This window comes from Ambystoma mexicanum, chromosome 6p, assembly GCF_040938575.1.
Source record: "Ambystoma mexicanum isolate Mex_15411 chromosome 6p, UKY_AmexF1_1, whole genome shotgun sequence".
In the NCBI taxonomy this organism is placed as follows: Eukaryota; Metazoa; Chordata; class Amphibia; order Caudata; family Ambystomatidae; genus Ambystoma; species Ambystoma mexicanum.
Window position 1 is genome coordinate 248,398,171 of NC_090935.1, and position 144,179 is coordinate 248,542,349.

Sequence of the window (144,179 nt, forward strand, 5' to 3'; positions counted from 1 at the left end):
TTGTGTATGGTCGTAAGAATTTTGAATGTGATGCGTTCTTTGACTGGGAGCCAGTGAACAGTCCTTCTTGCTTGTGAGATGTGGTCTCTCTTTTTGAATGCTGAAGGATGCTCTTAGAGAGTTATTTTGGGTGATTTGGAGTCTGTTTATGTTTTTTATGGAGGTGCCAGCTAGTAGCGCATTGCAATAGTCAAGCTTGGCCCCTATGGTGGCTCTAGCTATTGAGAGACAGTTGTCCTTTGTTAAGAAGGGTTTTCTGGTGTTAATGAGTTTAGTACTTAGAGCAGAGGCAGAGACAATAGCGCTGACTTGCTTGTTTATGGATAGTGTAGCATCAATATGGACCCCTAGTGTCTTGACAGTGGATAGGACTGGGATGATGCAGTTGTCAATTTTGAAGTTGGAATAGAGACAGTCTAGTTTAGCTAGAGTGGATTTGTGGCCGAGGATAAGAATCTCAGTCTTGTCCCCGTTGAGGTACAGGCCATTTGTGGGCATCCATGTTTGTATAGTGGAGTAGATTTGCCGTAGGGTTGTGGCGTCTTGGTGATATGAGCCGGTTACAGGAAGGAGCACTTGGGTGTCATCAACACAGTTTGTGTATGCGATCCCAAGTGTATCCAACTTATCAACAAGGGGCTTTGTGAAGAGATTGTATATCGTTGGGGCAATACAAAATCCCTGTGGGACGCCACAGTGAATGATGGTGGAGGCTGCATTTGCTGTGTTTGAGAAGAATTTCATTTCTCTGCCTTCTAAGAAAGAGGTGATCCAGGAAGCTGCTTGGTCGGAGAATTGCGCATCATGCGTGAGGTGAGCTGTGAGGGTTTTGTGATCGACAAGATCGAACATCGCTGAGAGGTCTAGGAGGTGGAGGAGGGTGGGCTTGCCAATTTCACAAGATTTGCGTGATTTGATTTTTTTTAAGATCGAGTTGGTTTCTAGGTATAGTTGAATCTGGCTGTGAGCGGCCTTGTCTAGTATTTTGAGCAGAAACGGGAAGGTTGTTATGGGCAGGTAGTTATTAGGGTGGGGGGTTCTCATGCAGGCTTTTTTAAGAGGGGACACACCCAAGCCACCGTAAGGCTGTCAGGGACAATGCCTGATTTAAATGAGGAGTTGATGAAGGCGGTCAGGAGTGGAGCCAGTGGCTCGGCACACTCCTTAATGATCTTGGGAGGGCAAACATCGCCCTTACATTGCGACGGTTTAAGGTGTTTGAGGATGTCTATGACTTCTACTTCTGAGATGTCTTTAAATGCGAATTTAGGGAAGTTAAACATTTTGCTGTAGGGCAGGGTCTGTATTGGCTGGCTCTGGTTACGTAAGGCTTTATAATGGTCTAGAATTTTGTTTTGTAGAAAGTCTATTTTTTTTTAGCATAGCGGCTTGTATGCTGGTGCAATATGCTTCATCTTTGATGATTTCGTCCATGCAGATAGGAGGATCTGTGAGTTAATTAAAGATGATAAAGAGTTCTTTGGAGTGGGAGTTGCCGTCGTATATTCGGTGATCATACGCTTCAGATTTGGCAGTGAAGATGGCGTCTTTGTACTTTTTGGCAATTGTTTTGAAGCTTTCTTTGGCAGCATCACAGCGGTTAGCCTGCCAATTTTTTTGCGCCTGCCTTTTGTTATTGCGTAAGGTTTGGAGCTCATCTGTGAACCAAGAGTTTGAGTGGAATTACTTTTTTTCCTTCTTGTCGTCTAGTGGGGCAATGGTGTTGACTGCTTGAGTAATGGTGTCCTTAAATATATCCGCTAAGATGTTTGGGTCCTGCGAGAAAAGAGGTGCTAGGCACGGGTTATCAAGATAGGGACGGAGGTTATCTGCCATTAGCTTTTTTGCACTTCTTGCTTGAGTAGCAGGTGCGTGTGTGGTAGTTTTAGTACTTGGGGCTGTGGGGATGGTGAATTGTATACAATTATGGTCTGTGCATGGGTAGACAGTGTTAGAAGTGTTGGTGGTATCGCCATTGTGGTCGACCACCCAGTCAAGGGTGCGGCCTTTGGAGTGGGTGGGGGTCATTATTTTCTGGGAGAAGGCCAGATCTATGAGGTCCTTGGTGAATGAAGTGGTAGCTTTATCATTAGGGTCATTGAATCCTAAGTTGAGGTCGCCTAGGTGTAGGGTTTTAGTCATTTTTTAAATATTTTCACTGAGAAAGTGGGTAACATGTCCTGGGAAGCCTGCAGGGAGACCCGGTGGCCGGTAGATGACATGCATATTTATGGTGTTTTTGGGTGTTAGTGATCCTTTGGCTGATAAGATGTCTGCGTTACCCTCCCATGGGTGGGGTATTGACCTGAGAGGTAAGGCATCTTTGGAAATCAGGGCTTCCCCCCTCCTATTTTAGAGGTTCTATCCTGTCTGAGGATAGAGTAACCTAGGGGTAGGGCTAGAGTGATGGTTGGGCCAGATGGCTCGTTAGCCATGTTTCAGTGATGGCTAATATATCTAAATCCTGGCTTAAAATCAGGTCGTTGCCGCCCATCACCCTTACCCAATCCTTTATTTATTCCTTTGTTGTGTTTTGATTTCACACAGTGTTGCATGGTTGCACAAATATCACATGCAGTAGGCTTAAATAGTAATGTAAAGTATATTTTTCCAAATACAAATGAAAATTGTAAAGCATCTAAGACATTACACAACATGACATAACATCACAGGTGTATTAGTGGATTAAACATTCACCCTCAGGGGCGTATCATGGTGCTAACCACAGATAACAGATGTCACTTTATCGACCTCAGAAGGATGAAGAGCTGAGTGAACATGATGGAATTCGAACCTGTGACCATGAGGGTAAACACGCTTCTGTATAGTGGATGTATTAGAGCACTGAGTCACAGACCCAGCTACGAGGTATAAGACATGAGGAATAATCACCTTTTTTGCAGGAAAATGAATACCCATTCATCCAAGGGTGCACACATATACCCATGGGACAGATGTGGCCCATCTGGGAATAATGTATGGCCCCTCCAGGTCACATTAGTCTTATAATGAAGTGTGGCCCGCTCTTGTCCTGTGAACTGCCCAACTTTGTTGTTTTGTGATTCTCCCAGTCAGTGCAGTGTTAACTATCAACAATTGATCTTAAGGGCAGATTCTCAAATGTTGTATTGCTTTAGTTGATGAGATGTGATAACTCTTATCTCCACATTTGCACCAAACACTTTTCGGCCTATCAACATGCGCATAAAGATGCCCTTATTCAAAGCTGTGCGACACAATGCAGATCAGGGTGTGTTTCGACTCATTTTAAAGTGCATCTTGTGAACTGCAAAACTTGGAATTACTTTGGGCCAGGCGAACGTTTTTCCTCTTTGTGCTTTCCTGCATTGCGAGCCGTCACGGGGCTCTTGCAGGACTCTGAACGCTGCCTAAGGAGGCGGGGCTAGCGGCAGACACGTGATTCATCACGTGACCATTCTCCACAATAAAGAACCGAGTGATACATCCTTGCGGCGTTAAGCCCGACAGGGGTAAAGGGCGCCAGCTGTTGTGCGGCTGTTTGGCGCTGGGGGAGACTGCAGAGGAAATCCTCTCTTTGATCCCTCTTGGACACCCGACCAACCCACGCACTACGTGTAGGACCGATACATTACTCTACACGGTGCGCAGAGTTTGGGCAGCAGAGTTGGGCAGTCTGCGGCAGTCCGCGGCGGGAGATGGCGCAAGATGAAGGAGAACTGCAAAGATGTTTGCGTAGCAACAGCCAGCGGACGGAAGATTCAGAGCTCGACCATCGGAGCCCGCTGAAACCTGCGACATTAATACGAGGTAAGATCTTACTGGAGGACAAACTAACAGCGCAAGGAAAGCAAGGGCAGCGTTTACCGAGGCTTTCCAAAAAACCTTAAAGAAGCCCGATTCCACCAAACACTGACACTAATATCCCCGCATTCACCCGTTCCGAGGTGCTGATGAGAACGCCGTCAGTGGAAGGGGGGAGAGAAGGTCAATGGAGCTATCACCTGTCTTTGTCCCAGTAGAGGAAAAGGTAAAGGAAAAGAGAGACGAGATTAAGAGGGGCGAAAAAGTCTGCTCACCCTCACAAGCTGGAATCCATCGTCCTGGGAGAGGGATGAGACCTGAAATGACAGATGAAAGCTACGTGGACGGAGTCCCTTTACACACGGAGACGATCAATATATCGGTTGGGGAAAAAAAGAAAAAGGATGAAAGCATGCTCGCTTCCTGTGCAACTAGCGGCCTAACAGAAAAAATGGACGGGAAAGATGTCGCTGTGTTAATAGACGAACCGGACAACGCAAAATCTAAAATGGGGTGTATAACGGAGTGTACTGTCCACCCCATACCTAATGTCCAGAATCTCCAAAGCCCCCCGACAGGAGGCAGCATGTCTTACCTCCAAGACCAGGAATTTGGAAAAATATCATATGAGATATTGGACTCAAACGTGCTGATCTTAACAGATAATGTTATAGACTTGGAGGAAAGGCTGGACCTCTCCCAGATCATAGAAAATCCACTAAGCTCTACGAACAACGAGGAGGGAAACAAGCCCAGAAAGAAGGAAACAAATAAAATCAGCCTAAAGAAACAGAGAAAATCAAATTTGAAGGAACTAAAAACTAAAAAATCCAAGACAAATAACATTATAACAAAGCCACCTATCTTGATGAGAAAAAAAGAGAAGGAGCAGAAGAAACTGGAAACCGAGATTAAAGAAAAACAGGTATATAAAAAAATCAACCCGACAAATAGAATAACGACAGACCAACCCACGGTCTCACACTTTTTTTTGAAAAAGCAAAACACAAAGGTTCAAAACTTGGGAGAACTATCGGATGCAGAAATTCTACAAGGGGCAGACATAGACCCCAAGATCCATTTACCAGGTTTGCAGGTTTTTTCATGGTCAGGTATGGCTAACGCACAAACCGAACAAAACTGGGAGAAAGACCCCACCAAGGGGGGAAGGTCGCACGAGCCATGACGTAACAAGACCAACTGCTCAGTGTGGGAGAAACTCAATAGAAGCGGACTCCCCACAGAAGCAACGAGAGAACGTAGCAACTAACACACTGAATAGCCCGGGAGAGGGCTTGACGAGACAGCCACGGTGCTCTGTACCGCAAAACACTTTAGAACCAACTAATATTAAGTTGACAATTCAGACGAAGGAGAACCGAGCACAGCTAGAAACTAAAACAGTAGAAGGCAAACATGTCTCAACAGTTGGAATACAGAGAGGGGAATCGACAGCCCGATTAACTGAACTACATGACAGCACAGTGCCGGTCCTAACGAAAGAGAAAACCATTAATAAAGAGCAAACGCCGTTAAGGAACCAGACAGAAGGCAATCTCAGAAGCCCAACGAATGGACTAGTATTGAGGGAAATGAGAGGCAACAAAATTCAATCCCATACTTCAGGGGAAACCCCCTCGAAAGAAAAGACACCAACGAGAAAGCAAAACGAGGGAAAGACCATCAGTGTAATGATCGAAAAAACACCATCTCCAGAACCCCGAAAAAAGAGAACATCGGGGGAAGGTGAGATCAATGATATCGTCAAAGGGGGCACAAAAGGAAATAAACCATCACAACCACTGTCTACCCCACTAACAAGAAGACTTTCTTTATCAAGATTCCCGGAATATCCACAAAAAGAAACCCAGACAAAAAAAATGGACCTCATGACAATAATGTCCACTTTTACTATAGCTCTGGCACCTTTTACAAAGCTATACGAGGCACTTAATGATACGATCAAAGATCAGTCTTCATTACTAACAACGCTGCACACTAAAATGATGTATTTAGAGGGCTTTATTGGAGCATTACCAACGCAAAAAGAGCTGTACAAATCCACCAGCGGGGAACAATTTAAAGAGAATCAGGAGGCGAGAACACATAGTAGTAATAAAAAAACAGAAATTACGCAAATAGAAACAAGGAATCAAATGACACAAACAGGTTTGGAGGAGGAAGGACAAAATGAGGTGTTACGCAGAGTGGAAATCTGGAGACAGAAGACAAATGATAATAACAAGAAAAGAAAAGTGGAAGAGGAATCTGCAGGAGAGAGAGTCATTGGGGAAACCTATTAGAAACACCCCTACAATCCCTAACACAGACCGGGGGTCAAAGTAAGAAATCAGATCGAAAAATAAAATCTAACCGAAAAGAAATGCAATGTGAAACAACCAGGAAACGTGTGAACGGCTGCGTGGTCCTGAAAGAAAAAAAATCATCAGAAATACAATTGAATTGTAAACTACAGGATACACGACAACAACCTACACAAAATTTGAGAGGTGAGATATACTCGGTATTCTCCCAGATTCAAGGAGATAAACTCACCAAGAAAAGGAAAGTAGTATTTGAATCTCCTGACAATAAAGAGAAGAAACAGGAAGCATACAATGAGGAAACAGAGGATGAAGTAGCCCTGTCGATCTTAGCACAACGGTTAGTACCAAACAACCCCCATCAACTTAAAGAAACGGAAAAGGGAATGAGAAAAAAAACTACTAATCCACCGATCAAGAGAATCGTGATCATAGATTCAGAAGAATCCACGAACCTATTAGATCTGTCACAACATCAGGAGGAGGAGGGAGAAAATTAAACGAGTCATATAAAGGAACATCTAGAGAATACACAAACTCTAAGAAACAGCTCTAGAGATATTAACCTGGACGGTGATTTGTCACCATTTATCTCGCTAGAAGACAAGAGGAAAAAAATCGATAATGAAGAAAGAAAAAAACGAGACAGGATGACATGGGGGAAAAACATACTGAAAGAGAACAAATAAATAACGACTCTAACAAGAGACCTCAACGCCTATAGGATGAGAAAGAAAAAACAGAATCCCCTAGCGTTAATACATCTAGAAGAGCCTTCAGGGATAACCAGAGTTACAAACCAGGAAGACAGCGAGAACATCAATCGAGATCGAGAATTCAAAACTCGTGTTATACAAATACCAAAAACGACAGATTAACCTATAAAGAAAAAATAAAAAGCTGTAGAAGCTTTCATCTGGAAAGTATAGGAAAGTCAAACGATATTATTCTGAACAGGAAGAACATAATGACTTTGCTACAATGTATACCACTCCTAAGAACAATAACCTCTGTGGATATCAGGATTGTGGAATTCGCCAAGCGAGGCAAACAGGATAGTGTCTACCTACATATCCCTTCTCCGGTGGTAAGAACAATGATGGAACAAGCCACCGAAAATGTTTTGATATTGGGATATGAGTTAACAATATATAAAGATTTAAATCAGAAAAGGGAAAAAACAACGCGAACAGGATCCCCACCTAGACGAAGGGATGAACAAAGGAAACACGAACATGTAAACCTGGATAGAAAGGCAGCAGTTACATCACCAAAAAGAAATAGAACTCAAGCTACTGATGAGAACAAAACATCTACAGAACGAAGCAGTAGTCGCAATAAAAGTAGAAATCAAAAGGATCAGGAGGGGAAAACGCAGAGATATAGGAGGGACTCGACATCCCACAAAACGAATCAGTCAAATCATATAAAGACCCTACGGGGGCGGGCCGGTTCCCTAAAGGACCCCAACCAAAAATAAAGATCACATTCAATCCAGAAGATAACGAAAAAGAAGAGCTATCATAGGCAAATCTGGAAAAAGAATGGAAGAAACTGAAAGAAGGTCAAAAATGGAGATGGATTTCCAAAGTTCTCAATCAAAGTGATTCCAGTTAGCAAACGAAGATCAGGATTTTGGAACCTCCACCAAACAAGGAAATCAGGGAGGTGACGGTATCGTTGAAATTCGCTTCCTGGAACACTAGAGGTTTCGCACATCTCCTAAAACAAAGTGATGAACATCTAAGAGACTTTGATATTCTCTGTCTCCAAGAGACATGGTTAAGAGAGCAGCCCACAATGGATGGTTACGAAGTATATCTCTCCAAAAGGAGAAAGTCGGCAAAAGGACTTTCAGGTGGACCGTCATCTGGCCTTCTGACAATGTTACGCTCAAACAAAGATCTACAAGTGACAAGAGTATTAGAATCGTCGCTATACTTCCAAGTGCTACTATTAACATGGGAAGGAAGAAATCAAAGATTGCCAGCTCAGAAGCCAGAGAACATCATAATATTTAATACTTACTGGAACCCACTGGCATTAAGTGACGAACAGTTCTTAAAACAGTTAAATAATATCTTCGAGAAAATTGACTTGGAACTTCAACTGAGTCACTGGATCATATGCGGAGATTCGAATCTGGAATATCCTAAACTACAGAAATGTAATCAGAATTACTCAAAAACTCCAGCAAAGAAAAAGGGAATAAAATGGGACACACTAATGAAAACAAGATCCTTAAAAAATCTCAATTTTTTGATTGAGGAACACGTGCTCCGGATACCAACTTGGGAAAACGGCTCTTCGGCATATATCTTGGATCACATCTTTGTTAGCCCGGAATTCTTATCATATGTCACCAATTTTAAGGTCAAGCGTACCAAGAACAGTGACCACAACTTACTTGAATTCGAATGGAAAACCCAACAGGAACCAAGAGACCTAATGAAAACAGAGATCGAAGAATCCCAAGGCAGAATACGATTAAAGGTAAAACCGGAAGACATAACTAATCTTACCAAAAAATACGTAGAAAGAAATAACAACGAAAAAGAAAAAAAAGTTGATTACGAACAATGTTTAAACATCTATAAACAAAGAGTGAACACGGTAACAAAGAGAAGAGGTGAACATATGCATAGTTATGACAAACTTTTGATAATCGAACGGAAAAAGTTAAGAAAACTGCAGGGACGGGCAAAGAAAACTAAAGATATAAAAGACGTGGAGGCGGCCCAAAAAGCAAAAAAATATTATAAACACTGGCTAAGATCACGCAGAGCAGCAATGCTCCAAGCAGACGCAGAGCTGATGCTAAGATCATTGAATGGGCGTAACTCTAGAGATTTCTGGACACTAATTAAGCAAACAACGAATACTCCGAGAAACGCAATTGATAATAACGTAGGAGAAGGCAAGTGGATTGAGCATTTTACCAATCTCTATAAAAACACTAATAAGAAAACAAAGACTGCAATCAACAAAGTGGAAGTAAAATGGGCACTCCCAAATGACATAACTTCAATTATAACGAGAATCAAACGACTAAATACCTCTAGAGCTCCGGGGCCGGATGGCCTGACTAACGCCCATCTAAAGGAATCACCACAAAATTGGGCACTAATTATTAGCAATGTATTTGACATCATCGAAGAAACTAAATCGATTCCGAAATCCTGGAAAAAGGCTATAATAGTTCCTATTTATAAGAACGGCCCAAGACAAAATCCAAAAAATTACAGACCAATAGCGTTATTAGACGTCATTGAGAAAACATATGGTTCAACCTTGTTGGAGATGTTCGAGAAATGGGCTAATGAAAATGAACTGATGGACCCTTTTCAATCGGGCTTCGTGAGGAACGCAGGGACTCTGGCCAACATATTCTTAATTAACATCTTAAAAAGCAGAACGAAAGAAGGAAAACCGGGCGTACACATGGCCTTCATTGACCTGGTTCAAGCGTTTGACCAGGTCAATAGAGAGCGCCTCTGGAGAAAATTAGAAACAAAGAAATGCCCGGGTGACATACTAGAGCAAATTAAAGCACTCTACACAGAGACATCTTTATCAATCCTCCTGAACCAACAAGGAGAGTTATCAAACCCCATAGAAACAGCAAGAGGGGTGAAGCAGGGCTGCCCGTTGGCGCCGACGTTATTTAACGCCTACCTGTGGGATTTCAGAGATTCGGAAGTTGAAATTAGATCTTACCCCCCAAAAATAGGTGGGACCACCCTGTCTCGACTACTATATGCGGATGACCTAATATTAATAGATCAAACGCCGATAGGATTACAAAGGCAACTTGAAAATCTAAGCAGATATGTCGAAAAAAAACAACTTAGAGATCAATAAGAGTAAAACAAAAATCATGGTGCTACAAAAAAGTAACACCTCAAAAAACCCATTTACATGGCAGTTGGAAGGTGCAAAGATCCAGTGGTAATGGAGTTTAAATATCTGGGAGTGCTACTGAGCAACAACCAAACGGAAATAAGTATGCAACATCATCTCTGGGAAAGAATGAAGAACTTAACATCCCAAGCTAAGATCATTGAAAGGAAATTTTGCCAGTATTCACTCAAACCAATAATACAATTCTATCGCACAAAAGTGATTCCATCAGTTACATATGGAGTGGAGGCCTTCTTTAACATCCCGGAAGAAATCTGAATAAAGTTGGAAAGCTACTTCTGGAGACAGCTTTTAAATCTCCCAACATCCACGCCCATGCCGTTAATAAGAAGGGAATTATGTACCCTATCATTGCAAGTCATTTTATTAAGAAATAAACTGATGATGTACAGGAAAGTGATCATGCCGGAGAGATTGAATATTTTTGATATCATCCACAGAGAAATCTCAGGATCAAATTCCGAAACTTTACAGAAAAATACCCTTTTACTGGAAGAAATAGGATCTTCAGAAGAAGAGCTAATTCATAATCCAGCAAAAGTTGCAACAAGAATAGAAACTTGGGATTGGATAAAGACTCTTGACACAGCGGGGTCATACAAACTAGCGGCACACGCAACACTGATGTGCAGAAAGCTAAATGAAATAAGATCATACCTGAACCTCTTCCCAAGTAGAAAACATCGACAAACATTTTTGAGAGCACGCCTTAATATTCTGCAGACAAAAACGAGACAAGGGCAATCAGAGGAACATCAGCTACTGATAAATGCCGTTTTTGTCAGGAATCGGGGTGCAAGAAATCCTTAAGGCACCTGCTCTTAAACTGCAAGGGTTTAACTGAATTGAGAACTACGCACATGTTACATCTGTTTGAGGATTTACTCTTATATGATGAACAATACTGGTGGAAACGCCTAATAGAAGGTGAAGGAGTAAAGGAAACAATTGCAGTGACACAATTTTTGCAAAATATCGACTTCAGAAAAACATGAATAAGGAAACCACGAGGAAGGAATTAGGAAGCAATAGCGGGGTGTGGATTTTTGGATTCGAGTGAACTAATTTTGTAAAAGAAAATGTGAAAACATGTTTTAAGTCAAAATAAAAAAATAAATAATAATAATAAAAAAAATAAAGTGCATCTTGAGTTCACAAAGGGGATGCACTTTAAAATGCCCAGAAATCAAACTGCGCCTGTTTGCAACAATTATATTTCTATCCCCCAAACAAGGCTGGAAATGCCATTTTTTCAACACTTCACATGGTTGGGCCATTTATGAGTCCAGGGAAGAAGGGCTCTTCCAGCAGCCACGTGGGTGCTCGTAGCCTTCAATACATTTGAGGAAGCTGACAGGTGCATTTCCTAAAAGGCTGCAAGTCAAAATGGACGATCCTGATCCCTTCTTCTACCTGCTGCACTTTGAGAATCAGTCCCATTGTGTTTTTAACTCCAGCGTGGCTGGTCTCAGGTATGAGTGAGCTGGGCAGTGGGGTCCTGAGAACCAGTGGAGAGCTGGGTGTCCAGATGCATTTCTTGATTAAGATGTGAAGTGCTTACAGGTCAATGAGATTAGGCCCTTTGTCTTTAAAAACAGCTCGGAAACTTCTATTGTCTCTCTGGTGTGTTGCTAGGTGAGGGAAGGAAGTGCCATGGCTCATCATCCCAAAAGCACCTAGCTCAGTTAGCTAAAGTACCAGCTGGAGAGTTGCTGTGTAAGCTCTGAAGACGTGCCATGTTATGTGGGTAAACTACTCTGCAGTCCTCGTTTTTTCTTCACATTTTTAGCCATGCGGTTTTACTTCTATTTAAAAACACGTTTTATGTCCTATAATCTAAATAAATCAAAGTGGCAATGCCATTAAAAGGTATAGTTACTTAGGTCTACCCTCATATCCCTGTCCTACCTGCTGGCCACCCAAAAATCGTTTATATATAAATTGCATTTCCAACTGAATACATTTAATTCCGGCTGGCTGCGTGCTCAATCTATTGGAAGAGTCGATGCAATTGGCAGCCACTGCACTTTACACATCTTAAACAACATAACATATTTCACAATGACAACAGGCCATTTTGATCTGTTTAACTGAGTTGTGCTCAGTGTGAATATGTTGCCCCTGCTGCCTCACTTCTTCCAGGGCCTAAATTAGCTCGAGGTTCCATTATGTGGCTATGCAACATCAACACATGTTCTCAGCAAATGCCAAACATGTAATCTGTGCACGTGACAGTTACCAAACATAGAGCAAAAAAACTAAAAGTGAAAAAAAGATATAAATATATATATACCAATAAATAAAATGTACACCTCAAAATCACATTTTTTTCAAATTCGCACACCGACCGTCCCCACATCCCACTCGCCCCCAGAGATTAGTTATGGTGCCTAGTGTATTTATTTATTTATTTTATTTATTATATAAGGCGCTACATGGCCCTAGGCCGCAAAGCGTTCCAAGAGAAAAGTAAACGAAAGAACAGATAATAGTGAGTCAAGAAATATAAGGAAGGAAACTATTCAGGTAAGTTGAAGAATAATGTCAACATTATATCGGCTGAACAGGCCTTTACAACTAAGCCATCGTCTGGGTCCATGGGAACACATTCTTGGAAAGATTCCCCTAACTGAACGTTGCACATACGGTCAGACTTACCAGCTTTTGGTGACAAGCAGGAGGTACAACTAATACCGTATCTTAGAAAAAACTGGAATCTAAAAATGTTGCAGGAGTGAATGCTATTAATGGGTCTTTTTTGAATAGGTGAACTTTAGACAGTACGAGGGCAAACAAACCTTCAACACAACTTTTCAATGCCGGATGTTTTTCCAAACTTTTTCCAAAAGGAATTTGGGAATGGCTCATAGCCCCGCCAAATACTCTGGTCTCATTTAGGAAATATATGTCCTCAAGGCAATGAATGACGTGTTAAAAAATATCAATATGTTGCTAGCAGGGACGTGTACAGTGGGCAACATATTTTCCAACACATTTGATTTGTTTTAATTGTTTTACGAGTTAACATTGGGAGGTCTCTCTCACTGAGTCACTGATATGTGTCTGCTTAGTGTTGGAAAATAAGTTCTCTGGAACTTTCAGTAATGTTATCTGTATTATTGTCGCAGTACTCAAATAATATTGACTAAGTGCGTGTCACTAAAGCGCTGGTATTTACAAGATGGTGGGGCGTGAGGGCACCAATACAAAGCTGAGGGCTCCACCCTGTGAGCACCCTTGCTTACTTTCATTCTTAATCATGATAGCTTTTGAACACTGACTGCCTCTGTGCACATGATTTCTAAGGTTGCAAGTGCAAACCCGCATTAATTGTGGGTTTCTGTGAGAAGGGGCTGTGTGTGCACGTTGTTTTGGCGGGCGTTTGTTTCTTTTCCTATCATGCTTCCAGCGAGAGAAGTTCCCGGGGCACATGGTGCTCTCCGCCAGCAGGGGGAAGGGGAGTGTGGATGGCGTGATTCCACCTAAAATCCTGTCTTAAGTCCCCCGCTTTTAGCCACAGGTGGGCAGGACCAATAAGGATAAGACTGTGGTGCTGCCCCTTTAAGGGCTTCAGTACGCTGCGGAGGGACATTGCACTACACCGGATACTCTATAAATAAAAGGGGCATGCCCGGCTGCGACAGTGCGACCGGGAAGCCCAAACTCAACAGACGTCTCTGCCTGAGTCTGTGTCGGGAGGTGGGGGCTCACGGACATCTTTTAGGGGGCATCCATAGACCCCCAACAGTGGCGACGAGTCTGGGACTTTGCCCGGGCAGTGATGATTGCTACAATTTTTGAATCGGAAGAAAGGAAAGTTTCCGATCGTTCCATGCTGCGGGCTGGCCGTTTCACACGCGGCTGGCGCCCATTTTGTTGGTGAGGCACGGATGATCACGGAGCTCTGGTGGGGCGCATGAATATCATCCAGACCTAATTTTTGGATAACTTGATAGCGGGCAGCTATCTCTACCTACACATGCCTGAAATTTGTGTTTTTCTAAATTTTTAGGCGAACTACACGAGTGAAGGTGAGGTGCTGGGGAAGACTGATGATTCCTGCTTTGTCCCTGGACGTCCCTGGCTCAATTTTTCGACAATCCTGCTGGACTTAGGCCCCATCTGTACATCCATGCAGCTGGACATCTTGACATCATGACATGCTGCTGAGCTGAAGCAAGAATTCTGGACTGGTGTACTTAATATTCTGGAAGGCCTGTCCTAGCTGGGTGAGTTGTGGCCCCTGCTCCATCTAACTAGGGTGCTTGTGCGCTTGACCCATGAGTGCGCCTGGGGATCAAGACGGTGGACCACCAGTGGACCAGCAACTACCTCATGGTCAGCCTCCACCTGTGATTCAATGAGTTATCCAGCCTGCGTCGCACGTCATGGCACAAATGCGTCACCCAGTGGCGCTCCAGCCAATCCCTGAATTCAATGTCTCTGGCCTTCCGTCCAGTCTGGGGCCTGAGACATCGAGCCCGAACGCAACAGACGTATCTGCCTGAGTCTGTGTCGGGAGGTGGGGGCTCACGGACATCGTGTAGGGGCACGCATAGACCCCCAACAGTGGCAACGAGTCTGGGACTTCACCTGGGCCTGGCAGTGATGATTGCTACAATTTTTGAATCAGAATGAAGGAAAGTTTCCGATCGTTCCATGCCGCGGCTGGCCGTTTTCACATGCGGTTGGCGGCCATTTTGTTGTTGAGGCACGGATGATCACAGAGCTCTGGTGGGGCACGTCAATGTCATCCAGACCTACTTTTTTGGATAACTTGATAGCGGGCAGCTGTCTCTACCTATACATGCCTGAAATGTGTGTTTTTTTTAATTTTTAGGCGAACTACACTGAGTGACGGTGAGGTGCTGGGGAAGACTGCTGATTCCTGCTTTGTCCCTGGACCTCCCTGGCTCAATTTTTGGACAATCCTCCTGGATTTAGGCCCCATCTGTACATCCATGCAGCTGGACATCTTGACATCATGACATGTCGCTGAGCTGAAGCAAGAATTCTAGATTGGTGTACTTCATGTTCTGGAAGGCCTGTCCTAGCTGGGTGAGTTGTGGCCCCTGCTCCATCTAACTAGGGTGCTTGTGCGCTTGACCCATGAGTGCACCTGGGGATCAAGACGGTGGACAACCAGTGGACCAGCAACTACCTCATGGTCAGCTTCCACCTGTGATTCAATGAGGTATCCAGCCTGTGTCGCAAGTCATGGCACAAATGTGTCCCCCAGTGGTGCTCCCGCCAATCCCTGAATTCGATTTCTCTGGCCCTCTGTCCAGTCTGGGGCCCAGGTGGAAGCGGTGTATGTATGACATGTATTTCAGGGCGACGATGGAAACCAACGATGACAGTAAGTTGGCGACATTGCTGTATGCCACAGGGCCTGCTGTGCAAGAAATATTTGAGTCTCTCCTGCCTGCTGATACCTCTTACGATGCAGCCAAGACAGCTCTCTGCAATCACTTTCTTCCCTTAGCCAATGCAGACTATGAACGCTTTGTGGTGCTATCTGCTCACCAGAAGGAGGATGAGACGCTGGACACTTTCTATGGCCGTCTCAGGCGTTTGTCACCGGCGTGTCCATGGGGTGACCCCGATGATATGATCAGGACCCTGCTCATTCAGGCGTGCTCGTCGGGGAAACTGCGAAGACAAGTGCAGAGGGAACCTGGGACCACCCTGGCTCGCATCTTGGAGCTGGGTCACTGCCAGGAGGTCTCGGAGGCACGTGCGTCTAGAATGGAGGTGGGCACACATCCAGCGAAGGCGGAGGAGGTATGTGCAGTGGGGCGTGGCAGCACAGGTGCCAGGAGGCCCAGTGGCAACGTCCATGAGAGGGGCGGAAGGCCAGGAGAGGCGTGTCAGAGGTGTGGTTATGACTTGCCCCATCCTGCGGAGTGTCCAGCGGTAGGAAAAACCTGTGGGCGGTGCGGCCTTGCTGACCACTACGCTCGAGTGTGCAAGGCATTTTAGCCAGTGATGGTGCCCAGAGGTCTGGTGCGGTCCGGCTTCTTTCGGCAGTCTCGCCCGCCTAATGTTGCCCAAGTCGACCAAGGTGAGGAAGGTGCACAGCTGGACGAAGAGGAGGAAGAAGAGGAGAATATCTTCTTCGTGTTGAGTGTGGAGGCCCTCAGGTCTAGAAGCAGACGGCAGTCACGATGCATTGTGGCAGTGAATGAATCCCCTGTTCCTTTGTTGGTGGATACGGGTGCGTCTGTCAACGTGATGGCCCGTGGACACTATGATGCCATGAACAGTCCCCCAAAGCTTGCTGGCTACAGGGCTCGCATATTTACATTCAGAGGTTCCCAGCCGATTCCCCTGGATGGGGCATTTGTGGCCAAGGTAGAACATGCTGGCTCAAAAATAACAGCACGGTTCTATGTGACACTGGTCAGTACTAACACGCTACTGAGCTGCGCAGCGGCGGAGGCCCTGAGAATCGTAAGCTTCGCCTAATCTGTGTACCTGGAGGACATTCACGACTTGCTGGACAAGTACTCTTGTTTGTTCCAAGGGATTGGACAGATGGCTGGTGATCCGGTGAAGTTACACATCGACCAATCAGTGCAGCCAATTGCTCTTAAACACTGCAGAGTGCTCTTCCACCTGAGAGACCTTGTGGATAAGGAGTTGGTGAATTTAGTCAACCTCAATATCATCGACAAGGTAGAAGGCCTGACACCATGTGTGTCCCCCATTCTAGTGGCAAGGAAACCCAAGCAACCCAATTCAGTGAGGATCTGCGTCGACATGAGGCTCCCAAACAAGGCAATATGGAGGGAGCAACACCTAACACCTGAGTTGCAGGGGGATCGGTTCTTCTCGAAGCTCTATCTCAGGGCCCGATACCATCAGGCCGCGCTACATCCTGAGTCGAGGTATATCACAACGTTTACGACTCACAGAGGCCTGTACAGGTACAAAAGACTCAGTTTCGGAGTGCCATCAGTGGCCAAGGTTTTCCAGAACATAATAAGAGGCGCCTTGGCAGATTTTGATGGCGTGCTGAACATTAGCGGTGATATCCTCGTATTTGCAAAAACTGAGGTAGATCATCTACTCAAGCTGGCCAAAACCTTTGAATGGCTGCAGTCACTGGGCCTGACCCTCCATCGGGAGAAATGTGAATTTCTGAGGCCGTCCATTGAGTTCTTTGGATTCATGTTCAAGGAGGGAGGCGTGTCCCGTGATCGTAGGAAAGTTAAGGACATTAAAGATGCGCGTCCGCCGGAGAATGTGTCCCAGGTCAGGAGTTTCCTGGGGATGGTAACCTACTGCGGCCGCTTCATTAAGGACTTAGTGTTCAGGTCGGAGCCCCTGAGGGCCCTCAACAAGAAAGAGACAGTGTGGCAGTGGGGTCCGCTCGAGCAGGGAGCATTTGAAGACATTAAAAGCACCCTCACAGCGGAGGACACAATGGCGTTCTTTGACCCTGCTCTCCAGTCGGAGATAATTGTGGATGCCAGTTCATTCGGTCTGCAGCCCGTGATGACACAGATTGGCCCGGATGACAGTGTCCGCCCAGTGGCGTATGCCAGCAAGGCATTGTCGGAGACCGAACAGCGCTACTCCCAGATCGAGCAGGAGGCCCTTGCTGTTTTGTGGGGGTGCAGACATTTCTGGTTGTATGTGCTGGTCAGACCCGTGACTGTTGTGACGGACCTCGAGCCTCTGATCACTATCCTGGCTGGGTCGTCCTCGAAGCCACCAGCGAGAATTGAAAGGTGGATGCTCGCCTTGCTTGAATATGGGGTCTTGCTGGCGTACAGTCCCAGCTCCAACAATGCTGCTGACTACCTGTCCCGCCATCCGGGGAGTGGCAGTGAAGGCACAATGGAAGCCTCTGTCGAGGAAGTGGATGACCATGTGTAGATGGTGGTGGAGGCGGCAACCCCGAATGCCTTACCGCTCGAGGATCTGGAGGCAGCGGCTGCTCAAGATGAGTGCTTTCACATCTTAAAGACCGCCATGCAACAGGGTTCATGAAAGAACATGCTTGAATCCTTGCCGGGGCACACGCAAGAAGCCAAAGTGGTGCTTGAACAGCTATGGAAGGTGCGGGAAGAACTTTCATTCTCCGCTACCGGCCTCCTGGTCCCTCAGGCCAAGATCCAGGAATTCAATGGTCTGGCCCACCAGGGCCATCAAGGGGCTGCTAAAACCAAAGCCCGCCTCTGCCTGAAGGTGTGGTTCCCCGAACTGGAGCGGCGGGTGGATGAGCATGTGGCCGTATGTGTCTGGTGCCAGGCGGCTTCCCCCGCACAACGAGAGCCGGCCATCGAGGTGATGCGAAGGGGAACGTGTCCATGGGAGGTGGTGCATGCCAACTTCGGGTCCACCACGCAAGGTACACACTTCCTGGTAGATGACTACTCCAGGTATCCGGAAGTTGAATTCATCGAGTCGGTGGCCTTTGAGCATGTGGTAGTGGCCTTGGAGAAGGTTTTTGCGACTCACGGTTTCCCCAATATCCTGTGCTCAGGCAATTGGGTGCCATTCCAAGGTGAGCGGTTCGCAGAGCTGATGGACAGTTGCGGGGTTCAACACCAGAAGATCACCTCGCTCTGACCAAGAGCTAATGGGGAGGTGGAAAGACTGATGCGGACCCTGAACAAGACATTCCGCATAGCGCAAGGGCAAGGCCGATGCCTGAGAAGAGCACTCTACCAATTCCTGCAGGTTTATCGGTCCACTCCACACACATCCATGGGAGTGGCCTCGGCAGAGGCGCTGTTCAAGCGGTGCCCAAGGGGGCTGCTGCCAGAGGTCAGAGAGAAGGAACCAGGGGTCCTTGATGACCAGCAAGTGGAGCATGATCGTCGGCTGAAAACTGAGCATGAGAATGTGAGGAGAGGGCTTCTGCCCCAACACCTGGTGCCCGGGAACGAGGGGCTAATCAGAAACAAGCACCCCCACAGGAAACTGTCACTGCCATATGAGCCTGAGCCATTGGACGTCGTGGCAGTAAAAGGATCGATGGTGACAGCCGTGGATGGCAGGGCATCAGTCACAAGGAATGTGAGTTTTTTCAAGAGACTGGGGGAACCCAGAACTGATACACCCCAGGACCAGGACATTGTGGACGTACCCGACAAGGGTGGGGTACGGGACCCCTCCCTCTGTCTTCAGCCGAGAGGATGACCGTGGATGGATACCCCATGCCAGACGTGAGCAGGAGGTACCCCCTGAGGACAGGGCGAGGGAAACCTGTTTGCCTCAGTGACTACCTGTTAGAATAGGTAGCCTGAGCGACCCTGCGGGGTGCGGTAGTCAGACAGGGACCCAGGGCGGCTGTAATTAAAGGGGTACAGTTGTGTGATGTGTTATGTTTATATTGGTTAAAAGGTTGGTTTGTTGTGTGATTTTTATAACTGATTTTGTTGAACTCATGTAGAAGGAGGAGTGTGGTGCTGCCCCTTTAAGGGCTTTAGCATGCAGCAGAGAGATGTTGCACTCCGCTGCATGCTCTATAAATAAAGTGGGCATGCATGGCCGTGACAGTGCGACCGGGGAGCCCGAACTCAACAGACGTCTCTGCCTGAGTCTGTGTCGGGAGGTGGGGGCTCACGGACATCGCATAGGGGGCACGCATAGACCCCCAACAAAGAGGATCTTGATTTCTCTCTCTCTCTCTCTCTCTCTCTCTCTCTCTCTCTCTCTCTCTCTCTCTCTCTCTCTCTGTCTGTCTCTCTCTCTCTGTCTCTCTCCTTCTTCCTCCCCCCAACACAGGGCATCCAGGCACTCTGCTGTGGAGGGACGTCCCCTCAGGCCGTCCTTTCTCCAGGCCACAATTTCTCTCTCCTCTACCCAGGGTCGAGGGGGTGTGTGTGGCACAGAACTGAGGGACAAAAAGGGGCTGTTAAGTACTCAAGTACTGACGCAGCGGTGAGGGACAAACCCAGCCGCGATTTATTTTATTCTCTCTTTCATGCGCAGGTTTAAAGGTAGGAGTGGGAAAGTGTGAGGGAGAAGAGTGGATATTTGTGTACATTGTGTGTGCTGTACTTCCCCCCTGGTGTCTTTCCAGACAGGTGAGTAAGTCCGGTCATTAGTTATTAGCGGAGAGCAGCCTTTTTGTACTGTTAGCCTCTGTGACACGTGTTTGAAGTATTTCCCTTCAGCACAGTTAGACATGCCGGTCTGGGCAGGTCCTGTCAGCAGGTGATGCTGGAGAGCGGCCCCAGTTTTAACGTTGGCCTCGGTTACGAGTGGGGGGGTGGACGTATCTCCCCTCATTACAGCTCGGAGTGTCCTTTCAGGGGTATGTGTCTTGGTGGATGGCCCTAGGGGACACAAAGAAAAGAGAGAGGGAGTGTGGTCACTGACTCGTGTTTCCACCTTTACCCCGTGTTTGGCAACAGCGGCCCAGCTTGGCCCTGGGGTTATTTTCCCTCAGTGTTTTGTTGTTTCTGGTTGTGTGGTAGTCCCTTTCCCCTTCTTCCTCTTTAGTGAGGGAGTTTTGTCAGTTAGCCAGAACGGAGTTATGCGAGGAGCACAGAAAAACTGCCATTTGAGGGTGCTGTAATCACAAGGGTTCCCCCCAAATTGCGCCCCGGGTGATGAAGTAAAACCCATCCCTAGGCTATTTCTGTAAGAGATCGGAGGGCGGCAACCCAGGGGAGAGGAGTACTGTGGCCTGATGTATCCTGTTTCTCGAGATTACCCGGGTCCCGGGTTAGTCTGATAGTTATATGTTGGTCTGTGTCCTAAGTGTTGTGTGTCTTGTGGTAGTCTGCAGCTACTACGGGACTTAGGGATACTGGAGTGGGCTCAAGTGAATACAAAGGTAACGGGAGGCCAGTTCTAGACTGACTGAATTGATGGTATTTCTTTTTTTATTTGTCAATGTGAATGATCTTATGCCCAATACCCATCCCCCCAGAGTACAAGAATTGATGCTATTTAATAATGCATTTGTCAAATGTGAATGAACTTATACCCAACACCCATCCTCTCAGAGTACTGAATTGATGCTATTTAAATATGTATTTTCCAAATGTGAATGAATGTATGCCAAACACCCATCCTCTCAGAGTACTGAATTGATGCCCTTTGATTATTTATTTGTCAAATATGAATGAACTCATGCCCAACAACCATCCTCTGAGAGTACTGAATTGATGCTATTTAATTATTTATTATCAGATGTCAATGAACTCAGACTGCTTAGCTATTTTTTTATTAAATCTCCCCATCCAAACACCCCTCTGCCCAGGTGATTAAATTGTTGCTATTCGATTTTTCATTATCAGATGTCAGTGAACTCTTGCTGTATAGCCATTTATTTATTTATGAAATATCCCCATCCAAACACCCCTCTGCCCATGTGACTAAATTGATGCTATTTAATTATTTATTATCAGATGTTAGTGTACTCTTGCCATTTATTTATTTATGAAACATCCCCATCAAAACACCCCTCTGCCCATGTGACTGAATTGATGCTATTTCATTATTTATTATCAGATGTCAATGAACTCATGCTGCCTAGCCATTTAGTTATTTATATATGAAATATCCCCATCCAAACATCCCTCTGCCAGGTGACTGAATTGATGCTATTTAAGTATTCATTATGAGGTCAATTAAATATTTATTTATTTCATGTATGAATTGAGACCGCCCCACACTAAGGGCACATGGTTGTAAATGTGCTAATGTTGTAAGGAAAACCTGGTTTATCCATTCAATTATATGAAAAGGCTGTTCAAGCATTGTAAATTAAATAAGGCTGTGGCTGTTTATTTAACCAGGTCCTAAAGCACAACTGTCATTCATCAGGGCTGACCTGCCCTAGGAGAGGGCCAAATCTCCCTCAGGGCAGCCTGCATATACTGAAGTCAGCCATAGGCCTTCATATGAGGGTTCATCAATGGTTCCCCTGAGTTTTAATTTGCACATGTGTGCAGTAAGGTGTAAGTATCCCAGCTCAGGTCTCCTACAGTTTGCTGCTCACCCCTTCATACAGAAACATGGGGTGAACATCTTACACGTGCAATAACAAGGAGATTGCTGAGTTGTCAAAAGCAACCAACGCATATTTTGTGGCTCCAAATTCCCATGACAGGCGGCAGCAGGATACACCTACCTTCAATGCCGATAATAGAGCTCTCAGGATGTCCCATCTCACAAGAGGTATAAAGTAAAGTAAAATGGTTTTTGTAAAGCACCCTTCTTCCAATAATATTGGTCTTGCCGTGCGTGGATCCATAAAGAAAGACAGGTGGATTACTGTTTATGGTACAGAATAGGAGGCAGTGAATGCCTGCTACCCGTGTAGCGGTAGGGAGTCTTTGTGTTCAAGGAAAAAAAGGAGGCTGAGGAGGTTTACCTCTAAAGGAGGCCTTAGGGATGAGAGCACCGCGAGGATGTGGTGTGGGTGGGTGGGGAGGGGTCTGAATTGCACGCTACCGTTTTAGGCTGTATAATTGGGAGGGGTGTGGTGTAATCATGAAAGATTTTAACAGTGAGGGGGGATAGTGAGGCACGAAGAATAGACAAGAGGAGGAAAGGGAGTGAGGGCCCAGGAAACTTAATCAGATGCAAAGTGTGTTCCGTCCTCGGTTGCAGTGGTTGTAGTCTGGTTTGAAGAATGTGGATAGAGGATAGGCTTTCAAACACAATTGAGTGAGTTGTGATCTGTGGGTGTGATGCATCATAGACCAACTCCTTGTTCCCCTTTACATAGATGGTTATAGTAGTTAGATGAAAGACCACATCTTGAACTATTTCCTGAAAGTCGGGTGGATCTTTTCCAGGTCATGTTTTTTTGGGATGTGAATTCCACATTTTGATTGCCGGTAGTGAGAAAAAGGATCCCCCTTCCTTGCTCACTCTAGGATATATATATATATATATATATATATATATATATATATCTCTCTCTCTCTCTCTCTCTCTCTCTCTCTCTCTCTCTCTCTCTCTCTCTCTCTCTCTCTCTCTCTCTCTCTCTCTCTCTCTCTCTCCTAGGATCTTTTTCACCTCTAAGATATCTCTCAACTCTAGAATCGCCATCAACTCTAGGATCCCTTGTGCTCTCTTTTCCCCAACTTTTTCCCAACTTTTCTCTCTCTCTCTCTCACCTCTCAGATTTATTTTTCTCAATTGTCAGATTACATTCTCAGCTATCAGATTTCTGACTCTCACCTGTAATGGACCTAGGGGCAAACACAAATACAAACAATAAATACATTAGAAAAATAGATTTGCCGGAAGTGAACCGAGAACAAAAAGCGTTTCTGTAGAGCGAGGAAGGCAAAGGAGTTTGTTTTATTGGATTCTGCCTCTTACTCATGGCATGGTGGAAAGGGTGAACCTGTGTGGTACAAATAACTGCAAGTGCACCCGAGAGACAAACTGTAACCATTTCTTAGGATTGAAGAGACTGGGGTGTTGATGATAAGGACATGCAGAGAAATCTTTCTATCGAAGTTGGAACTTGACCACATCCAAAGGTGTTCAGCAGCAGTACCCAGAATATTTATTGGAGCTTTAGAGCATAAATGATCAATTCCAGCATTTCATCACAGTGGGTCCCAAACACAGAGAAGAAAAATGCACTTGTGTTTTAAAATAACCTTTAATTTGTTTTCAATAATTTTGTCTAGCAATATATTTCATGTAAATAAAATAATGTATTGAATAATTTTATTTAAATGTTATTTTGCAAAGCTTATAAAGCGCTTTTATCCACAATGCTGGACATAATAAAAGATGGTACAAAAAATGTAACTGAGGAAAAGGATGAAACCAAATAGCAGCTCAACTCACAGGGCAAATTTCCGGTGTAGACATGGTTGAAGATGACACAGACTGAAGCAAATAGGATTTGAAACGCTTCTTGAATTCATTAAGAGCAGAGCACAAACGAATATCCAGAGGGAGAGCATTCCAAAGACATGGGGCAATGAGTTGGAAAAAACAAAAACGGGAAGCAGCACAAGGAGGAAGAGGAACAGAAAGAAGAAGCAGAGAGGAAGATCGATGCTCGTGGACAGGGTGGTACAGAGAGACTAGGGAACAAAGACAAGGTGGGGCCAGGGCATAAATGCTCTTAAAGTCTAACCAAAGAAAATGAAACGCAAACCGAAGGTGAATTGGGAGCCAATGAAGATGGGTCAGAAGAGGGGAAATTCGGGAAGACGAGGGAAGTTTGAACAGAATTCTAATAGCAAAGTGAAGAATTGAGCATAGAGGTAGAATGACATAGTTAGGGAGACCAATATATAATGAACAATAGTAGTTAAGTCGAGAAAGAATGATAGATTGCATTAGAAGTTTAGGGGAGGGAAAGTGAGAAGATGGCGAATCGTCTCAATATCAAAGAGGTGAAACTGACAAGATTGGGTGATAGATGTGATCTTGTAAAAGAAGTAAAAAAGAAGAGTAAAAAAGGAAGTCAAGATTACATGCTTGAAGCCCAATGGAAAGCTAAAAAGGAGTCAACGGAATAGATTGAGGACAAGGGATAGAGTTAAGGCAAAGAAACTGAAAAGGCATACAGGATTTTCATTGCAGTGAGGCAAGAAGAGAGATGCATATGAATGGAGTTGTCAAATGAAGAAAAGGAAGTAAGGATTTGGGTATTATCGGCATACAGGTGAACCTAAAAGCTGAAGTCAAGAATAAATGATTCTACGGGAGCGGTATAGAGTGAGAAAGGAAGAGGAAAAAGTGCTGACCCTTGTGGAACACCATGTTGGGAGGGAGGCAGATGAATATGTCATCTATAGCTTCTGCCCTTCCACCGGGCTAATGTCGTAAAGGTGATAAACGCTACTCACTAAGACAACCGTACTGCCCATATCCTAGGCAGGTACAGCAGGAGAAGGGCTCGATCTAAGATGAAGATGGCATGAGTAAACAAACTAACGCTGTGACAATACATGTGCACTCAACATGAAGAATGCAGACACTAGGTAATACAGACCCTCCAACTTATAGGGACTTTGCGATCGCGCAAAATGCTGCGAAAACTGCATTTATTTTGAAAAAAGCACAAAACTGCAGTTTTTGCAAAAATATCAGCGAAAACAACAGTTTTTGCAAAAAAGTACATCAAAAAAGGACACATGAGGCAAGATTCTCCAAACTTTTTTTGACACACGAAATAGAATGCGCAAGCACATCTCATCACTTGCGCCAAAAAAAGTGCAGCCCAATCCACTATGGCATCTGAATGGTCACATGTAAGATGCGCCCATTCAGATGGCCTTTTTCACCCCTTTGTGCAAATCAGGGTCTGTATCTGCACTTTTAAAAGTTCATCCCAAATGTACAAAGAAGATACGCTTTTAAATGTACAGAAATTGTAGGGAACCTTATGGGAACGTTATGCGCCTGTTCCGCGGGGGCACAGGGTGGGTGCCACTTCATGATAGGGTCTTCCTACTTTTTCCAACTTTTTTTTATGTGACAGCAGAGTTATTAATCACTTTTATCTCACTTGCATTTCTGTTCCTCAAATAGGATAGAAATTCGTTTTTTGGGTTGCATTTTATAGGGGCAGGCCCCTTAAAGGCCTGTCACAGAGAAATGTGCTGGGAGCCTGTAGGACATTGTCAGGAGAGCGCTTTTGACACAAACGTAACCAAGGCGCTGGCCAGCGGCCAGCATATCATTTGTGCCACAGCTCAGCCCTGTGGAAAAGCACAGGTCACCTTTGAGAAGGTGACCCGCTCATTTCCAAAAGAATTGATATCTAAAAATAGCATATCCTCTGCTCTTTTTTTTAGATGCCCCATTCTTTCAGGATCTGCACCTAAATCTAAATTTTATTTTACTTTTAAAATGGTCAGAATATGAGAGGGACAAGAGAGAGAGTGGGGGGTGATGGGTGAGATGTGGAGTGGTAGGCAAGAAAGCAGAGGCAGAGCAGTGGGTCAGAGGGGGAATCGGTGGGCAAGAGAGCAGAAAAGAAGCAATGGGGCGGTGTCCCAGACATCATAGAGGGAGCAGCGGGCCATAAATCAGAGAGGGGACAGAGGTACAGAAACTAGAGGTGAGCGTAGTATCAGGGGGGAGCAGTGGGCCAAAAAGCAGACAGGGGGCAGTTGGCCAGAAAGAGGCAGTGAGGTGCCGATTGGGAGAAAGGGTGAGGGAAGAGTGTGATAGGGTGAGGGAAGAGTGTGATAGAATGGGAGAAAGAATGCAAGATGTAGAAGTAGTATGAAAGAATGAAGCACTCTATACGGAATTGGGGAGGGTAAGGTATGAGTTGGGAGTATGATTTGGAGTGTGGCAGGGACGGGGGAGTGCGAATTGTGACTTGGCAGTGTGACAGAGCACATGAGTATGTGTATGACAGAGTGAGAGGTTCAGGAACGCAAGTTATGATGGGGAATTGGTGAGACGTGTGAGGTGTGTTGGTGAGAGGGGTGTGTGGGTGTTTGGGATTTGGAGAACATAGAAGGGGAATCTTTTCAGCATTACAACTGATAACGATTAATACTGTCAATAATATTAAATAGGCATGCACGTTAAAACAAAAACATAGCCAAAACAAACACTGTTCTGCCAAGCCAGAGATATCTGGGACTCTTCCTTTTAAATTGATAAAAAGGTAAAAATAATGACACTCTTGCTCTCTTATAGCCTTGGACACTGCCTCTTTCCTGCAATGTGCCAATATTACACCCTACAGTCAATACAAAATGTGCCTAAAAAATGCTGCAATAAATAAAGTTTAGTGCCGCAATTTTTTTCCCATTTCATTCCGAAAAATTTGCCATTTCATGCCGCAATATCCTGGAAGGTCTGACATTCATAAAAAAATACTATTAACAAAGCATCCATAAAACATAAAGAATACTAACATAAGCAATGTACAAGATGAACGCAATATGAACACGTGAATAGAGCTTGCTAACATAGAAATGCAAAAGTAATGGGCAGCCATCTTTTCCAAAATGGAAGCCACAACATGCCTCTAATTAAACGAAAGGCCTCAGGGCTTGCCGAGAACACAACATGCCAGAATCACAAATACAGGTCCGTACTGAGCTCAGGAAGGAGCTGGTAACCACAGGCAAGGTTATCACAAATTAAGGGATGGTCAGAACGTTACAGTGAAAGCATGAGATAGTAATTCCCAGGACACAAGAAGGATACTCCCAGATCAATTACAGCCTTATAAGAGTACAACCAGCCTTTTTAGGCCAGGTGCAGGACAACTATAAGCCAAAGGACTCCACACAGAATAACTCAAGAGTGTCCCCATTGGTAAGAGAAAACATAATACTTGCAACAATAGTAGCTAAATTCCCAATAAATGAATGATGAAATATTTCCAAACAAGGTCTCATCACACGTGACCCATAATTTAAGAACACTGTCTACTCATTTGCAAGAAACACAGATAGGACACCTGCCTTACTTCTTACACGCATGCCCAGACACAAGATGCCACACATGGCCAAATACAAAGAGATCACCCTGGCTCATGGCCTAGAAATAAAGAATGGTATCTTCTTTAATTGAAAGGAAAGCAATCTGTTGACCTCTCTCCCCTTCCTCTTGTTTGGCTCATGTTTAGATGACCTGTCAGTTGTCCAAGGTTGGTAAGAAGCCAACCAATGAAAATCTCCAATGTTATGTCGCCCATGAAGTAAGGTGACAGCCAATTACATATTGCAGAGATGATGTCTTTTTACCATTATAAATTTAGAGGCGTAGCCATCAGACAAGCGTTACCCAATTAGAAATGTAACCCCTATAGATTATATATATAATTACCACTATTAGCCAATCCTGTACCCCGTAGGATTTTGTTAATTAAGATTACAGTATGATGTCAGTTATAACAAAAGTTGAATACATAAATCATGTTTGTTGTGTAACGGGGAGAGCGCCAAGAATTATATGCTTTTATTCTGTCCCTGCTTTAGTTTGGTGATAATAAATTTAGGTCTTGCCTTGCAGTTTGTCTGTTTCTGTTATTGAGTCGTGTTTAAACTGGTTTCAGAACTTCTGTGTAATTTGGGACTTTTCCTGCCGTCATCTTAACAACCATAAGAAAGAGAGTGAGACAGTGAAAGGGGCCCCTTCTAAGTAACTTTAAAAGAAGGCTCAGAGAGATAGGAAGAGAACCTCAAGAGAGTAGTGTCAGAAAATCAGAGATGAGTGTGTGGAAAGAAGTGTTGAGTAATCCAATGTGTCAAAGGCCGAACTGAGGTCAAGTAAAACAAGAAGAGAAGACAATTTATGGGTGCGAGCATTAAGAATAGTGTCAGGGAGAAGAGCGGTCTTGGTGGAAGGAAAAACTGTGATGTACGCCGGATTGTTGAGAGGGCAGAAGATTATAAAGATGAGCTCAGTTGAAAGTAAGCAAGTCACTTGAAATGTTTTGAAAGGTAGGGGAGAAAGGAAATAGGACACAAAGGGGGGTGACCATGGCAGATCTGAAAGAAGAAGGGAAGTATCCAAAGGAGAAAGAAGAATTGAAGATAGAAGACAGAGAAGAGACAAAAGCAGGAATAAAAGGTTTGATAAGAGAAGCAGGTAAAAGATCAGAAGGAGTGGAAGTTGGGTATGATTGAGAAATGAAGTTGACGATGACAGAATCTGAGATACAGCAGAATAAAAAGGAGAGTGGCGATCAGAAGTAGAGGTGTTGGCAGAGTCAGTGGAACTGACTGCAGGACAGGGGACAGAATGAGCTGTCAATGAACAGCAAATATTACATAAAAGATTTTCTATATTTCAGCAATTTAAGTTTGGCTCTATGAAGTTGGATCCTAGGGTGCCGAAGAGAATCGGAAATCCAAGGGTGGGAGGTTTGCCCTTGGCTTGAAAGGGAGATAAATGGCAGAGAGAATCACAGCATGCAGTAAAGGCAGTGTGAAACGTATCAAGAGCAGAATGAATATAAATTATAGAACAATGGGAGGAGCCCGGTAGATGTCTCGAGATATTAGTAAGGAATGTTTAAGATTGCAAAATTCCAGACACAGAAAATAAGAGGAAGAAGGGAGAACTGCAAAAGGAGCAGGGAAGGGAGGAATGAAAGAAGAGGAGATCAGAAAGTGATCTGCAGGAGGAAGAGCATGAGTAAGAATGGAATCAGTAACATTACAATCAGCAGACATAAAGGCGATGTCAAGGATCCTGCCTTTGATATGAGTAGTAGGAGAGGGTAGCTTAACAGGATTATAGGAGAGAGTAGAAAAAATAAGGGGTCAAGTGGAAAGGTCAGCAAGGGACAGGGGAAGATGAATGACAAAGCTTCCAAGAACAATAAGAGAAGTGGCAGAGTAGAGGCTAAAGATAAAAGGGAATTAAAGTCGCTGTAGAAAGACCCAAGGGGGCCAGGAGGGGATAGATGACCAACAGAATAATACAAGCAGGAGATGAGAAGGAAATAGCATGAAATTCAAAGGATGAGAATTAAGGTGGATAAACGGTGAGTCGAAGCAGAGACCAATGAGGATGAAAAATCAGGCCGGTCCCACCGCCAGAGCGGGCAGATATATTCATAGTAAAGAGACAGCATAGGGAACACGAAAATAACTGAGTGAAGTAATACATTGTGAAGGCTATATGTGGATTGCATGTCAGTGAATGGAACGGAAAGGAAGTAACCAATCGAACCAGAGAGAACATGGCCAAACAGGGATCAATGTTGCCCTTAGGAGGACTGCCCTTGGGGGACACCCAGGCGGATGGATGCCCTTGGTATGGGACCTTATATTCTGGCAACATGAGACCACACACACTGGAGGGGGTGGGTCCACATGATGCAATGGCACAGCCAGCGGCAGCTGAAGCAGGATCCATAGATGGTGGATCCATTGCCAGGAGTCAGGTCAGATGGAAGACATCTGTAACAGGCAAACACAGTCCATTAAGTCACGAGACCAGGCTGTTCAAGGTCACAGGACCACACACTGGAGGGGCATGGAGCCACACGCTACAATGGCACAGTCAGCAGCAGAAGAAGCAGGGTCCATAAAACGCCGGATCCACCCCAAAGAGTCAGGTCCGATGGTAAGCCATCTGCAACAGGCAGACACAGTCCCTTAATGGTAAGCCATCTGCAACAGGCAGACACGTTTACCTTAATGTTATGTTATGGTATGCTGATTTATACAGCAGACTGCTGCCATTTGCATGGTCTCCAAGTGAAGTTTAATGAAGAAAAGAAGCACCATTCGAAGTTCCATAGTATTTATCCATGCACTTCATTTGACTTAGAATTACAGTGCATTTTTATTTAACGTGAAATGGACAATCCCATAACATGTAGCTGGAGACGGCTTGTAAAGCTAGCCCCAATCTCAGGAATTTCCATCACAAGGCAGATCATGGGTTGGTTGGCCACAGCAAGATAGCCAGGTTCAAAGAGTTCAAACTAGTTTTTAAGTCCAGGCCCAATAAACTTGCTAAGGAAGCAGTCACAGCCATCAATTTCAGACTCTTCATGAAATAATGCATTTAAATTTAGCAGTCCAGTTCTGTGCCAAGTAAAAGAAACTAGCATGTACATGTATTAATATCATGAAAAATAACTAATGTACCCTGCATTGCCAGTGACATCTGCCATCCGAAAACGGCATTTATACTTCTTGTCGAGCTAAGGAAATGTTCATGTATGGTGTGGTAATACCATATTATAATTGTTTCAAAATGTATATATTTATATTGGAGTATCATAGAAACTTGAGACACATTGCAATTGGTAGGTAGAAAATATGTCTTACAAGCAACATAAAATGTGCCTAGTATATAATGATAAAACATGTAAAAAAAGAAGAAAAATAATTATACATCACACAGAGGAATGTAGCATCTTGAATTGTGTCTCCCAATCTCTAGACTATAATGATCTTTATTTTTTTAACTTGCACATTCACTTTCAAAGTTACATTACATTACATAAATGAAAGGCCTACAACATTAGGAGTAAACCCTCCCATTCATTCAGCGTGGATAGCCACACCTTAGTCACAAGATATGGGGAGGAGTTTGGATGATACAATAGCTTTCACACTGAAAGACAAAAAGGATATTGTAGATTATTTCTGGATGCAACTGGAAGGAGATGGTTGGAGAGAAATCACACCAATCGGAGACTGGTTGTCAGGCAGGAAGGAGGAAGAATCCATTTCACACAGAGATGCACAGACCATATATTGGAGATTGGTTTCCAGACAGGCAACTGGGAAAAAAGGAACTTTGCTGGTGTAGAAATCTCCGGACAGAGGCTTCCAGCTTATTCCCCAAAATGAGAAGCCACATTTAAAATGTAACCAGGGTTGCAGCCAACCACCACACCAGCAACTCAACACACCTACATGGCAGCCGTCCGGGTAATAATGCATCTCTTCAGGTCCTGCTTTTAGCCACCGTATCCCGCCGATCCCTTCGTGCAGACCAGGGCTCATGGTCAAAACGTCCTATAAGACGATGCTGTCCCATCCTGAACCCACAAAGGCAACCTTAAGAGTGACTCAACCCGTTTTAGATTGGTCCAAAGTACACCACGCTCCCAGAATACAAATCCAGTGATGGTGCAGCTATGCGCTCATGACCCTTCAGTGGCAGTTTGATTGGCCTTTTGCCAAAACACCTATTCACCCGTTCACAGTGCAACCAGTGGGCCGACCCAGGCAGCCCCTGTTTAAATGCACGCCCAGTATGATACACAATGTATTCCACAGCTCTATACTGGAGCCCACCACATGATACCACTGGAGAGAAGGAGCAGGGAGCAAGGACAAAACAGCCCGGTTCCATCCAGTATGGCTAACCAGGTTCATCAGCAATATCACCATGAGCCGGTCAGCAGTCTTCCATGTGTTCAGGTGTAGTTTGAAGAATGAATTCCCAAAATATCTCAATTTGTAACATGAACAGAGCACACTAACCCAGTAACATGTTCAAACCAGTCCACCAATCACATCACAGGTGAGCGCACAAAGGCCTCAGCAGTCAGCAAACAAGGCTAGCCCTTCAAACCCCCAAACAGAAAGCCCCAACCCACCATATGGAAACCGGAAACCCTAGATGACCCCAAGCAAGTATATACCAGTTCAAACTGAAAATAAGAGGATGCCCCGATGGTCCTATGATGAGCGCTAGTCAGTAAAACGGCCATCCAGGCCATGTCCTGTAGATAATATAGAGAAAGGGATGGATGACACAAAATACAAATAGCCAGAACATGGCCCAAAGAAATGCACCAACATCCCAATGGCCACCACACTGGTGTACTGCACCAACAATGTGGCAGGGGGCTACACACCTGGCGCAGCAGTAACCATCATAGCCACTACCATCCCCCACACCTCAAAGCACCTTCAGAGAGATGGAATCACCCTCAGACCAAAATGAGGTGCTTAAAAGGTAGCCCTATGCTTTTTTGCAAAAAAACAAGGGGTCCTGGAAAGCCCCTCTGCCGGACATTAGTCCTGGTTATGAAAGCCTTATCCAGATTCTTTAGCTCACTATCTTTCACAGAGGATACATATACCTGCATATCAGTCTTTGTCCTGGGGCCGTCCAGCACCGAAATGCTAGCCAATTCTCCTGTGAACAAGCGTACCAACACCAAAAAGTGCCCTGCACATTTATTCCAGTGCACATTCGCCTTCACCCTGCGCACCAAAAACAGCTACCCCATTAGTGGCCTCGCAATGACACTCTGCACGTAGGGAGGTTTATAGTGCTTTATTTCTGCATGGTGATAGTTACACATAGGCCCTGCATGGCATGTAGCAAGCTGCAATGAGCACACATTAATGGCTGTTTCTCTGGTCTGGAAGAACAGTGCCTAAGGATGCTTAAGTCCATGGGGGAGTAGTGTCACAGATGGGCCAGTTGTGGATGCTGTGTCATTTTCATTGAAGCAGGAGCTGGGGCAGAGGACCTCCACTCACTCTCCGTCCCATTTTCACTGTGTTTCCCGCCGGCTCCTCGCCTCTTCCTGGGGCGTCGTCTCGTGAGATCCTTTTTTAAAATGTATTGTTTATGTTTTATTTAAACCTTTACAAAAACATTATGTCAGATAAAAATACAAATTCACAATATTAAAAAAGCAGTAAATATAAACTAAACATAAACCAAAAAAACACTTAGATCTAACAAATCTTATTAACAAAAACTTCTTAAATTTTTCTAAAATAGAAAGCGAACAGTAACAGCCTAGATCAGAAACCTTAGAGCGCCTCAGACCAAAGCAAAGCCAGCATATCTGAAAATATTTGGAAAAGAAGAAATGTCGATATAACCCATAAATGAAACAGCAGAATCAAGCCCCAGTTAAAACATCCTTGTTGAACAAATCCAAGATTGAAGAAGATGGTTTCACTCTATTAATACAAAGTTCACAGGCAAATGACGTTAGGAAAGGTCCCAAAAAAATTTCTGAAATGCAGTAACCCTTATCCTTAAAGCAGTACTATAGCCATGTCGCATTTGGTACCACAATAATTCTCTACTTACTCAATGTAAATGCTCCACAAATTGTTCAAAATATAAAATGCGTTGTTGAATCAAAGCCGGACAGATTAGTAAAATATGCTGCAAAGTTTCCTTAGTACCCTCGTTCATACAGTATCTGCACCAATCCCATCTGTCCTTCGTCAGGTTCCAACCTTTAGGAATATAATTGGTTCGCAAAACATTTAACCTGAATCTCATGAAAAGGTTACCTAGGCTTCGACAAGGATATTTATCCAGATAAACCTCAATAGCTGGAAAGAATTTCCAGAATGAATATATCTGATTGAAATTTCTTGATTGTGAAGTTGTTCGTACAGACTCTTCCCAGTCACCACTTTTCAAAATCATTTTTAGTTTCTGGGGATTAGACAGTAGCATTTCAGTTGAGACACCCAAATTGGCAAGACAGTCCTTTACCTTAGCCTTCAATTGATTCCGAAATGTATTAGTATAATCCATATCCGCTACAGCATAGAGGACTTCTGGAGGGTTTAATAAACATTTTCTCCATAGCAGTATCTTTTTCCACATAATGATCGATTTCAAGGAGTGGAGACCTAGCTCATATCTAATAATCTCCATCGGTACACATTTGGGTATAAAAAACTAAATTCCCTTCCATATTAAACTTTCTAGAGACTTCACAAAGTCAGTGTTTTCTAAGTAAAAAAACTCCATACCAAACATTAGCCTTGTAATTCCCTTCATGATATAGTAAGTTCTCAAAGGCACCATAGTAAATTTGCAGTATTTGATCGCCAATTTACGCATTTGCTATAAGGCCATCTTTGTCTTTGTTCTCAATTGGGTTTTTGTTATAGTTGTGGAGCCAGGTCCTATAAAGTAGTATCCCAAATATTTAAATGCATTCTGGCACTTAATTTTTATTTATTTATTTATTTATTTATAGAGCACCTTACACCAAGGCGCTGTACAATGGAACAACTTAATACAAAGTAACACCAACAAATAACATTGGGAGCAAAAATTACATCTTGAATCATTCAACAACAAAACAGTACAAAGAGCAATTAACTGAGGGGGGGAAGTGGAGTGGGAATAGGATTGGTGAGGGGGGAAGGAGAAGGATATAACGAGCGTAAATGGAAGGGAGAGAGAGTGAAATAGGAGAGAGGAATTAGATGAGGGAAAGAAGGGGGGAGTAGAGAGGGCAGGGGGGTCTTTCAAGGTGGAGAATGGAGGAGGAGGGATTTAAGGGAAGTGCGAAATGAGGGCAGGGTCATGGAAGAGCGGATTGAGAGGGGAGAGAGTTCCAGTGCAGAGGAGCAAGGAGTTGGAAGGTGCGGAACCGGGAGGAAGCGCAGGGAGAAGGAGGTACAGTGAGAAGGAAATGGTCAGCGGAACGAAGGGAGCGAGAGGGGGAGTAAAGGAGAGAAGGGAAGAGAGATAAGGAGGAGCAAGACCATGTAGGGATTTGAAAACAAGGCAGAGAAAGCCGAATTTTAGCTGTAAGTGGAAAGGTAGCTAGCGATGGTGAGAGAGCGAGGAGGAGATGGAGTCACGGGAGGTAAGGAGACAAAGGGCACGAACAGCGGAGTGGTATATGGATTTAAGGGGGGCAAGCTGAGATGTGTGAAGTCCGAAGATTAGAGAGGAGCAGTAGAAGAGGCGGGAAAAGATGAGAGAGGAAATAAGGAGTTTGGTGGCGTGGAATGTGAGGGATGGTCGGATTTTGCAAATATTGTGGAGGTGGTATCGGCAGGTGCGGGAGGTGAGTGAAATGTGTTGTGAGAAGGTTAGAGAGGAGTCAAATAGAACGCCTAGATTACGAGCATGGGTGGAGATAGGGAGATTGGAGGGAGGAAAGTGGATGAAAGGGAGAGGAGAGGGAGGAGGAAGAGATGTGTGAAGTCCGAAGATTAGAGAGGAGCAGTAGAAGAGGCGGGAAAAGATGAGAGAGGAAATAAGGAGTTTGGTGGCGTGGAATGTGAGGGATGGTCGGATTTTGCAAATATTGTGGAGGTGGTATCGGCAGGTGCGGGAGGTGAGTGAAATGTGTTGTGAGAAGGTTAGAGAGGAGTCAAATAGAACGCCTAGATTACGAGCATGGGTGGAGATAGGGAGATTGGAGGGAGGAAAGTGGATGAAAGGGAGAGGAGAGGGAGGAGGAAGAGTATTAGAAGGGAAGAAAAGGACTTCGGTTTTATCAGTGTTAAGAGAGAGAAAGCGGGAGGACATCCAGCTCTTGATGGCTGTGAGACAAGAGGAGAGTTTAAGGTGGAGGACAGGTGTGAAGGAGGAGAAAGAGAGAAAGAGTTGAGTATCATCCGCATAGAAGTGATGGGAGATGCCAAAGGAGGAGATAACAGGAGCAATGAGGGGGGTGTAAAGAGAGAAGAGGAAAGGACCAAGTACAGAGCCTTGAGGAACACCGTAAATAAGAGGGAAGGAAGGAGAGGTCTGGCATCCCCATGAAACAGCAAAGGAACGAGAGGAGAGGTAAGAAGATAGCCATTTCAGAACAGGGCCTTTGAACCCGAAGGAGGAGAGAGTGTGGTGCTGGAGTAGGTGATCGACAGTGTCAAAAGCTGCCGGGAGATCAAGGAGAATAAGGATAGACGATTGCTTGTCATGCCGAGCATAGAGGAGAGAGTTGAGAATAGATGTGAGAGCAGTTTCAGTAGAATGTTTGGGACGGAAGCCAGATTGGAAGGGAGGAAGGAGAGCAGATGAAGAGACTAAGGAAGAGAGTTGAGAGTAGGCAAGGCGCTCAAGAAGTTTAGAAAGGAAAGGCAGAAGAGAGATAGGTCTGTAGTTAGCGGTGAGAAGTGGATCAGCAGAGGGTTTCTTTAGAATAGGAATAATCATTGCATGTTTGAAAGCAGAGGGAAAGGTAGATGAGGAGAGGCAGGAGTTGAAGAAAGTGGTAAGGTAAGGGATAGGAAGAGGGTAGATCTTGGGGATGAGAATGGAGGGGAGAGGGTCAGAGGGGTGGACGTGGGGTGGGCTTTGGATAGAAGGGAGGAGACATCAGAAGGGGAAACAGATGAAAAGACAGACATAGTGGAAGAGGGAGGAGAGGGGGGAGGAGGAGAGAGGGAGTCAGAGAGGGAGTTAATTTTTTGCCGGAGGAGTGTGATGATTTTGGAGGAAAAGAAGTTGGCAAAGTCAGAGGGAGAAAGTGTGGAATTGGATGAGGGATCAGGAGTAGGAGGAGAAAGAAGGCAGGAAAGAGTTTGAAAAATCCGACAAGTATGAGAGGCTTGAGACTGGAAAAGATTGGAGTAGTAGGAGGACTTGGCCGTTGCAAGACAAGAGTTGTAAAGTGCGTGGTAAGAGAAGTAAGAAGTTTGATTAGAAAGCGAGGGAGTTTTGAGCCAGAGTCTCTGTAATTGCCTGAGAAGGCGCTGCATAGAGCAGAGATGGGAGGTAAGCCAGGGTTGAGAAGGTTTCCGAGTAGGGAAACCTACTCGGAAACCTTCAGAGTAGGGAAACTCGGAAACCAGTTCGGAATATGTTTGCCCTCACAATGCCATGTGAATCCCAAAAGTTTTTTTTAGGTTTCCCCAGGCAAACAATGGTAGTCTTAGATGCATTTATTTTTAAATGTAATTTTGACACAAATATTACAAATGCATTTATCATTCTTTGCAAATCCACTTTGGTACAGTCCAGCAACAAGAAATCATCAGCATAGGCTAGCCATTCAAGCCTTTTATTACCAAGTTTGGGCACCACTAACGCTTTGTTCTTTAAAGCTTTGTTGGCTCTACAGCCATATAAGTTAAGCAGGGTAGGCGCTAGTATGCAGCCTTGTCGAAGCCCATTGGGGATGTTAATCTCTGAACTAAGGCGACCTTACGAGTTTAGCCTGACTTGTATTTTTGTCTCAGATGTAGTTCTATAATTATCTCCAAAAGATGTTTGGGCATATTCAAGTCTCTCAGTAAAGACCACAGAGTTGGCCGATCAACCAAATCAAATGCTCTACTGAGATCCATAGAAGCGACAAAAATTGGAGTTCCATTTTTCATTAGCGCTTTAGATTGATGACTATTGAGTATTAATCCCCACAGTCAGTGCCCATATTTTTTTTTTAAACCAATTTGGTTTGGGTCCAATATATTGTTGCACTTAATCCATTCCTGCATTTCTTCCAGTACAATAGAGGCAAAAATCTTTGACTCAGGATCGGAAATAGCTCTAGGTCTATAGCTTTCCGGGGCATATCTAGAGCCCTTTTTGTAGACTGGGATGACAAGCGCTAATTTCCATGACTCGGGTATAGTTTTGGAGAGTAGAATATCACAATATAGAATATGTAGAATTTTGGCCCATACTTCAATGTCGGTTTTTAAGATCTGATTGGATAAATTATTAGGCCCAGAAGCCGCAGAGTGTTTTGATTTACCAATTAAACAGGATATATTTGAAATAGAAATATTCAAATGCCATTCAACAATATTGTTGTTATCGCCCATAGAATTAGCCACATTGCAGTTATACATTTTAGAAAAATATTCTTCCCACCTTCTCTCACTAATTTGAGTAAATAGCATTTCTTTTTGAGAAAACTCAACATTGTTAATAATTTGCCAGAAATTGGATATGTTATTCCCTTTAAATGTATTGAGCATGTTTCCCCATCCAATTGAGCTTGTGTTCCCTTGTGACTTATTAATCAGTTTTTGCAATGTTGTTTAATTTTTTTAATCTGCATAAATGTTGTTCGGTGTCTTGACCCACGTTCAAGTTATTATGCTGCAACATTTGGTGCTGTGGGCTTAGAAAATCCAAGATGGCGGAAAAGCCCACATTTGCGCCAGAATCCGGGAAAACCGCGCCGTTTTGCGCACACAAAAATGGTCCCCTGACCTGCCACCCACCAGTGCAAAGAAAGACGGTTCTGTTCAAAATCTGTTTTATTAATGTCAAAAACTGCTAAGATCATGGGCCCGGAACCACCAAACAAAAATCCAACTCTGGTTGAGTGTTTTACTTTACTCTACTGCAGATCCACATCAATGCCATGTCAAGCAAGGATCATATACTATCAAGTAAAATCCTTTCTTTTTGAAATATATTAATTCAAAACAGCTGTCAAAAATAGGTGCAGTACCGGCATTGGACACTGACCGGCGCTGGCGCTCTATAAATCCTGACAGGAGAGCTGTCTTACAGAACTGTGCAGTGAACAGAAGGGGGTCTTATGTAATTAAAAGTTCAAAAGACTTGCTTTTCCTGAGAACCATTAACACCTCAGAGACACACACAACAGCCCAGGATATCACATGGCCCTGTTGATTGAGAGGGAGGAGTTTCCCCTGCAGCCTGCAAGACACAACACAATAGACCCTTTCAATTGAATGGGCTATGCTAATTTTGGGTGTGGACTGTAAACAGTCTTCTGGAGAAAGGAGAGGCCTGTGATCTCTGACTCATCAAGCTTCTGGGGGCGGGCCAGACTGAATTGTGGATTCATATTGCAGCAAATATATGTTTAAGTTAAATGCTTCTGAAATCTTGTATTAAGCTCACAGAAATGTACAATTTGGGGGTCCTTAAAATGGAAAATGCCCTCGCGATTTGAGACCAAACTCCACTTTGTGCGGTGTTCTGGGACCGAACCCCGCTATTTATTAATATTGCAGACACTGTGTTTAGGATAGAGACATAGTAATTTCCAGTAAAATGCTTAGGGAATGGGTGCAGGTCTGTGTAAATTTTGAGGAAAAACCAATGTTGCTAAAGCTACCAAAAACAAAACAATGTTGTCATTTCTTAACCCAAGCTCTTAGAAAGATCAGAGTTGGGCAAGAGTGTATCTTAAATTCATCTGCAATGTGTACATGTAGTTTCAACAAACTGTGTATCTGGGAAATATGTGTTTTGGGTAAGATTGATTTTTCTAAGTAAATGCAAAGGGGAGTGATCTTTCTGTATGCCATAAAATTGATGCCCGATTACACTCCATTCCTCTCCCTTCAAGGGAGAAAGGAGAGCTTGGCCAATGATAAGTTGTGAGAGCCAGGCTTAGTTATGCCCACGCACACACCCACTTTCAAAACACATAAAAAGAGACTGCTGACAAGACACTCACTTTCCACTTTCTTGCAGAGCATTTTGCCGGACGACTTCAAAATCCAGAACTCAACTCCAGATAGATCCAGAACCAAGCCATAACTTAAAGCAGGGGCCCATCCACAAGCTGAATCCTCTTCAACAGGCCTCCAAATCTTTTGCAACCAAACTATTCAACAGCCGGGCGAGCTGTTCTTTGCCAAGAACTTTTGCCAGCACCCGTAGCAGACCCAGAAAGCAGTGCTGTATCCAGAGAGACCAGAACCAGAGAGACCAGAACGCTGTGAAGTGCCGCTAGCAGACCCAGACCAGATTGCTGTGAGCAGAACCAGTACCAGAAACCGCCCGGAGTCCAGTCCAAACCTGACCAGACCTTGACGGCCTATTTCAAATTTATAGTGTGAGTACTCAGCTAGAACTGTGCAGAACCCATCTCTTAGTTTAAAATGATCTGATTCAAAACATTTGAACCTGTCCAGAACTGCATCATAGGAATCGTGTGTTCATTCTGTCATTTCAAAGCTGTAAATGTCATTTTGTCATTCTGAAGTTTACTTTCATTTCGAGAAACTACCTTCACTAAATCGACCATATCACTTGAATCATAGGTGCTAGGAATGAGATTTAACTTTCATTTTAAAGCTAAGATTCTGTGCTTTCCAACAAGCCTGGAAGCGACTTTCTATTCTTTATAGTTATTACGTAATCGCGCTCGACGCATTCGGAAAAATTGCCGCAAATTGACATTTTGCTTCATTTCAACCACGTGTAAAAATATCTGTCTTTTGCTTCCGTTATTGAATTCTGTTTTCAACCTGATAACCATCCCTGAATCAATGATAGTGCTGACCTGAACTAATTCAAAGTAGCTATCACCTACCCTGAACCTAAAATCATTTTTAGCATATTTTACTTCATTGCCACCACATTTAAAAGGATTTGCCTGCTTTAAAATCCTACCTGTTTTCCTCTAAGCTCGCTGGGGGGAACTGGAACTTTGTATTGCATTTTGTTGGTGTTCCTGAAAATTGTGTGCTCCCCTTCCATCTCCTTCTATTGCATAGGGGGGGAGTGAATTGCCACAAGGGGAAAAGTGAACATATTATCTCTTGTGAAACCCAATCAGTTTATTTCTGTACTGCATTTTATTCATCATTGCATTTCCTGGAAACCCTAAAAGCATTCTCAGTTACCTTTTCCTTCCTATATCAACTCCTAAGTCATTAAATAAGCGTACAAGTGTAACATCATCCATTGTTGATCACTGTCATATGCCTAAGTGTGCTATCAAATATTAATTTATTCATCAAAGTGTGATTATATATATATATATATGTATATATATATATATATATATATATATATATATATATATATATATATATATATTGTATACTTTTTCCAATAAATCTTTTAAATTGCAAAACAAACCTACTTCTTGGCTCAGTGAGGTCAGGGGGATTCAAAGAGAGGGGAGTTATATAAGGGTTTATCATCCAGAGTATAACTTGTCATAAAAATATATAAATAAGGGCTTCCCTTGGGCCTCCAAGACGAGGCACTGACTTAGTGGGATTGCTGAATTGAAGTCACTTAACAATGTATAGTCAGCAATATGGCCATTTTCCTTAGTTGAGCTAATTTCACTTCTCATCAGTTGCTTCCGCTTAAGAACCTCTATGTCAAAGCAGTGTTCGTGCCTGCTTCTACTTTTGTTGTTAGGCTTAATGCTCTCCACTGATTTAGATATAAGATCATTAACATGTGTTGTTAAAGTGGTCATAGAGAGAGTATGTATGTGTTCTTCCATAGGCATATCTTCAAAGTTCTTTACCATAACAGAGGAAAATCTCATTGTTTTCGCAAACGTCCATCTTATTCGATTGCCTTTCAGGTTTACTAACAAACCCTCAGTATAACACGATGTTACTTCTGTTGGAACTGAGCATATTAGATCAATATGTAGCAAATTATGACCGCTAGTAGACATTGCCACTACGTCAAGTTTAGAAGTATATTTATCTAAGCTGACAGATACAAAGATATAATCCAAAATGGAGCTACTACCTCTAGCATTCCATGTATAACAGTTATTAGCAATCTTTACCAATCCCATAATTTCCAAAAAGTTGGACCATATAGCTCCCCATAGTTTAGGATTACCTTCAGCAGTTTTACCCTTACAGTTATTAAGATTGACTTCAAACAATAAGGCATCTGCCACCAACAAATCAATATTGCAGTCCGCATCCAGGTCACCCGCTATGATTATGAGGCCGTTCACATTAACTGCATGCCAGGCATCAATTTTCATGATCAAAGTATTGATTTCTTTCGCTAGCTGTGTATCTGTGTATTTTAGCGGGTTCAATATACATTTATAATACAAATTTGCATATTAGTATCACCAGTTTTAGTTTCCTATGCCGCAGACAAGAAGGAGTTTAAACTAGACCATTCACTGGTTTTATTGGCCAGAAGAGTATGTTTACACGCAATTAAGAGTCTCCCCATTGGTCGACCTTTGGCCCCCTTTAAAGTCTTCATTTCTACTATGTCATAACCCTCCCATAATAAATCACTGATGGCCCAGGTTTCTTGCAATAGTATCAAATCATAGGATTGTAATGCATATGCCACTTCACTGTTATTGGTCAAATGGGTATGCCCTCTCGAATTCCAACTTGAAAGTGCGATTTTACTGCACTTGCTAGAGAGGTTTTCCCAGTTACTTCAGCGAGTTGATAGATTCCCTGAGAGAGAGTGCAAGCCATCTCCACTCTTGTTTGTCAACATTATCCATTGTTGAGTTATTACATGCCACATTAGAACCCACCCCAACTCTACTTTCCACAGCATTCGTGGATTGGGACTTATCACTGCTTACTTGTATTGGATGCTTGTAATGAAACAGGTCAAAACCCCGACATTGTAGAGATAGCAGCAAGTTTCTTACCAAAGGCGACGGAATCACCAAACCCACACAATCAAATCTCTGTTTATGAATAAAGTCCACAAGGACAATATCTGCAAAGGATATTAGTGCTAGTTCGGGAATAGCAGCAAGAAATGAGCAAGAAATGAGAGAATATAAGGACGGTTTAGCTAAATTTGATTTCCATCACAAAACAGGGTTGTCAGTATGAGGCTTGGAAGGTCAATCAAAGCAGGTTTTCTCAGGTCTAAGTCATTATTAGATTTCCCAGGATATTCTTGAGTATTTTGGACATTCATATTATCACATGTGGCAGCTTTCTGATTATTGTGTGCAATTTACCACCCGTTCATATTCGAGGAAAGTTTATCCTCTAAGATTTTCTTGACAATGGTTACTATTTCATCCTCCTAGGACGAAATATTGATGGGAATCTTTGTTAGAGTTTCTTCGGGAACGGGCAGCTCCTTACTGGTAGTGATGTGGGGATCAGTAGCATCAGCAATCATAGACAAACAGCCCTCATTTATAATAGTTTTCTCAGACATGGACTATTCCTCGTTAATTAAGACAGGAGATTCAGACATAGGGGGGGCTATAGAAAAGCATCCTAGGACGGATCAATGTCAATCATATGATCACTATTCAGCCACTCTCTATGACCCAACCCAGTATTGACCGTACTCATCGCCTGTCTCTTGCCTACCCGTAAAGCATAGGAAATGAGTCAATACAGGACTTGTCTTTACTAATGTTTGTTATACCAGGGAGTTGCTCAATAAGATCACTGGCAACATTAGCAGGCATGGGAGTTGCTCAATAAGATCACTGGCAACATTAGCAGGCATGGGGGTTGGAACAAGGGAACTCAATGTACCTCACAAGTTAGTTTTAAATATTTCAAAGATATCCACTAACCCTGTTTTTAAGGTTGTTAGTTGAGAAGCAATATCATACGCCTCTCTTTTGTTTTTTCTTCATGGCATCAGAAATTAAGTCACAAGCCTCATAATAGACTTCCGGAGAAGGCTGGTTGACCGACTACGATTCCATAGGAACTTTCGTTTTAGCCCCCACCCCCCTCAGAAGTTGGGGGTTGCACATCAGAGTCCTCCATGTCATCTCTCGCCTCCAAAATAGAGTTTTTAAAAGTCAAGTCTCTTAAATATTTGCGAGAGGAATTGGCCATATTATTAGCTCTAATCGTTTTTGTTTGTCGTGCTCTTTTTTATTTTATTTTTTATTGTTAGGAGCACTATTCGTTTTGGGCATAGATGGCGCTTCACCTTCTATTGAGGTGGCCTTGGGGGTACTGACATTTTCTAAGGTAGCCTTAATTGCAAATTCTGCCGTGTCATTGGCCTTCTGGGTACCTTGTGTGCCAAATATAGTCATTATATCTTCTATGGCTTGTGATTTGGATACCAATTCGATGCCTAAAGGATCCAAGTTGGTTAAACCTATTTTGCCCACCAAGGTTGTTTTTAATTCGCTGAGTGAATTTGACAATGAGTCATTCACTCTCAGGGGAATCTGTTCAATGGAGGTATTCATTTGGACCAGTACTTCTGTCTGTCTCCTTACTTCATATAGCAGTAACCTATTGAAGCTCCCCAACATCGAGCAGATGTCATTATTTTTAGTAACATCATCACCTTCATTGGAAGGTATGTCATGATTCAAAGGAAGGCCCATAAGTTCTAAATCTGCAGTCAGAAAAACACTGGGGGTATCACAGAATGAATCATTACCATTATGAATATTAGGCTGCTTCACAGCCGCTCCCCCCCACTGTTGTTTTAGCACCTCTTTCTCCATGTGAGTTGAATATTCTTCCTCATAAAGTGACTGCGAAGAGTCAATGGGCTCAGTATCATTGGTAGTAGAGTCAGCATTCATTTTAAGCTCATCAGAGCAAATCTGCGCGCACTGGAGTAGTTCTTCCTCCTCAATACAGGGCGGTGGAAGAGGTAGTGCTACTGCACGCGCCAAGCTATCCCTGCGCGTAGTTACTGCTGAGAAAAAATCTGCGCGTGGGCCCTTCATCATGGTTGGTATTTTAATGCCTTTACCCATGATTAATGCGTATAGTACCAGTTGAAACGTGACTACGTAAATTCAACAAGAAACTGACATGCATCAGACAGTAAGATCTAAAAAAAAAGAAACAAAGACGCCACTTACTTACAGGTGACAGAGCTCACTATACGGCATTCCTAAATTCAGTGCAAGTTTAGGAAAAAAGTAACACAAGGCTGAACCCGCACCTCGCACCCCACACCCGAACAGCCAAACAGCCAGCCACTTGGTCCACTTGGGAGATCTCACATGAGTGTCTCCACATCCATCCCCTGGGGCAAAAGTCCTGGTTCCGCCCATGCATTCTTTGTTCGCCATCCTTCCTTGTCCCAAGTTTGAAATTGTCAGACATGGTCATGCTGCACCATGGCCTCCCAGTCCCGGGCAGCTTTCCATGTTCACCAGAACCAGCCAAACTGGGTCTTGGGCAGGGGAGTTGCTAGATCTGGAAAAGACCCGGGCTAAGCTGATGTCGGAACTGTTGGGACGGGGGGCTAGCTAGACTTTTGGCTGTAGCTCCTGAGATTCTATCCGGGGCTACAACCAAAAGATCAGGGGCTATAACCTCCTTAGCCCCCCCCCTAGCAACGCCCCTGGTCCTGGGACGTCCAGTCCAAAGTTACACCCGAGCCAGGTTATGGCTTGCCGCGGAAGATACCACGAGATGGCAGGCCATCCTTGCCTGCCATTCCTCCGCCCTTTCCAATGCTGCAGCGGCCCGCAGGCCTCTTCCACGTGCGAGCTGAGCAGGAATGGTGATAAATGCAGTTCCATTTGTTGGGGTAACAATACAATGAGGTTGCTGAATCTTTGAGAGTTGTCATCTCGGGCTCAAAACGCCATTTATGACATTGCTACGCATCAAGACAATGAAATGCGTCGCATAAGGAGCACAATGCAAGCAGTTCATTTAATGCAGGGTCTGGCGATAGGTAACATTGGTCCAACAGTAGATCTCCACAACTCGCCAGCTTCTGGTAACCGACCCCGAAGCTGGAAGGGTGCAGACACGGCATATTGTGCGACATAAAGACACGCCCAGATGACATGGGGAAGGCGGGATGTGCTACTCAACATGCCCCAGGTTGAGACTGGGTGAATATACAGAATGCAACAGCTTTGCTCCTGGGCTCTGAACTGGAGATGCACTTCCAGCAATGGCCACTAGGCGGCAGTCTGATGGTGGCTTGCTGACTGAAATTGCCTATTATATTCTCACATTAAATGGTAGAAGGGTTTTTCTTGCATGTTTTTAACCAACTATAATATTGAGGGTATTGTGTAGCAAAAACGGCAATCAGTATAATTCTTGGAAGCGCGAGATATCCAGTATTCAGCAGTGTGTACCAACCAATAATAAATAAATAATAGTAATACAAATAATTCAGTCCCGGAATTATTCTGTGCATTATAGTTTTGCATATGGCATTATGAATACTTCGCTTGAAGAAGCAGACTGCAAAGAAAACACACAGTCCACTTCCCCCTGACATGGGACAGCGTGTGTGCTGCTACAAGCTAGTCCCACACAAATGTCCTCCGCGCTGACCCCGCCCACCAGGCGAATATCCTTTCCCACCATTACTGTGCACATTCTCGTGCTACTTGAGTTCATACTATTCACGTGCGCTTTTCGAACCTACCTGACCTCTGGCGGCACAGCTAAAACCAGAACACACAGCAACAAGCAGGAACTGCGTTGCCTGCTACCTACAGCACTCGGCCCTTATGGCCTCCAGCTGCGGGAGAGTCACTTGAGTGGCAGCGGTGATAGCAGGTTGTACCATGTCAGGTGCGAGTTTTACTAGTTCATCCTCCTATGTTCCATTCTTGTTTTTTTTTTTAACTTGTAGGTTTTGCTTTTCCGATTTTAAATGCAGCATTAAACGTGATAACTAACAGTGCTAAATTATATTTTTTATAAATTGACTTTTCCCACACATGTTGCCTTTTAAGTGGTGAACATGGCAAGCGCTACTATTATTGAACTCAGGAGCACTCTTTTTTTGAAACTCAGAATGGTGAACTGCGGATTCGACCCTTCGAGGTTTTCATCATGTGGCCTTGAGGTTTTACAGAGCTCTCTGGAGGGTGTGCAATATCTCCCTGGGGGATTTTCCTAGTTATGAGGGCCAGGAAACGGTGAAGAAGCATGGCTTGCTATGCTACTCTCATTTAACAAGGGACCCCTTTAGGCCTCTGCAGTGAAAGCCCCTTCATTCAATTGTTCTACTGTGGCCCAGCACAGCTAGATCCTTTGCGGAATATACACAATTTACCATTCACTTGCGGAACAAAATGATTATGATTCCAAATATGCCAATCTATACTCTTATGATTATAACGCGCCTGTACACAAGTGTTTCTAGGCGCGATAAGACAAGGAAGGGAAGACAGAAGGAGGACAAAGGAACGACCTTACTAGGCCTTGTGTCACTCAGATCGCACAAGTGCGGGTGGGGGGAGTGGCAGAAGTACTGGGAGGTTGGGGGGATGGAATGGAGTGCAAAGGAACTCTTACGTGCTGCCAGGGAGGTGGCTCATAAGTGCAGAGACTCAGGGGACTGTAGGGTTGCAGATACAGTCCCAAAGTAGTTGGGAGGCCCAGAGGCAGTGCACGGGCAACTGGTCGTGCAGGAGCCTGGTCCTGTAATTTCAGTGGGTGGCCAGTATGCTCAGCAGACGGAGACATCAGCAAGGGAGAGGGAGAAAGAAAGCGGAAGTGAAACGGAAGGTCTGAGTTGCTTCTGGAACCTTAGGTGGTCAGGCTCAAGTTTGAGAGAGGCAGGGAGGCTGTTCCAGAGGGAGGCCTCAGCTGAGGACAGAGGTCTACCCCTCACTCTCTCCCCAGTGGCGTCGCCAGGAATCAAATTTAGGAGGGGCACAGAGGGGGCCAAAGACAAAAGTAGGGGGGACACAGACAAAAGTAGGGGAGAACATGGTCACTGCTCGTTTGAGGTAGAGGGAGCACAGGGATTCACAGGGGGGGGCCAGTCCCCCCCAGTCCCCACCCTAGTGATGCCACTGTCTCTGCCTGGAGAAACGTCTGATCCTCAGAGAGTTGGAGGGGGATGAACGGAGGGCTTGAAAAGGAAAGTGCTTTGGAAGAGAAAGTTGGATGTAGTGTGGTCCCCGGCCCCAGAAAACCTTGTGGGCGATGCAGAGGGTCTTGAACTTGATCCTTGCAGCCACAGGGAGCTGGTGGAGCAATTTCAGGGGTGGAGAGATATGATCCCTGGACTCGAGGCCAAGAACAAGTCTCTCAGTCTTGTAATGGATTAGTTGTAAAGGACAAAGAGTACAGGCAGGCAGATTTAGAAAGAGGCTGTTGCAGTAGTCCAGTCTAGAGAAGACCAGGGCTCTGGAGACAGTGAGCTCCTGGGGGAAAGTGAGAAAAGGAAGAATACCTCTGAGGAGGCATCAGAGATGTGAGGAGATAAAGAGAGGGTGGGTCGAAGATGACACCAAGGTTCTTAGACTCACAGGAAGTTGCAGGTAGAGGGCCCAGGGTGGGCAACCAGAGTGAGAGAGGTAAGGCGGGAGTGGTGTCCCAATGAGGAGGATCTCAGTCTTACTGGCATTAAGGCAGAGATCGTTGGAGGCAAACTATTCCTGAATTGCGAACAGACAGTTGTGTATGAGAGAAGGATCAGAAGAGGCTGAGGGGAGCCTGAAGGAGAGCTGGGTGCCATCTGCATAACACTGAAAGTTAGAACAGAAGGTAGAGATGCTGTGGGCCAGAGGTGCCAGGTAGTGGTTAAAGAGACAGGGAGAGAGGTTAGACTACTGGGGGATACAACATGTAGAGAGAGAGAGATAGAAGAGAGGATAGACCCAAGTTGGATCTGGGAGGGTCAATCTCAGAGAAAGAAGGTCAACAAGGCTAGGGCCTGACTAGAGATATCCAGGTTGTCATGCAGACGATTTAGCAGGATGGCATGGTTGACCGTGTTGAAAGCAGAGGATAGATCAATGAGAATGAAGACAGAAGGAACATTAGAGTCTAGATTAGAGAACAAGTCTTCAAGGGTTGTTTAGGAGAGCAGTTTCTGTGCTTCTGGGTGCTCTGGAGCCAGACTGGTGGTCATGGAGACAACCAACAGATTCAGTATGTAGATTGAGCTGGGAGATTGCCAGCTTTTCCAGGAGTCTGCCCAGGAAACGAGTGATGGAGATCGAGTCACAGTTTGCCGGAGAGGAAGGATCGGCAGAGGGCTTCTTAAGGAGGGGGTGCACAAGGGAGTGCTTAAGGGGAAAGGATAAGGTTGCAGTGGCGAGAGAGTGATTACAGAAATCGGCCTAGGCTGGGGCAAGGGTGTCGATGTGTTCCTTAATGGTTCTGGAGGAGCAGGAGAGCTTCAGCTTTCACAAGACTTTCATAGATTGGGTTTGCTGTCTAGAAACATCGTTGCGAGTGAACAGGGAGAAGGAGGAGAAAGGAATAGGAGATGCGGCTGGAGAGCAGCCTGGACTGGCAGAGGGAGAGGAAGAGGAGGTAGAGGAAGAGGAGAGAGTGGAGAGGAGGTCATGGGTTTTAGTGGTGAAATTAGATGCCATAGCCATGCAAAGGGCCTGTGAGGTAACGGGAGAAGTGAAGACTGCAGCAGGGTTGGACAGCTCCTTGATGGTTTTGAAAGGTTCAGTCGAGTTGTTAGAGGCCTCCAAGATGCAGGTTTGGATGTAGGCTCTTTTAGAAAGGACAGAGTCTGTATTGGTTTTGAAGCAGGCGGCAGGCCAGTTTGTCAGAGGATGAGCCTGATGCCCTCCACTTCCTCTCAGCCACCGTACACTTGCGCTTAAGGGTGGCGAGTTTGGAATCGTACCAAGAGTTGAACTTGGATGCAGGTTTCAAACAGATTCTCATAACGGGCAAGGACATCCAGAGTGTTAGAGATTGAGAGATGAAGGTTGGAAAGGGCTGTTTCAGAGTGCGAGTCAGCCAGAGTTGTAGGAGGAGTAGAGAAAGTAGAGGCGAAAGCCTCAACTGACACATGCTTCATGGGCTCGATGACCGAGAAGGTGGGTGGCAGTGCTGCAGTTGGCTTAACCTGAGGGGCAGAGAGTGAGAGGTTAGAGGAGAGAAGAAAGTGGTCAGTCCAAGAGAGAGGAGTGGTAAGAATGTTGGAGAGGGGGAGGTCTGACGAGATCCGAACATCCAGGGTGTGCCCTGCAGAGTGAGTCGGGCTAGAGGGAAGAATAGAGAAAGAGAGAGAGAGAGAGAGAGAGAGAGTCACAGAGGTTGCGAAAGAGCCCCGGGGAGGTGCTAGAAGCACCCAAGTGGATGTGAAGTCTCAGGGGAGGAGAAGTTGAGACATGGAGGCAAGGAGGGAGGAGGAGAGGTCATCCCACTTGGAGAGGAAGTGGGTGACCTGGCCAGGCGGCCTATAGATGGTGACCAGAGTGCGAGAGAGGCCAGGAGAGATAGAGAGCCTGCAGAACAGGCATTCAAAGGAGGAGTAGGCTTGCGTAGGAATGACAGAAGCAGGGATCCACTCTGAGAAGATCAGGGCTACTCCCCCTCCAGGGCGGTTGGTTCTGGTTTCGTCAGAGATCTGGTAGCTATCAGGGAGGAGAGTGTCAAAACTTGCAACAGAGCTGGCCTTAAACCAAGTCTCAGTGAGACCGTGTACATCCAGATCCAAATCAAGCTCTTCGAGGAGACGGCAGATCTCCGGGAGTGTTTGACAGCGAGCGAGAGTTAAGAGTAGTGACATGGAGCAGATTGCCACCTTTGCAAGATTTTGTGTAAGGGTACAGGCATGAAATACGCCCCGCGGAAGTGTTAGAGGTGCCAGAGAATGGGCAGAGGTGGAAGGAGGAGATGGCAGGGTAGTCAGAGAGGAAGAAGAGGGTGCCAGAGAGGTGGCAGAGGAAGGAAGCAGCAAAGCATCGAAAGAAGCAGCAGAGGGTGCCAGAGAGGTGGCGGAGGAAGGACGCGGCAGAAGAGCTGAGAGGGGTAGGTAGGAGTAGCCGGAGAAGGAAGGAAGGTGATACGATTGGGAGAGGAGGAAAAAGGAAAAAACAGAGACCATATGGGGGTTCCATTGGCCTGGAGAGGGAACGACAGAGAGGATGTCAGTGAGGGTCTGTCTGGAGGGAACACTGGTGTAGGTATCCACGATAGGGAGGCCTAGGTTGGGACCAGGATGTCCCTTTTGAGCTTCTTCCTACCAGACTTAGTGAGAGGGATAGGATAGTCGATAGAATATCAGTTAAAGTAGATAGGGGAGACAGAGAGAACCATAGAGGGTGTGGGCGAAGAGTAAGGGGAGGGTGGTAGCAAAAGCAGGAGGGTGGTGTGTGAGGGGGTCACACACTAGGGGCAAACAGGAGGGCAAACTTGAGTATGCAAAGTACAATACAGAATACACAGCTGGTAGTCCTAGAGGACCTAGAGGGGAAGAAAAAAAAACACAAGAAGCAGCACATAAAAAATACAATGGTAACACTACAAAACAAAATAAGCAAACACTTGTAATCCAAGGAGAACTGGAAGTAAGAGGAAATTGCAAGAGATGCAATGGAATGACAATACAATAGTCACAGTATGAAAGGGCATGGAATGCAGAGACACAAGCAGGGAACAATAAACTAGTCATGGCTCAGGGTGTCAAACTGGATATTAAATTATGCCTCCTATTGTAAACGATTGTATGTATATTGGCCTACGCCAAGTTGCTTAAAACTGTACACAAATAACTCTCTATGGCAAGGTCTTGACCTTAGAAATTGATGTAAGCCGCCATCTTGAATCAAACTGCCATTTTAGGTTCTCTTGTTGTGTAAAAGTCACCCTGTACATCAAAATGGTGGACGATGCCATTACGAACAGAATCTGGTCGACATGACCTCCGTACAGCTAATGTATAACTTGCCTGCAAGCCACTTGTTAGGGTTGTGAACCGAGACCTTGTCCTTCTGTTGACCTGCATGTAAATGGATTACCTGTATCAACGGAACTGATCTATGCGCATACTGATGTATGCATTAGAAGATTGACCTGGCAGAGACCCTAGACCAGTAATACATTCATGGAATGGTTAACCCGTGAAGGGGTTGGACAACAGGCTGGAGAAATGTATAAAAGCCTGAATGTCCCAATGTACAGTCTCTCACTGAATACATCAAACCCATTGAAGTTCGTTGTGTTGTACTGAGGGCCGATAGCTATCTGACCTGTCATTGACTTTGTCATTGCTTGACCTTAAAATAAAGTACTTTGTATGTTCCTTTGTAACCAGTGTTTGGTGTGTTTCCTTTGGGTTTCCTGGCCTCATATTATTTTTCTCTTTTCACAGTTGGTGCCCAAATAGGGACCCTCAAGATTGATGCCGGACCATTGAAGGTTGATACATGCTATCGGACCGAGATCGGACGGTATGATACTACGGGCCTGACTGAACGAAACGCGACACCTCTGCAGCGCTGCACGATCCGATCCTTGGACGATAGCCGTGCGGTCTGAGACGGCATCTTGACGAGGGTCCACTTTTGAGGCGGGACAATTTGCCAAAGTCACCAAATACAAGGTAAAATTTGTTAGGTAAGTTCTTTGATAAACCGTATGGTCCCCCTTAGGTTTAGTCAGGTGAGTCGTGACCCGACTCTTAATTTAACCCTGACAATTTGAATTTGGCGCATTGTATCTGCAGACACAATTATTGACCAGGTAAGACCAAGTTTTTGAGAAACGCCTGGGAAATTGTCTAGCTGCTTTAGGGCATTATTCTGCAGCGATCGACAATCTTTGGAATTTAGCCGCCCGGCACCACAGGAGGGGTCGCCAGCGTTTACTATGTATTGTAAACATGGCATTGGAAGTGTAGTATTTAATGATATTTGGCACAGACAAACCAGACATGCCTCCGAACTTCAGTGGCCAATCAATGGTAGTTTTGAGATCCCTCGTATTGAATACTTAGAGTCGGTCTTGTTAAAGAAAAAGGCCAGACCCCCAGCATTTGATGTTCTACAGAATTGGAAAAAAGAAGCGTTGCAGCAGTTTAAGACTAGGGAAAAACATGCGCGCCATCATAAAACAAACAATGAAAAGGCGTTGTTATATGATCAGGACAAACAGTCTGAGTCAGTTAGGAATATGGATCGGGCTTTCTCACTCGGTATTCAGAAAATCTATCCTTCTAAAGACCTTCATGTTTCTGACAAGTTTCTTGACAAATTGTTAAATGAGCGAAGGCCTGGTGCCTCTGCACCACCTCCGTATGATCCTCTTCCTGTTGCTTTGCCTCTTCCTGCTGTTATTCCTGCTCTCCCTGCTCAATCTGTTGCTCCTATTATTCCAGCTGTTGTTCCTCTGCCTGCTCTACTAACTCTTCCCATTGCACCAGTAATAACACCTCCATTGAATCTGCCTGCACCTCCACTCCCGAGGGGTTCTGTACAGACTATAGTTGATCGGGGTGCGGGGTCGAAGGTTGTTACTCGTAATACTGTCCCTACAGATGAAAAGCGGGATTTGTTTGCATGGGCTAAGCATTGTATGGAGAGAGATGATCGAGCTAAAGTTTTTGCCACACTGTCTAATATGGATAATTTTCCTGAGAAAAATGTTTTTATTGAAGGTTTAGGGATTCATTTATGCGTAATGTGGGGTAAAATAAATAATGTGGATCTCCCACAGTGGAGAAGTTACGGAATGAGGATGACGAAGAGGAGAATATGTATGTACAGAAATGATTTCTTCCATGTCGTAAATGGGCATCTGAGGAAGCACAAATTTGTACAAGAGATGCAATTAGATGGATTTCGAATTTATCGATAACTCTGGTTGAGGCATATGACACATAAATTCAATATACGCTAGAAATGCAGAGGAAGGTGATTCAGGTAATGGTAGAGTACCTGCAGGATGAATGTGTGAGGAAGAAGGTTAGTTGTCCCACAGAGTTACTGGGAATTTATAAGAGAGCTTTTTCACTTGACACTTCTTCGACTGCTTTAGCGCTCGACTTAGCTCTGTTGCTTAGTAAGCGTTCGGAGTTGCCTATATCTCAGTTGCCTATGAGAGAGGTACCTCCGTCATTTGTCCCAAAAGTTGAGATTTCCGCTAATGCTGCAGCAGGTATAGCTGCTGTGGACATTCCTGTACATTATGTATCACAGTTTGTTCACGTCCTATTTTCGCGACAGGAAGTGAACACTATTAGGCAATCTATTCCCGACATTAGGAAAAATCCGACAGGATTCTATAAAGAGATAGAGTCCGTCTTGCAGTCCTCAGTGTTCACCCGAGGCGATATTGACTTGTTATTCCCTGTACTCCTGCCCGTAGATTTGTGGAAGCAGGTTAGAACAATAGATGATGCAGCTGGGTTGGGAGATACGTGGGCTAATATAATTAGGCTTGACGGGGAAAGGCCAGCTGGTGAGAGACCGCCTCAGGTGATACTCACTTTGCCTGACAGAATCATTGCGAAATTAAAAACTATAATTCCCGAAAAAGAATTATTTGGGACAAGGTTACGGCCTGTGTCCAAGGAAAATCGGAGGGTGCCACCGAGTTCTTTAATCGGTTCGAATAAGTATTCTCGGACTTCAGTGGACAGGATTTAGGCATAGAATCTGCGAAAAGGTTATTTGTGGCCAAATTTGTGCGTGGACTGCTGCCTGACATCCAGTCACAGATTATGTCTTCCCAGAGCGCTTGGCAGGCAAAATCCCAATCAGAAGTACTGCACATGGCTCAGTACTACGAGAACCGTGTCAATAACGAAAAAGATAGAGTAGAAAAGAGAAAAGGAGACTTAAGGACTACAGTATTGTTACAACAAATTGTTAGAGGCCCCAGAGGGGGTAGTTTGCAGATTGGGTGCCCTTGGGTACTATGAACATTAACCAGTGTGCCTATTTTCACCAGGAGGGTCATTTGTCGTGCACAATGCCCCGTCCTTCGACAGAGGTCGAATAACACATTTGGGAGTATGGGTAGACGACCCAGAGGTTTTTGTGCATCGTGGGGTGATTGAGGAGATTACAGGAAGTTTGTGCAATAGTCCGATCCTACCCGTGTACAAAAAAGGCGATAATGCTATTCCGTTTCATTTTATAATTGATTTGCGTGCTATCAATAGAGTTGTCGCTCCACAATTTCCAATTGTGCTTGATGTGACGATGATATTAACTATGATTCCAGCTACGGCTACTTACTTTAGTGTTGTGGACCTGAAGAATGCTTTCTTCAGTATTCCTATACACAAGGACAGTAGATATTTGTTCACGTTCACCTTAGGGGGACACTCATTCACATTTACTTGTGAACCTCAAAGTTACATCGAGAGTCCTAGCATTTACAGTAGGGCCTTGAAAGAACAGCTTGATACTCTTGAATTACGCCCTACTTGTACGCTGCTTTAGTACGTTGACGACTTGCTTTTAGCAGCAGATTCTGAGAGCTCTTGTAAAAAGGGCACTGTACTGTTGCTCATCCATCTAGCTAAGCATGGTCACAAAGCTTCGCTTAAAAAGTTTCAAAATTGTTGCCAGGAGGTCGCCTATTTAGGCTACCTCCTGTCAAAGGAGGGAAGAAGATTGACACCTGAAAGAATAAAACACATTTCTGGCATGTCTGTCCCAAATACACAGAAGGAAGTCAGAGCCTTAATAGGTATGGCTTCTTACTGTAGGTTATGGATCCCAAACTTTTCGCTAGTGATAAAACCGATGTTGGATTTTGACAAAGAAGGGCATTTCTTCGCCATTGCCATGGAAATCGGAACATCAACAATCATTTGAGCTTCTCAAGACTGCATTATGCTCTGCACCAGTTTTGGGTACACCAAATTACAACAATGCCTTTGTGTTGTTTGTGCATGAATGTGATGGATGTGCTTTGGATGTATTAACGCAGGAACATGGAGGGAAGACTAGGCCGTGCGGTTACTACTCTTCCGCCCTTGATCCTGTCGCATGCGCTTTGCCAAGATGTTTGCGAGCTGTCGCTGCTGCTGCCGCGTCTGTAAGACAAAGTGAGCGAATGGTCTTAGGCCATGATTATACCCTGATGGTGCCTCACTCTGTAGATGTTCTATTGAAGAAAACCCAAACACAACACCTCACGTCCGCACGATTGACGAGATATGAATTCATTTTGTTTGCTCCCCACATACAAATTAGGAGGTGTTGTGTTCTTAATCCGGCTGAACTCCTACCTTTCCCGCAAAATACTGTTTCCGGTGATGATGAGTCAGATGACTGCCTGTATACTACTGAACAGGAAACGAAGGGCAGAATTGATCTTAAGGACACTCCTTTGGATAATGTGCAAGGGGAGCTATTTTGTGATGGCTCCTGTTTCAAACTTCCGGATGGTACATCCACAGCTGCTTATGCAGTCACTACATTGAGCACGGTTGTAGAGACCAAGCGAATTACACATAACTCCGTGCAGGCCGCAGAGATTATAGCATTAACCCGAGCTTGTGAGCTTTCCGAAGGGCTAACAGTGAATATATATACTGACAGTCAGTATGCTTTTGGGGTGGCTCACAACTTTGGGTGACTTTGGTCAGAGAGAGGGTTTCTAACTTCCCATGGGACCAAGCTTCAGCATGACCCCCTGATAGTGCAATTGCTCTCGGCGCTCGCGCTCCCTAGTCAGTTAGCGATCATGAAATGTGCAGCGCATCGCAAGATCACAGACGATGTAGGAAAAGGGAATGCTTTCGCTGATCAGATAGCCAGACAAACTGCCAGACAAACTGCCACTGATCTTCACACAGAAATGTATGCTTTAAGAGAAACTAGGGATGTCTATGTAATGGACAAGGATATTGGGTCTGTGTGGGATATCTAAGCTGATGCTACCATGGAAGAATCTTAGAAATGGGCTGAAGGCTTGGGGAAATTAGATGATGACAGGTGTTGGGTGGACACAGTTGAAGGGAAATGGTTACTTCCTAATGCTACATAGTCATGATGGTTACTATGGCACACGGTCCCACACATGTGTGTGCTCAACAGATTACGAAAATGTTAGAGAAAGTCTGGGTAAGTGATAAGATTTCAAAAATTGCTCAGCATTATGTCCAAAATTGCATGATTTGCTGTAGGAAGGGGACGGTAACTCCAAGGGGTAGCTTTGGGCCTCCTTCTGTCCCATTTGAAGTGATTCATTTTGGTTTTATTGAGATGGAGCGGTGCAATAGTTTAAAATATGTCCTTGTGGTCATTTGTGCCTTCAGTAAATGGGTTGAAGCTTTCCCTGTCAAAGATGCTACAGTCATGACCACTGCAAAAATTATGATAAAGGAGTACTTCCCGCGGTTTGGGTTGCCAAGAGTCATCTGGTCGGACAATGGTCCTGATTTTGTTGCTGCTGTAATTTTACAGATATGTACGGCACTACATATTGATAAGCGATTTCATTCGGCTAGCCATCCTCAAAGTGCCGGGTTGGTGGAGAGAACAAACTCACTAAGACATGTGCCGGTACCAAACTAAAATGGCCGGAGGCCTTACCGATCGTGTTATTAGCCATGCGCACTAGCCCTCAAACTAAGACTGGGCTCTCTCATTTGAGGTGGTGATGGGGAGGCCTGCCAAGATTTGGGGTCTTCCGTAAACCTAAAGCACTGAGAAATGTTGAGAATGTATTGCTGTCAGACTACTGTAACTAGTTGACTAAAAATCTGTATTTCATTTATCATCAGGTACGATCGGCTTTACCTGTATGTCATGAGGGCCCAGGACACAACATCCGGCCTGGAAGCTGGGTCCTGGTGAGAGCAAACAAGCGGTCTTCTTGACTCGCGCCTCGCTGGCGGGGACCATTCCAGGTCTTGTTGGTCACCCACACGGCAGTGCGGGGGGCTGGAAAGAAGAACTGGATACATGCGATGCATGTCAAGAAACTTCCTCACCCGACGCTGCACGTTACAGAAGAAACAGAACCCCTCACTAACGCTGCAATCGATAATCCTGAAGCAGCGAATAGCACTGTGAGTGAGTCAGAAAATCTCTCTGAGCCCGTGGGGTTTGGGGAACCATCCATTTTGTCTCCACACTCTTTGGAAAAGTCATTTCCGGAAACCATTGCTTCGAATTCTGCAACTTCCGTTGCCTCTGATACGTTGCTTCCCTCGGGGAGTGACGTTGCCTTATTTCCAGATCAAATAGTACCGGGAACCACCAGATATAATCTCCGGCGTAGAAAATAGACCTACAGCACGGTTCGACTGTGCATTCAAAAGAAGAAAAGGATCATCAAGGGCTTGCTTTTGCCCAAATTTTGAGAAAGAGGGCTCTGTCGGCTAGGGTTGGGGAAGGACTAAGAAGCCGCACGACCGGGGGGTCGCCAGCAACGAACATTGGGGTTTCTATCCGAAGACTACGATGCCTGCCACTGCTACTGCCCGTATTGGACTTGTAAATAAGGGGGTGACCAACTTGGACAATGAACAATGTGCCTGGGCCCCGAAAACGTATTGCTGTGTTTTGATGATAATAATTGGGGGTTTTATAGTAACTGCTTTAGGATTCTGGTACGTTGAGGAGATTTATCCTCTAGAGCCTCTTTTGACAACTGAAATTGCACCTACTGTTTTTACTCCTTTTGTACACCTGCATACTCTGTCACCTAGGGACTCTCAGCATAGACAGAGGTATCACAATAATACTATGATGCTGATTATGAATTCGACACATGCCATTTTTAACAAAACCAATTGCTGGGTCTGCTCGCATTTACCGCAACGTGGGGATAAGGGGCTAGGTTGGTATATTCATCCTTTACTTTTGACAACTGCTTGCTATGCTTCTCTTAGAGCACTGTTCTTTGGCCGATGGAATGATAGCATCTCAGGGAATTTTGATGGAACTAATTTGAATGATTTTGAGAAACATGTTCTGACTCCCCTGGGATGCTCGCTTTTCGCAAATAGGAGCAAAATCAACGTTGCTTCAATTAGGCCTTCTGATAGACTATCCCGTCCTTTCCAATCTTTAGTTTCCTTTAAAATGGCTCCGATAGGCAATAAGGATGCCGTGCCTCCTTCTTACTCTGTTAACCATAGCCCCGATTCAGTTTCTTTCTGCATACAGAGGAATGGTACCCGGTCAATGGGAGATTTTAAAGGCTGTGCCAACGTTGCAAATTTGACTGGGACAAACAGACCTTTGTATGTGGGCGAACCTGTCTATTTATTACGTTTGCGGTAATGTAGCATTTCCATGGTTGCCCAGGGATTGGCAGGGAACCTGTTATTTAGGGATCCTGTTACCTGGTGTATTCATAGCAAGCACTTTGGAAATTTCAAAGGCTCGTCCACGGCGGGACGAGAATGGTGATACCCCCTCACAAGTGATGGGAGATATAGCAAAATCAGTTGTGCCATTTTGGGGGCAGATAGCAAATTCCGAAGACATCAGGAGACTAGCGAGAGTACTGGAGAGAACCATCAACCGGACCACAGATATACTCTATAACATGACATTAGAGCAGAAAGCGATAAGATTAGCAGCACTCCAGGACCGGATGGCATTAGATATCATTCTGGCTGAACGTGGTGGGGTATGTAAATTAGTGGGGTCCGCTTGCTGTGTTTTTGTACCAGACTCCTCCCCAACCATTTTCAAAGCAATTCAGAATCTGCATGTCCTTAGTTCAGAAGTGCATGTTCCCGAGGGGAACTGGAATCTTAGTGTTTGGTTTTGGGATTTCTTGCGATCTTGGGGTTGGAAGGTACTTTCGGTTTTGTTGATCATTTTGGGAGTTCTGCTATTCCTTTGTTGTTGTATCCAATGTCTGCCTAGTATATGTTCGATGCTAGGGGGATGTTGTGCTCAGGCGATAGGTACGATAGGACACAAAGTATATGCCCCGGATAAAGCTTCCAAGGAGTATGTGTTAAAAGAGATCTTAGTGAACGACCTGATGGCCATAGATATCTCCAACGGCGATTCAGGGTGTATGGACGATGACGTATGGAGTTACTTGCAAGGAGATCAGAAGTAGTCTTAGCACTTGGCATATGGCAATAGGAGGGTTTGTCAAACTGGATATTAAATTATGCCTCCTATTGTAAACGATTGTATGCATATTGGCCTACGCCAAGTTGCTTAAAACTGTACGCAAATAACTCTCTACGACAAGGTCTTGACCTTAGAAATTGATGTAAGCTGCCATCCTGAATCAAACCGCCATTTTAGGTTCTCTTGTTGTGTAAAAGTAACCCTGTACATCAAAATGGTGGACGATGCCATTCCGAACAGAATCTGGTCGACATGACCTCCATACAGCTAATGTATAACTTTCCTGCAAGCCACTTGTCGTGAACCGAGACCTTGTCCTTCTGTTGACCCTCATGTAAATGGATTACCTGCATCAACGGAACTGATCTATGCGCATACTGATGTATGTATTAGAAGACTGACCTGGCAGAGACCCTAGACCAGTAATACATTCATGGAATGGTTAACCCACGAAGGGGTTGGACAACAGGCTGGAGAAATGTATAAAAGCCTGAATGTCCCAATGTACCCAATGTACAGTCTCTCACTGAATACATTGAACCCCGTTGAAGTTCGTTGTGTTGTACTGAGGGCCGATAGCTATCTGACCTGTCATTGACTTTGTCATTGCTTGACCTTAAAATAAAGTACTTTGTATGTTCCTTTGTAACCAGTGTTTGGTGTGTTTCCTTTGGGTTTCCCGGCCTCATATTATTTCTCTCTTTTCACAAGGGAAGCCTGAAGAGGTAAGGAGAGGAGGGAAGTGTGACTGGGTTACATTGGAGAAATGCTGAGAAGGATCTACAAGGCCGGGGGAGCAGGGACAAGTTACGTGTGGAGCAACGCAGAGGTGGATGCGCTAGGACAGGGGAGCTGAGTCTAAGTTCAGAGGGAACACACGTGGCCTGAGGAACGGATGGAGCTGGGCCTAAGTTGCGAGGGAGCGCATGTGGGGCAAAGAATGGGGGGAGCTGGGCCTAAATTGCGAGACACACACGTGGCGCGAAGGCGGGGGGAGCTGGGCCTAAGTTGCGAGGGAACGCACATGGCGTGAAGAACAGTGGGAACTGGGCCTAGGTTGCGAAGGAACGCAAGTGGGGAAAAGGGAGAGGGGACAGGTGCACAGGTGGGGCAGCAGGGCCTAAGATGTGAAGGGAGCCTACGTGGGGAAGGGGGATCACAGGCAGGGGAAGCAGGGAACACCCGTGTGGCAAGAGGGAGAATCGGACAGATGTGCAAGGTCAGGGAGTTGCGTGGAATGCAGCAATGCTACTCTCCCTCCCTGCACCTTTTTACCTTGGGACGCAGATGAAGGGTGTAATCGTTCATGCTCACAATATGCGCCGGTACCCCATTGCCGACTAATACCTGGGTCGCACAATATTGCACCCTTGTCCTGCGAGGGCTTTGCCGCAGAGAGTCCGATCCTCGGTTATTAAAGGCTCAGGAGTGTGGATAGTTCTGTTGCATGATTCGTTTCATCAGGCAGCCTCTCCTGCTTACCTGCGTCGCACAACACTGCTGCCTTGTCCTGCAAGGGCTTTGCTGCAGAGGGTATGATCCCCGGTTCTTAAAGGCTTGGAAGAGTGGAAAGTTGTGCTGCGTGCTATGTGTCATTGAGCAGCGTCTCCTGTGTACCTATGTCGCACAACACTGTGGCCTTGTCCCGTAAGGGCTGTCCTGTTATTGGCTGAAGCAGGTATCTATGTATTCTCACCAAACGATACTATTTTTAATGTGATAGTTAAGGACTGTGCTTTAATGAGGTACGAAATTGAGATAGGGATCTGGAGAGGGGGCATATCCAAATGACAGTGAGCATTGCCTAAAGCAGGGGCAGGTGACTTAGGAGGGACTCCCCCAAACAAACAATACATAATGAGGCCCTGCAAAAGTGTTCTTTGGCCCACGTCTCAAGCGGTCCTGTTTGTATCCTATCTGCCTCTGTGATGAAAACTCTCTCTGGTTCAGTTTCCAAATAAACTGCTGCCTGTAAATAAATCGAGTTTTAACCTAGAATGTGATTCAGCGAGTAAATCACCTTCATTTTGTACGTAAATGGCCATAGGCCTGTGTGAATAATAGATTTTCTTACGTGTTTGTCTATGGTTTAATCTCCCCTGCTGGTGTAACGCTCACCTGACTCCCACGAAGGCGCCGGCCTGGTTTAAGCTGCTGTGACCTCTTCTAAAGTGATGCGCAGGACTCGGAAGACAGACTGGACCGGACCCCCAAATCTTGCTTGTCTGGCTCGCAGAAGTATCCTTCTTTAGGTGGAAGTAGGGGATTAGCTTCTGCGGGGTAATGCGTCGGCCTCCCACTTACCCCTCTCACCCTCCTCAAAACCCTTCTGTGCTTCCCCGTGGCGTCTCACCTTAGGGTCTGGAAGGACGAGCTCTCCATCCTGCTTCTGATGCAGGGGCTTGTTGGTATCCAGTTACTTCACTGGATTTTCGGATTGGTGAGAACCAATCTTGCTTGGCTTCCAGGTAAGTTTTTGATAAGTGGTTCCCCTTGTGTCCATGCATTAATGTTCTAATGCTAGTGTCTTTTTCCCCATAGGGGCCGGGGTACGGAATGCCGGGGAACAGGCACCGACCCGAGATGAGAGGAGAAATCCTTGTGGAAATCAGGTAAGTCTTTAATGAGCGTCTTGGTAATGTCTTTTCATTCGCTCATTAACGCTGATGTCTTTTTTCCCCTTAGGGGCCGGGGTCCGAAAATGCCTGGATGTGGCGCGGACCCGAAATGAAAAAGGAATGACCCAGCAGGTAAGTCTTAACATGGAGATTTAGCTTCCCTTTTCCCTTCTTTCTCTCACCTTCGTTATTGTCTTTTTCTCCTAGGCGCTGGGGCGCGACTGCGGATCCGGATGGTCGCTGCAGAACATGGAAGCGCCCTGTAAAGTGAGTAGAATGAGGCGCGGCAGCGATCGATGCGATGTGCTTTTAAAAATAAATGTCTTCCTTATCAGGATCGTCGGAGAAATGTCTCTGGGATGCAGATTTAGCAGGTAAGGCCTTTTCCTTCTTCTGTTCTCTTGTTCCCTTCCTTTGCAGGTGATTCAGGATGCTGTCAGGCGTGGCAGAAGTCAGGATGCAGGAGCAGACACAGTGAGCGTCCAGCTGCTAGATGCAGAACAACGCGTGGCAGTCCGGGTGTGGTTTAAATAGCCTTGGAAGAAGTCCCAGGGAAGTATTCTTCCACGGTCCCCACCCAAGTAAAATAGTTCCTTTAATAAAGTAGTCCCTCCTAAGCCTTATTTGGCTTGAGGCTTTATGCAGCATGGTCTGCGTCAGGTAAGTGCACCAAACACCTTCTTTTATGAGCCTGGCGCCAAAGGCGCCAGGACAAAGTCCAAAGAGCCCCTATTAGGGGCCGCTGGGTTTTTTCCCGAGGGCATGATGCCTGCTTCCGGGGGTGCTGGGCCTGTCCCGGTGCTCTGGGGGTAGGCATCATGACAGCTGGGTGCCTGTCCCTGATAATCTGCAGCTCATAAATCCCTGCAAGAAAGAGCTAGGGGGCACCAGTCTTCTACACACACACTGTGATAAACCAGAAGGTGTCTCACCCGTTAGTCCCCATGGATCTCTCTCCCAGGTGGACAAGGCACGGCCATGACCTTGGGATCCAGACCCTGGGGGTGGACCAGTGTGGGAGGATCACCTGGGTGAGGGGTCCTAAGGAAGACGGAGTGGGACAATGGATGGTGAGACGTGGTATCCCTCTCTTCCCTGTAATACCATTACCCCATCCTACCCGATGGGATATTTAAAAATTCAACACTCCCCCTTTTCCTGCACAAACACTTTTACACGGACAGCCCGCTCTGGGAGAAAACAGACTCACATCTGAGCTGTTTATCTGACATGTCCCAATACTATGGTCAGGCGAGGTCAGGCAATTATCGACAATCATTCACACCTGACTTCCATTACACTTCCCCACATGGATAAAAAGGTGGCGCATGAGAGCACTCTCCGAGCGAGACAAAACACACAAAGGTACAGCAGTTTCGAGTCCACAGTTGAATGAGTGGAGAAAGATGGCCAAGCATGAGAGGGGCAACACCCTTAACCTTTTTGGCAGGAAGCCGTCACTTTCAAGAAACCTTCAAGGCAGAAAACGTAAGACCAGGAAACCAGGCTGATGAATCCTGCACTGTGTGTCAGAGATACAGACGGTCCTTCCCCGTAACTGACCAAGGTGGGCAGGAGCAGCAGATTCTATGGTATCGTCCTTGGCTCCAAGAACAAAAAAGCGACAGAAAACAACAGATCCGGTGAGTTGGGGAGACTGATGCCATCCCTATCTGTGCTGAAGTCAAGGTTGCAAGTGGCAACGTTCTAAAAAGAGCACTGGAACAAACACTGTTAAGTTTGTGTGATGAAAGACATGATTGAAGCTAAATTGCTGGTGAATATTTGAACATTAGATGGAAAGATACAGTATCGTTGACAGACTGGTCCGGCACTGTGAATGTGCTCAGTCGAAGGTCTCTATACGGTATCCTGACAAAAGAAACAAAGTTGAATATTGATGTGAGGTGTACATTGTGTGAAGTGAATCAAAATGGTCCTGCGATGGTTTAAGCAAAACCCATCACACCTTTGATTCTAGTATCAACAGGGATCTGAGCCCGGATGAGGGGGATCCATGGTCCAAGTCCGAACAAGGGAGACCAAGTTGTGAACATTGCGGAAAAGAGGATCTGAGCCCAGATGAGGGGGATCCATGGTCCGAGCCCGAACGAGGGTGATGAAATTGTGAGCATTGTAAAAGGGGTCTGAGCGTGGATGAGGGGGACCCGTGGTCCATGCCCGAATGAGGGAGACCAGTCTTGAACTTGTGAAAGTAAAAACCCTGAAACATCAGGCCCTCTGAAATAAGAGACTGTCATTGCGAGAGAGACTTTGGCGGAAGGCTCCAATGCCAATGTGTTGAACTGTTACCTCGTGTCCAAGAAGCCGGAGTGTGTGTGAAGTTTGCACGTGCCCCCTCGTCCCATGCTCAAAACGTGGGGAAAGGAAGCCAACAGCTCAACTATCCTGACATATCATTTCTTTAACACTTTTCTTTTGCATACATTGTTATCCCACACCATTTTGTAATTAGAAGTAAGGATTGGCAATTGGTTTATTAGTATAGGCTCTTTATTTTGACAGACTCCACTAGGACTGCGTTATTATTATTTGATGGTCGTAGCTTGCTCCCATCTTTAGATTTAGGTTTAGCTAGGTGTTCTACCAACCCAATGAAGTTCAATAAACACCCTTGAACTGTGATCACTTCTGTCTGTCTTCACTGTTTGATACCATGCCTTCCTTACAACACACACACAAACCTCCTGATGCTTATTCAATCACCGAGCAAGATGACTACAAGCCCCAGAATGCAAAATCTGTTTCTCGACCACAATCCCAGGTTTGATCCAAACAAAGACAATTTGCATCCTGGTTTCCGCTGTCAGAGCTTCTGCCTTTAGCCAGATAAGTCATCCTATTCTACTGTCTTCGAAATATGAAGTTGGTAATCTTTGAAAGGTATTCATTATCCCAATTAGCAAAATATATGAGTACATTATAAACATCAATACCTTGTTTTAAAATTTTAAAAAAACTGCTAACACTAAGACTACTCCAAGATTGGAAACATATACAGCAAGACTGTATTTTTTACTTTATCTTTAATGGTTGGCGTTAGAGTTCAAGGAGAAGAGAGAATCATTTAAAGCTGGAATATCAGGGAAAAAGTTAAGATAAGCACACATGTTTTCCATAGACATCAACGGCAATGTAATGGTGTGTTTGTGGGCTTTCGGATTCTATCAGGTGGGCCATATCGGAAAAAGGTGTTGTGGGTGGCAACCACAAGATACTTCAGGGGGGATGCAGCAGACTGGTGCAGCAGACTTTGTCATTTGCACACCTTAATGCTGGTTTAGCAGTAAAAACAAAAAATAGACCCAAATACACAATAGGTGTATACATCTAAACCAAGATATAACCCGTATTATGAAAAAAAAAATGATTCTGATTATTTTGTTATCACCCCAAAATAGAAGATCCTGGATTTGAACAGACCATCTCACGGGGGCAGTGAGTTACATACATTGTTAAATGTATATTGTCATGAGGAAACAAACGGGAAAGGATCTGTCAAGGGAAATGTGGACAAGATAACACAGTAAGTAAATATGTATCAAACAATATGAACTCAGGAATAAAAGATACATAAACGCTAACCCCCATGTTGTGCAAGTAGATGATAAGGATACAAATACATGAAAAGTTATATGGGGTAAGCACTTAGAAGCTCCTTAGGATTACAAGGAATTTAAGCAAGCCCATCACTCACCATTGATGTTACAGTCAGTGTTAGTGCTAAGCCCAAATATATAGTACAAGCAATGACAGGGTCTGTGAACAGACTCCTTGGTACTATTAAGCCATGACTATGCTGACAAGAGAGGGTTCCAACAGACACCTTATTAAGTGTCCTACTCCAGCGGCTCACCTTACATCTTACTTCTCAACCACTCTCTGGCTAGAATTCCACATACACATTCCATATCACCATGGAGCAGGAACTTCTGTCTCGTCACATAAGATGCAACTTGTACTATGTAAGGTAACTTAAAAACAGTACTCACAAGGACAAGAAAAACCAGCTTTGATGCTAGCAAAGCCCGCGAACCCTGCTGATCAAACAGGAACCCCGAAAGTCTATAACAGCAAAGGGGGCTAACTTACTACATAAGACTTTTGACAAGGGACAAGGAGGAATAATGCTCACAGGATAGAAAGGAAAGCATACATATTTAGACAGAAGCAGGACAAAATAGCACTGCACACCTAACAATCAATAAAGAAGCAAGGGAAATGTAAAGGGGAACCCCGGGATAGAAACCAAGAGGGGGTCAAGAAACAGGGGCAGGGAATACACAATTACCAGCCAAAACCTCCCCCTCTCCCATTCCGGGAAAGAAGGAAAAGAGAACACAATTAGGAAATCCCTCGAAGAGGGAAGACCCGCTCAAAGAGCTATAGAATAGACAAACTGGGCTGCACAGGAAACCACTGGAAAGTGCTGGTGTGAAAATAGAGGAAGCCAGAAAGGGAATCTAGGAACCAGAAAAGGCAGGCAGGCACACTAAATTGAAAATCCAGCGATCCAGAAACAAAAATCAAAAAGATGGGGAATAGAAACTAACAATACAGAATCAAGAACAAGGGGCTGGCCACAAACAGGGACACTTCAACAATAGACAGTAGTGGACTGATGCAAACGGAGGCTTTTAAAATTATCGCATGCCTCAGAACCGATGTTTGTTAGCACCTGCCAGCCAATGCTGGTCCTAAAGCTCCAGCTAACCTTGTCCTGCTAGGATGGAGATGAAGCAATGGGCAGAGCATTATGGGCTGCAGAAAACCTGGAATGGATTCGGCAGGGCAGTGGAAAAGTCCAATAGAGAGCAGACCCCAAAGCATGCCCCCAAGTGGCAGGAACGAGAACGAAGGGAGCAAATCATGATACATCTATCCATTACTTATTATGTCCATACATTAGGTATGTTTATTGAGATGAACCCTGCACAATGCACCCTTTAAAGTATGTAGTCTGTATATACATGTCTTATGTGTCACCCTCCTAATTCATCAGTTGTTTATGTGGAAGAATTGTTGGAAATAAAATTAACCCACCCAATTCTGCTTTTTGATTTTCATCTATGGTTTGATCACACCTCTAATCCTTTTTTATTGTTGCATGTTGCCTTTTGCTGAGTCTCCTGCACCTTCTCCCACTCTCCTCACAGATCTTTAGTTTTCATCAGTTTTACTTTCAACAGGTTACCCTCCGCTGTGGGGCTCATTAAGACCTCAGGCCATGGAGGGCCTGTCCATTGGTCACATCTTCATGGTTGTCTATGTCCCCTGGGCGGGAGGGGGGCTTAATGGTTAAGTCCAGGTAAGTGAAAGTAATAACACATTGTCATGAAATGACTTCTGCTCTGCAGGAGTAAACGGGTGAGCAGTGGATAAACTGTTTACTCAGCCTCCACACTTCTACAAACCAACAGTGATCCCATCCATAAAGGTAAAACAGTCACAGCTAAGAGATAAGTCTCCATCGCCATTAGGGGTGAGGCGGGTAGAGCGAAGGCTACACTCTCAGAAGCAGTGTGAATGTGAGTCAGTAGCTACCCCGACAGCAACAGTACAACAGTTCCAAAATAAGAGTATGCCCAATGAAGGATCTATAAAGATAGATACTCTAAATTACACAAAACAATTGCACACTTAACTATCAAACACACTATAAAAACAACACATGAAAAAGGAAGGCAGGGAAATGCACAACTATCAAAAACACTATAAAAACAACACATGAAAAAGGAAGGCAGGGAAATGCACAATGTAATGATGCAATGCTCAGGGTACTTAGCAGTGAGGAAATGCAAAACAAGAAATGCAACAAAGAGTTAAAAAAAGGATATGTCTTGTAGAAAAAAGGTACACACTGTACATAACCAGTCTCTACGGCCCCAATAGTGGACCAAGGGGCCAGCGTCCCTTCAAAAGTATCTGATTCCAAGGTTAGGCAGGTTGACAGTGCCACAGCTGGCTTCAAGGTGCGACAGATATGGGTTGAACCAGGTTTGGGTTCAATGAGTCACTTTGGTCCTAGCGAATAGCTGGCGTTGAGTCATTTTGAAGTGGTACTCAGTGCATTTTGGAGACAGCGTTTGAGCGATACAACTTGGATGGGTTGCAAGGATCAGTTTGAGCTGAGTAGGTTCGAGACATTGGTAATCGCTGGTTCTGGTTGACAGTGCTCCTGTGGTTTGAGCCGAGGTCCGGTGGATCAAAGCTGTGACCCTGATGCTCCGATGTGATGTTCAAGCAGTGGTGGTTCAAAATCATCCACAGTGGCGGTGTGCTCTACCTGGTATAATGTTGTGGCATGCCCGTTAAAAAATGCAGTCAGAGCGGTTCAGAGTTAGAGTGAGTGGCAAAAGCCTCACAGGCAGGTTTGGTTGGTTAGAAGGGTGTCGAACATGGTTCTAAGTGGTTCGACAGTGGAAAAAGGGGATCCTGGCAATTCTGGTTCTCAGAATGCTGTGAGACCCATTGCAGGGGTTCTAGGCCAAGGTGAGTCCTTTCTGGTTCTGCTCTTCCATATGGGAGGTTTGCAAGTAGTGTGGCAGACCTTGGACATCAGCGTGAGCCACCCTAATGGGCTCTGGGACTAGGTAGGCCTCCGCCTTCAATCATTCCTTCTTCAACTCAATTTCTGAGGGCTTTGGAAAGATGAACTCCCCCAAAACATCAAAAAGTACAAACGTGGATGTGTCAACAGTATAACAAAGAAGGGGGAGAGCCCCTCTTTTATATGCAAAATGGCACACCGAATTGGAGGTAAGCAATCCTGCTTTAAGGGATACAATCCCTATCTTTGTGACAGGTGGGCTTTGCCTGGTTGCATCCTACCCAGTGTGCTTTTTGATAAAGGAAGTGCAGGTGACAGGAAAGAAGGAGAGGTGGAGAAAAAAGGAAGATTATAGAATCCTTCACCAAGTATGCTGAACTCTGGCTACATCAACCCTGCTCCCTTCCCAAGCCCACAACATCAAATTCCCTTTGGTATGGAACACCCTGGTGCATAGCTTCCCAGGCTGCTCCTGCTGAGAGCACTTTGGGCTGCAGAGAGGGAGAAGAAGCTCCCACTGGCCATTGTCCTGCTGGTTGCAGCAGAGTCAGCCAGTCTAGGGAGAATACACACAGCCTGTCAATGGTTGGCCTGGGTTCTCAAGGTTGCCATGTTTATGATACAGGTGTGGCTTTAGCCATTATGTGAATTCCCCGCCTCCATACCGCAGACTCAGACATGGCCTATGTTTAGATATTAAACTGCCACCAGAATGATAGTTCATCCTAATTATGTAATTTTGAAACAGAGATGCAGATTGTAAATGCAGCCTCAGCACTGTAGTAACTTTGCTATCACAGTAACTGACAGACAGGGCACATGTGACCTCTAAACCTGCTCTGTACCACTGAAGAACAGACACTGCAGATCCGAATGCAGCAGAGCATAGGTATACACTATGCTCTTGGCATTGAGTTTGAGGGATGAAGGGTAGATCTTGTTAGCAGACACCCCTTCCTGAGATGCAAGTACCACCATAATTTTAATATTAATAAAAATAAAAAAATAGGGCTTTTCCAACTTTGCCAGGTCTCCATCTTTTACACATATACCTCAAATAAAGGATTTTTGCCACCCGGGTGTCTGTGTCCTTCTTCATTTCTCCTGGTCCTCTTTTCCTTCAGGGATTGAGCTATGTAACCCATCTATCCAGGCCCTAATTAGTCTATACCGCCTAGTTATACATAATGTTATGGGCAACCCGCCAGGCCAATTTTTATTTTCAGAAAAATAAAACTTAAACATTGCCATTCCCTAATGACTGGAGTGGTCAGACAACTTCACAATTGCTTTAAATTACAATATCGTGATGCCTGCTTCCTTAATAGAAGAAACAAGTATCAAAAGGTCTTTTAATCCAGTTAAAATACCATGTGCGAGCCACCGGCAAGTAAACCTAACCAATTCAGCCACTAAAAACAATACATGGTGAAGGGGGACTTAAAGCAAATAAATAGTTTCATGAATCGCTCCTTCTCTTAAATACTGGTGTGTCCCATTAATACAAATATGGCGGCATAATTACAATATCCTTGGGAGGTTCAGCAATGCCAGAACGCTGATATCCTACAAACTCAATACCAGGGTAGCAAAGAAATGTTCTTTTTTGTATGTATTGCTGAAGCAACTAATCCAGCAAATGGTTTGTTTAGACTCATACAGGATATGTGCACCTCTTAAACCGCACCCCCATGATTGGATCAGCACAACAATAATATGAAACACAGTTATCCAGGGGTGTTTCTAGGTCTGTAAAAAATCTGGGGCTACGCTAATGTCGGAACCGTCAGGACTCGGGGCTAGCTAGCCTTTTGGTTGTAACCCCAGAGCTTCTATCCGGGGCTACAACCAAAAGACCCAGGGCTATAGCTCCCTCCTCCCCGCTAGCAACGCCTCCGCAGTTATCAATGACAACATACCTGCCACTGCTGCAAAAAACGACCTGCAAGTACTCACATGATTTACTCCATTGACGAAGGAGGCGCACATAGGCCTCATTTCAGGCTTACCGAGAGGCGGATAGCCAGCAAAAAACCTAAAAACTTCTCCGTTGATTTCCAACGATTTGCGTAACTATCTTCAGCTTATCTCTCTAGCAACTGCATGTGACGCAATTTCATAATAAGCGGCTTACACATCCACTCCTTTGTAGCCGATGGGCAATGCTCTTAAAAACCACTGTCAAACAATAAATTACGTCATCTAGACATGGTAGAATATCTGTAACATCGACATCTAATAGATCCATGCCAGTGGTCGCCCACACATACCCAAATGAAAACTATGTGAAGGTGATCAAAATATACCCACTGCATATGAAGCACACCCAATACTAACCCCAAACTGCATGACTACATCCCAATGACTTGGGGAATATGTCTAGTGTCAAATGAGAAAAATTAGATGCACTGTTTTTTCCCAATTGTTATATGTATGTGAATTTGGTTTTTGGTATTAAGTATGACACGAACTATGTAATGTAATGAATAATGTGGGATATAATGACCCACTCAACAGTATTTCTCCACATCACCAAGCTGCATTTGCGCAGATACAGCAGAATGGTTGCGCTGACTTTTGTGAGCGCCATGGCCTCAAAACTGTGTTTTGCAGCAACAAAAAGATGGCTGCACCGTCCTGCCAAGCACACATCAGGCAGGATGGAACCAGGGGACACACTGAAGGAGTGTGCCAGTGTGTTCTAACATATACAAATGGAATAAAGTAAAAAGGCAGCACTGCTTTGCTGAAACCCCAAAATCCCCAATGAAAAGGAAACTTTTTCACCTTTAAAAAATGCTGTTTTGACGCCAATTCCATCTGTTCTTTCTTAAACCACTGGGCTCAATAAGGCCCTGCCATGCCCAGTATATCTCATTGTGCCTCAGCAAAACCAGGCATGATTTCTGAATGACAAGCCCTGTTAAGCCAAATCTGAAAAAAGTCCCAAGAAACTTCACTTTCTGCGTGCACGGGAAACACTTTATTTTGTGTTACAAAGTGTCAAAGGAATGAACCCTGCAAAAGAAATCATAGCTCTGTGCACATGTCAATTCCGGGAGACCTTTGCCTTGTACAGACTGTTGTGTACAAGAAACGAACTATGGATGCAAGACAATATTGGGAAGTCAGATGGCAAAATCGAAATTTGAAAGGAAATGCTAGCAGTTTCACCACATGTGTAAAATGGGCTTTGCAAACCAAAGAAAAATAAATGCCTGTTTTAAAGGAAAAGTAATATGTTGAATGAAGGCTTGTCTGTGCCTAGCAATGAGGAGGGGTTGGCTGCAGGGAAACACACATGGGCAATTTTTTCCACAGGCTTGTTTTAATTCAGGACCACATATAAGAAAATAAAGGTTTTAAACTGCCTGGACTGAATTTGCAAGCTTCCAAAAACAAGTTATTCTAGTTGGCAGAGCTAAGGCTTCCCCCAAGGAAGGGAGCCACCATAAACTTCCAGGACACGAAAGTGATCATTGCTAGGTTGGAAAACGGTGACTGACCAGGACAAAGAAACTTCACATACTAATCAGACTTCAGTCTGGGCAGGGGCCTCGTTCAATATAAATTCTGGGACATCAAAGTGTGAAGTGGATAAGGGGCAATAAACCTTCAATCATGCTGGAAAAACCCATCCTCCCTTTGGGGGAAGTGACAGTTGGTGGTAGCTGAAAAGGAAAAAAATGATCCAGGGCAGGACAAAGGACTGCCATTTGCTTCCAAAGACTATTTTATAAATAAACTTTAAAGACTTTTATCTCTGCTGCAAGACTTTGTAAAAATTTAAAAAGTCGCAGTTTAAAAGTGATTTTGTGTTTTATAATTGGAGACATTGTAGAAGTCACTGACACCTTGGGAATAAAGATGGCAAAGTATTGGGGATTATAAGAAAAGTATCAATGATGCCAATGCATATTTTTATGCTTACATCCCTTATGATAAACTAAACATGTGTATAAAGTTATGGAATTTTAGGCCGAATCTTTCAAACTCAAAATTACCAAAATGTATCAGAGGGGCGACACAATGTCTCACAGAGTTCAGAGTTGGAGTGGAATAAAATATGTAACCTGCTCATGTCATTGGGTAATATGCCACAACTGTACAAATGTGTAAATTCTGTTATGACCTTTTGGCAAAAGGTCTGTAGGAAGTACAACCCCTAAACTGAGTCACATCCTTGTTTGATTCACTTCACACAATGTACACCTCACATCAATATCCAGTTGGTAGAGGCGTGTTTAGCAGACCCTGCCCAGCCATATACTTCAATTATGTCACTATGCATTATAAATAAGAGTCCCTGACAAGTCTCTGGACAGACACTCTTCCTGAAGTTCCTGCGCTGCATTCCTGTTCCATTCATCATCCAGATTACAGACCCCACTACAAGGCCCAAGCATTGCTGACTCTACTCCTGGGCCCACTGCAAAACCCAAGAAGAGCTGATCCTATCCCAGCAAGGCCTCAATTCTGAAATCCCACTAAAATTCCCAAATAACCAAAGGGGAAAGCTGTGGTACTCTTTTGTGAAGCATCCTGAACCAGCCTGGCTTGCTGCCCACTAACTTCATGCCCGCTGCAATCCTGCCATCCAGCTGACCTTTAGTATCCAGTGACCAGAATAACCAGTCCAGAAGTGCCATCCGGTGACCAGAACTGCCCAACTGATTGCCAGGCGTGCCACTGTGTAGTGACCAGACCCTATTGATGGTCCAAAAATCACCAAACTAAAAGCGGACTGTAAGTATAAATCACCACCCCATAGAAATCAATAGTATACCTTGTCTTGCCTTGGTCCTTATCTCACTCTCCAAGTCATCCTATCCTTATAACTTGTTTAAATTGTCAGAATTATCCGTGCAACCCTGCCTTTGATTTCTAGTGTGAGCGCCATCTCTCTTTTCAATTTTTTCTTGTGTAATCCTATGCCATTAGTCATATTTCGAGTGATCGGACTGTTTTCCGCCAAGGTTGGGTGCTGGTGTGAGAGGGTTGAACTCGCGAATCAACCTTGGATGTTGCTGTGTCCATCTTTGGTGGTCTAGCCTGAATACTTTAGTGTAAAGTAAAACTGTTCTTGTCACAACTGATTTCCTTTCTTATTTCACGGCTTCACTTTACTCAAAGCTCACCTTTTTATATCTTGTATAACTCCTCTGATTTACCAGATAAAGACTTACTTTCACTTACAGAATATCCCTGTGATATACCTCTATCCCCCAGACCAGAAATCGCACTCCAAATCACCCGTTTGTATTAAAAACCGTTTGGGTAATTTAAGGCGGGAATTAAGAAAATGCAACTATTACACGTGTCATTTTGCTGCAAACTGTTTTAAACTTTTCACTCATTTTCGAACTGTATGCTTTTGGTAATCCATTCTTTGTGATTGTTAGTGTCTTTGCATTGTTGCTTTAGTGAGGAATTATATTTGCTTCAAGGTTTTTAACACACGTTCATTATTTATTTGTCCATTTCCGAGTGTCATTTCATAACATTGCAAGGGATTTAAAAATGTCTCTCTTATTTGGGAAAGGGAAGGTCAGATTTGGATTATGTTTCCTGTTTCTTATTCCTGATTACCTGCTGCTTCTGTTTATCTACTCAGAATTGATTATTTGTGGGTTGAGGGAACATTGCAGGAGGAGCTCCTAACTTGGGTGCTAGCTTTCCTAAACCAAAAAGTGTTCCTATTCTGCTGTGCTGTGTATCTGTTCCACTAGAAGGTTAAACCCAGTGCATTGCTCACATTGTCATTGTAATTATCACCCCATTGGTGATTGCTGCCCCATATTAAAAAGTGTATCATTTCTTTTGAATTTTTAAATAAATAAATATTGCATTTTACTAACCAGCCTGGTTCATGGTCCATTGTGACCCGGGGTATTTGAAAAGGGGGTGTGATATGAGTGGTGTACCATCCCGAAATTGAATCTGCATCAAATAAGGAGAAAAGCATCTCAATTGTGCGATACACGCTAGGCCGAGACCAAGGTGTGTGTCGATTGATTGAAATCCTTAACAATAACAAAAGTTGTTTTAAGAGATAAAGACAAGCAAGACGTTTTGCGGGATTCATTCCACATCTGCAGAAAAATTAGAGGTCACATTAGGTCTGAACACTTGAAGGAGTAGTAGCTATATACTCTATTATGGTTTAATTAGTAAGTAAACTCCTACAACAGGGAGTAGTACACCAGCTACAAGATGTTACTAATAACCTTTTGCATGCATAGTTTGGTCTATATGGTATATTTATTGGAATTGATGTGGTTCTGGTGAGCGTATTGTACCTTTTGTGGAGATGTCAGTAAGGTGGATAATGCAGGGTCTCTGTTTATGGGGGAACAGGCAGCAGCCTTCGTGCTGCTGACCATTGGCTAATCCTGGGATTTTTATACCGGCAACAGAACCAGACAGATTCCCTTTGAAGGCAGGTCCCTTTTTACACACACTCCAGAATAAAGACAACCCGCTAGGGAAATAGGCCAGGAGATAGCGTTGCAAGGATAACAAGGTTTAATTGTATAGAATACAAATGTCAGCAAAGGACTCTGCTGCTCTTCGAGCACACTCTAGCTCGTCCTGCTACAAACAAGGGCTAAAAAGCCCAAAAGTCATCATTACATACAGTATTAATTGGTGCCACGGATTGGAGGCACCCTACACATGGGCCTGTGCCATAGGGGATACCAGGCAGTAATTGGTTGTTTTTTTCCTGTGGGTCAGTATCCACGTGGGTCAGCTGTGCTCATCATTGCGGTGAAGGTCAGGGCACACATAGCCAACATTTTTTCTCTCTAAACTAAACATGCTAAGCCTGGTTATTATATCATTGATTGTGGCAGGCACCTAGGCGGTACGGGAAATGGTGCCAGGTGGAAATTAGGATAAAATACAGTCACGCTGACCCAGACATTCAGGGCTTCCTTGATACCGTAGTTCTCGCAGTCAAGATCTCCACCTGGTGTTTTGATCTTTAATTTATCCCTCCCTGTACCTTGTGTAGCAAGATTTGTGTGTTCATGCTTGAAGAAGACATACAGCAGCGTATGCTTAGATCTTCTGCAGACACTTGATTTGTGTTGGGCCAGGGGTGTCGTGCACATATCAGGGAATGCAAAGGTGGGGTTGTCAGGTCAGCGGTGTGGGGCTGGCTCCCGTCTGGCTGGGTGTAGTTTAGAGGCCTAAAGGCATTTTAGTGTCGATGAATGGAGGCAGTGAGGAGCCTGGTGTTGTCTCATGCTCTTGCAGGGTGCATTCCTTTGGAAGATACTAAATATTCACAACACTGGAGGGACAAGGGGGAAGTGGACTTCCGTGGCAACCGAGCTCTGCGGATTCATTCTGTCTTAATGAGATTGGCCCTAGTGAGCGGAGCACTTGAACAGCGCGATCCTGTAAATGTATTCCGTTTAGGTCTAATACAAAATGGAGTCATGTGCTAGAGGTTTTCTAGTGCCGCGCATCTACTGTTGGCGCTACAGTGCCTCTTTAAATTGCCTAATAGTGCGGATGGCTCCCCCTTATACACTACATCACCTCATATGGTGATCGCCTTACCTGAAAGCGCCTAGGCAGGTGGGATAGGCTTATTTCCATCCCAACACGTTTATAAATTTTCATAAAATTTTCCCAGGGACAAAATCTTTTTATACATCACGTCCTGAGGCCGTACTGGGAGTTATGGGACCTGAAGACCTCGGTACATGCCCTTGCAGCCTGCAGGCCTTTGACTTGATCTTCAGGGACCCTAACTCAGTACAGCACTCAGGCTTGTTCAATAAAGCTTAATTAAAAGCAGTCACTATACACCTTTTTGAAGAGACGAGTGTCACCCACCTCACCCCCTGGACATCATTGGCGTCCCCCTATGGGGGCCACCCTACAGTTTGAAGAACACTGCTCTAGTGTTTGACAACTTTACAAGAAGCTTTTTGTAAGCAGCATAATTATAAAGCTCTAGGTCACAGGTGCTCAGGATACAACATCTCGTATAAACGGGGGGATGGGGGTGAGACAGCCAAGGCTCATCCTCTCAAGCAGGAGGAGCTTGTATTGTGAGGAACAACCCTGGTTCCTAGTCTTTCAAACCTGGGTAACAAGATGTTGTGAACCACCGTGTCAAGGTCCAAAAACAAATGCAGGAGGTCCAGGGTCATTGTATTTCCAGAGACCACTTAGGCCTGAAGGTCATCCAACAGCAAGATCACCTCGGACTCTGTTCCTCTGGAAGATTATTTAAACTCGCTCCAAAAAAGTTTCCAGTTGTGAGGTCACTAACTTTTCATGCTTTCCTGGTTACCGGAGCTTACAAATCGAGTGATAGTGAAACATAATCCACAACTGTGTTTAAGGAATTTGTTAAATCTATACTTGTGAGAATGTGTGAAAAGTGCTTATTTGTACTGTAATGCACAATAAATAAATAATAATCCACAACTTCAGATCTAGTTTATTTCAGCAGGAGGGTGAGTATTGCTCTTTTCCGACAGGGTGGGAGCACTGCAGATGATAATATATTAAACATCTGGGGGAAAGGGCCAGGCACCATTTTAAAGTATTTTTGCTTCGTATATAACTTAGCAGGGCGGGCCTTCAGGCATGAGCCACAACACTCGCCTTTTCTATCAAGAAGCAGACATTGTTTCATACTCAGAGGAGGAAAACCTGACATGTGCTCAGTCTGGGACTTTGCAAAGCAAGATGAACCAGTATAGTACCCCGGTAGTCACCAATGGGCAGTGGAAACATTTCCCCTGTGGGCTCTGCTTGAAAGGAAAGGCTCAAGTTATTTGCACGGTTCACAGGAGGGTGGAACGTTTGTGGTCATAGCCTGCGGGCAGCGAAGTTCATGAACCATTTTGAAACGTTTCTTTTGAAAATGACTACCACTGCAAGGGCAGGTGCTGCAATATTAGAGTGTTTCAGTCCAGATCCTTTTTTCTTTTTATAAATGGGTCACATCCAGTGCTTGGAATGTAAAACATTTATTGGGGGACCTGACAGTTCTTAGGAGGGGCGGGGCTTTGTGCAGAAGGGGCCGGGGCCATGGGGCGTGATTGCGTAACACAGTATTTATTTATAAAACACAATCCTGGCGATTTGCATAAAAGCAAAGAGCATTATGGGAACAACATAAAGTCCACAATTTTTAATGTTAAACATATTATAGTGATTCATTAAGAAAAACGTTTAAGAAAATAATAGACTCTTCTGTTTTGATTGGTTCCAATATTCACCATAATAAAGAGATGTCTGTAAAATGCAGGACACATACCAGTTGCAACAGCTACCGAACTGTATGTGAAGTTTCAGTGGTGTGGGGAGAGACGCTTTAAACCTTGTGGTCATCTTCGACTCCACTCACTCCTTCTCCCCTCACGGAAATCTCTCCACCTGGCTCCCGGTGGCTGACAGGATCAAGTTCAAGACCCTCTGCATTGTCCACAAGGTGGTCCGGGGCCAGGATCGGGACCCGTACTACACCCAACTCTCTCTTCCTAAACATCTTCCTTCCTGAGCCCTTTGCTAAGCTACCTTTAACTCTTTGACGGTCAGACGCTTCTCCAGGCAGAGAGGTGGAGGTAGATCTTGCTCCTCTGCAGGGGCCTCCCTCTGGAATGGCCGCCCTGCCCCTCTTAAACTCAAACAGGACCACCTTAGGTTCCAGAAGCACTTCAAGACCTTCTTTTTCGCGTCTGCCTTCTCTCTTACTTGCTGACCACCTGTCCTCCATGCTAGCTGGTCGCCTGGCTTCCCTCTAAACCGAATGGGCACCAGGCTTCTTCCATGAACTGCAAGCACCTGCACTGCCTCTGGGCCTCCATGCACTTAGGGGCTGTATCTGTAACCCTACAGCCCCCCCTGCACTTCCCTAGCTGGCTCCCCCGGCTGCACTCACCCAGAGCATTGCTGTCCTGACCGCACTTCCCTTCTCCCTTCACCCCAGGCACCCCCCCCCCTAGCCTTGCACTTGCGCGATCTGATGACACAAGGCTAGTAAGATCGTTGTTTTCTCCTCCCTGTGTCTCCCTACTTTGTCTTGTCGTGCCTAGAAACACTTGTGTACAGGCGCTTTATAAATGACTCATCATATCATATCATATCTTGTCATTTCAAGGAGAAAAAAAAAGGGTATTCTTATAATTGGCACAAAAATGTCCAGCACCAAAATATCATTTTGGTGAAAGGGTGCCTTATTAATCCATACCAACATAAACCCACTAGCCCATCAATGCCTTCATTTTCGACTGAAAAGTCAAATATCATATTCATACTTCGCAAGGTAAAGACACACAAACTGTTCATTGAAGAGAATTGTTCTGAAAGGGAGTTGGATTCAGTGCTTGCATTCTGTAAGCAGTGTTCTCATACAGGCTTACGTGCCCCATTCCATATACCCAACCCTTTACTTTGCATTCATGGACTTGTAGACACTGATTTCCCCATCCCAAATAGAGATTACAAGTTCCATGATACAAAGAATAAAACAAGCATTGGCAATGCCAACAGTTCAGACTTTTGTGTAGGCATGTTAAACACACTTGCCAGGCACTGCGGTAGTGATATTAACTGGCTATTGATGGTAGCAGGTGCCAAACCGTGCGACTACCTGGGCATCGGAAAGCAGTGACTGGCAACTGCTGAATACTTAAACAGAAGCCAAGCTGTTGACTTTGCCAATGCTTGTTTTTAAAAGGACTTCAGTGAAGGACACGTGCAGTACGTATAAAGTGGCTGACGGCAAGCCTGGTTAAGACATTTTTATTATACCAGTAGCAGGTTTACATCTCCAATTAAGTCATTAACTCTCAGAAGACTGCTTTGAAACACTGGCAGGCTCTTCGCGTGCACAGTTTGATGGTAAGGATATATTAAGGCGAGCTCAAAGAGTTCCCACGAGGAGGCGTTTTGGATGGGGAGGGGCAGGAACTGGGTGGGAATGGCGATAGGGATTGGCATGGCGAGTAATCAAACACCTTCAAGCTTTGTGTCCCTCCTCATAAGGCATTTCTCGCTATCTGTACACGAATGCAATAGTTTCCACACAATCGACATCATTAGCCCAAACTCAAAATGGGACTGGACTCATCTCTCCGAAATAGGATGGGCGTGTTGGCATGCATGCAATGGCAAGATGGGAGACTCTGTGCTGCCACACCGGGCATGGTCAAATGACTACAAATGACTATTAGCCCTGATTATGTTATTGATTTTTCAGCTTTCAGGATTTCACATAATCAGGGCTTTATGTCGGCGGGGATCTCTCCCAGTATGGTCAAACTGCTGGTGCTCCCTCGCCTAATGTCTCCACCCTTGAATTCAAACCAGGGCGTGCGAGATGGGGTGTCCTGGGGGGAACGCGAAGCGTTTCCCCCCGGGGAGTTTTTGGCGCTGCACACGGCCAGCGAGTGGCCGTGGGGGGCAGAGCGCCTCCCAGGGGTATTTAAGGGCTCAGGGAAGGTTCGGGAGGCAGGCAACGGTTAGGACTTGGTGATTGTGGATCGGTCCTGTCGCCTGCTCCCGAGCCTTCCGTGAGTTAGCTGGGCCTTCGTGTGCAGGATAGCGTAGGTGAGAGAGTTCTAGTTTAGGAGAAGGAGAGAGTGAGTGTGGGGGGGAAATTAAAAAAAAAAAAAAACCCACTTACAGTTATTTCGTTTCGCCCTTGGCGTTTCCAGGGGTCCGGTAGATTTTTTCTCCGGCAATTTAGCCGTTACGGGATTTTCGGCCGGGTTTGATTCAGGGCGAGGGAAAGGGCGGTCGGTCAGGCAGCTGTTCCTCTGTCCGGATTAGCGTTAGTTGCGGATGGCGAGTTTAGGGAGAGTGAGCCCCGTGTAGTGAAGGGATTAGTTACGCGGTAGCAGCCGCGTCTCAGAGGGGGCGGTGTCGGCTTTTTTAAAGGGGCCGCATTATTATTGTGGCCAGTAGGTGCGGTGGGGCACAGACGCCACCAGGGGGCAGTGCATTTTTGTCACATCCTGCCACAGTTGTGCGGGTTTCTGGTCGTTAGGGATCGCTTTTCCTGGTCAATTTAGTTCTTTAGGTTGGAGGGTTTTCTTAGGGAGTTTTTTTTCGGTATTTAGGGGATAATTTTAAGAAATATATAAAAAAAATATATATATATGTTATATTAAGGAAAATATACAGCATTTATTTAAGAGTGCTGCTGGGTATTTTATTGGTGATTTGGGTTTTGTAAAGGGCATATTTATACTTTATCTAGTTAGTGCTGTGCAATTTGGGCACAGGTCCACGGGTAGTTTCTGGCTCTGGGGCTTAGGTTGCTAGGTTTAGTGGAAAGGGGTGAATAGATATTAGTGCTCAACCAATTTGGTAGTGCACAATGGTGGGCCAGGGAGCAAGCAAGAAGGGTCTTGTGGATGCTAGGGCTCTGAGGGAGGCCTTAGAAATAATTAGTAGGACATCTAGGGCCCAGTTGGAGGGGGCTGTGAGGGACGTCACTGGTGGAGAGGTCACAGGGGAGGGGGAGGTAAGTGGTGGCAGGCCGCAGCGTAGAGCAGCCGCAGATGGGGCTCTCGCGGCAGTGGTGGCTTGCACCCCCGCGGCGGGGAGAGGAGAGGTTTGGGAAACTAGGGGCAGGAAGTTGAGGAAGGAGATAGACAGGAGGGCGTCAGGGGGAGAAATGAGTTCGGGTGGGCAGCCATGGAGGGAGGGAGCGAGTAATAGTTCTAGGGAGGATAGGAATTCTCAGATGGAGGTGGCTCAAAGGAATCAGAGTGGAGCCAGTGAAGGGGTGCAAAAGGGGGTGACAGGGCAGAGGGGAAGAGGGGGTAAATACCTGCAGAAGAGTGCAGGTGGGAGAAGGAGGGAGAGGTCCCCGTCATTTGAGGAGGTTAGAGTGGGGCGCGGAAAGGCCCCCCGGGTAAGAGGAGGGAGGGCGGAGGGCGCTGCGCAGCCCCCGCTGGTCAGGTGGAGGTAGAGGGTTTCAGTACGGCCCCTCCTCGGTCAGCGCAAGGAGAGCCTAGAGGGTGCAGCACAGCCCCTAGCAATGAGGATTCCAGGGTGGAGGACGGAACGCCTCGCCCGAGAGAAGAGGACCAGGCAGGGGTTTCCACAACCTCGCCAAGAAGACATCAAAGGAGTGGCGGGGCAGACGCCCCAGGCTCGCAAGAAGATCATCAACTCAACTCGGGCATGAGCTTGCATCCGCAATGGTATTTAAGGGGTGATGAAGTTGGATGGGAGGAATATGTGGGGCAATGGGAGGTGGAAGATTATAGGGCGGAAAGGGAAAGGGGGAGGAGAGAAGAAGTTTGAGGTGGGATCTGGAAAGGGAAGTGCAGGGTGGACGGGGGTAAGGGATCAGGGGAACTATTGGCTGGGTGAGTGTGCTGACATGTTTTGTCCCTGCAGTAGGAGCCCTCTAAGAAAGGAGATGAGGAGCATCGGTGTGGACGCCAGACCACAGGCGGCAGGTGTGGAAAGAGGTGAGCGGGAAAGGGAATGGTCATCTGCATGGCAGAGAGGGGTCACAAGAAGGGGGACAGGGGATGAAGGGTCTGGACTGCAAGGTGTAAGGAAAGAAGTTGGTGTGCAGGCCATTGGAGCCGCAGTAGTTGAGAAGAGCATTTGCTCAGTGGAGGTCCAAACGGACAATATGGTGGAGCCATTGGTGCTCGAATTGCAAGCTGGAAAAGATAAGGAGGTTGAAGTGAAAGGAAAGGAGAAAAAATTGCCATACATGGGGATAACAAAACCATTGGGGGCGCATTTGATGGCAGCGACTAGGGAGAAGACTCAGGCGGGGGAATTTGTGGATGTCTTTAAATTGCTTCATAGGGAAGTGAGAGCAAAGGAGGGGTCTAAGGAGGAAGAGAGGGAACTGGCTTCACGCCCAAGGGTCCCGGTGACTATTGAGAATTGGACGTCGGCGTTTATCATTTATGCCAGTGTGTATTGTGAAAAATTCCCGGAGCGTTGCGTGGCCCTGCTTAAATATATGGACGTAATAAGGAAGGCTTTCACGAGTTTTGGGGGCTTTGCCTGGGTAAGGCATGATGAGGAATTCAGAGCGAGAATGGCAGAGGACAGTCAGGCGGTCTGGGGGGAGATAGACATGGATCTCTGGCTGCAACGGATGGCCCCAACGAGGCCTGCCCCGACATTGCACACAGCAAGTGGGCTGCCCGTGCCTTTCCGGCCCTTTCTTGGTCGCCCCTCCCATGAAGGGGCGGGGGAGGAGGCAGGGGTCAGTCCTCAGCAGCGTGCTGGGGGTATAATAAGGACGGCTGCACAAGGACCATGTGTAGGTTCAGGCACGAGTGTAGCAAGTGTGGTGGGAAACACCCTCTCACTCAGTGTTTCCAACAGGGAGACAGGGGGGAGGGGGAGAGGTTCAGGAAAAGGGGTTGTGGGGAAAAGCTTTTACTCCAATTAAAGTGGGTGTGTTGGAAAAATGGTTGCAATTTTATCCGGATAGGGAAGGGGCTAAGATTTTGAGTGAGGGGTTTTGTCAGGGGTTCAGATTAGGTTACCAGGGTCCAAGGGTGCGTCGGCGGGCTGAAAATTTGAAGTCGGCGAGAGAGAATGTTGAGGTGGTAAGACAAAAATTGAACAAGGAAATAGCGGCAGGAAGGATAGTGGGCCCATTTGATGACGTACCGGGTGATTTAGTGATATCCCCATTGGGGGTGGTGCCCAAGAAAGCTCCGGGGGAGTTCAGACTGATTCATCATTTGTCATGGCCGGAGGGTATGTCAGTTAATGATTTCATTGCCCCGGAAGAATGTGGGGTTGTGTATGCAAGTGTTGACCAGGCAGTTGAGCTGATAAGGAAGGAAGGGTGAGGGGCCTTCATGGCCAAGTGCGATATCAAGGCGGCTTTCAGGTTATTGCTGGTGCACCCGGAGGATTGTTGGTTGTTGGGTTTGCAGTTTGAGGACCGCATATACATAGATAAAGCATTGCCAATGGGGTGTGCAATTTCCTGTGCTTTGTTTGAACGGTTCAGCTCTTTTCTAGAGTGGGTTTTCTCATTCAGCTTGGGTTGGGCGAGTGTGCTGCACTATCTGAATGTTTTTCTGTTCATTAGCGGGGCAGAAAGAGAGGAGGACTGCAAAGAAATGCTAAAGTTGTTTCAGGAATTGATGGAGGAGCTGGGTGTACCCTTAGCCGAAGACAAAACAGAAGGGCCGGCAGTGGTGTTAACGTTTCTAGGAACTGAACAGGATTCAGTGGCCATGCCCTCACGCTTGCCGCACGACAAGGTGAACAAATTGGTGGTACTGTTGGAGAAAGCGGTGGGGGCCAAGAAAATGATGCTGGTGGAGATGCAGAGATTGGTTGGGCATCTGAATTTTGCATGTAAGGTGGTGGCCCTAGGGCGGACGTTTTGCAGGAACATGGCAAGGGCCATGGTGGAGCAAAGTGCCCACATCATCGGATAAGAGTATCGGGGGCAGTGAGGGAGGATTGCAGAATTTGGCTGCGCTTTTTGGAGAGTTTCAATGGAGTGTCAATGTGGTTGCAGGGAGACCCGGTGAGATGGGAACTTCAGATATTTTCGGATGCAGCAGGGGCTGGAGGTTTCTGAGTGTTTTGGGGGGGAAAGTGGTGTGCGGAGAAGTGGCCATCGCGGTGGTTGAAGGAAGGGAGGAGTATAGCATTTCTTGAATTTTTTCCATTACTAGTGGCATTGGAGTTGTGGGGGAAGGAGTTGCAAAACAAGAAGGTGAACTTCAATGTTGACAACGAATGTGTGGTCCATGTGGTAAACAGACAGTCAGCTAGGGATCAGAGGGTGGCAAGACTGATGAGAGAATTTGTTCTGCGTTTCATGGAATGGATTGTGGTGTTTAAGACAACACATGTGCCGGGGAAGGATAATGGCATCGCTGATGCATTATCTCGTTTTCAGTGGCAGAGATTCCGTGGATTGGCTCCAGATGCAGATCAGGAGGGGCAGCAGATTCCGGAGGAGCTGTGGAAGATAGGAAGCAGAGAGCGCTTGCTCTGGTGGAGGGTTCATTGGCCTTGGCGTCTAAGAAGTCATACAGGAGGGCCTGGGAGGATTTTATTAGAGGAGGAGCTTATAGTTGGAAGGGTAGATGGGATGCGGAAGAGCGGAGGAGGGATGATGTCATGAATTTCCTCCTGAGGTGCATGGACAGGGGCTGGTCAAGGGCAACGATAGCGGGAAAGCTAGCAGGGACTGCCTTTTATGGGAAATGGTTTTGGGGTTTTCAGCCAAGTGGGGGGGAAATGGCGAGTAGGATGTTGGAAGGATGGGCAAGGGAGAGTAAGAGGGACAAGGATAAGAGGAGGCCGATATCGGCGGAATTGCTGCAGAGGTTGATTGAGGTGGTGGGGGGAGTTTGCTGGTCGGTATGGGAAGGGGAACTGTTTGCGACTTGTTTTACGTGGTTATTCTTTGGGGCATTCAGGGTTTCGGAGTTGGTCGGGTGAAAAGGGGGGGTAGGGGGACTGCAATGGGAAGATGTTCAAATTACAGAAGAAGGTTTAGACATCAAGATTAAAAGGTCTAAGACGGATCAGAAGGGAAGGGGCTCTTGGGTTCGGCTGGGTCGAGGGAGCAAGGTTTTATGCCCAGTTCAGGCAGGCAAGGTGTGGAAGGAGCGATGTGGGGGTAAGACAGGATTGGTTTTTCAGCATGCGGATGGATCGCTGGTTTCAGCGGCCCAGGTGCTAGGGGTATTGCGGAAGGCGCTGGTGGTAGTGGGAGAAAAGGCAGAGGATTTTGGGATGCATTCCTTTAGGATGGGCGCAGCATCTGAGGGTACCAGGCTGGGTTTTTCAGAAGACAAGGTGAAAAGATTGGGGCGTTGGAGGTCTGGGAAATACAAGGGGTATGTCAGGGAGTTTGATAAAGGGGAATGTTGAAGAAATGTGGAGTAGGACTTTGTGGGCCAACTGTTGTTGTTGAAATATTTTTGACTTGTCAGTGATTTTGTAATTTCTTTTTCAGATGCTGCGCGAAAGAAGGGGGAGTTGGCGCAAGTTTGGATTGTTGGCCATTCAATTGTTAAGTGGGCTGGGAAAGAGGCGGAGAAAAGGGTGTTTGGAAGGCAACTGGGGTGCAGTTACAAGGAAGTGGTGGTGAGATGGCACGGGTTGGGGGGCCTGCGGTGGGATCAGCTGCTTCCGATATTGGCAGGGATGAGGGAACGCTATGGGGTTCCAGAGGTGGTGATTATGCATGCAGGGGAGAATGACCTGGTGAGAGATACGGGGGTGGCTCTGCTAAAGAAAATGAAGAGGGACTTAGTGTGGGTGCGGGAAATGTGGCCTCAAGCAGTGGTGGTGTGGACTAAGTTGTTGCCGCGATGAGTGTGGAGGGGAGTGAGAAGTGAGGGAGCAATAGAGCGGGCCAGGAAGGGGATAAACAGAGAAATGGTCAAATTTTGTGCCTCGGTGGCGGTGCAGGTCATGGACCATAAGGAAATAACATATGAGGGTCTCCTTATCTTTAGAGAGGATGGGGTACACTTGTCCGTGTATGGGAATAATCACTACCTGGCGGACTTGGGTTCTTGGCTGGGAGACTGGGTAAAAAGTTGGAGGTAGAAAAATTGGGGGGGTGGGGCAGAAAGAACTCCTCAGGGGAGGGTTTTTCTGGTGCCGGGGGCATGGCCCCTGTTGATGTGGGGGGAGGGAAGCACAATGGGGGAATTTCACAGGAAAGGATGGGTTGGCCCTGTTTGCACAAGCAGGTCACCCCGGGGGACCAGGTATTGAGCCCGGAGGGGCATGGCCCCTGGGAGATAGCGGGACGCCTGGAAAAGGGGCAAGGAGACGGTAGGGTCCAAGGGATCATTAGGGAGGAAATGGGTTATTTAATTATTTAATTGTTTGGGGAAACTGAAAATGTTTAATTTATTTAATTGGTTGTTTAAATATCTCTTTAGCTTGTTAGGCCATGGAGCCAGTTAAGCGTTTGATTGTAAGCTTTGGCCTGTCACATTAAAGCGACCTTTTCCACTTTTAAATGAGTCTGGGTTTTTGTGCAGTAAGCCAAAAAGCTCAGTGGGCAGAGTGCCTAATGCGGGCAACGTAATGATAACAATGTCAAACGTGTGACGGTAATTGAGTCTGCATGGAGTGCTCGACCAATTGTCTTTTTTTGGTAGGTGTGTTCTTTCGTTCGTAATCGTAACTAAATGTTCGGGACTCAAATATCTACATTAAACGTCACCGGTGATCCTCCTGGGACTCGAGTGTGTACCAACCACGAGCGCTACTTGTGGGAAAGTGGCATGATCGGGGCCGTCCCACCTAGCCTCAAATCAGGGCCGTGGGGGCGTGGCCGGACAGCCGCCCCGTTTCCTCGGGTTACTAGCGGTCACGCCGCAGCCGGCTCCCCCTCCCGCCTCTCCATTCATTCAGCTGACACGCCCACCTCCCAGCCTACAACCGCATCGTGATTGCTGCAAACCACCCACAAGATGAAGTGCACTGGCGCTGTCCCCACCAGAAGGGCACTATGCGATGTGACCCTCTCCCCGCCCCCTCGGATTTTTTAGGATATCTGCATTGAATTGTGAACGAAATATTGAAATCTCCACTCTAATCTAAAAAATTAACCCAGTTAAAGAACATTAAAAAAGAAATGAAAAGCAGGGCACATTGAACAATAATGCAATACCTTGACTTTCCTGACCCTGATAATACCAGCACGCCACCCTCCAGGCTCAATGAACTCCCCTCCCTGCAGCACGTGTTACACATGTGGGCCACTTCTACTGCATTTTAGCACTTCCAAGCGCTCTCAAGATTCCTGTGGCCATATGTGGCAAGGCCAGTCAGCCTCGATTCTGGGACTGGCCTTTTTAGTTTGGGGTATAAAGTGGTGCTTCCACCAACTATATGCCACAACTATTGCATTCGGTCGAGGGTCAGCACCCTTTGGCGCTTCATATATTTCGGACTGCAACTCGCATGACATCTGGCTGTTGACTATACTGGCAAGGCATAATGGGATTTGTAGTCCAAAACACCTGGCGAGCCAAAGGCTGCGGACCCCGTGATTACGGAGAAATTGAAAGAGGCGCTTACTCAATTTCCACTACAAAGTGAACAAATGAAGGCGCACAGGCAATTACACTTTTATTTCGTACCTCATCAGGCAAATGACTAAAATGGCACGCAGGGGAGCAGTTTACACATAAGGGCAAACATGACATGAACCCTCCGTGCAATTCACATTTTTAAGTAAAATGGACGGCTGTATTTTTTTTAACATGACATAACAACAAAGTGACCAAAGCGCACTGCTGTGCATTCCTATGGGGAGCAACATACAAGTAAAGGCGCCCCTCCCACGCAGTCTCTGAAGTAGACCTCCCCTATCATCGGGGAGAGGGTCCCCCAGAATACCCACATTTACAATGCAAATGGCATTTTATTTATTTATTTAGTGATCCATAATTGCATTCACCCTGTTTGTTAGCACTCCTGGTGTGGGCAGACGGCATGGAAAATGAGACAAGGCGCTATACAATCATTTGCCCAGCTAGGAGCACACACAGAACTCAACTGAGACACGGTTGAAACCAAGGCTCCTGGCTCCAACGCCAGCCGTGTGTCGGGCTACAAGGAAGCGCGTGATCTGTAGGTCCTATAAATCACAGGGTAACTTGAAAAGTATGCATGGATCCCTAAAGGTGCCCCCGCCCGCCGGAGTAGAAACATGCGTGTTTGTAACCAATAGCAGAAAACCCGGCTGAGCTGATGATGAGGAGCCGGGGGCCGCGCCGTGTGCAGCTGTTCTGGGCCCGTCCCGATGCTCCTCTTTAATAATGCATTTCGCTCGCTTTGTTTCCCCGGGGCTCTCCTTATCCCTCTGTTTGTTGGGGGGAGTGAGGGGGATTAGCAGCTTTCGACCAATCCGCACCCCGGCAGCGGCCGCCTCTCCCCCCCCTGCCAAATCCAGGAGGGTGTAGCGCGCTTCATTGAATCTGTTGGATATCCGCCTCGCGTGTCGGGTATGGGCGGGACCAATGAGCAGCCAGCTAGCTGCATAAATTATGACATTCCCATCTGCTGAGCACTCGTCAGCGCATTTAAAACAAGTCTTCACCGACCCGGCGGTTTAGTTACGCAGGAACCGGCAACTCTGAAACAACGTCCAAGGGTCATTTATTAATTTATTTATTTATTGCCACTACTCGACCTCGGTGGAAGGGGTCACTGCTACTGACCTTCACGCCCCGAGAAAATCTGACCCGATTACCTAACGTTGTAGGAGCCGGTGACTGCACACACAGCGTGAAGAGTTGACTCGCCCAAATCTGAACCCTGTTACCAAACGTTGTAGGAGCCGGTGACTGCACACACAGAGGGGAGAGCTGGACTCGCCCATTCCCCAACTTTAGGAGCCATCGACTGCACGGGTGTTCGTAGAACCTTTTCAGAGAGAGATGAGAAGCTGGGCTCTGTGCCTGTCCATTGCATGTCTCCTTTCACCCGTGGACCTTTCCCAGCTCCAAGAAGAGGGTCTCCTGCAAGGTAGGACTTCATTAACTATTCAGATGTTAATGTATTTAGCATCGGGGTGCAGCCTCAGTTAGGGGGTATGATGTCTTTGTCGGTTTCGAGGAGTGTATATCGCCCGCTGGCTGGAAGGCACTATGCTGCGACGCTATGCATGGTTTAGGAGAGCACACCTAATCTCTAACGGACGTGGAAACTGATGGATGCGTGCAACGTTAAAATGCACCGTGTGCGTCTTGAAGCGCAGTTTGTGTCGCTTCTCGTTTGACACAGATGAATGAATGAATGAATGAATGAATGAATGACTGATAAATTAAAGTTGATTCGTAGAACGTGTGGTTCCTGGGCGTTTCAGATCCGATGGCTCCTGCGCTACTTTTTCCACATGTACTTACCGTGCAGTATAATGTAGTCCTGTTTGCCACCCGCACGGCTTCAGCAGGTATTGTCAGAGAGCTGTTTAATGCACGCAGAGACCGTAGCCACACACATGGTTTGGTGTTTGGGCTTTTCTCGAGGCAACAGGATTTGGGCTTCCCGTCTTCTACCGTTTGCTTGCGCTTTTTGGGGGGGGGGAGGGTTCTAGGCTCTTCGTACTTAGCCATTAGCTGCACGTGGAACTTGCTCGCCGGCCGGCTGAGCCTCCCCCTCACCCCAGACTCGTCCCACATTTACTTTGGCCGAGGCTGAGCACGCAGGTGGCTCCTGTGTCACCGCGAGCCGGTTCCTGTGCGCGGAAAGGGGGGGTGGGGCGCTTGGCGTGTGGCTGACCCAGTAGTATGGAGAGTTCCTTTGGTCTTGGGTGGGTCTGTCTGGTTTTGGTGGGAAGAGGGTGTATTGCAGCAGGTGTACCCGAGTCCGTGCTTGGAGTGGTGTGGTGGGCGTGGCTCTAGTGGCTGGCCCCACTGCACACCCCTTTGCTGCAAGAGGTGTGCTGGAAATGCCTGCGCTGTGTGGGGCGTGCCTCTTGCTCCAGGATGTGGCAGAGGGTGTTTTGACAAGTTGTCGGCACTGTGTGCCTGGCGTTTCTTGCTGTTCTGCAAGGTGTGGCCGTTGGGGAGTTATTGGTACGTTGTGGCGGAACTGTCCCGTTTTGCCAGATCCGGCGACAACTTAATCTAATATGTTGCAAACGGGTGTGCAGTTGGCTCTGCAGTGTGTAGCCGATCGGGGCTGCTTGAGCACAACATATACAACATATAGCGTAACAGGAGTTGCATTCTGACATTTTGTACAGTGTTCTGACGGGAATTGTTTGGTACGAGCCCCATAACTACCTTATACCGCTCCACCCCTCTTTACTTGCACGACTCAGATTATGGAAATTAAATGCAGTGCTATAATAGCTACCTAGTGTGGGGCAGCCGAGCCTTCAGTTGCAACGTCCACCTGGCCAGGCTCCCGTGTCCTTGGCTGCTCTGAGTTTGGCGCCGTAGTGTGTATTGCATACCCGAGAAGCATCCTGCCAAACGCTTCCTGCTGCACACAGCTCGTTTAACACTGGCTCTACAGAAGCCTGCGCTGTGTGGGGCGTCCCTCTTGCTCCAGGATGTGGCAGAGGGCAAAACCGCGCAACGTCCACACATCCCACCAACCCCGTCTCTTTACTGGCAGGCATGCATATTGCGGAATCTTCTGTAGAGAATCCGGGCGAGCGCCGCCCACAGGCGGGTTGGAGGGCTGCACAATGGCCTCTGTCAGCTAACAGCCCTTCAGAGACCGCCCTAACGCGGAGTGTGCCTGTTTAGTGCTGACTCACAGTAGGAAGCCAGGGTGTGCCTCTCGCAGCCCCGCCCCTCCACCTCCACCTGAATGTCACCGCCAGTACGAGGAAGGGCCACTTGCAGCACAGCCAACGGCGTGAACTTTGTTTGGGTAACGGAGGCCATCTTCAGAGCACCTTTTACGACGTTCCCCAAGCAAGAGGGCGCTCTCTTGGCCATCCCACTGAATTGGGCAAGTGTGCCCTTGTGGGTCCAGGCACTGTCCCCCAGTGATCCCTTCATGGACTATCGCAATACTCCATTTAATCCATGCATGGAAGGTTAGCCGCCTTGGTGTGGCATAGTAGCGCATCACATTGACCCCAGTTTCGTCCCCCAGTCCCCGCGAGCGGTGCGCTGCCCTGTCAGGCACCCCCCCCCCCTTTCAGCATCTCCATTGTTTGAGTTGATTTCCTGGTGGTCCTCGAGGCTCCTGCCCTGATCGCGCAGCAAGAGCCACGTTTGTATTCGGAATGGTGTTCTCTGAAGGCCCATGTATTTTCATGTTATTCTCGATGCCACAGTTGGTTGCAGGGCTGTGAAGTTTGACTCGACGGGTCTTCGAGCATGGTTCCTGCGGTATCCTATCGCAACACTTGATGAGTACCAAACTCCTAATCATTGGTGGTTAGTGTGTCCTTCAGTTCTGTTTGACAGTCCTTGGGGTGCGGCGCCCCATACTACTAATCGCAGTAGAGTATGACTTGACTAGCATTGACACTAGGTTTCAGTGTCAGAATGGGTTTTAACAGTTTGGAGCCAAAGTTTTTCTAATCTTTGGGAGGAATCACTTTTGTTTCAGGGTGGGGTATGGGCTCGGATTGCTTTGCTGAACTTGTCCCCTGAAAAGCAGAGGAGTTAACACCACACCACACCACACCACGCATGTGCAGAGAAAACGATTCCACTAATTTGTACCCTCCCCTTATCCCAGCCATGATGATTGAGTGTGTTGCCATCTCCGGGGACACAATCTCTCCTTTGTCCCTTTCATGGTAACGGTCCAGTTTTCGAAGAACATGTAACTGATGTTCGTGTTAGAGTTGTATTCGTCGATTGCAGGGGGGGGGGCGGGTCTAATGGCCCCTGATTATTCCTAGAAGTCATATATACATGTCTTATTGTGGAGAGTAAGCAACTTTCTATTATGCTGCTCTTTGCTCCATGCTATCGATCTCCCTCTGCAGCGAGAGAGGGCCTCATGAGAATTGAAGAGCATCGCCTCCTCACTCCTAGATTAATATGCAAAAGGTCTGTGGGCTCCAGCTTCCCCATCTGGGCAGCCTTCTACTGACTCCTCCCCCCCCCCCCACCTTGCGGGCAACATGCCTTCCTATAACAGTAAAAATAAAAAGCTCAACACCCACTCAATTGATGATCCTCATTTATTTTCCTTTCCCCTCCTTTGTCTCTACATTGATGTAACCAGCGCCTAGATGCCAATGGGCTTTGCACGCTTATATACCAGTTTAAATAAACTGGGAGTGGCTTTTTTTTCTGAAGACTACTCGGTGAATAGCCTTTTAAGAGCTGTGAAATTAGGATTTGGTGCTTTATCCTAGGAAGGGAATCACCTGGCATTCTTTTGAGTGATTCATTTTTGAAATCCAATCTAGTCTGCTAGCCTTTTATAAAAGCAGTTAAAAACATTTTTTGAACACCATCATTTTTGCCTGTTGACCATTTGGATGCCCATAGCCCCGGATTTCTGGCCTAAAAGCCCCTTCAGTCCAAGCCAGTATAGTAAGGGATCCAAGTACCTGAATAGTTTTCCCCTCCTCCCCCGCACTTTGTTTGGGTGGGCAAGCTGTCTTCTAGTAGCATCTATGTACACTTCATAAAGACTGGCTGCAGATCAGAGAATTTTTTCAATGGGTCTCATTGGTAAACTTAACAGCATTGTTTGTTGGGGTCAATAAGTAATGCGTTCATTTCTTCTCCCAGACAACACCATCACGGATATACTGAAGGAGGTGCCTGAACCCAGTGCGACGGACACCCCACACGTGAAGTTTAATGCACATTTCTCTCCGGACTACGAGGAGCAGGGATGTTTCCTGTCAACGGATCACGATGCGTGCCTGGAAGACTGCCACTTCAATACAACAGCCAAGACCTTCTTTGTGATCCATGGTTGGACGGTATGTATGCGGCCCAGGTCTAAAATGGTGGGCCAGACAAAAGGGATTATTTTGCGGCTTGACTTTTATTGAAAAATCGACTTTAATTGAGGCAACAAAAGAGATTTTTTCTTTTTGTGCCACTGTTGAGGAGGCTAGCTGAGGACCCTGCACTTTTGCCACCCCTTCAAACTAACCTTGGTCTGCAGGTCTATCTTTACACGAAGTTTCAATGCAAAGCAGATCACCATTGGTACTGATTTGCATACCTGCTGCTTCCAGTGCTTGTGTCCCCCCATTTTACTAGCCTGGCTGCCATGAATGTGCAAGGCCCCATTTTGAATTTTTTTTCTCCCTTCTTTTTGTCTGACTTTGTGGATCAGTTTGCGTTCTGCATGGAACATGTATGTCATTTTGATTCCTTGAATGCGAAGATGCACTTTGGTAATGAGGATACAGACATATGTTTCTCATCATCAGAGTATATGTGGGAGATTTCTGGTAATTCGTAGTTTACATCAAGCATCACATTAGCATCGACAAAGGATGAATTAGGACAGTGGTTAAGTTCATCTTGAACCTTTATCAACTCATCAGCCAATACTATAACCGTAGGTTTAAAAGGTGTGCCACACATGGAAGGAATACACGAAGCGGCAGGAGTTAATAGACCATTTGGCCCAGATGTAACTAAAGGCTTGCTAATGGGCATAAATTTATCATTCAGCGGTAGCTGTGTGCTCACTTCTTTTGCGGCCTGTGGATCTTTGTTGCTTAGTGATTTTCCCAGATCAGTATAGGGATCTGTCAAAGAAGCTGGTTGTATCAGAACTTCACTATCTTTCAGCATAGTTATATCGGAAATAGAGCGCTTGGGTTTAGGCTGCATTATAGACGATGGAATATCAGACATAGCACAATTATCAGGTAAATCACTGCTACAGGGCCTTTTGTCTTTGCCCATAATGGCAAGCATCTCCTGTATATCACGAGACGCTACTGTTGCTTTAGATCTCGCAATTTTAGGAACTCGGGAAGCTGAAGTCACTTGTGGCCGCGGTGTACTGCCCATTATTGTTCTTTTCTGAGAAGCTAAAGGAGGGGAAGAGGATGGAGCTGCCGCCAGCTTGTTTGATCTAAGATAATAAAAGCGTCGGCGCATTTAATACGCCACCCAGAGAAGCACTTGAATTGCTATTTCAAATGAAATGAAAACATTTTTTTTTTTTTTTTTTCCTCTTTCTTCACGAAGCAATGATATTCATCCAAATAGTTTGAGGCAGTTATTCAGTTTCCAGGGAAGGGAACGCCCGACAGCTTGTGGAGCTGCCAGAGTCCGACTCTCCACCCCAAACCCTGTGAACTTGTCAAATGAGTGGAAGTGTGGCTAGCAGTTGGAAGCTTTGATTCAGACCACTCACCGCCGAACAGCAGAACAGCGACTCCAGTCCTTACAGCCTCCAGGGCTTAACGCCACAAGGGTGGATATGCCGGCAGTAAATGCTGGGATCCAGTCACGTGATCGCGCACGTGTGCGCGATAGGCCCCGCCTCCTCCAGGAATCAGGGGAGCAGCAAGAGCTCGGCTCGCAGTGCTGCTGGGCTCGGAATGGGCTGCAATAAAAAAAAAGATGCTTCGTTCGTGAAGCGCACCTCCAGATAGACAGAAACACACCTGCACTTTGGTAATACCTTTTCCAGTAAGGTTTACCTCTTCCAACCACACGCGGTCCAACTCGCGCCTAGTGCGGGCATTGAGTCCCCCGTCCCCATTTAGTGTTCTTACAGTTACTACACATTGTTCGATTGTGTGGATTACAAAACATGCATAATCTTTTCAAGCTAGTAAGGCACACACAGCCCCACTTCTGCATGTGTACCCCATAATATTGGCCTTACTTGCTGTGGAAATCGTACGCTGAAGCAGGGTACTATGTTGTACGGGGGAGGTCAACTAAACAAAACGAATTTGGTAAAGAAATGTTTGTTGTGTTCTTCCTCCTTGGGCGAGGTAGATCTTTCCAGTCTCAAGTATGAGATTACTACCAGCACTTTAGAAAGGTAGCCCCCCAAATTCCAGAATCATTCCATGTATTTCCATACTTGGAACTAAAATATTTCCATGCCAAAAAATCGAACTCCATTGTACAGAGGTAAAATCCTTCTACCATCCGTCTAAGGCTATTACAAAAGCCGAAGTAGCAGGTGCCTCATTAGTTTCAATCATTGATGTATGTGCTGGACCTGCGGGCAATGAAAATACCATCGGAATGTTTCAATTCTTTGGAGGTTCGACAGCGGATGTCCTTTTTTTATTTTTATATACATTTTTTAAAAACCTGGACCACCTATATTTCTCTTTCTGGGATTTTATTTTAGGTTTACTGGGCTTTCTGGACTTAACCTTTTTTTGTGTTTAGTTGTACTGTAAATTTCACTTTTTGCTATGCCCCAGTCTTTGTCAAAAACTAATCTCACTAGAGTGCATGGGGACCAATTCCATTGGTGATGGTGCACGGTACAAATACCTTTAACATTTAACTAACAGTTGAACTGGACGAAAATATCCGTTACGTAGCTCGCTTGCATGCATTTTGCAATTCGATCTTTTGGGATTTTGTCTGTTTGTCCCCGCAAACCCGGCAACCCATAATACCAAACTGGTTGAGTGGGGGACAACCTCGCTACCCTGTTTAGTATTATGGCCTTCGATTTAATCTACTATGCCAAATGCACACGAAACGTGATCATTTCATCCATTTCCGTGGAACTGGGATCAATTTATTGGTAGGGGAAGGAGAGATGATGGGTTCCTTAATGCAAGCACCTCTTAGACACATCTTGCATTGACGTGTGCTCTGGACACGTGCGCCGTCGCTGCCAGAGCTATTTTTATCACCTTAGTTATGTAGTTTGATCAACAATGGGTGCATAGTAGAAGCACTTGTGGTACATACAACCCAGTACAAATCAGAAATGGCTTGTAGGCGTGTGAGGGCAGAATGACAACCAGGAATATAGCGCCCCTCTGAAGGGCTTTGTGATCTTGTCTTAAATTGCACAATGACCTGCATATAGTATTGTATCAATTTTCATCACCAGAAATCTACCATTAGTTCACATTTGTGTGTGCTGCACCTTAACCAATGAGACTGCCCCCAAAGCCCCCTTTGTTTGAAGCGTCCCCTTTTTAGTTGTCAGCACCTGTTGATGCAGCTCTGTCGATTGCTTTTCTATGGTTACGGTGCTGTTGTAAATGTCAGGTTAATGGGCTTAGTAGGTTGTTGGAAAAGCTCCTCCAATGTATGTTTGTGGAAGTGCTCTTGTTGTATTGTCCTCAAAGTTAGACCCCGGGCATGAGTGATCAATACCACAAAACCTGGCACTCGCCCACACTTGAATCATAACTGCTTCAAAAGGACTATTGACGTTTGGCTAATCATTGGATGCTCAAGACCGTGGGCGGGATGGTTGCCTATGCAGAATGGTGCACAATGGGAAGCTGTTGGTTTGGTGGGAGGCCATGGAGGAGCGGGGGAACAATGTTAAATAGTTTCTTCATGGAAAGATTTTTCTTTATACAGATGAGTGGAACATTTGAACGCTGGCTGGAGACTCTTGTGTCAGCCCTTCGGGCAAGGGAGCGGGACTGCAATGTGGTTGTGGTGGACTGGCTTCCTCTCGCCCATCAGCTCTACCCTGATGCTGTGAACAACACCAAGTCTGTGGGAGAAGACCTTGCAAAGCTACTCAACTGGCTAACGGTATGTTTTTGTTTTTAGTATCAAATAGATTTTTAAGAGTAGTGAGTGATGCATGCCAATGAATCTTGGCTAATCCTCCGTACAGCTTTCCTTATACAAGGGCTCAGCCACCTGTGGCTCACCAGATGTTTTTGACTGCAACCCCCAGTGATCCCTCACCATTCACTATGCTGGCTAGGGATGAACAGAGTTGTAGTTCAAGACCTCTTGTGAGCCAAAGAGTGCAGATTCTTGGCCTAGGTCATCTGTCGATAATGCTATTACCCAGTTGATCGAAAAATGTGAACTAATGGTAGATTTCACCGAATGCGGGTCAGAAAATTGCCAACATTAAGATTGGGGGTGTCCCCCTGCTCCTCATGTTTTAGTAGCTTCGGCCTTGAGTTGCGGGGGTATTCCCAACATCCATAAAATTGGCAACAGGGGCAAAAATTGCTTGGTGGCCCCCCCCCCAATTTTAATGAACAGTCAAAACTGAGGCCCAGCAGTTACACTGCGCGCAGTCCAGAACTGAACAAAATGTCAGCATCTGTCAATCACTACTACCAAAGCCCACATTGAGCCCCAGGATCACATATCCTGTTCGAGTTTAATTCTTTCCAGTGCATTCCCAGCTAAACTGAAGGTAGAGGTAAAAAGGGAGGTGTTGCCAAGACAGCTGTGTGGTTACATTCCAGTTGGCTCTGTTGTGTTAGAGGCCCCACACAGCAGCACTGTGGGTGGGTGTGGGCTTTAACCATAGCAAAGAAGATAGGTCTGAGTGGAAGGCTGGATGCTCTTAGTTTGGAGGGAGTGGTGGAGGGGGTTAGATGCTGTACTTATCCGAGATACACTATACAGATTCCTCAGTTGTGTTCTGCTACGACTATGACTGGGGTTGTAGCTGGGCGGGGCAAGATGCTGATAACAGGGCAGCTATGTGGGAGTCTTGTAGGGTCAGCTGAATATACATCTTTCTCAATGTTGATGAACCCTAAAGTGGGGAGAGGGTTAATGCCATAAAGCGTCTTCTGTACGAGGTGCTTGTCCTTTCTCCCAATCAGACTTTATTGGCAATGGTTTGGAATGCACAATAATTCAACAAGTGTGTATTGTGATAGTTGATTTTACTGGCCATTCAGCTGGCATGCATATATCCACACTGTGCAACAGGTGGGTTCAAAGTGCCTTAAGATATTTTTGTGGGGAGGCGAGTTGCAGGGGGGAGATCTGGTTCAATTGTCGCAGGTTAAAAAAAAGAAAGTGTGCTAAAATTGGATCAATTCATGGATGCAGCAAAAGCGGTCTGTGCTACCAATTATGTAAGGAAAACTTTAGACGAGAAGGAACACTGTCTATGAATGGGGTGGGTGCGAGGGTAGTGGGTGGGGCAGATGGTTAGACCACAAAACAGAAGTCTACCTTTAACTCAAACAATGTAAAATATAGGAAGTTTTTTTTCTTTCTCCTTGAAGGCAGATTCAAGTCCTGTGTAGCTTGTGGGGCTGATGGAGAGAAGGGAGACCATGTCCTGCAATGCGCTTTCTTTTGGAGGCTTTTTTAAAATGTGTTTTATTAAACCCTCCACTAAACGGGCAATAACATACACCATGCACATTTAATCCACTTAGAACATTGATTTCATTAGTATCCATTTTACAATAAGAATCTCTACCTTCATCTAATAAATACCAAAAATTATATAATTCATAACTTAATTCCTGAGTTGATTTACATCTTCCATATTTGAAATTTCGCTCGTATCTTATCCATGTAGGTGTATTATTTCAAGATCCACCACAACAGTTCACTGGCCACTGATTGACTACAGTTTCATTCATGTTAGGGGTTTCTAATTAGCAAGGACCCACTTGCATAAAGGTTGTTTCTGGACTGATCCCCGATTCTGTAGCTACCAGTTGATGCTGTTTCAGTTGTTGGCATAGCCTTGCAGGTGGCGTCTGTTCAGTGCCCCAAATGCTGGCTTCTTGATCAATTAAAGAGATCCTTTATAGCGGGAAGAATTGATGCATCGGGCAGGAATGTATCATTCAGACCTTTGCCGCAGGTGCATTGAAATTCCTTGCTTGGGAGTGGTCCTTTCCTGCTGTAGTTTAGTACTGTTGGTTAATGTTTCTCAATATTGAAAGGCACTTTCTTGGTTTGCTTGCAGGATAAGTGGAATTTTCCACTTCACAAGGTTCACCTGATCGGTTACAGTCTTGGCGCTCACGTGGCTGGATACGCCGGCAACTTCGTAAAGGGCACCGTTGGAAGAATCACAGGTTTGTTTTGAGTTCACCTAACCATCCCACATTGCCTCACCCTCCTCATTCAGTTTGGGTTATTCTCTTTGAACTCGTTTGTGGCAAGTTCCAAGTCTTCTGTAGACTCTTCGGGCAAGGGATATTCTTTTTCCTTTCCATGGTGGCGGATTGTTTCATACTTCAATGGAGAAATTTGCGTTCAACAGTTCCCTTCCATCCCTCTGGATTTTCTTGTGGAAATGTTGCATCTTTGGATAAGGGGACCATGGTGAGAGGATGCTAAAGCACATAACTTATTCTAACCCAAATCTGAAATAATTTGGCATTTGAAATGCTGGTTAATTCCTTCTGTTGCAGTTAGGTAGATAAAAAAAAAAACGCCTTTTTTATTTACTCGCACCGACTGCTTTCTAGCTTACTTTGCAAATCTATTTTGAACAACTCCATTGATTAGTACATGGCCCACAAATATGTATTTTAAGGAGTAAACCTCTAAATGAAGATTGCAACATGTGCCATGTCTATTAAATGTTCAAGTATTCCCCCAGGATACCTCGCTGAGAAGCTCTGCTCCTCAGATTTCCCCCTAAAGGACATAGGCAGACTAACTCTGCTGCGGTTGCTTTCAGATGCCTTGCTGCCTAATTGTCAGTTAAGGCTCAATAAATACCTTATCCATTTGCCTTTAATACAGCTAGTTTACACACCGATGATACTTTCATACAGATTGCTTGATGGTGTTTTTTTGGCTGGGCTTTGTTTTACCAAAATTTGGTGCAAGAGTTCAATTTTCCTGTTCTGTTGGCACAAGTGAGTCGGCGGACATAGTGGTTTTCGATCAAGGCCAACACATTACAAAATGGAGCACAAATCACAGGATTGTTGGGTGTTTGAGCCACATGACTTTGTATTGGTCCCACTGTTCTGATTTGCTTTGGGTCAATTCCTTGTGGGATCTCTTCTCAGTACTTGAAAGATTGGGGATATTGCATGAAACACACTATTTTGGTTCGGGGGACTGGAAAACTAGATGCAGTTGAGCCAATTAGCTCATATATAGGACTATCTTGATGTCTTTCAGGTCTGGATCCTGCTGGGCCAATGTTTGAAGGTGCAGAACCTGACCAACGCCTGTCCCCGGATGATGCAGACTTTGTGGACGTACTTCACACCTACACACGCGGCGCCTTGGGTGTGAGCATTGGGATCCAAATGCCGATTGGCCACATGGATGTCTACCCTAACGGCGGAGATGTTCAGCCTGGGTGTGGGTTTGGCGATGTCCTTGGAGCCATAGCTGCTGGATGTAAGTTATGATGACGTACAAAGCAGACTTTTGGATACCACACTGAGCATCTTCTCCCACTCAGTCATGTTCATCTCAAAGATCTGTTTGTGTTACAAGGGTCATTAATGATTGGAGTGAGGCTGGACATGGGGCTTACAACCATGACTGTGAATATATAGCGATTGGTACCTGTATTTTAAATGCACAACTACATCTCAGATCAGTAAGTGTAAAATCTAGAAATGACACTACAGGTAGGAGGGGCCAAAACGCCAAATAACCTTAATGGCCATCTGTCTGCCTGATGTGCTTTATTTTTATTTTTTTCCCCCCTTTCTCTCCAATTGTTTCCCACATGCTGTAACCTACTTATTGTTCATACAGTAGTATTGACGGAGGTGGTTTTGTAATGTTTTCTGTAGCCTTAAGGTCAAACTGATTACAAGAGACACATTGCAAGATTGGTGGTGCAGTAAAGATGTGGCTGTAATATTTTTTTTTTTTTTTTGGGCTGTAACAGAAGTGCAGCTGCATTAACCACACCTCCAAATTAAACACTCCAGCATCACAGTGGCGGTAAATCATTCACTAAAACCATTGTAATTGCAACTTGGGGTACATTTGCCTCTGTTCTTTGGAGTTCTAGGGACTCCAAAAATGGGGACTAACACCACCATACCACAACTCTCAATCCTGTGTCCACAGGACTGAGTGGAAGTAAAGGTAACTGATTTTGGCTGTAATTCTGCAGATTTGCTGCCAAATTCTGAATGGGTCAAATTGTGTCCCAATGTATAGATGTTGCCCACATATTTGTCCAAATGTATGCAAGCTTCTCATTTGCTTTTGCTATGTACAGTCTCGCTCCTCCCCATCCATGCATTTGCATGATTAATATCAAGAATCGCAAATCCTTTGACCCGAGCCGACATTTGTAATTGGAACACTGGGAAGCCCTGTATGTGCGATAGAGTTGAGTCTCGTAAGTTTCACGTTTGCTCGGTGGGAGAACCAACGAATGGGTTTCTTTTTTGCAGCGATTGGCGAGGTTCTGAAATGTGAACATGAACGATCTGTGCACCTTTTTGTGGACTCGCTGGTGCACCAAGATAAAGAGAGTTTGGCATTTCGGTGCACGGACTCTGCCCGCTTCAAGAAGGGCATCTGTCTGAGTTGCCGGAAGAATCGCTGCAACAGCATTGGCTATAATCTCAAGAACACACGGAGCAAAAGGAGCAGCAAGATGTACCTGAAGACCCGGGCAGATATGCCCTTTAAAGGTAAGGGGGCAGCTTCCTGTTCCTTCAACAGTGGACATTAAATATTCAATGGAAAGAGTCTAGGTTCACTTTCGTATGCCCTCTATGGTCCTCAAATGCATAGAAGCTCGAGCCCTCAATATCTAGTTCAAAGGATCATGAAGAATCCAATGTTTAAAAATCGGAGATAAGACAAGTCCAACTTATTGGTGGTTCCAAGAGCTAAACTGGCTCTAACCGATAAGAGTGTGCTACACTGCAGCTCCCAAACTATGGAACTATATTCCGCCAGAGCTCAGAATGGAAAAGTCCCAGGATAAATTTAAGAAACTGAAGACAGCTCTTGTGTAATCCTTGCTATTTGTCTGGTATGATGGGCAGTTGTGGTGTTTCACCCTCTGTGCCTGTATGCCTCTGGGCCGGTTTGGTGAAGTTGCTCATGAGTTTAGACTGGAGGTGTTTATATTTTTTGAGTTGTGGTTAACTTCATAGTAACCCAATTGAGCAGCAAAGCGGGTTTCAAGCCGAACTTTCCAATCTACACCAAAGCCAAAAGTATGTTATCTTGTATTTTTTTTTTTATTGGAGGAACATAGTCTTCCACTCCTGGCCTTCACTTGGAATATTGATGTCAAGTCTGACAAAGCGCAAATTATCTTTTCCAAGGAAACCCTGACATGGTCTCTTGACTGAGTTGCCACCTAGCCATGTCAGTCAGTTCTTGAACCCTTTCTTCTTTTAGTCTACCATCATTTTCCTGAATGTGTAGGCTCAGAAGGGCAAGATGAATATGGCTTTCCCCTCTGCTGTGGTGGGGGCAGGCATGGCCTTTAACACCATCAGCCCGAGCCTAATTAAGCCTATCGAAGGATGTGGGGAGGCAACTGGGAGAGGCTCCCTGTTGGCATTTGAGGGTTGGGAGAGTGGGGGAAATGGTGCCACCCGTGTATGGGCCTTGGTGGCTGGAAAAGCGGGAGTAGGATGTATATTGTCTGTTCCAGCCACCTGGTTGGCTAATGGCACTAACTAGTTCTGTCTAGAAGGAAGCAGCAGAACTCCCTATAATTCACTTGACAAAGCAAATTTGCTTTGACCTTCTGAGCAGGTTGGGTCTTTTGTGGCCTAGTAGAGTTGATAAAGTGATGGTTCAAAGGTATTCTCCTCTGTTGGTCCAGCTGTTGGATCCTTTGCCATTGTACACACTGCTAGTCTGTGAATGTGCAAGCCAAGATCATGCGATATTTCTTTCTGCTAGATGCGAGCAACAGTCAGAATTTACAGTGAGGACCCATTTGTAAGCTGCTGCTGACCTAGTAAAAGTAATGCTTCTGTTGGGAGAAAAAAAACAATTTGGTACATTGGCTAATCAACTTCGTGCTTGATTTGTTCTTGTTCTTAGTTGCGCCGCTATTGGCGGTGTGTATGTATTGGAGGGCGTTGGCTTGTGTTCTTGATCATATTGCAATGTGGTTTTTGTGGTCTACAGAACAAAGGGAATGTATCACCAGAAAGGGAACTATAGGATTGTCTTTGAACTTGTGTTTACTGGTTTTCATTTTTTTGTTTTTTTGGGGGTCTTCTGTGTCACATTCCTCTCTGCAGCCTCTTACAGCCTTCATTTGCAGTGCGTTAACACAATGCCTTTCGTGCTTGTGACTGTGTTTGTTTTTCTGCAGCGTATCATTACCAGATGAAAATGCACATCTTCAGCTACAAGACACTAAGTGAAAATGAACCTAGCTTTACTGTGACCCTCTATGGCACCAACAATGACACGCTACCACTTGTTCTAGAAATGTAAGTAGCACAGATCACTGGCACCACTGTCTAACCTCAACTTTGCTTTTCCCAAATTGTTGGAATGCTGAGGCTCCCACAAACCATAGAGGATAACAGGAGCAGTGATGTTTTTCTTACTTGTATTACTATGCTCCTGGGATAATTCCGCTTTACACCTATGCATTGTAACTAATTCGGGGACACAAATTCCTCTCCCCATCAAGATCCTAGGTTGGATCCAATCTGGATTTTGACAGTCTCATTCTTCGGTTCAAGGTTGCCCATTTTGTCCCTTGGCGTCAATGGATTGGATTTTTAATTTGACAGCATTATCTGTTTCACATCCTTGAATGCACTGTTCTTTGAAAACCTACAGGTGGCTGGTATGTCGCTTGATGTTTACATTTGTAATTTCCATTTAGGGCTGAAATATCTGCCAAATTCCCTTTCCCTTTCTCCCTGCTCTTCCTCTGGTCCTTCTCCGGCCACCTCTCCTCCCTCCTTCTGCCGTAGACCAGTCTGATCTATGAAAGTCTCAAACTGGTTCATCCCTGCTCCTCCAAAACCACCAAGGACCACATTGACTCCCTGACTTCTGCTCTGTCCGACTTCTGCAAGCACTCCTTTGCCACTGGAGTCTTCCCATCCCCCCTGAAGCACTCCCTTGTGCACCCTCTTAATAAACCCTCTGTCGACCCGTCCTGCCCGGCTAATTATCGCCCAATCTCCATCACTACCTTCCTGGGCAAACTCCTGGAAAAGCTGGCCATCTCCCAGCTTAATCTTCAAACTTAATCTGTTGGTTGTCTTCATGACCATCAGTCTGGCTTCAGAGCTGCCAGAAGCACGGAAACTGCTCTCCTGAACATCCATGAAGACCTGCCCTCAAACCTTGATTCCAACACCCCCTGTCCTCATCTTGAACTCTCTTCTGCCTTTGACATGGTGAATCATCCCATCCTGCTCAACTGTCTCTGTGATAACCTGGGTATCACCGGTCTGGCCCTGTTGTGGCTGACTTCTTTCCTCTGATCAACCCCTCCCCCCAGGTCCAACTTGGGTCCTTCCCCCTCTATCTCTACCTGTGGTGACCCCCAGGGGTCTAAACTCTCTCCCTGGCTTTTCAACCAATTTCAGTGCTATGCGAATGACACTCTGCTCATTTTCAGGCTACATTCGGCCACCTTCTCCATCTCATCTCGAACTGTCTGCTATCCAGGAGTGGTGTGCCGCCAATTATCTCTGCCTTAATGCCAGTAAGACTCACATTCTCCTCATCGGCACACCCACTCCCTCCTTTGACCCCCCACACTCCTTCTCTCCTCACATCTCTGACGTTTCTAAGAAGTCACACTACCAGCTGCACCTCCTCAGAGGTATTTTTCCTTTCTATCCTTCCCCAGAAGCTCACTTTCACCAGAACAGAACTGCAAGACTTGTCCTTGGCCTCAAGCCGAGGCATTGTATCTCCAGGATTGTAATTTCTGCACTGGCTCCCAGTGGCTGCAAGGATTAAGTTCAAAACCCTCTGCATTGTCCACAAGGCCTTCTGGTGCCGGGGGCCTCAATGCCTTCAACTCTCTTCCTAAATATCTTCCTTCTCGAGCTCTCCGCTCATCCGCCTCCAACTACCTCCTGGTCAGTCACTTCTCCAAGCAACGAGTTGGTGGTAGATCTTTCTTCGGCTGGGACCTTCCTCTGGAACAGCCTCCCTGAAACTTGAGGAGAACCATCTCTGGTTCCGGAAGCACCTAAAAACCTTTGCTTCTCCACCTCTCCCCTGCTGAATTCCTGGCTGAAACTGAACTGCTTACCTGGCCACCCTCTGATCGCAGGCTCAGGTCCCCTCCCCCACCAGTTACACACCTGCACTGCCTCCCTGGCAACCCACACACTTGGGGACTGTTTTGTTTCCATACAGTCCCCCACCAGCACTTGCACTCAATGTCTGCACTTATGCACTTGCCACCAGCTGGCCTTACTTCTCCTATTGTTTGTTTATTCGATTACCCCATGTACTGCACTGCCCCCCCACCCCGCACTTTTCCTCTTCCCCTGCACTTGCGTGATCTGAATGACACTCAGCCTAGTAGGATCGCTGTCTGTCCTCCCTCTGTTCCCCCTCCCTTGCCACGTCGCGCCTTGAAACACCTGTGTATAGGCGCGTTATAAATGCCATATCAAGCGGCAGAATTTACCATCTTATGATGGTTGACTTCTATACTGCAACATGTTATCAACCACCCCTTGGCCCTGTTTCCATGCCAAGTCATTCATTCCCTTCTGTCCTGGCATGACTCCTACTGCTCTCAATGCAGCTACTGAGTACATAATTTCAATCCCAAAAACTGCTGTATGGAATCTCATCCAGAAGTCTAGCGACCACCCATACCTCTCTGCTCGACTCCAGACCTCATGCCAGCCTGCACCCTCCCCCTCGTTCTTTGCACAAAAAGGGGCCTTTTCTGAGGCCTTCCAAGACTGCAATCTACTGGACAACCTAGAAACTGACTTTTGATTAGAATAGGTGATACTCTGCCAATCTCATGCTCACGGAGAGTTTGATTATACCAGATGTTACACAAAACCAGAATCCGCACTGTACAAAGATGCCCCATAGAATATATTGATCATGTTCATATACAAAAGCATTTCTTCCAATGCGGACAATCTTGCTAATCGCTATTGGGTATTGATTGTAGGTTTCCAGGCGATAAATGCATGTTGGGCTTACTAGCAAACATATTTTTTTTTTTTTTCAGACCTGACCAAATTGGCTTCAATTTCACGAACACGTTCCTTGTCCACACGGAAGAAGACGTTGGCGATCTCTTAAAGATCAAACTCTCTTGGGAGGGCTCATCTCAGACATGGACCTCTTGGTGGAAAGGCTTTAAGAGTTACTACTGGTCTCCCGAAGATGGCGAAAAGCAGGAGTTGCACATCAGGCGCATTCGTGTGAAGTCTGGGGAAACCCAAAAAAAGTAAGCGCTAAACCTTTGCCATTTTCTTAATCACATTTATTAATCCTTCATTTAAACACAGCCTGCATACCCCTAGCAATATATGATCCACTTGGTTGATTTCCTTGTGCTGGTCCCATTAGCTATACTTACCACTTTTGCTCTAACCTCCAAAGAGCTCGAAGTGTATTTGGACATTGCCGTTTGCTCCGATCTTGGATTAGCGAGAGTGGCTGTTGGGGAACGTCACGCTTTTGAGTCTCTGGCTTCTTCAGTAAACCATTTGTAACCAAGTCCTTTCTTTTCATCCTTGTGTTGAACTAGTTACAGGAGTGTTTCAATCATTCATTTGCATCGCATTCTAACCACCAAATTTGTAAATGAGCACAATAAACGGATCCATGCCGTTGCACAAGGGACTGCATTTTCTAAGATCTTGACTGCTGGACCATATTCAACACTGTGAATGTATTGCACTTGGATTCCCATCACCTGCCATATGCTCACCTCCTTTGCCCCTTCACCTATCTCTGTTTAGATGGCAGAGGGATGGTTTTGAAATGTCATAGGTTATTTATAATGTGCTTAATACCCAGAGGTTTCTAAGCGCGGATCGAACCTGTGTTGCTCCGTGTCTTGCTTCCAAGGCGAGCCCATTGCTTCTAAACTATCCCCCCGAGACGTAAAATGGTGCCAAATGTTGTGCGCCGGTGCCATCGTTGTGTGGTATCGGTAGGTTTCTAGATTCTTGACCTTTGGAGTATGAGATGTAAATTGCTGTAGCCTTTAATTGGTGATTTACGCCCGTGATAATTTAGTAGATATACGGTTCAGGTAACTTAAAGAAACCAACTACATATCGAGCATCTCAAGAAGTTCAGATTTGTAGTTTTGGCTAGTAAAATATTCTAAAGCGGGGCACGCAAAGCAACTTGGACTGATCAGGCCTTCCATCCAGAACCGCTTGTTTGGTGTATTTTTTTTTTTAAATGTTTATTTATTTTAAATTCTTTTGGAGACTAAACTTGCAGGCTGGCAAAAAAAGGGGTGTATTTCGAAAAAAAAGGGTGTAGTTCGAAATTCTCTTTTGAATCCATGCTGAACCTCGAGCCTCCCAATCCTCCCCGCCACACCGACTTTTTAGTTGCAGCATGTGAAATTTTAAGCTCTATAAACCCAGGGGACAGAGGCAACAAATTGGTTTACATCTTGGCATCTGCAGCCCACATACATTTTGAGTTTCAGATACTCTGCGCTGTTAGCGTATGTGATTTCATTCGTTTTTGCTAGTAACCATATTGGTGTGCCATTGCTACAATAAGCTATTGGAAAAATCCATAACCAGAAGAGCCATCGTCCAAACCACACAAACATGTGATCTATTGAAGGGTAAACTGAGCATTTCCCCAATGTTGTAGGCTTCATCCAATATTTTTGGGAGCTCTTCATTTTTAAGATTACTTAACTCTGGGGCTAAATCATGATATATTTATTATTCGTTTCAGAGCGGTATCACTGGTAATATTTTAACCACAAACATTCATAGCCTTAAAATATGGGAAACTTGTTTATGGATCCACATTCTAAATTGAGGAACCGACTTGATAGATATTTTTTTTCAATGTAAAGGTTTATTTTAGTCTAGGGAATGCAGGGGGTTTACTGTAATGCTGTTACTTTGAACATTCGATGCATGATATGATTGGATATTTATAACGTGCTTAATACCCATTTCCTGATGACAAAAGTTTTATTTTCAAAAGAAAACTCGGACTGGGTTTCCGATGTATATATCTGCTGGGTATTCACCTATATGGCCCGCAGGACAAATGACTGCAATTCTTGACATCTAAATGAATTTCTGGTTTTGCCCCAACCGTGCTATTCTACTTGCGTGGCCTTAAATTGGTGAAGCTACAGACCTAGAAGTCCACTCTATAACATACCTGCTAGTTTTCTTTTCCTTCGAATTTATTGTTCTGGATCAATCGTTCATTGCCCCTCCTGACTGACGTTTCTCCTGGACGGCTGTAGTTGGTTCTTCTAAAAGTAATTTGGTCCTTAAGTCTGTCCCGTGACTTCGCTGTGTCTGATGCCTTCTGTTAATGCCCTTTTGGACATACTTGTTGCAAAATATCTGCTTTACAGCTACTGTGTAATTTGTGTCAATGTACGCTTTTCCAACTTTTAACATGGTCCTTTGTTGGTAAAGGGGTCTTGATTGGAGGGGGGAGGCAGCTCCTGTTGCAGAGATGTGGTCCATTATAGTTGAATAGAATGCGATTTCTTTATTTTCCTTTCCATTATTTGAAAATTCTCGTTCTAAAAATGCCATTTTTAGTTTAATAATTTTTTTTTTCCAGATTTACATTCTGTGCTGAAGATCCTCTATTAATAAACAACAATATCACCCCGGGTGGGGATCTCTGGTTTGTGAAATGTCGAGATGGCTGGGAAGTGAAAAGATCAAAGAGGTAAGGACTGAAATAACTATTGGTGGCAAGTACGTAATGGTGTTGGCAATGCTGTACCCCACTCTGAAGGTGCAGCTTACTGGTGTCATAATACTATTGAAAGCATGAAATTGGAGTTCCGTTTAGCCGGCCAGTCTTGTTCCTAGAGTTATTTTTGGCTGATTGGCCCAGCTACGCGAATGCATCCCATGCAAAACCGCTTCTTGGCAGGAGAGCTGGTTGGACTTTCTGTTAGAGTGAAATATAGGGCTTACTGCATCAAATGATTTGATTGTTTGCAATTATAATGCACATATCTCCAAGAGAACCTGGCAGCGAACTGCATCTAGGCACAGATGATAGTACTGCTAAACTTAACATGCCATCGATCAGAACACTGCAACAAGATAGGTACGTGTGTTTGCGAAAGATGGCTAGAGAATTTATTTGACAAAGATGTATCTGCAAAGAATTCCAGGCTCGAGGGTCTGCATCGGAGAAACTTCTGTCACCCCAGGTAGTTCTAGAAGGGGGGGGGGGAGAGACTACCAGCAGACATTTGTCCATTGAACGCAGTGATTGAAAAGGTTTATAGTTTTTGATTTTGGATATTAAGATTGGCAGGGGAAAGATCATGACTACATATAAAAATGACATAATTTAATTATCTCCTGCAGGCTCTTCCGATAGCCAGATATCTAACTTCTCTGAGACAGTGAAATGATCAGTCGCACTGTAGAGTTCTATATCACCTGAAGCCGTTGGCATTGATATTTAGTAGTCAACAAGCATTGCAATAGTTCAATTTGGTGTTGATGAGAGAACCCACCACCATAGGACTAGCCTTTACAGAAATAAGCGGAAGCACTGGTTTAAGAAGCTTCGTCTGATAATTAAGTCTTTAACATCTGGTTTACCTGGAGATTGCAGTTTATGCTGGATTGCCAGATAACACCGAGATTCTTTACGGTTTAAGTGTAATCAGCTGCTAATCCAAACAAGATTGGACGGGGTATTCAGGCCAACTACTTGCTCTGCTTCTGCGACCAGAGACCATGATCTCCGTTTTGGAAGTGTTTAGTTGGAGCTCCTTGTCCTGCATCCAGATTTGTTTTAGCAGCACATTTTAATCTGTGCTCCATTGCCTCTACAGGTTGTGTAAATCTTGCATATATTTGCTTATCCGCATAGGAAACTGAGGAAATATGTGACGTAGTGGACGTATGAACAATATTGGGGACCGGGACGAGCCCTGCTGAACTGCGCAGCTAATGGGCATAGATTCGGACATATGAGCATGAGTTATTAGATAGTAACCTGGACCTAGCCTGGATGGACATACGGGAGACTTTTCTTGTTTGCTATTCAGTATCGAAGAAATCACTACCATTTCTCTATACAATTAGTGGCTTGTCAGTATCGGAATAGGTCTCACTGTTTTGCTTAATCAATTATCAAAACTGATGGCACCTAAAGGGATTCCTTAATTGAGTGTCCACAGAACAGTTGATGTGGCTGGGTTGTAATCCAATTGTCCCCGCTAACCTCTGGACCCCACACTTCGCTTTTCGAAGTTCTTCTGAATTCAGTGTTGCACTAAGCTGTTTCTGTTTCAGCAAGTGCAACAGAGGAGTCGTCTATTTGGGGTACATGTGTGGGAAACCTCCTGATGATTGAACACTGACTTGGGTGTGTGTGGGAGCGGGGGGGGGGGTGTGGTGGCGAACAGTCTATCTAAATGTTTAACATTGAATTGATGTACACTTGTGTGTGTGTGTGAAGAACATGTAACATGTTGAATGGGGCCAATGTGTACTATGATAAATACTGCTTCATTTGCAAAAACTAGAGTAAGCAGGACATGGATTGTTACTTGGCAGTGTTTTTTTGTGTCTGTTAAACAGATGGGGCAAATACGAAGCCTGTGAAAATAGTAATCCCTATAGTGTGTGATTTGTCACTTCAACGTCAATCTGTTGACGGCTGCTTAAAGGCCTTGCTTGGCGTTAATTGGGTTTATGGGGATCCTGGTGACTACATGGTCCCTTCTGTTTTACACCGATTTCTTTTTAGTTGGTCTAGAGTAAAATCAAACTTTTGCATAGCATGATGGCATAACGTTTCAATAGCATGACAGCATATTGAAAATACTATTTCATGTGTATGTTCAATCCTAAATTCATAGCATTTTTATTTTTTAAATTTCAGATATCATTTGAAAGCTCATCATGGTTTGAACTGAAGAGCTGCATCAAACCAACCTTACCAAAAAAGCACTTGGAAAGAAGTTACAGCACAGTAGTTCTAAACCGCAAGCTCGCTTCGGCGTCGCTGCATCGATGCACTGAAGAACACTTGGGTTTGAGAGTTGACGTCTAGCCTGTGGTCCTTTCCTTTAATCTGAACTGCAATGGATCTAATCCGAAAGGCATCCAAATTAACTAAATGTATCCCACAGCACAGGCCTGAGCACTTATTCTCCCGGTGTTTGCACTATTACCATTGCTGCAACAAAGGATATCGCATTCGTTTTCTGTGGTGCCCCTGTAAAATACTGAGATTGTTTATTGCTGACCAATGAACATTAAGTCAGTTTCAGATGTGTACTGGTGAAGGGCACTGAGAAAGCACTCATTCCAGCTACAGAATTGCACTTAAAGAAATTGGAATCAGGCTCAAAAACGAAAATGAAGATGAGCCTGATCAATCAATGTACATAAACTCTTATCTGCTGGTCTCTGCACAGGTGTGCCCATTGTGTCATGTTTGGGATTCTTGCGTTTACCTTCTCTCTTTGTGGAGAAATCTGACCCAGATGTGGTTGTGCATGTCCTGACTGCTGCGCAGTGGTAAACCAGTGCATATTTATTAGCATCAATGCTTCAGCGGTTGTCAGTATTTCAAGGTCAGCCAGTCTACTCGCGTAGGCTTACACAACCAAGGCCCTTGTTGCAGTGGGTTAATGCAGGCACATATCTGTTCGTGTGACTGTCTAGTGGTTGCTGCTTGTTGCATTAGGAATTGTGAAGAGGAAATCCTTGGAGTTCTGTTCGCTGGCTCCTCTGAGAGCCCTGGTAGACAACACTGAGCTTTTGTGTCAATTCTATGGTTTTTTGTGTGGGGCGTTCTGGTAAATGTTTGAGAATAGTATTATGGGAAGAATGAAACTTATGTGGTGGAGTCTAGTTCTCAAACTATGGATGCATATTGCTTGAAGGTTGTGGGATGGAACAGGCAAGCTTTCCCTTCCCGGACCCCTGTCTCCAGAAAGAGCGGGAAGAGCTGCCCTTTTGGCTTAACCATGCACAAAGCATAGATATTTATTTGCATTTTAATTCTCTATTTGTAGTTCTAGTGAAAGATAGTGGTTTTCTTTTCTGCTTTTGTGCATGGGCTTCCTCTTTATGAGCCAATGGTTTTCTAAAATAAGAGTAACCATTTGGCTCAAGAGCTGAGCTGCTAAGGTGCTTTTGTCCCAGGAGATGTAACCAGGAATTGGTGTATGTCAACCTATTCAGAAGGTCGCCTGTTGAAGTGCCCTTGTGAACGGTTTGTTTGGTGTCCACGATTTGGCATAGTGGGCATGAGGCGCTAAATCTGCAGCCTCTGTGGGAACGTTTAGCTAAAAGCTGCCCATTAATGCACCATAATGGTGAGAATGAAACTTGAAACCATTGTCTTAATTGTAAATGTATACCTTGCACAATGGTGCAGTATGGGCATCCATGAAGCGGAAAGGCTACTCTACTGCGGCTGCTTTACGCTCCCTCTGCTATAGAACATTTTGCCTGCTGTTCTTGGAACACCTTGCTTTTTGGAAAAGTGTTTTTGATTGGCTGGTGTGGATGATCTTATTGTAAAGTTCCATATTGTGTATTTGGATCTTCTGGTGTCTTGTCGCTGAAGGACCAACCATGTTTGTACTCCATGCTCCACTGGTTCCACCGGGGACGCATTCCAAGTGAAGTAATGTCTCCATGTCTCTGCATGGAGAATGGTCGAATTTCTCGTGTGTACCTCTACGGTACAAGAAGCCTATGAAATTGCCTTGTGACCGTGCCATATTTATACTGTTCTCATGTTTTTTATAACGTAGTATTTATTTTCTATGTGTATATAATATGAAATGTTAGTTGCACATGCTTTTTTGAATTTAACAGTTTGACAGGAAAAATAAATAGAAAAATTAAACTCTACTATTGCCTTTTAATTTCTATCAGTTGAATTGTAAAATGTTGACACTAATCATTTGACACTAATAATTTGATACTTTGTGGTTTTTATACAACTTTTCTTGAACCTCTCATTATGCTACTTCCCTCTAGTAACGGGTAGATGGAACTGCAACACGTCTGTTTGCTTGTTAGGCGCTTATACAAGAAGAATAAACTGTTTCAAAGCGCCCACAGGGTAGGGAGGGTAGGAAATACAATTGCAACACTATTAAGAGCAGAGGGGGAAGGGACAAACCTACTATGCCTTGAGTATTCAGAACGTGCAAGTGCAAGAAGGAAGAGGGGGGTAAGTGCTGGGGAGTCTGAGCTTGAAGGTGAGACGTGCCAGGAATGATTGAGTGCTACACGGCTTGGGCGGCAGGAGGTTTAAGCCAGTCTCCAGGGCAGGGGGTTGTCACGGTTTATTGCACGGCACACGCAAGCCAGGGATCTCATTCCCCTATAATGGATGTGGCGCACAATAAACCACTTTTTATTTTTTTAATATACTACAGATTCTTTTTGAGTAGTCCAACCCGCCTCGCACCCAATCCCACTAGGAAACGGGGCGGTGTGTACAAACTATTTTATTATTAGGGGGGTAATTCATAGAATTCAGCGCAGAGAGGGAGTGTGCGCCAGCCGTGTGTGCTAAACGGCATTCTGGAGTACCGTGTATTCATGGCTTTCCCAAGCCATTTGGAGCAGTAGCGCAGCAAACATCCCGCAGTCCCAGTTAAGCCCCTTGTGCAAGGAAAAACCATCAAAATCCCCAATGGGGTGCGCTAACCCTGGACCAGCTTACAGGCTTGCTACACTGTAATTGCATGAAATACTATGCATACCCCGCTCGCGGAAGCCAAAATGTGTGGAAATCAACTCGCGCACCCCCTTGAATACGTGTACTCTGCCTGTGCCAGGCAAATTGCGTGGAAAAAGTCCCCACTGTGGTGTGGGCTGTCTGGAGGTGATGGGCTGCCTGTGGGGCATGTCCAGGGGTGTAGGGTGGTCCCCTGCAATGTGGGCTGCCTGTGGGGCATGGTCAGGGGTGATGGGCTGCCTGCGGGGCATGGTCAGGAGTGTAGTGGGGGGCCTATGGTGTGGGCTGCCTGCAGGGGTGAATGTGTCCTCACCACACTGGTGTGCAAATCTGGGGGTACACAAGTGAGCTATACACGCAATGTCGATGATGCAATTGGGGTACATGTATCCTGGGGTACGCGAGAGAGCGATACAGGCGATTTGGCAGTGTGTGCTCTCCCCATGCCCCACAGGCAGCCCACATCAGACCCCCTACACTCCTGACCATGCCCTGCAGCCAGAGTATGACCCCTCCCCATGCCCCGCAGGCACCCCATCCAACCTGACCATGCCCCGCAGGCAGGCCACATGGCACCATGCACTTGGGAGCCCCAACACATCTGCCCCACCCCACCCCACCCCATTGACTGCAGACACATGCCCCCACCCCACACACCAGATTGTAATACAGACCCATGGCCCTAATGGCAACCCAAATCCACCCCCTGCCCCTCAGTACAAACACACAACCATCCACTGCACCCACTCCCTACTAAATTACCCATGCCATGAGAGTCTGAATATAACCAGCACACCCATGAATAAATGTCCAACAGAACCACAGTGGCAACACATGAATCATAGAGACATGCACAAAACCAATGAGTAGACCACACCAATAATGATCTATGAAATGCATTAAACAGAAAACCAAATGATGTAATGAAAACCACACATGCAAATGAAGAAATAATGAATGCAATACCAAAAAGAAAGTAAAATCCAATGAAAAATAAAAATCCACGACATGAGAACTGGTCCATCGCCAAAGTCCATAGAAAGAAAACCAAATATCAAAAGCACAAAAAACCATTGCTCCATGTGATGACTTAATAGCGTGTACATGTCTGGTACTATTTACAAGTCGGAAGGGTCCATGATCCCAAAATGAAACCTGCAAAAAGCCTATGTAAAACACAACTATATACAAAAGTGGAGCAAAGTCAGTTTACTCCAAATCATAAATAACAAAATGAAACCTAAATAACTATATATAAAGGCGACGCGTACAACGGCTCACTCAATGATGTCCTGGGCCAGGGCATCATCGAACGCCACATCGATGTTCCGGAGGCGTGCCTGTTCCCTGGCCTCGCTGTCTCACAGGGATGCAGCCATGTCCTCCAAATCCCTGCGTGTTGCTTCTAGGCACTCAGCCCACCTCAAAGCCAGGTGCATAGAGTTCTCCGCCCTGACCATTGTGAGCCATGCCCTGTCCACCCGCTGCCGCTCCGCATCTTATCTGTTGGTCCAACCGCTGCCACACAGAAGACGCTCCCAATCCTGCGTCCTGTGGCCGATGCCTGCCCCTGGGATGTTGATGGCCCCCGAGCCATGATCGCTCCCACCCTGAGCCTGCTGCTGCCGTGCACATGCCCTGCTTGTGCAGGCATCAACGTCCTCCATTTGGTGGGGTGGCCACCCCTGCTGGACCTCCAACTCCCGACTGTGGCAGGGATGTGCCTTTTATCAGCCTGGCCGCTGGCTCAGGGGCAGCTCCACAGGGGGCCCAGGTGATACTTGGGTGGGAAGATGGCACGGAGGATGTTTGGCGCATAGGGGGTTCAGTTGAGGAGGCGGTTGCAAGAAGATCCAGCACACAGATGAACCCAGTGCCGACAACCTGTCCTAGTAGGTCGACACGGCCAAACAGGTATTCGAAATGACGTGCATTGTCCAGACGAGAACCCTGCACGTCATCCCGAATACCACGTTGGTGCAATGCCACACCAGCTAGGACAGGCTCAATCTGGTCACGGATTGCCACATCTGCAGAAGTCCAGTTGTTGTTTGCGCATCCCCTCCCTGAAAACGGGTCTGGATGCAGGCATGCCTGCTGGTGCCGGATGATGCAGTTACCGGATCAGGGACAGGATTACATACAGGCACTTCCGCGGCTGCCTCCTGTCCCTGCTCCTGGCCTGCACCAGTGGAATCCCCCCTCCCCTCCACCTTCCAGGCACCGTTGCGTGCGGCTTCCATGGCCGCCTCCTCAACCAAACCCCCCCCCCCACCAACCTGGATGACTCCATGCGATTTTCCTCCGTAGGCCCCTGAGGGGGCACAGCTACACCTATTGCTGCTGAGAGTCCACCGCTAACCTCCACCTCTTGGACCTTCCCTCGGCAGCTGTGGCCACCAGACTCCTCATTCCCAGAAGATCAGTACCTTGGAGGGGAGCTGGGCCCTGCGTCTCCGGCTGGCGGTGGGATCCCTGTCGCTGTGCTCCACAGCACCATCTCCGCCCTATTCATCAGTCGACACTGCAGACCAGGAGAGAGAGAGACAGAACTCAGGCATCGGGGTACTGTACAATGGTCTGATACACACATGACAGTTGCACATGAGTGGCAGTGTCAAACTTCACAGATGGCATCACACTCCCCAACACTCATATCATTTGAACCCACACACATGCACAAATGAACAGGAATCGTGCAGCAGTCAGAGGCATCCATACACACAACTGCATGAACATCCAAAGGTTGGCATGACGTCACAAGCAACATGGGGAGTGCCGAACACATGCACACAGGCCACCAGACAGACATGCACCTGTACATCTCCAACACCTGTCACAGTGCAATCATTGGCAACTATGTCAAATCTGCCAATCGGGTACTTGCATGTCTGTCACATGCATCCATGGTGTATCAGTCACACACATGTCAGATACACACATGTATGCCATGCATGTACATGAAGGTGGAACCAGCATCCATGTGTTACAACCCAACCATGGCATAGTACGTGTACAGAAAAGCTAACGTGTGCATCTCCACATGCAGTTGTGCGTCATGCTTTGGAACACATACACCATTGATGTCCATCAGACATGACTGGACTCACATGCAGCACCGTCATGTCCCTGCACATAGACATCCATACATGTGCCATTTCGGATACATGTCCAAGCTGCACACTCCTGGCACACCTCAAAATACACTGCGTCCAATGAGTACGTATGGACATTTACCGCTCGACTCCAGACGGGTCTGCCTCTCGAAGACCTGGAGGTGAAGCGCTAGGCGAATGCATTCCAGGACCCTCATCTGGTTGTTAGTAAGTCGGACCCGGCACCCCACTGCATCCGCTGCGTCCAAGAGGCCGGGCCTTCCTGAGGGTCCTGGACCTGAAATCCTCCCAGCGCTTATGGACATGTTGGAGGTTGCGGGTTGCCATGCCCTCCGTGTTGATGGCACCCACGATGTCCATCCAGATCCTCTTTCATCCACCCTTGTCGGCGTGTGCTCGTCCGAAGAGGGCATCATAATGCACCAAGACTTGCTCCACCAGGATGGCAACTTTGCCTGCACTGAAGCTGGCAGCTCTCTGCCGGGGGTCGCCACTGGTCCCATATTGAGTGAGGTCCGACATGGCAACCCCCAAGGCAGGTGTGAGTGGGCAACTGGGTCCTGGGCTGTGGAGCAATGGAACTGCAGTCGGGAGTCTTCTGTTCCAGCAGGGGTGGTCACAGCAACTGGACCCCTGCAGATGGCTGATGTGCAGGCACCAAATAGCAGGGCACGTGGCCAGCAGGCAGGCAGCAGCAGATGGGTTGTGGGAGGCGGCTCGGGGTTATCGGGGGCCGGAGAATGGCCTTCTGGGCAGGAGCGTGGTCTTCCATGTGTTGTCGCATGGCCAGCTTGATGCAGAGTGATTTAGCATGTCAAAAAACAGTACGTCAGTGTGTAAACCGAGGAAAGGGCCTTAGCGCATAAGCGATGTGACACGCGCGGGCGTTTCCCTCGGCACGGGTGCACTGTGCATCCGCACGTGCAAAAACAGCATGTCTGCGTGTAATTCGAGGAAAGGCCCTTGGCGCGTAAGTGACGTGGCACGCATGGGTTCTTCTGTGGGCAGGAGTTAAAGGTCCGCGTATGACACCATTTTCTTGTTCGTACTTTTTGTGGAGAGCGAGCGGGTGATTCTTGCACTTGTCGGTTCACACACCATGACTTCACAACAGTTGCAATGCGTACTCCTTGTTTACTGAGACAGAGCTCCATTCTTCTTTTTGCGGGGGTGTTGCCAACGCGCCCACCTGCATCTTTTTCACATTCTTTTTCCAGGCAGACGGTGAGTCGCACACATTTTTCCACTGTGGTTGCCCCTGTGTGTCGCATGCCCATTCAGAGGTCATTGTAGCCTGCGTGTACCACAAGTACGCATTTGTTGTGTTTCTGAGTGCTACAGTGTACTGCGGGTCCTTCATCCCACGCACATGGGCTCCCAAGGTGTCGCTTGCACATTATTATTTTTTTTTGGGGGTGCCTGAGCGTTGCGTGACCAGTCATTTTCCCCCGGCGGTCAGACAGCCTTGCAAGAGCACAGGCATACGTATTCCATCTATTACCCTTCCCCCTAACCCCAATTGCCCAGGACAATTGTTTTCTGCACCTCCCATTCATACAAGAACATCAGCGCCATGGTTGGGAAGCGACCAAGTAGTAAGGGAGGCAAAGGTGGCTGACCTCCAAGAGGTGGGTGCGGTAGGGGATGTGGCCAAATTTGTGTCCAGGACCATTCAGGGACACCCATGCTCCCCCCCCCCCCAAGTGGGTCAGGGAGATGCAGCTGACCCCATCCCAGCTCAGGCCCTGCTACCCTGGCCCGGATTGGTCAAGGAACTGGCACGGGATGATTCACAGGCCGACTTCCATGTCATGAAGTCCAAGCCACGTGTGGCGGTGAAAGTTGCTGTCACCAGGCCACGTGGATCTGGGGTAGCAATGTCATCTGCTGATCAGAGTAGCCAGGGTGCGGAGGCGGCAGGGGCAGCTGCTGCTCAATCCACCCCGGCTTAGTCTCCCAGCTGGGGCAGTGTTGGTCCCAGACCATCATACCAAGTCAGGTGTGCCACTTGGTACTGGCAACAGCACCCAGCAGCCAATGCCTGCAGTGAGTCCTTTGGTCATCGTGCCATTGCCTGCTTCAATTGGCCAGTCCACCTGTGCCTCAGCCCCTACAGACCAGAGTGGCGTAAGCCACTCAGTGTCTGCACCACCTCTCAAGAGGAAAAAGTGTGCTCTTGCCGAACAGGCTGGGACCCCAGACCATGCTCGCCCTTCTGGCACATCAAGTAAGCAGAGTTTTAATGATGTGGAACTAGACAGACTTGTGGGCTACGTGCCGGCACATGGCCGTGACATGCTGGTGATGGCAGGGTGCAAGACTACGACTGCTCTGTGTAGGCCACTGGCAGCGCATCAAGGACCAGATTAGTTCCCTTGGATTTATGAAGCGCACAGCAGATGATTGCTCAAAGCGTTGGAATGACCTCAAACGCCGAGCAAAAAAACAAGCTTGCTTCCAATTACACCTCTACTCTGGTGACTGGCAGAGGGTCTCCACCAGAGGATGATGAACTCACAGAACATGAGGCAATCGCTGGAGGGTTTATCGCAGAGGATCAGATCCACGGCGTGGGAGACCTGCCAGATCTTGGACAATGTCTGGTGAGTGCCCATGCGTGTGTCCAGACCATGTGTATGGTGCTTGGGTTATGTGTTCTGATTGAGTGCCAGGTCAGGCTGTGTAGTCATGACTGCTATGTGACCCATGCAGTTCCTCAAAGCCATCCCCCGCCCTTGGGTTTGGGTTTCACAGTATCCCTACTGACGCTGAAAACACTTTGCACATTATGACTGCACTTAAACTGGCATCATGCCACAACATTCTTAAGTTTTTTTCTCTTCATTCTGCCCGATTGATGGAATCATTTGGGTGATGAACACACACACTTGTCTGCCGTTCTGCCCCAAAATCACCATACTTCAGACAGGGATTTTCCCCCACAAAGCCCCACATATGTTCACTTTTTATGCAAATGATTTCATCAATAAGACTGACTGCTGTGCACCTACACATGTACTGCACCCAATCACTTTTGAGCCCTGTTTGGATGTTCAACATGACAATTGACTTGTGTCATGTCCAAGTGACCTACCATTGTTGTATCCATGTGCCTCCCATCACTGCATTTGAACACACTGGCTTTGTTGCAGCGTGTGACACGTGTGTTGTCACTCTTTTGCATGTTCTATTTGATGATGTGCGTCTCACATGGATGGGGGACAGTAGTGATTTAGTACCATCTGGGTGTCCTTGTCAGTTCTGGCATAGCCATGCTACGTGCCATCTGTGTGCTGGAATGTCATGTTTGTGGATTGTCCATGCCACTCACAGGCTAATGTGTGAAGCAGGTGCTATGCACCATGCAGCACATGTGTTTTTCCATTTTGGAGTCATCGGTGTCTGCTTTCAGGGTCCCCTTCCACTTCATTGCCACTGCATGCATGCCAAAGTTTGTGTCATGTGTGACATGTCTCATTAATGTATTGGATGTGTACACTGTGATGCCTATGTGTGTCGTCTATGCTGTTCATGCGTGTCTTCATTACTTTTCTTTTTGTGCAGGTGATGAGGCACTAGATGCTGTGGAGGAGGAGGAGGAGATGGCGCAGGTGCAGGAGTACTCGGAGACCCAACCAGGCACCAGTGGAGGACGTAGGGTGGGGGTGCATGAAATTCCATTAGTCCTACAGACCATGTCCATGGGTGTCTCTGGGTACACCTCCGATGACCTCTATGCCTCAGGTGCTGAATCAGACAGTGAGACAAATGTCCCATCGCAGGTGAGTGTTTCTGGCAGGGATGCTATTCTGTCCAACGCACCTGCACTGGGGGTAGACCCCTCAATGGCCCATTTCAGTGTTGTAATGTCCGCCTGTGGCGATTATGGATGCATGGTCACACTTCCCAATATTTGCTCCTGTTCCTAGGGCAGCAGATCAAAGGAGGAATGCAGTCCTGCCTCAGGCAGTGCCAGCACAGCAAGGTGCACATCACCTTGGGGCAAACGGGTGTCGTGTCCGGCAACGCGGTGGCAGTGCACCACCGGGCAATACTGTGTGGGAGAACTCCATTTATGCAATTGCAGCACAACAGGGGGCATTGTGTGAGATGGCTCAGGCTGTGGATAGGGTGGCCACTTCCATTCTCCCCCCAGAAAGGAAGGTGGAGCTCCAGCAGGCAACAGTCACGTGCCGCTCACACAGTGAGGACATGTCGGCTGCCAACAGGGACCGACGGGCTGATCTGGAGGCTCTGCGCACAGCCATATCTGCAGAGGCACAGGCCCACAGCAAAGCCCTGAGGGTAGAAAACGGCTCGCTCAAAGCAACTCTGAGTGCACTTGGTGTCCCAGAGTACAAGGTCAGAACAGCAGCTGGAGCAGCTAACACGCACAATCTCAGCTGAGCTCCAGGCAACCCGCGAGGAGATCCGGGCACATCTGCAGAACCAAACCTTTCCGACCTGCATGCTTACTGCCATGGAGGAGCATGCCAGGGCTTTGCCTCCCATACCACGCACACCTTCTAATATAGCACCAGAGGGTTACGACAGCAATAGTAGTTCTCACACTATCGGGTAGCCGTGCAGGCCATGAGCCCATGGAGGTTTTTTTTTTTCTCACCATCCACGCATGTGGGTGTTGGGGTGCCTGCACCTCCTCCCTCCTGGTTGGGCCCCCTCACCCCCATGGTCGACCCATGGCCATTTTTAATTTTTCTTTTCTTTTTTCTATTTTTCATTTTTCATTTTCTTTTTAATGTTCATTTTTTTTTCTATTGTACATGTTAGTGTGTTTTGTGTGGCACCCCTAGGCATCCACTGTGTTTTCCAGCTGGGTCAATGCAGGGTTGTCTTGTGGTTGTGAAGGTTGGGATCCAGACACATATGCCACTCCTGCATCCCCTTTCCATGGGCTCGCAAGAGTGGCACCATGTGACAGTAACTTACACAGAGGCATTGGGCTTCCATCAGTTGTGTGGCCAGTCTGTAGTCCAAACTGTGTATACACCCCTAGTGGGGATTGCTGATGATTTTGCCACTGTGTGGTCGATTTGTATATTGTATTCCATACTGCCCATTATGCATACTTGCATGTAGCTTCTTCATGTCTTAACTTGCCTGTCTCCATTGCAGATGCAGTTCATGTTATATGCAGTACCCTGCCACATTTACCTACCAGCAACACACTGGAGATGGAAGGGGTCGATGTGCTGCCTTTGTCAGGTTGTGACACTTGCACTATTGTGATTGGTTACTGTCAGACTTTGCCACTGTTGGGTCCTGTATTCATATTTTGTCTTGCTGGTATTTCATGTGTTTCTTTTTCATAGGTGAGAGGGAATTGTCTGTGGCCTGTTTCCATTTGTGACAGTGCACCTTGTGACACTTGTGTCATGTGTTGTGCATTCATGGTGTCTTGGGCAGCTGAGATGGGGTTTGGGAGGGGTTGGGTGACATACCAGTATTTAGGTGTGCTGTTTTGCAAGGGGGTAGTCCTTCATGCTCCCTGAATGTATGCCTTTTACTGACACAGCATTGGGTCTGTTTAAGTAGCTAGGGATGCACATAATGTAGCATTCCAAGGAAAACAATCTCAGGGTGGTATGGTTGTGACGGTTGACTGTCCCTTTTGTCATCAATTGTCAGCTGGTATGTGCCAGGCCTGTGTGCACTCCGCAGGGGTGGGATTTTAGGTGAAAAAAGTTGCCACAAGCTGGGTACGGGTTGCCCCACAACGTGCCCTTTCCCCTCCCATGCGCAGCGGCTGTGCATGTGGTTGGGGTTGTGGGGGCACCACCATGTCCACCGGCACGCCCCGCTGGGTTGCAACATTGTGCAGGACACATGCTGCCACTATGATCCTGCACACTACTGAGGGCGCATATAGCAGCTGGCCACCAGAGCGGTCAAGGGAGAAGAAACGTGACTTCAGCACTCAGAATGTGTGCTCCACTATGCCCCGGGTTGCAATATGGGCTGCGTTGTATCTTACCTGGGGAAGTGGGGTGGGTTTATGTATTGGTGTCATCATGTAGGTGCTCAAAGGGGAGGTGATAATGGTTGTCATTACTTGGGTTTTGCCATTTGTCAGTGTCTGACATGCATGTGCAGAGGCATTTGTACTCACCAATGAGCCATGTGTCACCATGCCCCCCTGCTTCCAGGTCCCGGTTTAGATATGACATTCTGAATATAGAACTATCATGACTGGACCCCGGATAGTTGACATATACAGAGGTGATGATTCCCTTGCCATCACATACAATCTGCACGCTGATGGAATGCCAGTGCTTGCGGTTTCGATAGATGTGCTCAGTGGCCTAGGAGGATGTAGAGCCGCATGGGTGCAATCAATGGCACCTAGCACTTTGGGGACGTGTGCCACCCCGTAAAAGTCCTGGACCACGGCCTGCCTTTCTGCGGGTGTTCTGGCATTTATATGTGCCTGCGGACTGAGGGGTGTGCAGTCATGATCGGCAACACCTGGTGTAGGCAGCATGACTGCGTGGCCTGTGAGATGCCCCCAACTATGGCACTTGTCCGCTGAAATGACCCAGTGGCCAAGAAATGCAGTAAACTGAGCACCTTTTCCAAGGGGCTCAGTGCTTGGGAGCACAGGGTGGGTGATGTGAGGTCATCCTCCCACTCAGCAACCAGTTCCAGATGATATGGGGTGGAAACCTGTACCTCCCATAGACCTGGTCATCAGGCATCCCAAAAAGGCTGGTCCTGGGTAATAAAATAAGGGGCCTGGCTATCCTCCTGCGGTGTCCCACGACCACTGCTGAGAGGAACGGTGAATTCATCGTAGCGTATGAGCTTGTTTGTTGTTTGCATGCACTTTTATGCTGCGCTAGGCCGCCACCGCCTGACGTACGTGTTTCCAGATTAGCATGTCTTTTGTGGCGTGCAGGTTTCCCCTGTTCGATTCCATGAATACTTATTGTTGGCAGGCGTGTGGGCATTGCAAGGATTTAGCAGCGGTAGTTCCCCCATAACGCCCACATTTTCATACGTTGATCCCCATTCCGCCCCCTGTTTAGGTGTGCGCTACCCTGTGTGCGCCTTCACTGGCCGTCTTGCTCCGTCTTCGGGATGTCGCAATGATGCGCCACACGCGGATTCAGTGCAGATCTCAGGTAAGCCACATGCAGCGCCTTCCGCGAATTGACAAATGGCTGCGTGTGTGGCTTTCACACGCATGCGCTGCGATTTTCACGCTTGTGGCCCCCTTTTCAGCGCACATTCATTCCATGAATTACTCTGTTAATGTCATTGGAAAATCAACCAATTGCAGCAGCCACCAATGTTGGGGCAACACAAAATGCAATAATAATCTCTACAAAACAACAAAGTTAAGATATACTGTCAGTTACTTCCTTTTTCTTTTTAATGGCAGAACAGAAAGTGTACCCCCACGCCCACCCTGCGACACTCCACCGCCAGAAAGGGACTAGATTATTTTGAATGGAAGGCAGTGGCAGGGAGTAAAAATACAGGGAACAATCGGTTTTGGTGTGGTGCCTGCAGAAACAATATGGGGAGCCAGCAAAGCAGGGGAAAATCCGTTATTGGAGCACCAATGGAAGAATGTTTTTAATTATTTCTCACAACTGCGATGGGAAAGAGAAAACAGAATTTGCTTGTTTATGACTGACAGAGCTATTAGGTGATACTAATCAACACACAAGGAGAAAATTGTTTTTTGGAATATACAACACACGAGCAATGGAAAGGGAATGCACATGAAAAATTGTTTTAACCACACAATAGGGAAAGAGGAAAATCGTTTTTGGGGATTTTAAGCTCAATTTCAATGGAAAAGAAAATGCAAATGGAATTAGTTTCTTTTTTTTACTGAGCCTGCAAATGACAGGCTCTGGGAAAGGAGTTGGTTTTGGTTCAGGATAGCAAATGCAAAGAGAAAATACAGTGGCAAATGGAAATTTGTTTAGCAATACACAATTTAAACAGACAAATTAGTTTCTCAGAACACAATGGGATGAATTATTTTGGGCAATACTTTAGAACTGTAACAAACACTGGGAACAAGATTGCTGGTTTTGAATTTCATCATTCCTGATCCCGTGAAAATCAATGGGGGAAATAATTGATGGACTTATAAAAATACAAAGGATTTACACCAGCAAAAGGCAAACGGGATTCTTCAATGGGGAGATGATTGAAATTTCACGGGCAATTGGGGTTTTCAATGGGGGAAATATTGGATGCAATGCAACAAGAAGGAAGGGTTTATGCAATTTAGGACTGGGGTTATTGCTACTTAAATGGCAAGCCTTTGTTTAAGGTTTAGGAAAGCCAGCTGCATCTCAGGACACTCTTGGAAAGATGGTGTAGGGGTCTGGTCCCTCCACTCTCAAAGATGACGGCTGTCGGTAAGTTTCAGCAGCCTTCTCTCCGTTTCTGTCTCCCCTGTTTTTGAGTCCCCTTGTCCTAGTGCAGTCCCCCTTGTATAGCAGAAATGACATCACCAATTTCACAATCTAGGGGAAGTACCCTACAATAATCCCTGCCACTAGGATTGGACAGTACCCTCTCTCTACGCCCCAGTCAGGATTGGTTTAGGGGTTTCGAGCAATATCTGTCCTTACCATTTGTCATCATCCTTTGTTCTCCTTTAAACTTTTTGACAAAAACTAGTTATGTATCAACTTCATAATTGTACTAGCAACATATTTTCTGTTTTAGCCAATCATGGGGAATTGGATAAGCTGACCGCCAAATCCGTACAATGTAGCATGTGGCACATTTTTGTCGTTTCACAAAATACACAAGTTATGAAGATTATTAAGCATATCCCTAATTTCATTGTCCACCTTTTCACCAACTCTCACATTTGTAATGGGCCAGAAACCTAGTTTCACTGGCCATTACAGTTCCACAGTCACAGATGCATTTTACATCCCCAAAGCTGCCTGGAAATTACATTACAAATCAATCCACAGTATGGTTGCTATGCAAAATGCCTAACATGAAGAAAATAGTCTCATTAATTCTGTGTTCCTGTTCAGCAAATGGGAGGGCTGCTTCATCCCCCACAGCCACCTGTCTCCTTGGGCTTAACCTGTGACCAGAGTTTTTTTCTAAGTCTCTTTGAAGTGGTGTGGGCTCTTTAAAGTGGGTGCAATAAGGATTCACACCTTTTAGTCCTGCTCCAGCCAAGGATGGCTTTCTCCTGAAGTCCCTGCTTTCCTAGTCAGCAGGTCTGGAGGATACTGAATCTTGACGGCTTTAGCAGAACCACATTTTATTGCGGGGTTATTAGATGAGAGATGTGACTTCTAGCTGGAAGTGCGGCTTTCCTTTGTGAAGGTTTGCCCTCAGCCAGAACAGGTTTTTCTCTTCAATTATCACTGGAGTTCTGTGGCTAACACATAATATTGCTTTGGTCAACCCACACATCGTGTTTTGCTTTCTTGATCTTTTTCTCTGAGCAGTGATATTTTGTACCTTTGTGGCTTTTAAAGCCGTTTTTATGTGCAAACACAGGTGCAAGCCGTTTTTGCGTTCAATGTTTAAAAATCCTGTTTTCCATGTCACATGATTCTTTGATCCTCCTTTTGTGAATTAAACTGCTGCTTGTTCATTGATAATGACCAGTAGGCCCCTTTCCACATGGCTCTTTAACTTTACGTGAACAGCAAAAGCAAGTCTGTTTTTGTTGCAGTGCTTAAATGCCTGCTATTCATGTGAAACAGACTTTTGTTTGGGGCTTTTAAATATACCCCACAGGGTGTATTCTTGCAAAGTGCTGTGGAAGACGGGAGCTGGGGAGAATTGGTGTGGGAGGTCAAGGCCCAGAAGATGCAGAAGGGATAAGGACACTGATACAGCACCGGTGAGATTAGCAGAGGAGGAAAGAGGAAAGTCTTAAGGAGCTTGTGGAACTTGAGAAGCTTGCTCAAGGCCCAGGGAGAGGGGAGAGTATTCTAAAGGAGGAAGCCCGCAGAGGAATGGGAGCAATGCTTCCTGCCCTCCGTTTAGCAAAATGCTTTACACTCAAGCAGTTGGTGCCAGAGGAACAAAGTGGTCTAGGGGAGGTTCCAGGGGAACAAAGTGATCTAGAAGGAAATAATTTAGTGAGATAGTTGAAGATCATGTGGTCCCCTGGCCCAGACAGCCTTGTGGATGATGCAGAGGGATTTGAATTTAATCTGTGCAGCAACTGGAAGCCAGTGAAGACTTTTTAGTGCAGGAGAGATGGGGTCCCTGGACTGAAGGCCAAGGCCAAGTCTTGCTGCCCTTTTCTGGATAAGCTGAAGGGGCTGTAGAGTGGTAGAAGGCAGATTCAGGAGAGGCTGAGAGTAGTCGATTCTTGAGAGATCCAGGGCTTAAGTCAAATTGAGCCTCTGAGGGAAAGTGAGAAAAGGTAGAATTCCTTTAAAAAGGAAGAGCTGTTCGTTGGACTTAAAAATGTCCAGAGTGTGAGAGGAGTCGAAGATGACTACTGGCTTCAGTTGAAGGTGTAGGGGCAGCACAAGCAGGAGGTAGCATGGGTCCCAATGGGAAGGATCTCTGTTGTACAGGCTTTGAGGCAGAGGTCATTGGCGGTGCACCATGATTGGATGGCAGATAGACAGTCATGGATGATGGAGGGTGAAAGAGGGTCAGCAGGGAGTCTGAAAAGCTGCGTCTGCTTAACACTGGAAGTTCGAGGAGAAAGTGGAGATGAGGTGTGCAGGGAGAGCAAGGTAGATGTTAAAGAGCCAGTGGTAGAGTAAAGAGCCCTGGGGGACGCCACAGGAGGAGATGGAAGTAAGAGAGGAGAAAGGACCCAGGATGACTTGGGAAGTTGAGATGGGGAGTGTGACTCCCAGAAGAGCCAAGCCACAGGCCAAGAGATCTCCCACACCATTTCTGGCATCCTCATAAAGCTCCTAGCAGGCTGAAAACCTATGGCCCAGTCCAAGGCCCTGTTCCCAGAGGAGCCACAGACCAAAAGCTACCTTTGTGTGCCTCTCGCCTTTCCTGTCTATAGGCCATGGCCAATTGGGGGCATTTGAAGTGTCCTCTTCTGATACTTTGGGTATCACACGTAGGCAGTGAATGAAGTCCTCAAAGCCTGTGCTAACATGCCAGTCAGCCTCTGCATACGGGTCTTGTAGTGGACTGTTGCCATCCTAGGATGTTGTTATTGTTGGTCTCCTTTGACTTGGGCTACCAGTGCATTATTTTACAACCTTCCCCTAATTAATTCTCATTCTTAATTCTAGTAGTACTTTCCAATTTACTATATACCATATAAGTCACTCGTGCTCTCTTCTGCTCCCATGCTGAATCGACTCTGAGAATCTGGGCATCACCTCCCTCTCCACATGTGGTATCACCCAGGGCTCTAACCTCTCTCCCTGGCTCTTCAATGTCTACTTGGCCCCTTTGACCCATCTAATATCTCTACTTCCTCCTCTATTTTTCAGTTTTAATGATGACACTGCTCTCTTTCAGGCTGCCCTCGGCCTCCTCTTCTCTCTCATGCCTGACTGTGTATCTGTGATCCACGATTGGTGCACCTCCAATGATCTCTGCCTTAATGCCATTAAGATGGAGATCTTTCTCATTGCGACACCTGCTCCTGCTTTCCATCTCTCACTCGGATTACCCTCCTTGGGTTTCCTTGCTGTGAGGCAAAAAACCTTGTCCTCTTTGACTTCACACTCTTTCTCGGACCTCGACAAGAAGTTCCACTTCCAGCTGCACCTCCTCAGAGGTATTCTTCATTTTCTCCCTTCCCCCAGAAGCTCACTGTCTCCAGAGCCCTGGTTGTCCTGATTCTGGACTACTGAACCAGCTTCTTTTTCAATCTGCCTTCCTCTACTCTCCGCAACTAATCCAGAACAGGACTGCAAGACTTATCCTTGCCCTCAAGCCCAGGGACCAGATCTCTCTGGTATGGCTCTGGATGGAGACTGGGGATCCTGTTTTGTGAACTCTCGCCTGCACTTGTGAACACAAACACTAACTGGCCCTGACGTCTCAGTAGGCAGCCTCAGGTGTACCAACATGCCCTGTGGCCAATTAACAGTAGGTGATCAAATATGTTGATCTGGTTAATAGTACACACAACTCAGGAACTCCTAAACACAGCTCCAGGCCCTCCTGCACTCGCATGTCTTTACCTAGCACTACCACACTAGTGGTGATCTCCATAAGTTCTATTTGGCAATAGCTCAGTTCAAAATATTTTATGCGGCGTGAGCTATAAAACCAACCACATTGCAAGCATCAATTACATTAAAAAAATACAATCATTATTTCATCATTAAGTACATCAATATATCATTCAAAATACTTTAAATCATAAGATAAAGTGACATCATCAGGGACTCAGTACATGGGGAGAAAGTACTAGTGCAAACAGAATATACTGTTCACGGGCCGGCAATAGGGGAGGCTTTGTCCCTACTTTTTGATCATTTCTTTTCCAGAAGAGCGGTCCCAAAAGACAAATACAAAATTAATCAAAACGAGAGTCTACACTGCAAGAAGAGCACATTACTTTATTGTTCAGATCAGCTGGGAGAAAATGGAGTGCCTGGTGGAACTGAACTGGAAAATATTTTCAATACCCTCACTGCCCCCATCCAGTCTACAATATTTGTGACCTCATGCATTAGAATAATCCACATTTACATTTGTGGGGGAGTTCATACATGATTGGATGCTCATCACCTAGCCCTTGGAGAATCCTGTGCATTCTGAGTGTATAAAATAATTCCTGGGGGGAAAAAAACATAACACCCCTGCATGGAGTCCTGACACTAAACCTATCACCGCTCAGTGACATCAGCATGTGATAACTGACCGAAAACTCCGAATTTGGATTGGCTGGCACAATTCACTATATAGCTACATAAGCTGGTGAAAACCAATTGGAGCCTCGTGCTTGAAGACCGCACGCAATCCCACCGACCCAGACCAATGATATGCCAGGCGGACATCAGCAAGGAGGCCATGAACATTGTTGCACCCCTGGAACATGCAATCCTGTCCCTCTGACACACTCTTCTCTCGCCACCTTGCACCTGCTCTGTCCTCGCCTCCCTTTGCACACCTGCACCAGCTCTGTCTAGAAAAGACTCGCAAGGCCCTGTTGCTGGACAGTAATTCGTGCTATTTTCTTCTACCATGGATATTTTCCCTGGGTCTGCATGCGCAAGGCACCTTGGCCTTCGAATCATCTCCGTGGGAACGCTCCAGTTGCATTGTTACCCGAAGGGAAATCCTCCCTTGCAACGGTATCTGCTTGGCATCCTCTGCAGTCCTGTGCATCGCTACTCTGGATTCCCCCTCTCCTCATCTGCAGAAATAAATACATTTAAAATGGAGCCTGCAGCCATTATGTGCTGGCTGAAAATGCATCTTCTATGGGCCTACAAAAAAGATGGCGTTCCTATTACTCCTATACTGGTTGTAGAGACCCACAGCTCTACCTAGCAAAGCCAGCAATTCTCTTGCGCGTAAGCTTCTCTGCGCATCGCCAGCTCCCTGACGTGGTACAGTGTTCTGCTTGACCTGTGATGTCACCAACCACATGCCCCCGCATCACGTTACTTTTGTTCTTGGTAGGAGCGCCCTCACCTTCTCCCTCACCCCGTGACCTCCATTATGGACGTTGGATCTGCATCTCTTAATCTCATTCTAAGTTTCACTAGTGCCCATTCTACAGCTTTCTCTTAGAGCTGCGAATTCCTTCTGAGAATTGTACATGAGGCGATTTGCTACTAAGCACTTTGTAGCAGGTTATTCAATGTATGCATCTTTACAGTAAAACACTTGCATATATGATACTGTATGCACCTATGGCTAACAGGCTATCTGGCCTTGGACATATTTCAGTATGATATGCCTATAAGGTATTGAAAAGTTATTCAATGCATACGCACCTTTCTGGCGCATGTGCTTTGAATTTGCATGTCCATTGTGCGCTTGTTTACTAATGTCAAATAAAGAAGTGCTTATGGTGAGGTGAGTGTGCACAACCTACTATTTCTTATGGGTTGGCAAAGTCTTTTCTAGCTGGTTTTTAATATTTGGGGTGCAAACCCACTGAAAAAGTGCCTCCGTGAAATGGCACTCCAATGGGAAATTATAAAAGGACCTTTGCTGTGAAGCCTGCGGTGTGGGCTGCACTGCCCTGACCACTGGTATGTGGTGTGTATTCCCTTTTATCTTTTTATGTTTCAATTTAGTAGTTAGTTCAAACCATGTAATTTTCAATTTATTCAAAATGTATTTTTTAGATTAGATTTTAGAATCACTGCTTGTGCAGATGCCATTTAATCGGCCAATGCATTTCGGATACAATTATCCTTCATCGGGGCCTGGTCTATCTGGTTACAATTAAAATCACAACATTGGTTCGTTATCGCCAAGTTAAGTATGGCAATTCGTATTTGCAGATGTTTAAATAGCATCCTATACATGATTATATGTAATTCAGAATCCAGATATTGTTCAATGTGTTCCATATTATGCATCCAATATCATGTTTATTATACATCCAATATCATGTTTAACAGCATGGTGCATCAATCGCGTACATCACATTGAATGATGTATTAATATAAGGCATACATACGTGTTGGTGTTATCAATAACGTTAGCAGTATCACGGGAGAGAAAAGGAAAGTAATTCCAGTTTCATTAGCAATTCGGTCGTGCGAGTGAGGAGTAGTATTGGTTTAAAGCAAACTAACTTCTAATCTTTCGCATTGGTTATACGTTTACGCATTTGTCATAACCGTATTTCTGCTGGTGCAGCTTATAGTGTCCATAGACAAGTGAAGGGTGTGCCTGTGCCGCTTTGTAGAAATATCGAATAGTTCTGTAAGTAAACAGAATCTATATGGGAGTACGTGTCATGCTATGAACTCTTTGCAGTCTGCATCTTACCTTGTTATTCCGATAGAGAGCAGGAAAGCAGCATGAACACGCACTCAAGTTCAAAGTGATTATGTTTAGAATGCCGTTGTTATGGTGACCGCCGGCCGCAGAATTCTGTGGCGGCCATCTTAGAATGATGTAGTCCTCAATCAACAGTGCCGTAATGATGTAATCTATGTGTAAATCGGATCTAGTCATACAATATCAGGTCGCAAATTCATGGATATTTGCAAATGCGGAGATATATAGTGAAGTGCGTAGATAAATTCTCTAAATAGTCACTTATAGTTGTACCGGGGGTTGGACAACTTAAAAATAGCTGACCGCCTTGATGGTTGAACCTACTCATCTGAACCTGCTTAACTAGATAAGAATACTGCCATATGCTTACAAAGGTTGTGATCTATATCTGCTTGCTTACATTTATCGGAGTAATATATTTGTACTGACCGTGTACAATCAGGCTCTATGGGCCTGGTATTGAGTGCTAATTCGATACCTTCTCTAATCAGGTAGTACGAAGTAAATATGTCAATCAGTACAACTCGTACATCATTAGATCAAGCCTGAACAATATCAATCAAGTTCTGAATATATACAGATACAAAAATAAACATGGAATGTACAGTTGCAGCTGCAATTCCTAATGATTGTTTGTAAATGTCAATCATATTCTTAATATATACAGGTACCAAAATCAACATATGTGGTAACGGTTTCAGCTGTAATTTCTAATGGTTATTCAAAAATAAATACTTATTCACAAAAAACAACTCAAGTTCCTCATTAATTCCATTTGGAGTTAATGAGTCCAATTTATCGATCCAGAAAGCTTCTTGCTGGGCCCTCCATTTTCTCATGTCCTTATTTGATCCTTTCGTAGACTGGACTTCAAGTACCACAAATTGCAATTGAGTAATGGAGTGTGCATTGTCCTTAAAATGTCTACCTACTGCTGACACAGGGTTGGCATTTCGGATACAAGATTTGTGTTCGTTGATCCTTACCCGTACTTTGCGTGACATTTCTCCTACGTAATACTTGCCGCAGGGACACTTAATGGCGTAAATCACATTTTTTGACATGCATGTGGCGTGATACTTGAGCTTAATTTTAGCCTATGTTCTGGGAAGTGTCACTGTGTTTCCTTTCATTACATTGTTACAGTTGCCGCAACTCATGCAGGGGTATGTTCCTGGGTGTTTGTCAGGTTCTTTAGCGGCAAACTTGCCTCTTGTAGTCACCAGCATGTTACGAAGGTTGTGGTTTCTTTTGTATGAAAATACCGGAGGTTGTGGAACGAGGTCTTTGGTTCTTGTGTCACTTGTGAGTATATTCCACCTGTCTTTGATGATTTCCTTGATCTTTCTGCTTTGTATTGAGTACTTTGTTATGAATACCAATTCAGGATTTTCACGATTCGTTCTTTTAGTAAGGAGCTGGTCGCGTGCTTGCATCTGTCTTACTGCGTGCTGCTTGTAGATGAGTTAGTGGGTGACCCCTATCTTTTAATCGGTCTTGAAGTTGTGGAGTTGCATTTCACAGTCCTCAGGATTGCTTACAATCCGTTTGATCCTCAACATTTGTCCAAATGGAAGATTATGTAAAATATTAGGTGGATGAAAACTCATGCGATGGAGAAGGTTCTTCCGATCTGTTTTTTTGTGTGTAAAGTGTAGTATTTATTCTCTTCCCACTGATCTCCGTCTGTAGGCATAGTCGGGTTTCTAATTTCTAAAGTAAATTGTAAACGTACATCTATACTGTTCAAGTAAACAAGAAAGGCTTCCAAATCTGTCCTGTTTCCTGTCCATACTCTGAAGATGTCGTCAATATAACAAACCCAGGTCTTCAAATACTGCTTCCATCTTGGATTTTCCATAATGTGTGCAACTTCGAATTGGTACATGAAGCAGTTGGAGTAGGGTGGCACCATAGTTGCCCCCATGGCGGTCCCGGATATCTGTGAATAATACTTTTGATCATACTTGAAGGAGTGCATGGAGATGAATTTTAACAGAATCATCAATAATTCTTTATTTGCTCTAATTTGTCCTGTTTGAAGCATCAAATTCTGGACTGCCTCTTGTCCCTGATCATGAGGAATGCTCGTGTATAAGCTCACGACATGGATAGTGAACAGTATGTCTTGTTCATTCAATTAGATCTGATCCAATATCTGAAGGAAGTGAGTCGTATCCTTAACATATGTGGAGTTTGCTTGAATGATCGGTTGCAAGAAATAATCGATGTAAGTTCCAAGTGGTTGCAGGATGCTTTCTGTAGCAGCCACTATCGGTCTTCCTGGGGGACTATCCAATCTTTTGTGTATTTTCGGTAGGATATATAGATGGGGCATCTTGGGATGCGATGTGAATAGATATGATCTGTTTTTTTCAGTGATCCATTCGTTTTCCAATGCATTATCCAATATTGATTCCAATTCTTTCTTAATCTACATTTTTGGATCTCGTGCAAGTTGTACATATGTCTGTGTGTCAGATAATTGTCGTAAACATTCTTGATGGTACTCCTCAGTGTCTTGTATCACTATTGCCACACCTTTGTCCGCTGGTCGAATCGTGATGGAATTATCTGTAAACAAATTCTTGATTTGTGATAGTCCTCCTCGATTCAAGTTGTGCCTCCTTGGAGCTTTGAACTGTACTTTTTTAGACCATTTAGAACCATTTTCTCAAAAATGTCACTAGCCAGTATATTAACAGGTGCACAAAATGTGCTTTTTGGTTTGAATTCAGTATACTCAGTAGCTGGTTCTGGAATTGGTGCGTTAGCTGTTTCTGCAAATTATGTCTTGAGTTTGAGTTTACGTACTAATTTGTACACTTCTATTTGCATCTGAAATTTATTCATGCTATAGGTGGGCACCAATTTTAAGCCTTTTAAAGAAGAGCTCTTGGGGTTAATAGACTGATTTATTTCATCTCCCTGTTAATGCTGCGCACCCTAGAATACTGCTAGGTCGGATATGGGGTGGGGGGGGAATGGATCAGCTGCTGCATGACTTGTCGCAATCCATGTCGCCCCTGTCCAGTTCATCCTATTGCATTCAATCACTACACTAGTCACCTCTGCTAATATGTCAATGGTTGCTTGCAACTGTAAATCTTAATTGCATGAAATGTATTGCTCCGTAGTTCCTGTCTGTTCAGATTTTGGGGATCCATGTGTTAAAATTGCAGAAAAAATGGCTGTGAACACAAAATATTGCGGCAAAAAGGCTGTGATTTTGCCGCTGCATCCATGTAAAGGATGCGGGGGACACCCCCGCAACCCCTGCTCCCCTTATATGGTGTAATGGGGTACACCTTTAACGGGTCAAACCACAGCATTTTTGCTGCAATTTTATTACTGCATGCCGACTTTGGTCTGCCCATTCACCCCACAGTGCTTTAAAGCCATAACCGTGCCAGCAAGGCACAATAGAAATATCCTGTAACATAAAATATTATTCGTAACTGAACTGGTACCTGTTTAGGCGTAATTTACATTTTGCATTGATGGTCATGCTGCCTTTCTATAGTAACTTTGGTATTTTCAAAGGGGGAAATTAATATTCTCCTATATTTAATGCAACACAGTGATTTTGGTAGTATGCACCCACTCCAGGCCTCTAGTGCCAGACACCTTACCAGCTTTCATGATAGCGTTCATTAATATTCATGAGGAAACGTTCCATACATTTAGAATCATTTTTTGCAAATGTATCTCATGAATATTAATGAGGGATATCATAAAAATCCAACATGGAACCGGCCCCTCGAGGACTGGAGTTGGGCAACTTTTTAGACAGTACAGAAACACCCCAGACTTGAGTCACTTTATTGTGACAGGCTCATGCTTAAACAAAGATCTGTTGATTGGTCTCCTTAACATAAGGCTAAACCAAATCTCTTAAACATAGGTGTTCCGAACACAACCCCCTCAAATCTCTCTTGCAAACGATCTCCGTCCCCAAACTCTTAACTCTTTCCTTCACACTCGCTTTTCTCACTTGCTCATGTTTTGCCGCTCGTGCTTTTCCCGCCGGCTCAGTTTACTGGGTCTGAAAGGTCTTCAACACAGTACAGTCTGGTTCTCCTGGAAAGTTCAATACCCTTTTGGAAAAAGTTTCAATTGTGGGATCAGAAGCTTTTAAGATTGATTTATTCTCAACTATCCTAATACAGGGACCTTAAACAGGGTTGGACCGGGCACCAACGAAAAAGTGGGCGACATCTGTAAATGGGAATTCATTCCTTTTGTGACGCTGTTTGAATAGTACCCAACGGGGAGGTTTTTGAAAAAAATTTCATGCAAATTGTACATTCTAAAAAATATTTATTCAGTAACACTGATCTTAACTCATCAAACTGGTCCACATTGGCCAAAAAAAGTGGCCCCTGTGACAGAAAAAAACTGGCCCACACAAGCATTTTGGGTTCGGCCATGGGCCTATTGTCCAATAAGCCAGTCCGAGCCTGACCTTAAGAAAATGGCTAATAATCATTCATTGATCAAGCAAAGAGGAAAAATGGGCATTATTCTATTGCACGTAGTCCAAGATGGCTGTAAGACCGGTCTCAAAAACCCCTCCTCTTAATTGCTCTTGTCACTGAGCCCCTTAAATAAAGCCTGCTGTTGACTTAGTAATGACTCTATCAAAGTAACCCAAGAGTAAAGACATTTGGGTTATCCAAAAGGCTTTCAAGAAGCTTACCTGGGTACGGCAGATTAGAAATCTGGTGTTAAGCTGGATCTGGCACTGTGTGGATTTATTACAACAGGATGATGATGATGGTTTTTTCCAACAGGGTTGAACCACTGCAGGTGATAAATTAACAGGACCTGCACTTAGGTCTGAGCAAGCACACTTGCTAATGTTTTCAAGAAGCATATATGATTTCATACTTGGAGGGAAAGCTGAAATGTACCCACTATGGGACTCTGCAAAGGAGGATTATCCATTCCGCAATGGGGCATGGAACAAATGCCATTGAGGACTTTCCTTGAAAAGAGACTCACAGCAAGCCAGTAATCATTGGGGAGAGTAACCGTACATTTAGACTACCTTTAACATGGGGAGTTCATTCTCCACAATCTAAAGCACCACACACTACATCATTTGTCTGCTTTTGTCTGACTTGTATAGAGCCACGTAGATCCCTCCCCCTGTGCCATACATAAGCCAAGTACCAAGCCTAAATGATAATAATTTAGCATTTATATAGCGCTACGAACCCTCAGGTATCTGAGCACTATGTATTATTACCCACGGTGTGTGGTGCTCATTTCTCGACCTCTGAAGGATGAAAGGCTGAGTTTGGCCCTCCCAGGATTCAAACCTGCTTCAGCAGGCTCCGCACATATGTCAAAGCGAGCGCTCTACTCGCTGTGCTAACAGACAGGCATATGAATATATATCTTTTAAATATGTCCAAAGAAGCTTTGCACCAAATGATCTATCTGTGTATTTCTAGAGCTCCAAAAGCCCATAGACAAGCAGGTACTACATAAAACCAAGACAAAAACATAGCAACACAGGACCAGTGGACGAAGTAGGGTATACTACGGGCCGTCCTAAGTGAACAGTCGAGTCTTCAAGGATTTTCCGAAAACAAGGTAGTCCTCTTCCTTGCGTAAAGAATCTGACTTCATTCCAGGCCAGTGTGATCAAAATGGGGAACAACTGACCATTTCCCCGGGTTCTCTTGAATCGATGGACCCTTAGTCTGGAAACACCAGAAGACCTCGGTTCTCTCCAGTGTATACAACTTCAGCTTCTCCCTCAAATACTGAGGTGCAGTTCCAAAGAGACACCTATATACCAACGTAAGAATCTTAAAATGAACTCTGCCTGCAATGGGAGCCAGTGAAGTTCCCTATGAGCTTTAGATGCGGTCCTCTGCGTGCAGTATTGCACACTATATGGAGCTTCTTTATGTTTTCCATGCTAGCATCGCTGAGCAGGGAGTTGCAGTAGTCGAGCCTTGGCATGATCATAGCTCGGACCAATTTTTCCCGATTTGTCTTTGAGGCCAACAGACAGATCTCTGAGGTAGTAATTCGATGTCTTGATAGTATCATTTACTTAGGCATCAGCATTGACTGTGGCCTCCATGTAAATGCCAACAGGTTTAACCTTTTGAGTTACAGGTACAAGGCCTCCATTAATGCTGAAGCTAACCTACTTCTGTCCTAGACCGGCACTGGCATACTTTGATCCGTATACCATAAACTCTGTTTTACTGGCATTTAAAGAAAGCCAGTTTAGAGACATCCAGTCTTTGATAAGTAGATGGAGTTCATCTAATTGTCCTTGGTCTACCGCATAATCCTCAGAGAGTTCGAGGGAGAACTGGAAGTCATCTATATAATTTGCAAAAAAGACCCCCAGTTTCTCAATTTTTTCACAAAGGGGCTGAATATAAATGTCAAAAAGGGATGGGGATAAACAGTCCCCCTGTGGCACACCACACCGAATTGGTTCGTTGCCTGAGCAGGCATCTCCCCGGTGGACTCTGAAATTACACCCACAGGGGAATGACTCAATCCAAGACACAGCTTCCTGTGAGAAGCCGCCGATGCAAGTCAGCCTTTGGTCGTCCAGGAGGTCAAAAGCTGCTGATGGATCTAATAAAATCAGCAGTCCCGAACCACTCCTTTACAATGATGAAAGCATATGGGTTGGAAGATCTAGCACCATACTCTCGGTCTCGTGGGCACGCCGGAAACAAAATTGTTTATGATGAAGGCCAGTGGCTTCTACATAGGACTGCATCTGTGTGGTGGCTACTTCATCAATGACCTCAGGAAAGAAGAGAGTATTGGCAATGGGCCTAAGGTTCATAGGCTCCTTAGGATCTAACCCTTGTTTTTTTTTTTGCAAGAGGAGTAAGAACCACATCAATGATGATCATAGGGATCAGACAATGTGCAAAGGAAGCTTTTATAAATCTCCTCAAAAATGCACTAAAAGGTCATAGTGCTTAAGGATAATTTCTGGAGGTAGGTAATCTCCAAGACAGCTGGTGGGGCGCATGTCTCAAGACTTTCATGACCTTGTCTTCCGTAACCTCAGTAAAGCGGAACAACCATGTTCTTTTTTTTCAGTAGTTTGCCTCTTTCTTCCTATGGTTTCAGGCAGGTCCATAACATCTACCTGGTCCAGATCTTTCTGTATTCTGGCCCGTGCTAAACGGATTTTATCTGCAAAAGCCTTTTGGACCTTGACGCAGTCATATTATCCGGGTTTATGGTTTGATTATGGGCATTTGGTTTTTCCCAAGTTTTGAACAACCTGAAAAGCTCTTTATTTTCATTACTTGCCTTAGTAATTTGTTTGTGATAGTAATTTTGCTTTACCTTTAGTATCTTGAGTTTATATTCTCTCTTAGTTTCCAAATCTCTTTATACCTCAGTACTTTATTCTACAGTATGAGAACATGCCACCTTCTGCGGCACAAAACAAAGCTCCAATACAAAACTCACTTTTTGGATCTTCTCTTGTGGGTCTCATGTACATGGAACACAAGTCAAACCTGTCCCACTGAAACCCCTGAATGTCTAAATGAAATGATACCATTGAACATTACAAAATCATGAGTTTGGTAATTGGATTTAAATCACAGCGACATTGTTCATTTGTGTGAAACACTTTCTCCCAGGCAGTGTGCTTGACTCATAATCTCCCTGCGTGCATGTCAGAACTAGCAATGTGAAAGCACATCAAACAATGAGAAACGGCACATTTATCACGCATGGAACCTTTTCCTACATCACCCTGTCGCAATACAACATCTCTATCAGGGTCACACCCTCACTCTGAGGAGAAACTGCCCTTTTCAATTGGGAACAACACTTTGTTTCATTAGCAAAGCACTTCTCTACCCCAGCACAATAATCCAGACATTCAGTGTACATTTAACACCCCTGCTCCAAGGCCTGGTCTGAGGAATGGTGACAGTAATTTTGATTTGAATGCACCTTTTCCTTTACAGACCTTTGGGGTTGGCAGAATAAATAGGAGTACCCAATTACTTTAATGGACTATCACCTTATTCACAATGGAACAATGTTAATTTTGAATTTCAATAAAATTGCCCCATTTAATTTGGCTATATGGGAATTTAAATTATTGTTTAATAAAATGCTACTGATTTATTATAACTGGCCACTAATCAATGAAGGGATACGTCATCACCCAATCCCCCACATGACTTGGTTTGGGTGAACAAGTTACTTAGAAAAAAATGTCTTTTTTTTCTTTTTTTTGGGTGTTCAGGAAAGGCATCAGCATTTCTGGACCCACTCTTTAGCGGGGATAGGAATCTGATTAGGCACTTAAGTCATGGATAGCCACCAGCATTCATCCCTTTGGCTCTCCTTGCAAAGATCCCACACTCTGTCCCTTTCATGGTCAATATTTATTCTGGAGAAATTTCAGTAATACCACACAGATTGTTTCAGGCAACTTTCCCATTCCTTTGGGCATCCACTTTATATACTATTCGCCATCCCCCCCAAAATGGCTAAATTATCAAATACCAGCTGATTGGGTATTCACTTTCATTGGTCAACTATCCTCCATCCCTTTATTCATGGGCTTAGCCACCCTTTCTCTGACTGGTCCCTTTAGTTTACCAAGGCCAAATTGGAAGGGGCAAGTCCTGCCACTTAAAATACATTTTTCTCCACCTTCCACATGTTTGCACTTACAAAGTCACTACATGGCTAAACTTTGTAATTTGTAGCTAATCCTCATTTATATATTTGGGTTCTTCTCCTCATGACGCACTTATTGAAGTATGTCCTGTGTCAGCACAATGTTGTGGGTTCCAGTGAGGGTTTTTCATGGTTTATTAAAAACGTATAAAAGTGATCAAGATTTTTTTTTTTACAGACATCTAATTTAAGTTATCTATCCAAATCTCTGCTTTTTGACATTTTCTGGGGAGCTATCAGCACGTTTTAGATCAATTTGTGTTCCCATTGTTTTGGGAGTTGATCAACAGGTAGGCCTTTTTATAATCTTTAAAGTGATATTTAGGTTACCTTTCTGCAACTTACGGTTCCTGAAAAAACAAAATACAATTCTGAATGTAAATCTATGACAAACCTTAACCATATATGCGTATTCTGATTAGGTGCCACTTTTTCCCATGTCAATAAAGATTCAGCTGTCGATTTTTGTTGGTGTAAATCTATCAACTGTCTTGTGAAGTCGTAGGCCGGGCTAATGGATGCTGACGAGATCTCAGCTCCCTGGCCAGATGGGTCTGTGGCATCATGTGACAATATTGATTGCAGGCCATCTCCCCCAGTCAGCCCAGAAATGTACCACAAAAGTGCTTGAATTTTGGGGATTTTAGAGTTCAGCCCATGAAGGATGGCCTTTTTGTTGACCCAGCACATCTGTCACACTTACCTTGTCTCTGAGGGAGCGCCTGGAGCTTCTGGGCTGGGGTCTCGGCTAGGGAGTGGTCTGACTCTGTGGGACTGCACCTGCCAGAAGTGGGGGTGTCCCTAGCGTGAGAAAGAGAAGTGTGTTACTCGTATGCACCCCTGCCCTCATATTCCTCTTTTCGCCCTGACCTTCCCTGGTTCCCGTGTGTCCCTCTGGGGTTCAGCTCACCTGTAGATTATTATTGATGGGCTCTCCATTCTGCTACTCTTGTTGTTCCCTTTTACTATTCAGGTCAGGCCGTTGGTAAGCGTTAAAACTGCTTGTGTTAGCAGAATTGCGCAAAGCATGGCTTCAGGGCTGGGCGTGGCTTATATAGCCAGCCACTCCCAGCAACAGGAAAGCAGCTGATAAATTCCTACGGCACACTGGACCACCATCTTGGGGGAACTAGGAAGTCTCACCTTACCCTTGTTAAGGACTATGAGATAGGAGCCAAGAATTAGCCCAGCAAGTCTTTACCCCAGTTCTCTGAGATTTGGGCCTGAAAGCAGCATGAGTGAGGGTCCTATATCTACCGTGTGAGGGAATGTGTGCTTGCAGGATTGTGTTGGTGACCATGACAGTATGAGCCCCCCACCACACCGGCAAGGCCCCTCTCAAGGATGGGGTGCCGGGTCCTGGCTTAGTTGGGTGACTCTGATGAAACCTTTTAACCAACCGGGATGCATGGACATTACCACTGGGCTCCCATGTTCTGTCTTGTGGTCGATACCCTTTTGAATCAACCAGGTAATAGTCTTTCTGACTATTTTGGAATCCAGGATGTTCTTGACCTCATATTCTGGTTCACTTTCCACTGTGAGTGGAGCTGGGGGTGCCTTTGACATGAGTGCCGGGTTTGACTGGTTTGGGTAAGGACACGTGAAAGACTGGATGTATCCGCTTGTTGGAGGGCAGAGCTAGTCTCATTGCCAGAAGGTTGACTACAGCCTCAATGGAATACGGGCCTAGGTACTTAAGATGAAACTTTCCGGAGCCCTTCAAAGGGACATGTTTAGCGGCCAGCGATACTGCATCATCCACGTGGTAGGTAGGAGCCTCTTTTCGGTGACGATCTGCAAACCTCTTGTATATTTCCTTGGAAGCTGTCAGCAGCTCAGTTGCCTTTTTTGATGCTTGGGAAATAGTTGTGTGTAAAGTCTTTACCGCTGGCATTTCTAGTGCTTCTGGTGGATCATCGATGGAAGTTTGCGGATTCCACCCACACAGTACATAAAAAGGGCTATGCCTAATGGAGGTGTGGTTTGAATTGTTGTATGCTTATTCTGCTATCCACAGCACCTCCTCCCAGGTGTTTTCTGTTTGATGAAGCATGCATCAAAGATATTCTTCCAACGTTTGATTCGTATGTTCTGTTTGGCCATCGGTCTGGGAGTGATGGCTCGTGGATACACGTACATCGTTTGCTAAGTCACAGCTTTTCTTCCAGAATTTGGAGACAAATTGGCTGCCCTTGTCAGAGACCAATATAGAGGGGAAGCTGTGCAGCCTAACAAATTGTTCCAAAAACACTTTAGCCAAGGTTGATGCCATTGGAAGCCCCTTCAAGGCTATGAAATGAGCCATCTTGGAAAACAGATCCCCTACAACCAGAACAGTGTTATATCTGTTACACGGAGGTGAGAGTGATGCTGAAAATGCATTGGAGGAGGGACAGGGCCTCCCTGTCCTTGTTCTGTAGTCCTTTTTCAGGTGTGTTCTGCACATGGGTCATGTGGGACTACTGGCAGCGCAGCTCTTCCTCTTTTTGGTTCAGTGTATAGACCCTTGGGATACCCTTATGGCACCCATGGGTAGGGGTACAACCCAGTACCCCTAGTGCGTTTTTGGGCATCTGTGTGTGGCCAACAGAACAGGGTATGGGCTGGTGGCAGCTGTATGCTGAATTTGACAGGTGCTCCGAGTATCCTCCATTTTGGGATACCCAGGCCCTGCCATTGGAATCAGTTGATTCCTGATAGGACACAGATGGCCCTTGTGGCCTCTTGCTTTCCATTGCCTGTTACCTTATTTTTCCCAAAGTCCTGGGAGGCCCTGACTGTGTCTCTTCCCCCTGACTGGCTGTTGGGTGGAAGTTCCATATATGGTATTGTGGGGGAAGTCTGGGCTAGACTGGCTGCAGCCTTCCTAGTGATTGTATGTTGTGGGTACACTCTGTGGGTGGGACTTGGGAGAATGCAGTGTGTGACCAATATGCACTTCATGTTATGGGTGTCTGGTTTCTGGTATGTAATACAGTGAATGAGACAGCCCTGCCCAAAATTGATATGAATGCAGTGTGGAGTGCTGAATGGCTGGGTACTTGTCCCAATACGCATTACTTGTTGTAAGTGTCTGGTGAGAGGATAATGGCATGAATGCACTGTGAGCCTGATTGGCCGACTGACTGAATGCCCTTCTGAGTGATTGGCTGTCTGAGTGTGAACCAGCAGAGTGAATGAGAGACAGAACAGTATATCCGGGGGCCTCTCACTGCTAGAATTCATTCAGAAGCTGAAATTGATACTTGATGATTAACCTTGAAGCCCACAGGAACAAGTATTGCTGCTGCTGTCCTTTGATAATCTGAAAGCTGCTGTGCCTTCAAGGAACTGATCCAAGAAAGGACCTGGCTAGGAGACCTCTCCCTGAGCTACGAGGGACCATCGTGCACCAGCTAACCTTCGCCGAAGCACCCTGGAAGTCAGTCCTCGAAAGGCTGCCAACCGGAGATGTGGACCGCCATGGAATCACAAAGTGAAACGGCCAGACATTGAAGTCCATCACCGTCGCCTGAGCCACAGTGCTCCTTTGCTTAAGACATTTGATCGAAGGACTCTTTCGCTCATTACC

General features: G+C 45.6%; 1 protein-coding gene and 1 long non-coding RNA gene across 2 annotated transcripts; one reads left to right on the top strand and one right to left on the bottom strand.

Moving 5' to 3' along the window:
- Nucleotides 1–32,686: 32,686 nt before the first annotated feature.
- On the bottom strand, nucleotides 32,687–91,026 carry LOC138511350 (uncharacterized). The gene is made up of 2 exons (XR_011280610.1): nucleotides 90,541–91,026; nucleotides 32,687–32,984 (listed from the first exon to the last, which is right to left on the bottom strand). It is a non-coding gene; the product is annotated as an uncharacterized lncRNA (long non-coding RNA).
- LIPG (lipase G, endothelial type) lies at nucleotides 88,743–113,020 on the top strand. The gene is made up of 10 exons (XM_069626957.1): nucleotides 88,743–89,205; nucleotides 92,898–93,094; nucleotides 96,657–96,836; nucleotides 98,989–99,100; nucleotides 100,164–100,388; nucleotides 101,408–101,650; nucleotides 103,306–103,426; nucleotides 106,171–106,392; nucleotides 108,735–108,845; nucleotides 111,033–113,020. The coding sequence occupies exons 1-10, from the start codon at nucleotides 89,118–89,120 to the stop codon at nucleotides 111,064–111,066; spliced, it is 1,533 nt and encodes a 510-aa protein (XP_069483058.1). The 5' UTR covers nucleotides 88,743–89,117; the 3' UTR covers nucleotides 111,067–113,020.
- The last annotated feature ends 31,159 nt before the right edge of the window (nucleotides 113,021–144,179 follow it).

Bases quoted from the DNA above. Each gene is read 5' to 3' on its own strand.
- LIPG (XM_069626957.1), top strand. From the start codon at position 89,118: ATGAGAAGCTGGGCTCTGTGCCTGTCCATTGCATGTCTCCTTTCACCC. The intron at 89,206-92,897 runs GTAGGACTTCAT...TTCTTCTCCCAG, and splicing joins AGAAGAGGGTCTCCTGCAAG to ACAACACCATCACGGATATA. The intron at 101,651-103,305 runs GTAAGGGGGCAG...GTTTTTCTGCAG, and splicing joins GGCAGATATGCCCTTTAAAG to CGTATCATTACCAGATGAAA.